This window comes from Cherax quadricarinatus, chromosome 46, assembly GCF_038502225.1.
Source record: "Cherax quadricarinatus isolate ZL_2023a chromosome 46, ASM3850222v1, whole genome shotgun sequence".
In the NCBI taxonomy this organism is placed as follows: domain Eukaryota; kingdom Metazoa; phylum Arthropoda; class Malacostraca; order Decapoda; family Parastacidae; genus Cherax; species Cherax quadricarinatus.
The window spans coordinates 18,623,022-18,767,200 of NC_091337.1; the positions used below are offsets into that span (position 1 = coordinate 18,623,022).

A 144,179-nucleotide genomic window follows, 5' to 3' on the forward strand; every position below is an offset into this window, starting at 1 on the left:
CATATTTCCTTTGTATAAAGGCAAAGGGGACAAAAGAGAGTGCAAAAATTATAGGGGGATAAGTCTGTTGAGTATACCTGGTAAAGTGTATGGTAGAGTTATTATTGAAAGAATTAAGAGTAAGACGGAGAATACGATAGCAGATGAACAAGGAGGCTTCAGGAAAGGTAGGGGGTGTGTGGACCAAGTGTTTACAGTGAAACATATAAGTAGTATTTAGATAAGGCTAAAGAGGTTTTTGTGGCATTTATGGATTTGGAAAAGGCATATGACAGGGTGGATAGGGGGGCAATGTGGCAGATTTGCAGGTGTATGGTGTAGGAGGTAGGTTACTGAAAGCAGTAAAGAGTTTTTACGAGGATAGTGAGGCTCAAGTAAGAGTATGTAGGAAAGAGGGAGATTATTTCCCAGTAAAAGTAGGCCTTAGACAAGGATGTGTGATGTCACCGTGGTTGTTCAATATATTTATAGATGGGGCTGTAAGAGAAGTAAATGCGAGGGTCTTGGCAAGAGGCATGGAGTTAAAAGATAAAGAATCATACATAAAGTGGGAGTTACTACAGTTGCTCTTTGCTGATGACACTGTGCTCTTGGGAGATTCTGAAGAGAAGTTGCAGAGGTTGGTAGATGAATTTGGTAGGGTATGCAAAAGAAGAAAATTAAAAGTGAATACAGGAAAGAGTAACGTTATGAGGATAACAAAAAGATTAGGTGATGAAAGATTGGATATTAGATTGGAGGGAGAGAGTATGGAGGAGGTGAATGTATTCAGACATTTGGAAGTGGACGTGTCAGTGGATGGGTCTATGAAAGATGAGGTGAATCATAGAATTGATGAGGGGAAAAGGGTGAGCTGTGCACTTAGGAGTCTGTGGAGACAAAGAACTTTGTCCTTGGAGGCAAAGAGGGGAATGTATGAGAGTATAGTTTTACCAACGCTCTTATATGGGTGTGAAGCATGGGTGATGAATGTTGCAGCGAGGAGAAGGCTGGAGGCAGTGGAGATGTCATGTCTGAGGGCAATGTATGGTGTGAATATAATGCAGAGAATTCGTAGTTTGGAAGTTAGGGAGGTGCGGGATTACCAAAACTGTTGTCCAGAGGGCCAAGGAAGGGTTGTTGAGGTGGTTCGGACATGTAGAGAGAATGGAGCAAAACAGAATGACTTCAAGAGTGTATCAGTCTGTAGTGGAAGGAAGGCGGGGTAAGGGTCGGCCTAGAAAAGGTTGGAGGGAGGGGGTAAAGGAGGTTTTGTGTGGTAGGGGCTTGGACTTCCAGCAAGCATGCGTGAGCGTGTTTGATAGGAGTGAATGGAGACAATTGGTTTTTAATACTTGACGTGCTGTTGGAGTGTGAGCAAAGTAACATTTATGAAGGGATTCAGGGAAACCGGCAGGCCGGACTTGAGTCCTGGAGATGGGAAGTACAGTGCCTGCACTTTGAAGGAGGGGTGTTAATGTTGCAGTTTAAAAACTTGTGTGTAAAGCACCCTTCTGGCAAGACTGTGATGGAGTGAATGATGGTGAAAGTTTTTCTTTTTCGGGCCACCCTGCCTTGGTGAGAATCGGCAAGTGTGTTAATAATAATAAATATGTATGTATATATGTATGTATATATGTATGTATATATGTATGTATATATGTATGTATGTATATATGTATGTATATATGTATGTATGTATATATGTATGTATATATGTATGTATATATGTATGTATATATGTATGTATATATGTATGTATGTATATATATATATATGTATGTATATATATTGTATATATGTATGTACATATATGTACATATGTATGTATATGTATGTATATATGTATGTATGTATGTATATATGTATGTATATATGTATGTAAATATATGAATATATGTATGTATATATATGTATATATGTATGTATATATTATTGTATTATTGTATGTGTGTGTATGTGTGTGTGTGTGTGTGTGCACGCGCGCGTGTGTTATTTATTTTATTAACACACTGGCCGATTCCCACCAAGGCAGGGTGGCCCGAAAAAGAAAAACTTTCATCATCATTCACTCCATCACTATCTTGCCAGAGGGGTGTTTTACACTACAGTTATAAAACTGTAACATTAACACCTCCCCTAGGGGTGGGAACTCTCATCCTCAGAGAAGAGAATAAACTTACTAAAGGGAAAACTCAAGATTTACTATCACTGCAAAATTAACTTGCAATATTTGGATCCCAATGAATACTTTTGATAGCTTTTGAGAGCTTTCTACTCCTGCACCCTTAGTCCTGGACCTTGCTTATCTGGTGCTTGCTAAAGTCAACAAGACTGTTGCTGCTGGCAACCCATTGGCCCACATATTCATGACCATCTAGTTGATTCAGCACTTGAGTGAAATGTGTACTTTTCAAATTCTCTCTTGAAGACTTCTACACCTGTCACAGTTGTATTTCTGATACCCTCTGGTAAAACATTAGTTGTGGATCATGATGTTGTTGTTTTTTACATTAACTGGGATAATGTGAAGGACCTGGGAGTGAAAATGTCAGAGGATCTCACCTTCAAAAACCACAACAATGTATCTACCTCATCTGCTAGAAAAATGATAGGATGGATAATGAGAACCTTCAAAACCAGGGACCCCAAGCCCATGATGATTCTCTTCAAATCGCTTGTTCTTTCTAGGCTGGAATACTGCTATACACTAACTGCCCCCTTCAAAGCAGGCTGAACTGCTGACCTGGAATGTAGGCGAGATAGATATGTGATAATATACACTTGGAAAATCCTAGAGGACTTAGTACCAAACTTGCACACGAAACTCACTCCCTATAAAAGCAAAAGACTCGGCAGGCGATGCAACATTCCCCCAATGAAAAGCAGGGGCGCCAAGACTGTTCAACTGCCTCCTAGCATACATAAGGGGGATTACCAATAGACCCCTGACTGTCTTCAAGAAGGCACTGGACAGGGACCTAAAGTCAGTACTTAATCAGCCAGGCTGTGGTTCACAGTAACAGCCTGACTGATTGGACCCTTATCCACCACAAGGCCTGGTCTCAGACTGGGCTGCAGGGGCATTGACCCCCAAAACCTTCTCCAGGTATACTCCCATATCTCCCACCCTAATATGGTGTTATGGCAGTGTGCAGGTTTGGGACTAGGCCATCAAGTACACGACCTTCCAAGTATATGTTATCATGTATAAACAAAATAATTGCTGTAATAACTGTCAGTTACAAAAATCACGAGGTATTATTCTAATATTCTTATGTATCACCACTGAAAAATTTAATGGCAGTATGACTTTTTTAATGTGCATTTTTCTTTTAAATTTCAACATTATTACACTATTAAATATTAATAATCACAGTATTATACGATAATAAAATTTCTAAAATCAGTCTCATCCATTGTATAATGAAGCAGAATATAGCAAAAAATTATTTAAATTAAAATTTCAAATTATAAAAAAGTGGAAAAATCTATGATCATGGCATTTTCAGATATCAATAACAACTTCAAGGACCCTAATAGTAGTAAGTCACTTTCACTGACTTTTTTTGGGGGGTTATCGTAGGTAACTTAGGCATATATTAAACTAGGTATGATAATTATACTTATGTGTACCTCTACCTAAATAAACTTATTTAACTTAGTAAGTAGCAAAAATCAGAACCAACAGAAATCAATTTCGGAACTTTTAAGTGAACTACTAGTGCCAAGACTTGTGTATTACCCTGCTGTAAAGTTAGTGAAGTTGTATATAGTGTCTAGTGATGAGTGGAGGTCCAGACGAGCAGTTGTAGCAGCGTCACCTGTCACTCTCAGCTGCACTCATCACTCTCATGTCCACCACCACTGCTGCTCAACACTCACATCTCAACTTGCAACACTTGATCATGTCAACATTACTGAGAAAGTGTGAGGAAGACTTATATCAACCGTCACTACTAACACTTCTCCACAGTTATTGTTTACACTTGCTGCAGTGTTGCCCCATCAACCACACTAACTTGCTAACTTTAGCACTCCCTGATGGCTAGTCTCCCTTTCTACAATGCTGAAATACATCACCTTAACTTGCTAACCTTAGCACTCATTGATGGCTAATCTTCCTCTCTACAGTTCTGCCACACATCACACATTAACTTGCTAACCTTAGCACTCCCTGATGGTTAATCTCCCTCTCCACAGTTCTGCCACACATCACACACTAACCTGCTAACCTTAGCACTCCCTGATGGCTAGTTTTCCTTTATACAGTGCTGCCACACCCGACACGCTAACCTGCTAACCTTAGCTAGTCAAACAATATTATGTACTCACCTACAAGAGGCTGAAGGGGTCGAGTCTCAGTTCCTGGCCCAGCCTCTCAACTTGCCGCTTGCCAGACTCACTCTCTCCTAGTCTCCTGGGTTCTATGGCATCTATTCTTAAAACTAATTTGCCCGAAATGCTCAGCATAACATGCTGTTTTCTATATATTAGTATGTCATTGATGTCAGCTAGGCCTGTATACCTTGTATATGTACTTGTAGTAAATATATTATTATTATATATGGAGTCTGCTTCCACCACTTATCCATCGAGGTCATTCTACTTCCCAACCATCTTGAGACTGACATCATTATGACTCATCTGTGTCTTTAGCTTCCAGCTGTGCCCCTGAGTACCTGTTTCACACCTCTCAAAGAGCATGTCCTTGTCTGTCCTATCAGTTCTTCTGAGTATTATATGTTGCTTACATGCCCCCTTGGTTCTTCTGTCCTACAGGGTGGTTAGATTCAATTTCTTTAGCCTTTCCTCACGCCCCATACCCCTTAGCCTTAGAACTATTGTCGTTGCATACTTCCACACTTTCTCCAGGCACCCTCCTGCGCTATATGACCCTTGTAGGTTTAGCGCTTCTTTTTTATAATAATAATCCAGGTACCCTCCTCCTTGAAGTGCGTTATCATAAAAACTTTGCATATTATCATAAGGATCAGGGTGTTAATTAACATTTTTCACTTTGCACTGCTAACTTATTTATCTTTACCTCATTTATGGTAATTGTGCATGGGGATCTATAAGAGCAAATCACCCTAAGCCGTCGTTATTCAACAAAAACCTGCTCTAGAATGATCTCTTACTCAGGTTCAAGATTCAAAGGTTCCGTATTCAAAGGTTCAAATATTTATTCAAAATAAAAAATATCTATACTTGCTATTGTGCACACTATGTATACAGAATTCTCAGCATAAACATTAAACCCGAAGCTCAAAATCTTCTTTTACAGCTGCAATAGAACATACAGTCACGATACAATAAACAAGTACATCTTTGATATGCCAATATTTCGACTGAACCTGTTTAGAACCCCAAGGAAATAAAAAGACCAGTAACATGGAACTCTGCCTTAAAATGTAAAATGTTTCCTATATATCAGCTACTTCAATAATAATATTAAAAACACCTCCTTACACAATACACAGATAACCCGCACATAGGAGAGAGGATCTTGCGACAACGTTTCGGTCTGACTTGGACCATTTACAAAATCACACTAACAGAAAGGAGACTGTTGTTGTTGCTGTAGATTCGCCGGTATAATCGCCCAGCCCGGGCTTTTTCCAACAGGTGGCCCGGCCTTGGCTCCCCGTCATGGGAGTGTCTCAGATTAATGTCTACCATGGGAGGAGGTACAAGTACCTCCTCATCTTCTGGGACCAGCTGTGCCCAGGCCTAGCCTCATTTCCCGCCCCCACGGGGCACGGAGAGAGAAGCTAGGCTCCTTGGGCTGCCACAAACCCTGCCCACACTGGGCGCGAAGGGTATGGCAGCTGCATAGCAGCAGATGATGTCAGGAGGTGCAAAGGCAGCAAGCACTACAGGATCCTTTTGGAGCCACACCCCAGCTTTGGGCCGAAGCCTAAGCACTGGGGAAGCTCAAGAATGCCTTGTGCTGTGTGTGTTGCTGCTGCTGCTACTTCACTTGTCTGTTGCACTCCTCGCAGAAAGGAGAGAAGGAGGCAGTATATATAGGCCAGCAGACAGTGATGGGACAAGAGAGAGAATAGGAAAGGAAGTAGAGAGGTAGTGGTAGAGGTAGAAGTAGTGGCAGTAGTAGTGGAGTCAGTCAAAGACTAAGAAAGAGGAGCATTGCAAGAGAGCTAGGGGCCCACAAAGGGTAGGAACAAAAGCACAGAGGTTGGAGGGAATAAATAAATGATAAAAGACCAAACAGTCAAGGCAGAAGGAAGAAAACCCAACGGAGAAAGAGGAAAGGGGAAGAGGAAGAAGAAGAAACTTACTTACTTAGGTTAAGTCACGGGTGTTCTGAAGTTTGGAGCATTTTACAATGTAATGGGAAAGGAAGACGTCTACAGAGACAAAGCCAGGACTAAGATTCATACAAGGAAAGTTGTGTATAAGGGAGGATTCAACCAGACAGCGACTGTGAAAGTTAGACGTTGGGTAGACAGTATTAGCAGAAGACCAGTCAGTAGGATGACTGTGATCTCTGACATGACAAAACAGAGCATTGTTGGTGTCGGCAAGCCTAACACTACTTTTGTGCTCCCTGAGTCTGTCAGCAAGAGAATGGCCAGTTTCTCCAAAGTACTGAAGAGGACAAGAGGAACGGGAAATAGAGTAGACGCCAGGAGCATCTAGATCGGGAGGAGAGGTATGAACTAGATTGGTGCGAAGAGTGTTTGCCTGGGGAAAAGTAAGTTTGATGTCTAAGGAACGGAGAGAGTTGTTGAGGTTAGAAAGACTGGAAATATAGGGAAGGCAGAGGACAGGAGAGTTCCAAGGAGTAGAAAGTGGGAGAGAAGAAATTCCGTTTAGTACGTGAGAAGGCAGACTACTCACACCAACTGAAACGGCAAACAGACTCAAAGTTTTCTTCTCCGCCATAGGAAAAAATCTAGCGAAAAAAATACCAAGCGCAAACACTCGTCCATCAGACTACCTCATAGGTACCTACCCAAATATGCTATTCCTAGCTCCAACCAACCCAATAGAAGTTACGCTCATCATAAACACCCTTAAAAACAAGGCAGGAGACATAAACAACTTGCCTGCTTTTATGTACAAAAAAGCTTCTCAAGTATTGTCACCAATTATTGCAATGCTCTTTAACAAATCCATTGAATCATCTACCTCCCCAACAATCCTCAAAATAGCGAGGGTCACTCCGATCCACAAAGGAGGTGACCAAGCTGACTTGAATAACTATAGACCAATATCTGACTTACCACTGCTCTCTAAAAATTTTGAAAAATTAATTCATAGACGGATCTATTCCTACCTCGTCTCACACAACATATTAAACCCTTTTCAGTTTGGATTCAGGAATAATAAAAGTACAAATGATGCTATCATACACATGCTAGAACTAATATATACCGCACTCGATGAGAGAGAAGTCCCGCTGGGCATTTTCATTGATTTACGTGAAGCTTTCGATACAGTCGACCATGAACTGCAGTATTCCAAATTAACGCACTATGGTATCAGAGGCCACTCCCTCAACTACCTAAAATCATACCTTAGTAACAGAACTCAATATGTGTATGCAAATGATGCAAACTCTTCCACCCAACCAATCACAGTAGGAGTCCCACAAGGAAGCGTCCTTGGACCACTCCTCTTTCTCATCTACATCAATGATCTACCGAATGCATCACAGCTACTCAAACCCATATTATTTGCAGATGACACTGCATATGTCTTTTTCCACCCAAACACAGTCATACTAGCAAACAGAGTCAATGCCGAATTGCAGAAAATATCTGCCTGGATGATGACTAATAAACTTACCCTGAATACTGATAAAACCTATTTCATTCAGTTTGGAAACAAAGCTGCAAATGATCAGATTAACATAACGCTAAACGGATCATCAGTCACAAGACTTACTGAGGGAAAATTCCTAGGTATCCACCTTGACAGTAGCCTTAAGTTCCAGACACACATACAACAAATCACCAAGAAAATCTCCAAGACCGTAGGCATACTATCAAAGATAAGATACTACATTCCACAATCAGCTCTCCTGGCACTGTACCATTCATTCATATACCCTTATCTTACATATGGAATTTGTGCATGGGGATCAACAACATTCAATCACCTAAAACCCCTAATAACACAGCAAAAAGGCAGAAGTAAGAATGATAACAAATTCCCACTCCCGCCAGCATATTCCACCAATTTTCAAAAGTCTGAATCTGCTTACCATTAAGAACATCCATACTTATTCATGTGCCTACTACATACACAGAACAATACACGCAAATATAAACCCCCCACTCAAACTTCTCCTCACCAACCTAAACAGGACACATGACCACAACACAAGACACAGATCTCTTTTTGATATACCTCGTGTCCATATCACACTGTGTAAAAACTCTATGCACATAAAGTGCCCCAAAATATGGAATTCATTACCAGAAGATGTTAAAGTAACCCAGTCTGAAAATCAATTTAAGACTCTTCTCAAAAGCCACTTAATCACCCCAGACTAAACGCTAAATAATCAGTAACACACATACTCACTTATGTACTCCCACATCATAACTTCAACAATCACTTTGAACCTTTTATCCATTGTTGACAGGAATATAATTGAATCATTGTTTTCACAAAAAAGTACTTTTGAATATATGAATATATCTTTTGTCTTATACAAATTAGATTCACTTATAATTAATATTCTACTGTACAACTATGAAATAATTACTATCCTACTGTACAACTATGATATAATCCTTAGTGTTAAGTAGTCTGTAAGTCAATAATGTTATGTTGGCCCATAATGCATAGGCATAATAGAGGCTTTCTTTGCATTGCAACTCACTATTGTAAATACAAAATCTCAATGTACTATTTGCAAAGACATAAAATAAATAAATTAAATAAATAAATAAATAAAATGGGAAGGGTAGCCAAGACGAGAAAATGAATTACTATTGTGCGTTTTTCTTACTTAAATATCTCCTTAATCTGATGTAAACGGTTATGTAAGTTGATGTTTATGTTGCTATAAAGTGAATATAAATGTTAATACATTATTTCCACCACTTGCGTTCTGACATTCAATGTATATAATTATACATATACCTCCTGGTTTGATATTTCTTTAATTTTGACTGCCTGTGTAAATATTTAATAGTATAACATTTGTAACCAGTTTCCATAGACTCAATAAACACTTCCATTCATACATTATCGCCAACACAACGTTCAGACCCTCCAATCCTTAACTATACGATATCACTCTCTTTAACTATGCAGTGTTAAGTACTTTCAACATCTCATACATGTAAATTTTTATTGTCTAGCATTAACCTCGTCTACGTTTGCCCGATATGATGTGCATACTATGAGTTTTCATGTATATAAATAAGTCGGGATAACCCATGGGCAGCAAAATTTAACTGCTAGGTGAACATGGGTAGCAAGTGTTAACTTCTAGGTGAACATGGGTAGCAAGTGTTAACTTCTAGGTGAACATGGGTAGCAAGTATTAACTGCTAGGTGAACATGGGTAGTAAGTGTTAACTGCTAGGTGAACATGGGTAGCAAGTGTTAACTGCTAGGTGAACATGGGTAGCAAGTGTTAACTGCTAGGTGAACATGGGTAGCAAGTGTTAACTGCTAGGTGAACATGGGTAGCAAGCGTTAACTGCTAGGTAAACATGGGTAGCAAGTGTTAACTGCTAGGTGAACATGGGTAGCAAGTGTTAACTGCTAGGTAAACATGGGTAGCAAGTGTTAACTGCTAGGTGAACATGGGTAGCAGGTGTTAACTGCAAGGTGAACATGGGCAGCAGGTGTTAACTGCAAGGTGAACATGGGTAGCAGGTGCCAACTGCAAGGTGAACATGGGTAGCAGGTGCTAACTGCAAGGTGAACATGGGTAGCAGGTGTTAACTGCAAGGTGAACATGGGTAGCAGGTGCTATCTGCAAGGTGAACATGGGTAGCAGGTGTTAACTGCAAGGTGAACATGGGTAGCAGGTGCTAACTGCAAGGTGAACATGGGTAGCAGGTGCTAACTGCAAGGTGAACAAGAATAGCAGGTGCTAACTGCAAGGTGAACAAGGGTAGCAGGTGCTAATTGCAAGGTGAACATGGGTAGCAGGTGTTAACTGCAAGGTGAACATGGGTAGCAGGTGCTAACTGCAAGGTGAACATGGGTAGCAGGTGCTAACTGCAAGGTGAACATGGGTAGCAATTGTTAACTGCAAGGTGAACATTGGTAGCAGGTGTTAACTGCAAGGTGAACATGGGTAGCAGGTGTTAACTGCAAGGAGAACATGGGTAGCAGGCGTTAACTGCAAGGTGAACATGGGTAGCAGGTGTTAACTGCAAGGTGAACATGAGTAGCAGGTGCTAACTGCAAGGTGAACATGGGTAGCAGGTGTTAACTGCAAGGTTAACATGGGTAGCAGGTGTTAACTGCAAGGTGAACATGGGTAGCAGGTGCTAACTGCAAGGTGAACATGGGTAGCAGGTGCTAACTGCAAGGTGATCATGGGTAGCAGGTGCTAACTGCAAGGTGAACATGGGTAGGTGTTAACTGCAAGGTTAACATGGGTAGCAGGTGCTAACTGCAAGGTTAACATGGGTAGCAGGTGCTAACTGCAAGGTTAACATGGGTAGCAGGTGTTAACTGCAAGGTTAACATGGGTAGCAGGTGCTAACTGCAAGGTTAACATGGGTAGCAGGTACTAACTGCAAGGTTAACATGGGTAGCAGGTGTTAACTGCAAGGTTAACATGGGTAGCAGGTGCTAACTGCAAGGTGAACATGGGTAGCAGGTGCTAACTGCAAGGTTAACATGGGCTAACTAGCAGGTGCTAACTGCAAGGCAGGTGTTAACTGAACATGGGTAGCAGGTGCTAACTGCAAGGTTAACATGGGTAGCAGGTGTTAACTGCAAGGTTAACATGGGTAGCAGGTGCTAACTGCAAGGTGAACATGGGTAGCAGGTGCTAACTGCAAGGTGAACATGGGTAGCAGGTGCTAACTGCAAGGTTAACATGGGTAGCAGGTGTTAACTGCAAGGTTAACATGGGTAGCAGGTGTTAACTGCAAGGTTAACATGGGTAGCAGGTGCTAACTGCAAGGTTAACATGGGTAGCAGGTGCTAACTGCAAGGTTAACATGGGCAGCAGGTGGTAACTGCAAGGTTAACATGGGTAGCAGGTGCTAACTGCAAGGTTGACATGGGCAGCAGGTACTAACTGCAAGGTTAACATGGGCAGCAGGTACTAACTGCAAGGTTAACATGGTAGCAGGTACTAACTGCAAGGTTAACATGGGTAGCAGGTACTAACTGCAAGGTTAACATGGGCAGCAGGTACTAACTGCAAGGTTAACATGGGCAGCAGGTACTAACTGCAAGGTGAACATGGGCAGCAGGTGTTAACTGCAAGGTTAACATGGGTAGCAGGTGCTAACTGCAAGGTTAACATGGGTAGCAGGTACTAACTGCAAGGTTAACATGGGTAGCAGGTACTAACTGCAAGGTGAACATGAGCAGCAGGTGTTAACTGCAAGGTTAACATGGGTAGCAGGTACTAACTGCAAGGTTAACATGGGCAGCAGGTACTAACTGCAAGGTGAACATGGGCAGCAGGTGTTAACTGCAAGGTTAACATGGGTAGCAGGTACTAACTGCAAGGTTAACATGGGTAGCAGGTACTAACTGCAAGGTTAACATGGGCAGCAGGTACTAACTGCAAGGTTAACATGGGCAGCAGGTACTAACTGCAAGGTTAACATGGGTAGCAGGTACTAACTGCAAGGTTAACATGGGCAGCAGGTACTAACTGCAAGGTTAACATGGGCAGCAGGTACTAACTGCAAGGTTAACATGGGCAGCAGGTACTAACTGCAAGGTTAACATGGGTAGCAGGTGTTAACTGCAAGGTTAACATGGGTAGCAGGTACTAACTGCAAGGTTAGCATGGGTAGCAGGTACTAACTGCAAGGTTAACATGGGTAGCAGGTGTTAACTGCAAGGTTAACATGGGCAGCAGGTACTAACTGCAAGGTTAACATGGGCAGCAGGTACTAACTGCAAGGTTAACATGGGTAGCAGGTGTTAACTGCAAGGTTAACATGGGCAGCAGGTGGTACAAGACGTGTCGATGAGTCTAGCCACACAATAAGCAGCATCCCATTTTAATAATAAAAGATTGGTCAAAATTAAGTTGTCATAATAAAAAATTCTTATGTACTAATCATTAGACAGCTCTTAGGTGTTAAAAATAGTCAAATTATCAATGTATATAATAATAATAATAATAATAATAATAATAATAATAATAATAATAATAATAATAATAATAATAATAATAATAATAATAATAATAATAATAATAATAATAATAATTATTATTATTATTATTATTATTATTATTATTATTATTATTATTATCATTATTAGAGTACGTTATGTAGCAACATTGATGCTACAGCTGCATCAACAGGAACAAGATCAGCGTCTGCCAGGAACCAATCATGTGGTCCACTCACCTGCCAATCAGTGTGCCAGAATCGTCTCATCTTGGCCAATCCCAGCCCTTGTTATTTTGGCCAACCAGAGCGCTGAGATTCTGCCAAGCTCAGCAACTCGTCATCCGGTTGGCCTGCATAATACACTTCCCCAAGGTCATTTACACTGAAAGATGTATATCTCTCAGCGTGTATATGCTCAGAGTTAAGAGAACGACGTCTTCAGAGAGAGAACAGAGCCCGAGCCTTTAGCTCATAAGACTGTCATTCCCATTTGCCTCCTTGGGGCGGGGATGGCAGACCAGAGAGGCCTAGCTTGTGGCTAGGCCTTGGGACAGTTGGTCCCAAAGATGAGGAGGTACTTGTGCCTCCTCCCATGGGAGACTTAGGTCTCAGACACTCCCTAAAGAGGGAGCCAAGGCCGGGCCACCACTTGGAAAAGGCCCGGGCCGGGAGAATACCGGCGAATCTTTAAGAAGAAGAAAGAAGAATGCTCAGAGTTTAATCCAAGTACCGTAGACTGGTGGTTTACAACGACATGCAATTAATGACCTCTCGTGTAATCGATAGGTTTTAAACCCACTAAACTAACCGTACAAGTCAGGCAGCAGCTGGTTCACTGAATTATAAACACTCAGAGAGTTAATTTTGATCTCTTATTGTATAGGAGAAATGCAGCCTTATTATGCTGCCTTAATAACCAGCCTACAGTTGATAGACCTTAATATAAAGTAAGTGATCTACAGCAGGTGAGCTGAAGAAGAAGAAGAAGAAGAAAGTAAAGAAGAAGATAAAGAAGAAAGAAAGAAAAGGAGAAAGAAAACGAGAAAGAAGAAGAAAAAGACGAGAAGGAAAATTTTGATTGGATTATTAACCTGAAGAATTAAAAAAACAGTGTTGGTACTACGAGAGTAGATGGAGTGACAAAAGTCGCATCAGAACTATATATTATTATTGTATACACATGGAAGCAGTGAATCTAGATGAATCATACAGCAGGAAGAGGCTTGTGAAGAGAAAGTTATATAAGAAAAGTCAAAATTAGTGTAATAAAGCTTTTCCGCTCAATAAATAAATAGAAAAAACTACATAGGAGGAAGACTGTCCTTTAAGAGACACGTAACTTCCCCCGTCTTCTAATAATATGCTTATTTTTCCAGTATAATCTACCTTGTCTATAATTACTATCGCATTTGCTTTGTCTGTTTCGGAAGGTGAAGTCCAGGAGTTTTCCTTAATTCATGGTATAACATCAAAGATTTGTTGAGTTATACCATGAATTAAGGAAAGTAGACTTCGCCTTACGAAACAGACAAAGCAAATGTGACAGTAATTATGGACAAAGTAGATTATAGGGGATAAATTAAAAGACGAGGGAACCTACGTGCCTCTTATGAGAGCAGCGAGGTGAAGACAAGAGCGTCTGGACGTTGAAAAATGAAAATCAATAATGAAGGTCCTCTAATAAGGGAACAATCAATTATGATGTGTTGGACCATGGTGCAGACCCAGCTAGTCTCACATTATATATTCATAGGGGAAAGCTTTAAACCCAAAGGGATCATATAGTGTCTGAGGGAATGGGAGGCCATCACGTTCGATCCAAGGAAGGGAAGATCCGATCCGATTGATGGACTGAACACGTCGATTCCAGGCCCAGGGACTGTTGCCTCAAACTCCTCCTCATCTTCCACCTTTCTCTGTATTGGACTGAAGAAGCCATTGGCTGGCGATACGTTTCCAGAATGAAGATATCCAAATGTTACACAAGTCTCGTTTATCAAGATAAGATCCATTTTTATGGACCAAAAGCCTCTCGTGTTAGGAGCGCCGAGCATCTTTCCCGGAGATGCTGTGTGAGTCACTCACTGTCTGTGAAGACAATTTTTCCCGCAAGTGACAGTGACTGGAAGTCGACCAGGAATATATTATCAAACTAATATTCTATCATAATGAGTCGTAAACTTACGTGAGTGTAATATTATTATATTCACACCAAAAAGCGCTAAACCCGAATATCTTACAGCTTATGCAGGAGAGATAAGGGCAAAATGGAAACTGAAAGTTGGCATGTGTAGTTAATTTCATTACAAGAATCATATATAGAATCTTCTTGAGGATGGAACTGATCGGGAGGAGAGCAAAATGTGACGCTGGATATGAAAAAACGGAAAAGAACCCTACAAACACTTTAATAAACTGTACAATCAGTCAGGAAGTGTTGAACCAGTTACAAGACTTAACAAGTCACGTAAATAGTGAACAGTTACTCGTAAGTGACAGCGATGGAAGGCGACCCAGAATAAAATCATCACACTAGCAGTTTACAATGGTAAATTGGAAGATGTAAAGTTCCAGCAATACTGGCAACAATACTACATAAATATTCACTCCAATATTGTAATTATGGGGGAGCACTAAACCCGTAGGATTATACAGCGCATGTGGGGGAAATGGAAGGTATTCAGGCTCAATTCAGGGAACTGGAGCACAGATCCAATTCCCTAGATCAAGAGCCCCTCACTAGCATCAAGGAACCTCCCTTGACGGGGAAAATTCACTCCAATATTTACCAGATATGAGACACCTGTCAAGAAGAGTATACCCATAAAAAATAGGGATTTTTTCTCAAAAAAAAAAACTTTTAATTATATTCATAAAAAGTGCTAAACCAGTATGGGTGATACAGTACTGGGCAGCAGAGTAAAAGACATCAGGTTACTGCTACATCTGAGACAATAGTCAACTCATGTTATCAATGTTCACATTCTTGTTCACATTCACAGGAGGCAATCAAGTTAGATTTAAGGAAGGAAAGGATAGTTCCAGTTCCTCTGATCAATAACCGCTCCCGTAGCTCGATCGCTAGCGCACTCAGCTCGCACACTGAGGTCCGGGGCTCGATCCTCGGTTCGCCTGGCAACATTAGGACGTGTTTCCTTATGACACCTGCTGTCCCTGTTGTCCATGTTCATCCATCAGTAAAGTGGGTACCTGGGTGTTAGTCGACTGGTGTGGGTCGCATCCTGGGGACAAAATTGACCTAACTTGCCCCTTGTTATGCTCTACATAACAAGGGGCTTTCTGTATAGCAGTGTCATTGATGCCACCTAAGCCTGCATACCTTGTACATATACTTGTAGAAAGATATTATTATTATTAAGGCACTTCCTTTGCATGTTACTTATATAAGCAGAGCCATGACCATACAATAAGTGTCAGGGGCCCGAGACTGTTCAACTGCCTCCCAGCATACATAAGGGGGATTACCAACAGACCCCTGGCAGTCTTCAAGCTGGCACTGGACAAGCAACTAAAGTAGGTTCCTGACCAGCCGGGCTGTGGCTCATACGTTGGTTTGCATGCAGCCAGCAGTAACAGCCTGGTTGATCAGGCTCTGATCCACCAGGAGGCCTGGTCACAGACCGGGCCGCGGGGGCGTTGACCCCCGGAACTTTCTCCAGGTAAACTCCAGGTATTTATGTGGAAGAGCTAAACTCGTAAGTTTCACATAGCAGTGCGTAAATGGGAAGCAATCGAGCTTGCTATAAGGAAGGGAAGAATAGCTTCAGTTCTTTGGATCAAGAACCCGTCATGAGGAAGAAAGGTATACCTCTTGAAGGGATGGTGTGCCAACAAGTGTAATGCTTTACCAGAGGCGAGTGATCCTCATAAATTATTCTGAGATACAGCGATTGACTGAGGAAAACAAGAGGATTCGTAGTAGTCCTCCTGTTGTGAGTCCTCATGTCAAGAGGGGAACCTGGTCAGTGGCCGTGCAACATGGAATGATGTTGAAGATCAAGAAGACTGTTGGAGTGGTAGTAACAACGAAGAACCAGAAGACTACTGTGGAAACTTCCAACGCATTTTCGGTGCTACCTGGTGAATGTGGGCTGTCTACTGGGAACGTCACAACGAGCACCAAGGAACCATTGGCAGACGAGAGTCGACATCCCTTGAAACCCCAATGAAGACCATCGAGAACGTCACAACGAACTCTGCTAGTGAGGGTAAGAACATCGTTTTAGTTGGGGACAGTCAGGTTAAGTTTATGGATAGGGCTTTTTGTCTTAGGGACAGGAAGAGGCAGAGGGTATGTTTTCCTGGGGCTGGGATGTGGATATTGTTAGCCGCCTAGACGATATCATGAAAGGTAATGGGAGCACTCCTATTATGTGCCTCAGTGCTGGAGGCAACAATGTTGGCAGACGTAGGAGTGAAGACCTGATTAGCAGGTATGGGACAGCAATAGAGACAATTAGGAAGAAGGGTAGGAGCTCTGTGATATGTGGCATTTTGCCCAGGAGAGGAGTTGGAAATGAATGGTTGTCCAGGGCAACTGGTGTCAATTGCTGGCTGGACAAACACTGTAAGGAAAATTCAGTAACATAGACAACTGGGACCTCTTCTGTGGTAGAAATGACATGAATGCCAGGGTTGGGGTTCACTTACCTAGGTTTGGAGCACTGGCCAATGCAGTGGAGGGAGTTTTTAGGTCATTAAACTAGAAAGATAGTGCTATGGGTTTTTGTGGAAAATCAATGAATTCTCAATGCAGCGATAGTGTGAGTTTTAGGGAAACTGGTAATAGGCAGAATGAGGTAGAGTTATTGGTGAATATTGAAAACCCAGTGGCACTAGGTGACAAGGACAGTAACAGGTATAGTGGAGGAACAGAAATCAGCAGGAAGAGAAAAGAGAAGGGAGGTTTTCTAAAAATATTTTATACTAATACACGTAGTGCGAGAAATAAGATGGACAAATTGAGATTAGTTGCAAATGCGGGCAACATTGATGTTTTTTGCCATAACTGAGACTTGGTTTAATATGAAAAATCGGGACATGCCTGCTGAATGTCCCATTCAGGGTTTTAAACTGTTTCAAGCAGACAGAAGTATCGGTAAGGGGGGGTGGAGTGGCACTCTATGTCCGAGATCGTTTAAAGTGTTGCATAAAAACAGGTATAAAGTTTAAAATAACACATACATAGTCTGTCTGGATAGAATTTTCAGAGGGGTATGAGAAGTTGATTTTAAGCATGATATACCGTCCCCCAGACTTAGATAGGGACCAAGGGAGACTACTTTGGGAGAAAACTGTTAAGGCCAGAAGGCACGAAAACGTAATAATTCTAGAGGACTGTAACTTTAGTCAGATTGATTGGAATTTTTTGACAGGGAATTTAGAATCTAACGACTTTTTAGAAGTAGTTCAGGATTGTTTTTTGAAGCAGTTTGTGACAGAACCTACAAGGGGAAATAACCTGTTTGACTTGGTTCTGGTAAACAAGGAAACCCTTGTTAATAATTTAGAAATTACAGAGGAACTCGGAGCAAGCGACCACAAATCAATTACCTTTAGCATTGAATGGAAGTATGATAGTAGAAACAACTCAGTAATGGTCCCAGATTTTCGCTTAGCAGATTACAATGGGCTTAGAGAACACTTATCATCTATTGACTGAGGTAACAAAGAGAGTTATCAATATGACAGCTTTCTAAACACTATACATGCTGCAAAGAACGTTTATCCCGTATAAAGAAATTAGATCAAATAGAAATGACCCAAAATGGATGAATAATAGGCTCAAATATCTTTTAGGGCAGAAGAAAGGAATTTATAGGCGCATCAAAAGAGGTGAGGGTCATCTTATGAATCAGTATATTGACATTAAGAGGGACGTTAAAAAGGGAATAAGAAAAGCTAAACGGGATTACGAAATTAAAGTTGCTAGGGATTCGAAAACTAACCCAAAAGGTTTTATCCAGATTTATAGAACAAAAGTTAGAGATAAGATAGGTTCCCTTAAAAGTAACTTTGGGCATCTTACTGACAAGGAGAATGAAATGTGCTCGATTTTTAATAACTATTTTCTCTCGGTTTTCACACAGGAAGACACTAACAATATCCCAGTAATTAATTTTTATAGTGGGCCTCAAGAAAAATTATGTAATATCACAGTCACTAGCGAAATGGTTATGAAACAAATAGACTGACTGAAACAAAATAAATTACCGGGTCCTGATAAGCTTTTTTCAAGGGTTCTTCATGAATGCAGAATGAAAATCTGTGAACCATTAACTAATATTTTTAATTTATCTCTTCAAACAGGTGTTGTGTCTGATATGTGGAAGATGGCTAATGTAATTCCTATTTTTAAAGCAGGGGACAAGTCATTACCATCAAATTACCACCCAATAAGTCTGACCTCTATTGTAGGCAAATTATTAGGGTCAGTCATATCTGATATTATAAGAAGCCATCTTGATAAGCTTAATTTGATGTATAATACTCAGCATGGATTCACGAGGGGCCTTTCCTGCCTGACTAATTTACTGACTTTCTTTAGTAAGGCATTTGAGGCCGTTGGTCATGATAAAGAATTCGATATTGTTTATTTGGATTTTAGTAAGGCTTTTGATAGAGTATCACATAAGAGACTGTTAAAGAAAGTGGCAGCTCATGGCATTGGGGAAAAAGTGAGGTCATGGATCAAGTCATGGTTCACCAATAGGAAGCAGAGAGTGTGCATAAATGGGGTTATATCTGAGTGGGGATATGTAACAAGTGGCGTTCCACAGGGATCAGTTTTAGGCCCGTTGTTGTTTATAATATATATCAATGACCTTGATGAGGGAATTACTAGTGATATGAGCAAATTCGCCGATGACACGAAGATAGGTAGGATAATTGATTCAAACGAAGATGTCACGGAACTTCAGGAGGATTTAGACAAACTCAATTCGTGGTCAGAAAAGTGGCAGATGCAGTTCAATGTAGATAATGCAAGGTTCTAAAGCTCAGGAATGTCCATAACACTAGCACATATAAGTTAAATAAAGTAGAACTTAGCCATACAGATTGCGAGAAGGACTTGAGGGTTATGGTAAGCAGCACCTTTAAACCAAGACAGCAATACCTATGAATACGTAATAAGGCAAACAGATTATTGGGATTTACATCAAGAAGTGTAAGCAACAGAAGTCCATCGGTTACACTACAGCTTTATACATCATTAGTAAGGCCTCACCTTGATTATTCAGCTCGGTTCTGGTCTCCATATTACAGAATGGATATAAATTCGTTAGAAAACATCCAGCGAAGAATGATAAAATTAATTCATAGCATTAGAAATCTTCCGTATGAAGAAAGTTTGAAGTCCCTTAAATTACATTCACTTGTATGACGGAGAATGAGGGGAGACATGATCGAAGTGTACAAGTAGAAGATGGGTATTAATAAAGTGGATATAAATAAGGTCTTGAGGATATCTCTCCAAGAGAGAACCCGCAGTAATGGATTCAAATTAGATAAGTTTAGATTTAGAAAGGATATAGGAAAGTATTGGTTTGGAAATAGGGTAGTTGATGAGTGGAACAGTCTGCCTAGTAGGGTTATTGAGGCTAGAACCTTGGGTAGTTTCAAATTTAGGTTGGATAAATACACGAGTGAGAGGGGTTGGATTTAAGTGGGACTTGCATATGAGTAAATAGGATTATCAAAGCTTATTGCTTGGGTAGCAGTGAAAACTGGGTTGGGCAAATGTGAAGGACCTACCTAGTATGGGCCAACAGCCCTGCTGCAGTGTTCCTCTTCTCTTATGTTCTCATGTTGCCTCCAGCCTTCTCCTCGCTGCAACATTCATCACCCATGCTTCACACCCATATAAGAGCGTTGGTAAAACTATACTCTCATACATTCCCCTCTTTGCCTCTAAGGACAAAGTTCTTTGTCTCCACAGACTCCTAAGTGCACCACTCACTCTTTTCCCCTCATCAATTATGATTCACCTCATCTTTCATAGACCCATCCGCTGACACGTTCACTCCCAAATATCTGAATACATTCACCTCCTCCATACTCTCTCCCTCCAATCTGATATTCAATCTTTCATCACCTAATCTTTTTGCTATCCTCATAACCTTACTCTTTCCTGTATTCACCTTTAATTTTCTTCTTTTGCACACCCTACCAAATTCATCCACCAATCTCTGCAACTTCTCTTCAGAATCTCCCAAGAGCACAGTGTCATCAGCAAAGAGCAACTGTGACAACTCCCACTTTGTGTGTGATTCTTTATCTTTTAACTCCACGCCTCTTGCCAAGACCCTCGCATTTACTTCTCTTACAACCCCATCTATAAATATATTAAACAACCACGGTGACATCACACATCCTTGTCTAAGGCCTACTTTTACTGGGAAATAATTTCCCTCTTTCCTACATACTCTAACTTGAGCCTCACTATCCTCGTAAAAACTCTTCACTGCTTTCAGTAACCTACCTCCTACACCATACACTTGCAACATCTGCCACATTGCCCCCCTATCCACCCTGTCATACGCCTTTTCCAAATCCATAAATGCCACAAAGACCTCTTTAGCCTTATCTAAATACTGTTCACTTATATATATATATATATATATATATATATATATATATATATATATATATATATATATATATATATATATATATATATATATATATATATATATTACATAATATGGTACAAAAGATTTAAGAGATACATTGTTGATATAAAGGTGGCATATACAGTACATGTTGTTACGTGTGTATCACCGATTATAAGGCGAAAATCTCATCCAGCTCCTCAGAGCTGGGGCGTGTGCCCAAAATACAGCAGGCATTAACCCTCTGAACAGCTGCCCTGGGATCCCTAGTTACCCTGATGAGTCTTTTTCCCAGCTCTTTAAGGAATTTAGATGCACTCTTTCCCCATGAGCCAAGGGTCTCTGAGCCTATGGGAACAAACACGTAATGATGGGCAAGTTCTCCATATTTTCTAGACTTTCGTGACTCCCTGAAGCTAGCAGCTGCCCCTCCTTCCTCCCTGGTTTATTGGAGATAGGTATCAGCCAAGGTATATGCACATGTGTAGTCCCACACCACCTGCTTGCCGTCTGTCCAGGCTTGAAGTGTGATACCATCTGAATGCTTCTAGCTGCCATCAGATTTGCATAACTGGGGTGGCTCCCTTACTGCTGGGCATCTGGCTGTTGTGAGGCTTTTGATAATGTTATTAACCTTCTCATGTCTTGCAATATATATATATATATATATATATATATATATATATATATATATATATATATATATATATATATATATATATATATATATATATATATATATATATATATATATATATATATATATATATATATATATGTGCAGTATAACCAAATGGAAAAAGAAACAACAGCTGTGGGCTTTCTTGTATTAACATATCAAAGACTATATATAAATCTATAAATTATATATATATATATATATATATATATATATATATATATATATATATATATACATACATGAATATATATATATATATATATACATGCATATATATATATATATATATATATATATATATATATATATATATATATATATATATATATATATATATATATATATACGCATACATATACATGCATACATATAAATGCATACATATACATGCACACATATATATATATATATATATATATATATATATATATATATATATATATATATATATATATATATATATATATATATATATGCGTGCGTGTGTGTGTGTGTGTGTGTGTGTGTGTGTGTGTGTGTGTGTGTGTGTGTGTGTGTGTGTGTGTGTGTATGTGTGTGAAGGAAGATTGTTATGTATTTAAGGTGCTGTCCAGCTGATCAGTTATAAAAACATAAGATCATAAGAAAGGAGGAACACTGCAGCAGGCCTATTGGCCCATACTAGGCAGGTCCTTTACAATTCATCCCACTAATAAGCATTTGACCAACCCAATTTTCAATGCCACCCAAGAAATAAGCTCTGATGTGCAAGTCCCACTCAAATCCAACCTCTCCCACTCATGTACTTATCCAACTTAAATTTGAAACTACCCAAAGTCCTAGCCTCAATAACCCAACTAGGTAGATTGTTCCACTCATCAACTACCCTATTTCCAAACCAATACTTTCCTATGTCCTTTCTAAATCTAAACTTATCTAATTTAAATCCATTACTGCGGGTTCTCTCTTGGAGAGATATCCTCAAGACCTTGTTAATATCCCCTTTATTAATACCTATCTTCCACTTATACACTTCAATCAGGTCTCCCCTCAAGTAATCTACCCACTACGCTACATGCAATAATATATATGAACTCAAAGTCTTATAAAAATCACTGAGTTGTAAAATGTTTCAAACTGGAACTTGTCACTTCCTGGCAGATTCAGAAAAACTTTTTGATTTGCATTTTCTTTAATGTTGTGGCTAGCTTCCTTTGGTTGGTTGGTTAAACAAGTTTCAGAGGTGTCGACTACACTAGGGTCGTTATGGCTGCACATAAACTTTCCATCACCAAAGAATACTTTAATCCCTGAAACAAGGAATAAATTCCTATCATATATACACAGTGATATATACCAGTGTGTGTATATCGTGAGTAGCTTCCTTCATGACCAGTAGAATGGCACCTTTAATCTCACAGAATTCCTTCCCCTCGATTATACAGTATATATACTGTCCTCTGTAGTTGTTTTGCACACACACAGACACACAGACACACACACACGTGCATATATATATATATATATATATATATATATATATATATATATATATATATATATATATATATATATATATATATATATATATATATATATATACATACATATAACGTAAAACAATCAATCTAAGAATTATAAACTTAAGCTAAGTTACACACGCGGTAAGAGACTCAGAATGTATGACAGGTGTGATGAACTGTGTATGACAGGTGCCACGAATTGTATGCCTGTATATGTGACAGGTATCATGAACTGTGTATGACAGGTGTCATGAACTGTATGTATGACACTGACATGTGTAATGAACTCTATGTCTGCATGTATGACAGGTGTCATGAGCTGTATGTATGACAACCGGCATGGTTGCATGCAATGGCAAGGAACGGTTGATATACACAGTGTCAGCCTCAACTAATTTTCTTGATAGGTTGAAAATAGCTGAGTTGCCTAATTCCCATGCGAGACTGACAACTACTTTGACTGAGAGATATAAAAATTAAGTACAAAAGCGACATTTATTTTTTTTTTAATTTTGTGTAGTAAGAGACAATGCTAGTTTGGTTCCTACAGCACACTGCCGGTAGTCGATGGTGGAGCTTGTAATCTGGGTTGTGATTACTGGCATGGTGGAATTTTGGTTGTCAGGAAAATGTCTCCTGGCACAAGTCTGTCAGATGACCCACTCAGCTGGTGAACATCCGCTGGCTTCCCAACTCTTGAACAAAGCAAAATATCACCATACAGTGTCCAAGGCCACCTCACTGGCGAGAAAAGACTTCATAGCAGCTTATGTCTTCTTATTACAGCTCTGTAGCAGTGAACTTGGCTTGGTGTAGCTTCTCCATCTGGCGAATCTCAGTGAATGCAACTGGGTACAAGAAAAAAAATACGTAAGCTTCACTGATTTCAAACACTAATGCATGTTTACATACAACTGTTGAGACACTAATATAGTCTGGATATTCCAGATAAGTTCCTGAAGTGACTTCCAGCCGATCTTTAAGATGTTGAGTAGCGGCCCTGATGATGGTTCAGATGCTGAGTAGCGGCCCTGATGATGCTTCAGATGCTGAGTAACGCCCCTAACGATGCTTCAGATGCTGAGTAGCGTCCCTAACGATGCTTCAGATGCTGCGCAACGTTCACGGCAACCCTCAAGATGTTGAGTAGCGTCCCAGATGCTCAAGATGGCAGCATTCATGACGACCCCTCAAGGTTCTTGCTGAGTAGCATCCCTGACGACGGTATTGATGCTGAATAGCGTCCTTGACGACCTTAGGGGTGCTGAATAGCGTCCCTGACCAGGCCGGCATGTGTTACTAAACCAGTAAGAAAAAGCAAGTATACAGCATGTACAAGTGTGGTGCGGAGGCTCATATCGACGGTCTGGCCTTCCTACTATAGTTCTTGGGAAAGTCGTCGTCTTCAGCCGAGGTCCTGACAGCAGCCTGAGGGGATGACAACTTATTAGTTATCTGCACCCACAACGTCTATATTTATAATAGCAATAATAATGATAACATATTTAAATACAGATGTACATGTAGTGCATTTGTCTTCTAACGAGTGTGCATATATCGCAATAGACTTTTCTCTCCGGGAAATGGTAGTCAACATTTTTAAGTTTAAATGCTATTGTGTATGGTCAGTGTGGCTTAAACACCTGTGTGGCTTCAACACCTGTGTGGCTTCAACACCTGTGTGGCTTCAACACCTGTGTACCTTAACACTTGCTGAGAAAATTAGTAAGATTAAGCAATTTTTTTTAAACTTCTATTACTGTTATATTTTTCGACTATTTGATCTAATAATTAAATGAAAGAAAAATAAAAATGCAAGTAAGAAATGTGTAGCAGATAAAGGAAAGGAGAAGATGATGCCCTTTGTAGAGGTCAGTTGACTGTCAATTATAGTCACAGGGATACAATGCTGTCTAGGCCAAGAATAAATCATAAGATATAAATCCTAGTCAGTGCAAAGTTTAGATCTCAGTGGCAACATGCATTAACAATGTACAGATCTCAGTGGCAACATGCATTAACAATGTACAGATCTCAGTGGCAACATGCATTAACAGTGTACAGATCTCAGTGGCAACATGCATTAACAATGTACAGATCTCAGTGGCAACATGCATTAACAATGTACAGATCTCAGTGGCAACATGCATTAACAATGTACAGATCTCAGTGGCAACATGCATTAACAATGTACAGATCTCAGTGGCAACATGCATTAACAATGTACAGATCTCAGTGGCAACATGCATTAACAATGTACAGATCTCAGTGGCAACATGCATTAACAATGAACAGATCTCAGTGGCAACATGCATTAACAATGAACAGATCTCAGTGGCAACATGCATTAAGAATCAACTTCGGGATAGATAACACAGATTTAATTTTACTGGAACATAACTGTTAATATATAGTCTAAGTTCTTGTTTTATTTAGCAATATTGGTTACATGTGCAATGTTCTGCTCCTCTGTTCTGTAAGACAGTTACAAAGTGGGAATTAAAGCTAATTGAGTTTCAATGTTGTTTTCCATCACTCACAATGGGATTCATACAGTGTTGAAATCTATTACTAGGGTCAGGTCAGTGTGTCTGAGAGGGTGGCGGGGTATGGGTGGGTGTTGTACAGAATTAATCAACCTGCTTGTATCATGGTAAGAAGGGAACCATGCATCACGGATGCTGTTACTCATTGTTATTAAATATTTACATAAAAACAAAAAAACAGTCGAATGCCTCCTTCCCTATCCAATCATCCATCATCCCCGTCCCCTACCCCCATCCTCCCCTTATCCCATTTTTCCCCTTACTCCATCTTCCCCCCACCCCCAACCAAAGCCTCCCCCTCCCCATGCCCAAACCTTCCGCAAACAACGAAACTCAGAAAACCTACTCAAGGGTCATTTATGTTTGATGGAGAACTCCAGGTATGTGCCTATGTCTATATCTCAACAATATTTATAATTCTTCAGTTTAATGGTGGTGGTGGTGACTTCTACCCCACCACATACCTGAAGCTAGTGGTACACACACCTGCAGTCAGTGGTACACCCACATGCAGCCAGTGGTACACACACCTGAAGCCAGTGGTACACACACACATGCAGCCAGTGGTACACCCACATGCAGCCAGTGGTACACACACCTGTATCCAGTGGTACACACACACATGCAGCCAGTGGTACACCCACATGCAGCCAGTGGTACACCCACATGCAGCCAGTGGTACACACACCGGAAGCCAGTGGTACACACACATGCAGTCAGTGGTACACACACATGCAGCCAGTGGTACACACACCTGAAGCCAGTGGTACACACACATGCAGTCAGTGGTACACCCACATGCAGCCAGTGGTACACACACCTGAAGCCAGTGGTACACACACATGCAGTCAGTGGTACACACACATGCAGCCAGTGGTACACACACCTGAAGCCAGTGGTACACACACATGCAGCCAGTGGTACACACACCTGAAGCCAGTGGTACACACACATGCAGCCAGTGGTACACACACCTGAAGCCAGTGGTACACACACATGCAGTCAGTGGTACACACACCTGCAGCCAGTGGTACACCCACATGCAGCCAGTGGTACACACACCTGAAGCCAGTGGTACACACGCCTGCAGCCAGTGGTACACACACTGGCAGCCAGTGGTACACACACTGGCAGCCAGTGGTACACCCACATGCAGCCAGTGGTACACACACCTGAAGCCAGTGGTACACACGCCTGCAGCCAGTGGTACACACACTGGCAGCCAGTGGTACACACACATGCAGCCAGTGGTACACACACCTGCTGCCAGTGGTACACACACATGCAGCCAATGGTACACACGCCTGCAGTCAGTGGTACACACACGTGCTGCCAGTAGTGCACACACATGCAGCCAGTGGTACACACACCTACAGCCAGTGGTACACACACCTGCAGCCAGTGGTACACACACCTGCAGCCAGTGGTACACACACCTGCAGCCAGTGGTACACACACCTGCAGCCAGTGGTACACGCACCTGCAGCCAGTGGTACACACACCTGAAGCCAGTGGTACACACGCCTGCAGCCAGTGGTACACACACTGGCAACCAGTGGTACACACACACATGCAGCCAGTGGTACACACACCTGCTGCCAGTGGTACAAACACATGCAGGCAGTGGTACCCACACCTGCAGCCAGTGGTACACACACATACAGCCAATGGTACACACACCTGCAGACAGTGGTACACACAACTGAAGCCAGTGGTACACACACATGCAGCCAGTGGTACACACACCTGCAGCCAGTGGTACACACACCTGAAGCCAGTGGTACACACGCCTGCAGCCAGTGGTACACACACATGCAGCCAGTGGTACACACACATGCAGCCAATGGTACACACGCCTGCAGTCAGTGGTATACACACCTGCTGCCAGTGGTACACACACATGCAGCCAGTGGTACACACACATGCAGCCAATGGTACACACACCTGCAGCGAGTGGTACACACGCCTACAGCCAGTGGTACACACACCTGCAGCCAGTGGTGCACACACCTGCAGCCAGTGGTACACACACCTGAAGCCAGTGGTACACACACCTGCAGCCATTGGTAAACACACCTGCAGTCAGTGGTACACACACCTGAAGCCATTGGTACACACACATGCAACCAGTGGTACACACATATGCAGCCAGTGGTACACACACCTGCAGCCAGTGGTGCATACACATGCAACCAGTGGTACAAACATATGTAGCAGTGGTACACACACCTGCAGCCAGTGATACAAACACCTGAAGCCAGTGGTACACATACATGCAGCCAGTGGTACACACATATGCACACAGTGGTACAAACACCTACAGCCAGTGGTACACACACATGCAGCCAGTGGTACACACGCCTGCAGCCAGTGGTACACACCAGGATCAAATGGAAGGACAAGCGCACCCCCCAGAAACACCTGCAGAAGGACTCCAGCCACGACACCCCCAAGGCAACTGAACAATCCAAACCAACCATCACACACCGATCCCTCTGTTTCCACCCTCCGCACCACAATTACAGTATTAGAACAGAAGTTGAAGATTTGGTACACAAATGCAGATGGATTAACGAATAAACATGAGGAATGGGAAGAAAGAATCAATGAGAAGTCCCCAGACATCATAGCAGTTACAGAAACAAAACTCATGGAGACAATAACAGATGCAATCTTCCCACCAGGATACCAGATCATGAGGAAAGATAGAAAGGGCAGGGGGGGAGGTGGGGTTGCTCTGCTCGTAAAAACAGATGGAAATTCGAGAAAATGGAAGGCATAGATGAGACGGGAGAAAGAGACTACATAGCAGGTACACTTCAGTCTGGGGAACACAAAGTGGTCATTGCAGTGATGTATAATCCACCACAGAACTGCAGGAGGCCAAGAGAGGAATATGAAGAGAGCAACAGAGCAATGGTGGACACACTTGCTGAGGTGGCAAGAAGAGCTCACTCCAGCAGAGCAAAGTTGCTGGTTGTGGGGGATTTCAACCACAGGGAGATTGACTGGGAAAACCTGGAGCCACATGGGGGTCCCGAAACATGGAGAGCCAGGATGTTGGACGTGGTGCTGGAAAACCTCATGCACCAACATGTTAAGGACACTACCAGAGTGAGAGGGGAGGATGAACCAGCAAGATTGGACCTTGTGTTCACCCTGGGCAGCTCAGATATTGAGGACATCAAGTATGAGAGTCCCCTAGGAGCTAGCGACCACGTGGTTCTGTGCTTTGAATACATAGTAGAGCTGCAAGTGGAGAGAATAACAGGAGTTGAATGGGAAAAGCCTGACTATAAAAGAGGGGACTACATAGGGTTGAAGAACTTCCTGCGGGAGGTCCAGTGGGACAGAGAACTGGCAGGAAAGCCAGTAAATGAAATGATGGAATATATAACAACAAAATGCAAGGAGGCAGTGGAAAGGTTTATTCCCAAGGGCAACAGTAACAACGGGAAGACCAGAACGAGCCCCTGGTTTACCCGACGGTGTAAGGAGGCAAAAACAAAATGCAATAGAGAATGGAAGAAGTACAGAAGGCAGAGAACACACGAAAATAGGGAGATCAGTCGCAGAGCCAGGAATGAGTACGCACAGGTAAGGAGGGAGGCCCAGCGACAGTATGAAAATGACATAGCATCGAGAATCAAGACTGACCCGAAACTGTTGTATAGCCACATCAGGAGGAAGACAACAGTCAAAGACCAGGTGATCAGATTAAGGACAGAAGGTGGAGAACTCACAAGAAATGATCAGGAGGTATGTGAGGGGCTGAACAGGAGATTTAAGGAAGTTTTTACAGTAGAGACAGGAAGGGCTGTGGGAAGACAGCACAGAAGGGAACATCAAGAGGGAATATACCAACAATTGTTGGATGACATACGAACAACTGAGGAGGAGGTGAAGAAGCTCTTAAGTGACCTTGACACGTCAAAGGCGATGGGACCGGACAACATGTCCCCATGGGTCCTTAGAGAAGGAGCAGAGATGCTGTGCATGCCTCTAACCACAATCTTCAACACATCCCTTGAAACTGGGCAACTACCTGAGAAATGGAAGACAGCTAATGTAGTCCCCATATTTAAGAAAGGAAACAGAAACGAGGCACTAAACTACAGACCTGTGTCTCTGACATGTATTGTGTGCAAAGTCATGGAGAAGATTATCAGGAGGAGAGTGGTCGAACACCTGGAAAGGAACAAGATTATAAATGAAAACCAGCATGGGTTCATGGAAGGCAAATCTTGTATCACAAACCTCCTGGAGTTTTATGACAAGGTAACAGAAGTAAGACACGAGAGAGAGGGGTGGGTAGATTGCGTTTTCCTAGACTGCAGGAAGGCCTTTGACACAGTTCCCCACAAGAGATTAGTGCAGAAGCTGGAGGATCAGGCGCACGTAAAAGGGAGGGCACTGCAATGGATAAGGGAATACCTGACAGGGAGGCAGCAACGAGTCATGGTACGTGAAGAGGTATCACAGTGGGCGCCTGTTACGAGCGGGGTCCCACAGGGGTCAGTTCTAGGACCAGTGCTATTTTTGATATATGTGAACGACATGATGGAAGGAATAGACTCTGAAGTGTCCCTGTTCGCAGATGACGTGAAGTTGATGAGAAGAATTAAATCGGACGAGGATGAGGCAGGACTGCAAAGAGACCTGGACAGGCTGGACATGTGGTCCAGCAACTGGCTTCTCGAATTCAATCCAGCCAAATGCAAAGTCATGAAGATTGGGGAGGGGCAAAGAAGACCGCAGACAGAGTATTGGCTAGGTGGACAAAGACTACAGACCTGACTCAGGGAGAAAGACCTTGGGGTGACCATAACACCGAGCACATCACCGGAGGCACACATCAACCAAATAACCGCTGCAGCATACGGGCGCCTGGCAAACCTGAGAATAGCGTTCCGATACCTTAATAAGGAATCGTTCAAGACACTGTACACTGTGTATGTTAGGCCCATACTGGAGTATGCAGCACCAGTCTGGAACCCACACCTGGTCAAGCACGTCAAGAAGTTAGAGAAAGTACAAAGGTTTGCAACAAGGCTAGTCCCAGAGCTCAAGGGAATGTCGTACGAGGAAAGGTTAAGGGAAATCGGACTGACGACACTGGAGGACAGAAGGGTCAGGGGAGACATGATAACGACATACAAGATACTGCGGGGAATAGACAAGGTGGACAGAGATAGGATGTTCCAGAGAGGGGACACAGGGACAAGGGGTCACAACTGGAAGCTGAAGACTCAGACGAGTCACAGGGACGTTAGGAAGTATTGCTTCAGTCATAGAGTTGTCAGCAAGTGGAATAGCCTAGCAAGTGAAGTAGTGGAGGCAGGAACCATACATAGTTTTAAGAAGAGGTATGACAAAGCTCAGGAAGCAGAGAGAGAGAGGATCCAGTAGCGATCAGTGAAGAGGCGGGGCCAGGAGCTGAGTCTCGACCCCTGCAACCACAATTAGGTGAGTACAATTAGGTGAGTACACCTAAAGCCAGTGGTACACGCACCTAAAACCAGTGGTATACACACCTGCAGCCAGTGTACACACACATGCAGCGAGTGGTACAAACACATGCTGCCAGTGGTACACACACCTGCAGCCAGGTATACACACATCTGAAGCCAGTGGTACACACACACATGCAGCCAGTGGTACACACACATACAGGCAGTGGTACACACACATGCAGCAAGTGGTACACACACACATGCAGCCAGTGGTACACACACATGCAGCCAGTGGTGCATACACATGCAGCCAGTGGTACACACACCTGCAGCCAGTGGTACACACACATGCAGGCAGTGGTACACACACATGCAGCCAGTGGTACACACACATGCAGCCAGTGGTACACACACCTGCAGCCAGTGGTACACACACACATGCAGCCAATGGTACACACACTTGCAGCCAGTGATACAAACACCTGAAGCCAGTGGTACACACACATGCAGCCAGTGGTACACACACCTGCAGCCAGTGGTGCACACGCATGCAGCCAGTGGTACACACACATGTAGCCAGTGGTACACACCTGCAACCAGTGGAGCAAACACCTGTAGCCAGTGGTACACACACACATGCAGCCAGTGGTACACACACATGCAGCGAGTGGTACACACACATACAGCCAGTGATACACACACCTGCAGCCAGTGGTACACACACCTGCAGCCAGTGGCACACTCACCTGCAGCCAGCGGTACACACACCTGCTGCCAGTGGTACATACACATGCAGCCAGTGGTACACACACCTGAAGCCAGTGGTATACACACATGCAGCCAGTGGTACACGCACCTGCAGCCAGTGGTACACACACATGCAGCCAGTGGTAAACACACATGCAGCCAGTGGTACACACACCTGCAGCCAATGATACATACACCTGTAGCCAGTGGTTCACACACCTGCAGCCAGTGGTACACACACATGCAGCCATTGATACACACACATGCAGCCAGTGGTACACACACATGCAGCCAGTGGTACACACACATGCAGCCAGTGATACAAACACCTGAAGCCAGTGGTACACACACATGCAGCCAGTGGTACACACACATGTAGCCAGTGGTACGCACCTGCAGCCAGTGGTACAAACACCTGTAGCCAGTGGTACGCACACATGCAGCGAGTATTACACGCACATGCAGCGAGTGGTACACACATGCAGCCAGTGGTACACACACCTGCAGCCAGTGGCACACACACCTGCAGCCAGAGGTACACACACCTGCTGCCAGTGGTACACACACATGCAGCCAGTGGTACACACACATGCAGCCAGTGGTACACACACATGTAGCCAGTGGTACACACACATGCAGCCAATGGTACACACGCCTGCAGCCAGTGGTACACACACATGTAGCCAGTGGTACACACACATGCAGCCAGTGGTACACACACCTGAAGCCAGTGGTGCACACACATGCAGCCAGTGGTGCACACACCTGCAGCCAGTGGTACACACACATGCAGCCATAGGTACACACATCTTCAGCCAGTGGTACACACACCTGCAGCCAGTGGTACACACACCTGCAGCCAGTAGTACACACACATGCAGCCAGTGGTACACACTCACCTGTAGCCAGTGGCAGACACACCTGCAGTCAATGGTACACACGCATGCAGCCAGTGATACACACACCTGCAGCCAGCGGTACATACACATGTAGCCAGTGGTACACACATCTGCAGCCAGGGGTACACACCTGCACCCAGTGGTACACACACACATGCAGTCAGTGGTACACACACACCTGAAGCCAGTGGTACACACACACATGCAGCCAGTGGTACACACACACATGCAGCCAGTGGTACACACACATGCAGCCAGTGGTACACACACATGCAGCCAGTGGTACACACACATGCAGCCAGTGGTACACACACCTGCAGCCAGTGGTACACACACATGCAGGCAGTGGTACGCACACATGCAGCCAGTGGTACACACACATGCAGCCAGTGGTACACACACATGCAGCCAGTGGTACACACACACATGCAGCCAGTGGTACACACACCTGCAGCCAGTGGTACACACACATGCAGTCAGTGGTACACACACATGTAGCCAGTGGTACACACACATGCAGCCAGTGATACACACACACATGCAGCCAGTGGTACACACACATGCAGCCAGTGGTACACACACACATGCAGCCAGTGGTACACACACACACACACGCAGCCAGTGGTACACACACATGCAGCCAGTGGTACACACACACATGCAGCCAGTGGTACACACACATGCAGCCAGTGGTACACACACACATGCAGCCAGTGGTACACACACACATGCAGCCAGTGGTACACACACACATGCAGCCAGTGGTACACAGACACCTGCAGCCAGTGGTACACACACACCTGCAGCCAGTGGTACACACACACCTGCAGCCAGTGGTACACACACACCTGCAGCCAGTGGTACACACACATGCTCTGCCCTTTGTCAGTGTATATGCTGAACTGTGAAAATTTAACTTAATATTTATTTAAGGGATGAAGATAATTTTAATATAACATAAGACCTTCACGTAAGTCTTACTGAAATTCATCAGCTCTTACTCAGATATTTGTCTAAGAGATGTTTAAATATATCCAAGGAAATAGCATCAGTAATTCTAATAATCTATGTCAATATGAAAATGGTGTAACTTATTCTAGGAGAGAAGTTTAACATAAATTATTGTTCTGTATTTGTTATGCAAGTGATAGACCATAACCCAAATTGAAAGTGAGAACCTGTCTATGGTGCCAACCTGTCTATGGTGCCAACCAGTCTATGGTGCCAACCTGTCTATGGTGCCTACCTGTCTATGATGCCAACCTGTCTATGATGCCAACCTGTCTATCATGCCAACCTGTCTATCATGCCAACCTGTCTATGGTGCCAACCTGTCCATTATGCCAACCTGTCTATGGTGCCAACCTATCATGCCAACCTGTCTATGATGCCAACCTGTCTATGGTGCCAACATGTCTATGATGCCAACCTGTCTATGGTGCCAACCTGTCTATGATGCCAACCTGTCTATGGTGCCAACCTGTCTATGATGCCAACCTATGGTGCTAACCTGTCTATGATGCCAACCTGTCTATGATGCCAACCTGTCTTTGATGCCAACCTGTCTATGATGCCAACCTGTCTATGTATCATGTGGGGTTCGAACACGTGGATAGGGTAAAGAAATACTCATGTAGGCTGGTAGTACGTATATTACGGATAGTGTGGGAAGCGCCAAACAGCCGTGACCTGCCTCCTTGCTCTCACTCGTAAGACTGACTAACCCCAGTACCCATATGTGAGGGGGTGTTTGAAATACTGCTGTGGTCAGCAGCAATATGAATACAGACAGTGATTCACGCAGAGACGGTTGGTAGTGAGTCATCTACTGGTACACTGGTTACTGGTAACTGGTTACTAGGAACTGGTACTACTACTGAGAGCTCGGCGACGCTAACGTATGTCGTCCCGACATACAACTAATACAAACTAGAGATGGCAGGTATATGGCTTGGGCTGATTCTATACAATGTCAAAGTACACAACAATTGAACATTATAACATACATAAGTAGAACATTGGAATGGAAGCTTACGTAACTGAAACTGTAATGCAATACAAGGTATAATATAGCACAACTCATCGAATGAAACTCAACGTTGAGATTACAATAGAAGTGATAAAAAAAAAATTGATCGATCGATCTGTATTCATGTGATCTACGGATTCTGAGGAAGGAATATATACAAAGAAAGAAGTGTTTAACAGAAAGGCAGATTCGGTGCACTCAAATCTAGACTGTTAACTCTCAGAATTCGGAGAGAACGTGAACACACAAAAAAATTCTTGAATACTGATAAGTTGATACTGTAATTATTCATCTATACAGGTTATTTACATTTAACCCCAACTCTGCTAGGGTGAGATTGACATATGCAGAATGAATGTCATCTCTGGGAGGATCAAACTCTGTAGCACTTGCTAACTCATGCTGTATTTGAGGCAAATCTGAATTGGAAGTTACAAATGATACTTGAGGATTTCTCAATACCTGTCGTGTACGTAGGGAATAACGACATTCAGGTTGATCGTCTGACTGAGTATCAGAGGAAGAGAGTACAGGATCAGGAGGATTGTCAGAGTCTGTCACATTAGTCTGGGTTGGAACATCATTATCATCACATACTAACTTCATATGATCTAAATGCGATTCTTTATACTGACCAGTACTATTTTCTAACCTTATACTTATTACCAGTGATATGTTCAACTACTCGATAAGGACCAACAAACTTTTGATCAAGCTTTGGCATTGCAGACGTCTTGTTAAAGTTAGTCAGCATAACTCTCGAACCTACTTTGATTTTGGATGGCTTTGCTCGAGTGTTTGCGACTCTTGTAAATTCTGCTGTTGATTTATGAAGTGTTTCACGGATTCTTCTAAAAACACTTTGAGCTAAGCTGGTACGAGTTGCTATGAAATCATCAGGGTTGTAATTTGGTTTCAGATTAGAATATAACAACTCATAAGGCAAACGTTTATCTACACCATACAATGCATAATGTGGAGTGTCACCTATAGAAACATTGTAAGCAGAATTTATAGCACACTGCACATCAGGTATAACTTCATCCCAAGTTTCACTGTTGGGATTGATAGTGGCTCTCAAGACATCAAGTACTTTCTTATTGGTTCGTTCCGCTAACCCATTGCTGGCAGGATGATGAGGCACAATGGTGGATTTAGAGATCTTGTACAAGGTGCACAAATTTTCAAGAATCTCATTACAGAATTCACCTCCATTATCTGTTACTAGGGACTTAGGGGCGGTATACCTGCAGATAATGCGTTCTTTAAACGCTTTACCTACTGTCTCGGCAGTCTTATCTGCAATAGGAACTAACTCATAATATCTGGTGAAATGGTCTACCATAACACACAGATGTTTGTTGCCTTGGAGGGAACATTGGAAATTAGTTAACAAATCTAGCGCAACTCTTTCCCAAGGTTCGCTAGTGGTTGGATATACTTGGATTGGATTAGGACCATTAGCATTACCTTTATGTTGTATGCAGACACTACATTTCTTAACATACTCAGAAATATCAGTTGCCATACGAGGCCAAAAGTATTTCAATCTGGCTTGTTTTACTGAACGATCCATACCAGGGTGTGCAACACCTGGTACATCGTGAACTAGCTGTAAGGCTACATTCACTAGTGACTGTGGAATTACTAACTGGTATACTCTTCTGCTAGGAGTACCCAACTCGGCTGTTTGATACAGTAATTCTTGGTTCATGACAAAGTCACTGATGGGTGCTGGTGGCTTCACAGTCAGAATAAGATCTTCCTGGAGCAGGAATCGAATCACCAGAACACAAGGGATCGGTTCTTTCTTACTGGAGGAATGAACAAACTCGGTGGAGTGGATGACTCCCCCCGGTTTATCATGTGGGGTTCGAACACGTGGATAGGGTAAAGAAATACTCACGTAGGCTGGTAGTACGTAATATTACGGATAGTGTCGGAAGCGCCAAACAGCTGTGACCTGCCTCCTTGCTCTCACTCGTAAGACTGACTAACCCCAGTACCCATATGTGAGGGGGTGTTTGAAATACTGCTGTGGTCAGCAGCAATATGAATACAGACAGAGATTCATGCAGAGATGGTTGATAGTGAGTCATCTACTGGTACACTGGTTACTGGTAACTGGTTACTAGGAACTGGTACTACTACTGAGATATGGTGCCAATCTGTCTTTGATGCCAACCTGTCTATGATGCCAACCTATGGTGCTAACCTGTCTATGATGCCAACCTGTTTATGATGCCAACCTGTCTATGGTGCCAACCTGTCTATGATGCCAACCTGTCTATGATGCCAACCTGTCTATGGTGCCAACCTGTCTATGGTGCCAACCTGTCTATGGTGCCAACCTGTCTATGGTGCCAACCTGTCATACAGTAGTCAATCATGGGGGATTAATGGTCAAATATTGTAATTAAATGTCAGTCAAACCAACTTTAGGTAGCTTTAGAAAAGGGTTGGAGAGGTGATATTGTGACGTGGGTCAGTGTGACGTGGACCAGTGTGACGTGGACCAGTGTGATGTGGGTCAGTGTGACGTGGGCCAGTGTGACGTGGACAAGTGTGACGTGGGTCAGTGTGACGTGGACCAGTGTGACGTGATTCAGTGTGACGTGGGTCAGTGTGGCGTGGACCAGTGTGACGTGGGTCAGTGTGACGTTGGCCAGCGTGACGTGGATCAGTGTTACGTGGACCAGTGTGCCGTGGATCAGTGTGACGTGGACCAGTGTGACGTGGACCAGTGTTACGTGGACCAGTGTGACGTGGGACAGTGTGACGTGGGTCAGTGTGACGTGGACCAGTGTGACGTGATTCAGTGTGACGTGGGTCAGTGTGGCGTGGACCAGTGTGACGTGGGTCAGTGTGACGTTGGCCAGTGTGACGTGGATCAGTGTTACGTGGACCAGTGTGCCGTGGATCAGTGTGACGTGGACCAGTGTGACGTGGACCAGTGTTACGTGGACCAGTGTGACGTGGGACAGTGTGACGTGGGTCAGTGTGACGTGGGCCAGTGTGACGTGGACCAGTGTAACGTGGGTCAGTGTGAGGTGGACCAGTGTGGCGTGGAGTTGTGTGACGTGGACTAGTTTGACGTGGGTCAGTGTGACGTGGGCCAGTGTGACGTGGACCAGTGTGACGTGGACCAGTGTGACGTGGACCAGTGTGACGTGGGTCAGTGTGACGTGAGCCAGTGTGACGTGGACCAGCATGACGTGGACCATTGTGACGTGAACCGGTGTGATATGGGCCAGTGTGACGTGGACCAGTGTGACGTGGACCAGTGTGACGTGGGCCAGTGTGACGTGTACCAGTGTGACGTGAGCCAGTGTGACGTGGACAAGTGTGACGTGAACCAGTGTGACTTGAACCAGTGTGACGTGGACCAGTGTGACGTGGACCAGTGTGACGTGGGAGAGTGTGACTTGAACCAGTGTGACGTTGGCCAGTGTGACGTGGATCAGTGTTACGTGGACCAGTGTGCCGTGGATCAGTGTGACGTGGACCAGTGTGACGTGGACCAGTGTTACGTGGACCAGTGTGACGTGGGACAGTGTGACGTGGGTCAGTGTGACGTGGGCCAGTGTGACGTGGACCAGTGTAACGTGGGTCAGTGTGAGGTGGACCAGTGTGGCGTGGAGTAGTGTGACGTGGACCAGTTTGACGTGGGTCAGTGTGACGTGGGCCAGTGTGACGTGGACCAGTGTGACGTGGACCAGTGTGACGTGGACCAGTGTGACGTGGGTCAGTGTGACGTGAGCCAGTGTGACGTGGACCAGCATGACGTGGACCATTGTGACGTGAACCGGTGTGATATGGGCCAGTGTGACGTGGACCAGTGTGACGTGGACCAGTGTGACGTGGGCCAGTGTGACGTGTACCAGTGTGACGTGAGCCAGTGTGACGTGGACCAGTGTGACGTGAACCAGTGTGGCGTGGGAGAGTGTGACTTGAACCAGTGTGACGTGGACCAGTGTGACGTGGGTCAGTGTGACGTGGGCCAGTGTGACGTGGACCGATGTGATGTAGGCCAGTGTGACGTGGACCAGGGTGACGTGGACCAGTGTGACGTGGGCCATTGTGACGTGGACCAGTGTGACGTGGGCCAGTGTGACGTAGACCAGTGTGACGTGGACCAGTGTGACGTGGGAGTGTGTGGCGTGGACCAGTGTGACGTGGGTCAGTGTGACGTGGACCAGTGTGACGTGGACCAGTATGACGTGGACCAGTGTGACGTGGACTGGTGCGATATGGCCCAGTGTGACGTGGACCAGTGTGGCGTGGACCAGTGTGACGTGGGCCAGTGTGACGTGGACCGGTGTGATGTAGGCCAGTGTGACTTGGACCAGGGTGACGTAGACCAGTGTGACGTGGACCAGTATGACGTGGACCAGTGTGACGTGGACTGGTGCGATATGGCCCAGTGTGACGTGGACCAGTGTGGCGTGGACCAGTGTGACGTGGACCAGTGTGGCGTGGACCAGTGTGACGTGGGCCAGTGTGACGTGGACCAGTGTGACGTGGGTCAGTGTGACGTGGGCCAGTGTGACGTGGACCGGTGTGATGTAGGCCAGTGTGACTTGGACCAGGGTGACGTAGACCAGTGTGACGTGGGCCAGTGTGACGTGGACCAGTGTGACGTGGGCCAGTGTGATGTGGACCAGTGTGACGTGGACCAGTGTGACGTGGGAGAGTGTGACGTGGACACTGTGCTCTTAGGAGATTCTGAAGAGAAGTTGCAGAGGTTGGTGGATGAATTTGGTAGGGTATGTAAAAGAAGAAAATTGAAAGTGAATACAGGAAAGAGTAAGGTTATGAGGATAACAAAAAGATTAGGTGATGAAAGATTGGATATCAGATTGGAGGGAGAGAGTATGGAGGAGGTGAATGTATTCAGATATTTGGGAGTGGACGTGTCAGCGGATGGGTCTATGAAAGATGAGGTGAACCATAGAATTGATGAGAGGAAAAGGGTGAGCGTGCACTTAGGAGTCTGTGGAGACAAAGAACTTTGTCCTTGGAGGCAAAGAGGGGAATGTATGAGAGTATAGTTTTACCAACGCTCTTATATGGGTGTGAAGCATGGGTGATGAATGTTGCAGCGAGGAGAAGACTCGAGGCTGTAGAGATGTCATGTCTGAGGGCAATGTGTGGTGTGAATATAATGCAGAGAATTCGTAGTTTGGAAGTTAGGAGAAGGTGCAGGATTGCCAAAACTGTTGTCCAGAGGGCTGAGGAAGGGTTGTTGAGGTGGTTCGGACATGTAGAGAGAATGGAGTAAAACAGAATGACTTCAAGAGTGTATCAGTCTGTAGTGGAAGGAAGGCGGGGTAGGGGTCGGCCTAGGAAAGGTTGGAGGGAGGGGGTAAATGAGGTTTTGTGTGCGAGGGGCTTGGACTTCCAGCGGGCATGCGTTAGAGTGTTTGATAGGAGTGAATGGAGACAAATGGTTTTTAATACTTGACGTGCTATTGGAGTGTGAGCAAAGTAACATTTATAAAGGGATTCAGGGAAACCGGCAGGCCGGACTTGAGTCCTGGAGATGGGAAGTACAGTGCCTGCACTCTGAAGGAGGGGTGTTAATGTTGCAGTTTAAAAACCGTAGTGTAAAGCACCCTTCTGGCAAGATATTGATGGAGTGAATGATGGTGAAAGTTTTTCTTTTTTGGGCCACCCTGCCTTGGTGGGAATCGGCCAGTGTGCTAATAATAATAATAATAATAATAATAATAAGAATAATGTATATATATATATATATATATAATGTATATATATATATATATATATATATATAATGTATATATATATATATATATATATATATATATATATATATATATATATATATATTAGAGAGAGAGAGAGAGAGAGAGAGAGAGAGAGAGAGAGAGAGAGAGAGAGAGAGAGAGAGAGAGAGAGAGAGAGAGAGAGAGAGAAATTATGCAAATTAACAGTATTTCGTAAGACATTATGTAGACCTCGTCCATCAAAATTGTGATTTACATGAATAGATATGACTAATATGATGATTACGAACCTGTTTTGCTATCCAGTGCAAATTCAAGGACATGATTTATTGTATACTACTGCATATCATTCATGTACACCCTGTCAGACACTGTAACATCATGGAATCTTGGCTTAGAGGACATCTCCATAACCTTCTTCACTATTACTAACCTGTGCCTCGGGTATGATCTACTTCCACTGGGGAATCCCGCCTGCCAGTGACAATGTCTTCGTCTGCTACACGTTTCTTTCCACCTGACGCCAGTATATAAGCGCCAACCTTCTTGCCTCTCCTACATCAGAGAAGTGAAGTAGTAGAAGCACAAACACACACAGCAAGAGGCATTCTTGAGCTTCCCCCGCACTCGGGCTTAATGCCCAAACCTGGGGTGTGACTCCAAAAGGATCCTGTAGTGCTTGCTGTCTTTGCACCTCCTGACATCCTCTGCCACTATGCAGCTGTCACACCCTTCGAACCTAATGTGGGCGGGGTTTGTGGCAGTCCAAGGTGCCTAGCTTCTTCCTCCAAGCACCATGGGGGCGGGGAACGGGGCTAGACCTGGGGACAGCTGGTCCTAGAAGACTAGGAGCCGCTTTTACCTCCTCCCATGGCAGACAATGGTCTAAGACACTCCCACGACAGGGAGCCAAGGCCGGGCCACCTATTGGAAAAGGCCCGGGCTTTGCGATTATACCGGCGAATCTACTACCTACCTCGCCTCTGCTCCAGATTCTTCACGACTACGGTGGTCTTTACACCAGCTTCAAGGCTGAGGGACTGATTACCTCATCTTTTGTATATAGTTCAGTCTTCCAATTATGTCCTTGAATTTGTATTAATAAAGTCACTAGATGGCGAAACGTCTACAGTAAAGATACCCAGATGTTACACATGTGTCTAATTTTCATCGAGTTAGACCTGCCGAGCCTGGGCTAATAGGGCTGATGCAGTTTTCCTTCCTTCTTAAGTGGTTGTGACTTGGACCTGATTAGCTTAGGCCAGTAGGTGACTTGGACATGCATAGCATGGGACAGTAGTGTTGAAATGGTGTAAAATACTGACAAGTTTAAGATAGGCCAGTAGGCCTGCTGCAATGCTCCTTCTTTTTTTCCTCCTAGTGAATGATATACACAGTTACATTTACCCAGAAAAATAAGAAGAATCAATTCGCATAACTAGGTTGTGGGAGATGAGAAACTGGCCAGTACTTTATTCAGAGTTTACAGCCACCTAGTGTGAGGCCTCACTATAGGCTGATGCTAGCAGTCGAGTAAATTTTTTCACCTGTCCCTTCTTGGTCATCATCAAACACCAGAAGAGAAGCCTGTTAGTAAATGAAATCTAATGCTTGGCCATTTCTTGGTGAGAGTGAGCATGAAGAAAATTGGTATCAGAAAGACTGAGATCCAAAATCTGGTGAGCCCTTGGCCAAGAACGGACAAAAATATTTACTCAATAAGCCACAATGGATGGGGCTGACGCTACCAGCAACCAAGAAAAGATTGACCTATTTGCAGATCACTGTGGTGCCAAGATTTAAATCCTACACCTACAGAGTCACCTTCGGTTGTTTTATGTGAATTTGTGAGTAGTGACAGAAAAACTAAGAAATAAATCTCCTCAAATTTCCCCATATGGAAAAAAACAAGATGAGGTCTAGACTGTTGCTCTGATGTACTGAGTAACTATTATCTTGCCTCGTTATCTTATAATTGGCAAATTTTACTAACTTCGCCTGCCATTGGGTAAATGACCATTTTCTTTAGAAGCTAATGTAGTCATACTTCACATATGAAAAAGTCGAACAATGACCAACAACTTCTGGAGACCAGTGTCGCCACTGATATCTTACTGAACTTCCACTATGTGGTATCAGTCATTCATCAAGTTGTGTTTGCTGGAGTCAGTTCATAGCTCCTGTCCCTGATCTTTAATTCTTTTCCCTGATCTTTAATTCTTTTCGACCGGTTTTACTGATTCCTGAGCTCCAGGATCCGATCATATCTATTTTTTAAATATGTGTATGGTGTTTGTGCCACCACTATCTTTCTCACATAGTTCGTTCGGTTTATCAAACTGAGACGATAATTGAGTATTTCCTAAGATTTTTGAGTCACACTTGTGCCTTTAACTGCCATCCATCTCTCTTCCTCACAGCTCAACTAGCCTCCCCCTAGCCACTCTGTCTGATCCTCTGAATATTTTATATGATCCTGTGTATGTATTTTTTTGTGCGCGTTTGTTTTAAGAAGGAAGGAAAGGTGGACAAAGAGGCGACTTAGTCGGTGTCAGGTGATTGTGGTTGAATCAAACCTGTTGTGTTGTTATGCTGATGACCTCCACACCTGCTTTCCCCCTGACACACACACACACACACACACACACACACACACACACACACACATACACATACACAGTGCCAAAATAAACGACAAATAACGGAAATAGAATAGGAAATTATATTAGCTAAAGAAGCTACAGCCAGAGTTAACATTATTCATGAAATAAAAAAGCAGACAGCAAATAATTCTGAGCTATTTAGAGAAATTGAAGACAGACTGTTATTGCTTTTGGCTGTGTTGATGAGACAGGTGTGTAGTGGGCCAAGCAGGTGTAGTATGCCAGGCAGGTGTAACAATATTAGTGGAAGCCAGAAAGCAATAATGACAAAGTGGCAAGTTCCAATATGCATTAAGCAAGCAAGTTCCAATATGCATTAAGCAAGCAAGTTCCAATATGCATTAAGCAAACAAGTTCCAATATGCATTAAGCAAGCAAGTTCCAATATGCATTAAGCAAGCAAGTTCCAATATGCATTAAGCAAGCAAGTTCCAATATGCATTAAACAAGCAAGTTCCAATATGCATTAAGCAAGCAAGTTCCAATATGCATTAAGCAAGCAAGTTCCAATATGCATTAAGCAATACACTCAATTCCTAGCTGTCTCGTACCCTCTCATACACTCGTCCCTATTTCACATTCCTCTTTCACACCTTTTTCCTCAGCTCTCCCACTCTCCACTATCCCTTCCCACTCAGGAAGAAAAACAAAGAGAAAGCAGTAATGGAGGAGAACAGTCTCTTGGGTTAGGCTGCTCGACTCGTCATTGGCAGGAAATAAGAAACACAGCAAGCAAAGCAAATAATGGTAAGGGAGAATGGTAAGGGAGAAGAATGGTAAGGGAGAAGAATGGTAAGGGAGAAGAATGGTTCTCCATATCCTGTCCTCTACTTCCTCCCATTTCCCCTGCAAGGTACAAAATTATGAGCAATAGTAATGTTATTATTACGTGTTACACAACAGTCGATGAGGTGGAGAGTGATTTGTAGAAGTTTGAGAACAAGAGCGCTGTATGACCCACACTTAGTGAGAGTGTGGGTGGTGCACACAGTGTAAGAGATTAAGTGGCGCACAGTGGTAGAGAGACAGTGGTGCACACAATATTAGAGGGTGGGTGGTGCATACAGTGTAAGAGATTAGGTGGTGCACAGTGGTAGACAGTGGTGCACACAATATTAGAGGGTGGGTGGTGCACACAGTGTAAGGGATTAGGTGGTGCACAGTGGTAGACAGTGGTGCACACAATATTAGAGGGTGGGTGGTGCACACAGTGTAAGGGATTAGGTGGTGCACAGTGGTAGACAGTGGTGCACACAATATTAGAGGGTGGGTGGTGCATACAGTGTAAGAGATTAGGTGGTGCACAGTGGTAGACAGTGGTGCACACAATATTAGAGTGTGGGTGGTGCACACAGTGTAAGAGATTAGGTGGTGCACAGTGGTAGACAGTGGTGCACACAATATTAGAGGGTGGGTGGTGCACACAGTGTAAGAGATTAGGTGGTGCACAGTGGTAGAGAGACAGTGGTGCACACAATATTAGAGTGTGGGTGGTGCACACAGTGTAAGAGATTAGGTGGTGCACAGTGGTAGAGAGACAGTGGTGCACACAATATTAGAGTGTGGGTGGTGCACACAGTGTAAGAGCTTAGGTGGTGTACAGTGGTAGAGAGATAGTGGTGCACACAATATTAGAGGGTGGGTGGTGCACACAGTGTAAGAGCTTAGGTGGTGCACAGTGGTAGAGAGACAGTGGTGCACACAATATTAGAGGGTGGGTGGTGCACACAGTGTAAGAGCTTAGGTGGTGCACAGTGGTAGAGAGACAGTGGTGCACACAATATTAGAGGGTGAGTGGTGCACACAGTGTAAGAGGTTAGGTGGTGCACAGTGGTAGAGAGAGTGGTGCACACAATATTAGAGGGTGGATGGTGCACACAGTGTAAGAGATTAGGTGGTGCACAGTCGTAGAGAGTGGTGCACACAATATTAGAGGGTGGGTGGTGCACACAGTGTAAGAGATTAGGTGGTGCACAGTGGTAGAGAGACAGTGGTGCACACAATATTAGAGGGTGGGTGGTGCACACAGCAGGGTGAGGCAGGTGTGGATGTCTCACACAGTCTAAGGTAGACTAGTAACTGTAAGACAACACGTGTAGGTAGAGATGTCAAGGGACCTTATATTACTACAGGACTACACACACTCTACCTGGAGAGTGTTCCGGGGGTCAACGCCCCCGCTCCCGGGGTGATAAAGTCCACAGCAAATTAAACCTCTATAATTAACAGGTTATCGATTGTCAAAGACACTTCCCAATACACAGTTTGACGCAAAACAATAAATTGTGTAAATAATATCATATTATTAATGGTTTGTAATACCGATAAGCAGATGCTGCAACGTTTCGTCAGTAAAGATAACTGTGTTTCATGCACATGTTTCGCGTAATCCTTGCTCAACTGTGCGTCCTGGAATCAAAATATTATAGATGAATAATTTTTATACTGTTTCTAATGTTTTTTTTTATTTGTCCTGAGAAAATTTTATGACTTTCGTTAATTATAAATTACATTATTTAAACCTTTGATTCTTAATGATTATTTTTTGTCCAGAGAGTTTTACACATTTGCTTCTACAGAGGCTCTCTGACCCCGCCTCCCAGCTCACCTCCCTGCCTCCCAGCTCACCTCCCTGCCTCCCAGCTCACCTCCCTGCCTCCCAGCTCACCTCCCTCTCTGCCAACTCACCTCCCTGTCTCCCAGCTCACCTCCCTGTCTCCCAGCTCACCTCCCTGTCTCCCAGCTCACCTCCCTGTCTCCCAGCTCACCTCCCTGCCTCTCAGCTCACCTCCCTGCCTCCCAGCTCACCTGCCTGCCTCACAGCTCACCTTCCTGCCTCACAGCTCACCTTCCTGCCTCCCAGCTCACCTTCCTGCCTCCCAGCTCACCTTCCTGCCTCCCAGCTCACCTCCCTGCCTCCCAGCTCACCTTCCTGCCTCCCAGCTCACCTCCCTGCCTCCCAGCTCACCTCCCTGCCTCCCAGCTCACCTCCCTGCCTCCCAGCTCACCTCCCTGCCTCCCAGCTCACCTTCCTGCCTCCCAGCTCACCTTCCTGCCTCCCAGCTCACCTTCCTGCCTCCCAGCTCACCTTCCTGCCTCCCAGCTCACCTTCCTGCCTCCCAGCTCACCTCCCTCTCTGCCAACTCACCTCCCTGTCTCCCAGCTCACCTCCCTGCCTCCCAGCTCACCTTCCTGTCTCCCAACTCACCTCCCTGTCTCCCAGCTCACGTCCCTGTCTCCCAGCTCACCTCCCTGTCTCCCAGCTCACCTCCCTGCCTCTCAGCTCACCTCCCTGCCTCCCAGCTCACCTCCCTGCCTCCCAGCTCACCTCCCTGCCTCCCAGCTCACCTCCCTCTCTGCCAACTCACCTCCCTGTCTCCCAGCTCACCTCCCTGCCTCCCAGCTCACCTTCCTGTCTCCCAACTCACCTCCCTCTCTGCCAACTCACCTCCCTGTCTCCCAGCTCACCTCCCTGTCTCCCAGCTCACCTCCCTGTCTCCCAGCTCACCTCCCTGCCTCTCAGCTCCCTTTTCCCATCACCTCCCCGTCTCTGGGTACCTCCCCGCCTCCCCCATCACCCCCTGCCTCCCAAGGGTCCCCCTCCCTGCCTCCCAAACTTTACCTTTCCCTGTTTTCCCCCCCTCCTCCTTTCTGCCAACTTCCTCCCCCTCCCAGCTTTACCCCTGTTTTCAGCTCACCCCTGTCTCCCAACCTCCCCGCCTCTCAGCCCCCCTGCCCCTCCCGCTCCCCTGCCTCCCGCTCACCCCCTGTCCCCAGCCCACCTCCCCTGCCTCCCCCGCTCCCCCTCCTGCCCCCCCCGGGCCCCCCGCCTTTCCCCTCCCCCTGTCTCCCCGCTCACCTCCCCGCCTCCCAGCTCCCCCCCTGCCCTCCCGGGTCACCTCCTGCCTCCCCGCTCACCTCCCCCGTCTCCCCGCCCCACCTCCTGTTCCCCCGCTCCCTCCTGTCTCCCAGCCCCCACCTCCCCGTCTCCCAGCTCACCTCCCTGTCTCCCAGCCCCCCCTCCCTGTCTCCCGCTCACCTCCCCGTCTCCCCGCCCCCCTCCTGTCTCCCCGCCCACCCCCCGCCTCCCAGCCCCACCTTCCTGCCTCCCCGCTCACCCCCCCTGTCTCCCAGCCCACCTCCTGCCTCCCAGCTGGCTCCCTGTCTCCCCTTTACCTCCCCGCCTTCCAGCTCACCCCCCTGTCTCCCAGCCCCCCTCCCCGTCTCCAGCTCACCCCCCCATCTCCCCCGCCCCACCTCCTGCCTCCCGTTCACCCTTTGCCCCCCGCTCACCTCCCTTTCCTCCCAGCTCCCCCCCTTCCTCCCCAGTTCAAACCCCCCTACCTCCCAGCTCCCCCCCTGCCTCCCAAAACTCACCCCCGCCTCCCAGCTCACCTCCTGCCTCCCAAACTTCCCCCCTGTCTCCCAAACCCCCTCCCCGCCTCCCAGTTTTACCCCCTTTTCCTTTGGGGTCACCTCCCGCCCCCGGGTCACCTCCCCCTCCCAGCTCACCCCCTGTCTCCCAGTTCCCCCCCTGTCTCCCAGCCCACCTCCCTTTATTCCCAGTTCACCCCTTTTGCCTCCCAGTCACCCCCCCCTGCCTCCCAGCCCCACCTCCCCTTCCTCCCGTTCACTTCCCTGTTTTCCCCGCCCCCCTGTTCCCCCTCCCCCCCTGTCTCCCAGCCCACCTCCCGCCCCCGTTACCTTTTTCCTCCCAGCCACCTCCTGCCCCGTCCCCCCTTCCTCCCAGTTCACTTCCCCCGTTCCCCAGCTCACCCCCCCCTGCCTCCCCAAACTCACCTCCCCGCCCCCAGCTCCATCTTCTGCCCCCCAGCTCACCTCCCCGCCTCCCAGCTCCCCCTTCCTGCCTCCCAGCTCTCCCCCCTCCTCCCCGCCCCCCTCCCTCTGAATCCCAGCTCACCTCCTTGTCCCAGCTCACCTCTCTGCCTCAAATCACCTCCCCCCCTCAAAATTTACCCCATTCCTCCCCCCCTCACCCCCCCCTGCCTCCCAGCCCACCTCCCCCGCCTCCCACCATCTCCCTGCCTCCCCGCTCCCCCCTGCCTCCCAGCTCACCTCTCTTTTCAGGTTTACCCCTGCCTCCCCCGCTCCCTCTCTCTTACCAGCTCACCCCCCCTTTTTTTCCCCCCCATTGCCTCCCCATCTCCCCCTTTTGTCCCGGGCCCCCCTCGTTTCCAAGGGCCCCCTCTTTGCCTCAAAATTCACCCCCCCCTGCCCCCCAGCTCATCCCCCGCCTCCGCTCCCCCCCTGCCTCCCACCCACCCCCCGCCTCTCCCGCCCCCCCTCCTTTTCCCCTCTCTCCTTCTTTCCCCCACCAAAACCCCCCCTCCCCGCCATCCCCTCTGCCCCCCGTATCCTTTTTTTACTCAACCCCTGGGCCCCAAAATCCCCCCCTGCCCCAAATCATCCATTCCCCCCGCTCCCCCCCTGCCTCCCAGCCCCCCTCTCTGCCCCCCCCTCCCCCTACCTGGTTTTACCTCCCAAAAGGTTCCCCGTTTATCTCCTTTTTCTCCCAGCTCACCCCCCGTCTCACCAGCTTTACCTTTTCCCGCTTCCCAGCTTTACCAAAACCCGCCTCCGGCCCCACTCCCTGCTTAATCACCTCCCTTTCCTCCCAGCTTTCCCCTCCTGCCTCTCCTTCCCCCCTGCGTCCCAGCTTTATCCCCCCTCCTTGCTCCCCCCCTTCTTCCTCTTTCCCTTTTCCTCCCCCTCCCCCCCCTGCCTCCCCGCTCATCTCCCCACCTCCCAGCTCACCCCCCTGCCTCCCAGCTCACCTTCTGGGCCCCCCAGGTCACCCCCCCTTCCCCCCGCTCCCCCTCCCCGCCTCCCCCGTTCCCCTCTCTGCCTCCCAGCTCCCCCCTATCTCCCGGGTCACCTCCCGCCCCCCCGGGTCACCTCCTACCTCCCCGCTCCCCCCCCTCCTCCCAGCTCCCCCCCTCCCCGTTCACCTCCCTGCCCCCTCCCTGCCTCCCCTGCCCCCACCTCCCCTGCCTCCCGGGTCACCTCCCCCGTCTCCCAGCTCACCTTCCTGCCTCCCCGCTCACCTCCCTGCCTCCCAGCCCCACCTCCCGCCTCCCAGCTCACCTCCTGCCTCCCCCCGCTCCCCCCTGCCTCCCGGCCCCACCTCCCTGCCTCCCAGCTCATTTCCCCCCCTCAAACCCTCTCCCCGCCCCCCGGGTCACCTCCCTGCCTCCCGGGTTTATCTCCCAACCTCCAGCTCCCCTCCCCTGCCTCCCAGCTCCCTTTTCCCCGTTTCCCAGCTCACCTACTTCGCCCCCGGGCCCCTCCCTGCCTAACCCGCTTTTTCCTCCTTTCCTCCCAGCCCCCCCTCTGCCTCCCAGTTCACCTCCTTTTCCCAGCTCACATTCTGATTCAAAGCTCACCTCCCTGCCTCCCGCTCACCTCCCTTTCCTCCCAGCTCACCTCCCCGCCTCCCTCCGCCTCCCATTTTGGGGCCCCCCATCTCACCTCCCCGCCTCCCAGGTCACCTCCCCGTCCCAGCTCACCTTCCTGCCTCCCAGCTCACCCCCCTGTCCCCCCCAGCTCACCCCCTGTCACCCAAACCCCCTCCCCGCCCCCCAGCTCACCCTCTGCCCCAGCTCACCTACCTGCCTCCCCGCTCATCTCCCACATCCCAGCTCCCACCTCCCCCTCCCCGCTCACCCCCGCCTCCCAACTCACCTCTCTGTCTCAAAGCCGTCCCTGCCTCCCAGCTCCCTCCTTGACTCCCAACTCACCCCCCTGCCCCCCCCGCTCACCCCCCCTGCCTCCCCATTCCCCCCCTGCCTCCCAGCTCACCTCCTTTCCTCCCAGTCACCTCTCTGCCCCAAAGTTCCCCCCCTGCCTCCCCGCTCATTTTCTGCCTCCCAGCCCCTCCTGCCCCCCCTCCCCCTCCATGCCTCCCAGCTCACCTCCCCCGCCCCCCAGCTCCCCCCCTGCCTCCCCGCCCCCCTGCCTCCCAGCTCACCTCCCCCCTCCCCCGCCCCACCTCCCCCCTCCCAGCTCACCCTTTGTCTCCCAGCCCCCTCCCCCTCCCAGCTCACCTCCTGCCTCCCAACCTCCTTCCCCAGCCCCACCCTCTGCCCCAAAACTCCCTCTGCCTCCCCGTCACCCCCTTCCCCCAGGGCCCCAAATCCCCGCCTTCCAGCTCACCCCCCCTTTCCTCCCAGCTCACCCTGCCTCCCAGCTCACCTCCCCGTCTCCAGCTCACCTCCTGCCCCACCAGCCCCCCCCCTGCCTACCAGCCCCATCTCCTTGCCTCCCAGCCCACCTCTCCCCCCAAAGCTCACCTCCTGCCTGAAAGCTCACTTTTTTTCCTCCCCAATCACCCCCCCTGTCCCAGCTCACCCCCCCTGCCCCCCCAGCTCACCTCCTGCCTTCCCGCTCACCTCCCTTTCTCCCAGCTCCCCCCTGTGCCTCCCAAACCCCCCTTCCTGGCCCCCCCAGCTCATCTCTCTGCCTACCCAGCTCACCTCCCCGCCTCCCAGCTCCCCCCCTTGCCTCCCAGCTCACCTCCCCCCCCCATCCACCTCCCCGGCCCCCATCTCCCCCCCCTGCCCCCGGGCCCCCTCTGCCTCAAAGCTCCCCCCCTGCCTCCCAGCTCATCCCCCCTGCCCCCCCGCTCATCCCCCCCTGCCTCCCCGGGTCACCTCCTGTCTCCCAGCCCCACCTCCCTGCCTCCCGCCTCACCTCCCGCCTCCCGGGTACCTCCCCCGCCTCCCAGCTCACCTCCCCGTCTCCCACTCACCCCCCCCCTGCCTCCCCGCTCACCTCCCGCCCCCCCAGCCCCACCTCCCCGCCTCCCCGCTCCCCCCTGTCTCCCAGCCCCACCCCTGCCCCCCAGTTCCCCCTTTGCCTCCCAGCTCACCCCCTGCCTTCCAGCCCCCACCTCCCTGTCCTCCCAGCTCCCCCCCTGTCTCCCAGTTCCCCCTCCCCCCGTTCCCAGCTCACCTCCCCCGATTCCAGTTCCCCCTTTTCCTCCCAGCTCACCTCCCCTGCCTCCCAGCTCCCCCTTTCCTCCCCCGTTCACTTCCCCCGTCTCCCAGCTCACCTCACTGTCTCCCAGCCCCACCTCCCCGTCTCCCCGCTCACCTCCCTGCCCCCCAGTTCACCTCTTTGCCTCCCCGCTCACCCCCCCCTGTCCCCCCAGCTCACCTCCCCTTTTCCCCCCAGTTCCTTCCCCGTCCCCCAGCTCACCTCCTGCCTCCAAGCTCACCCCCTGCCTCCCCGCCCCCTCTTTGCCTCCCAGCCCCACCCCCCCTGCCCCCCAGCTCACCTTTGCCTCCCAGCCTCCTCCCCCCCCAGCCCCCTCTCTGAATCCCAGCCACCTCCTTTCTTTCCCCGCCCCACCTCACCCCCAAAACCCCACCTCCCCGCCTCCCCAAATTTACCTTTCCCTTCCCTTTTCCCAACTCCCCCCCTGCCCCCCCCACCTCCCGCCTCCCAGCTCATCTCCCCGCCTCCCAGCTCACCCCCCCCTGCCTCCCCGCCCCCCACCCTCTGCCTCAAAGCTCACCCCTCCCTGCCTCCCAGCCCATCTCTCCTTTCCAGCTCACCTCCCCGTCTCCGGGTAATTTTCCCCCCATCCACGTCCCTGCCTCCCAGCTCCCCAAGGCCCCCAAGCTCACCCTCTGCCTCAAAATTCCCCCTCCCCGCCTCCCAGCTCATCCCCCGCCCCACCCCGCTCCCCCCTGGGCCCCCCAGCCCACCTCCCTGCCCTCAGCTCCCCCCCTTTCCCCATCTCTCCCCCTCTTTCCCCCCCAGCCACCTCCCCCCCTCCAGCTATCCCTCTGCCCCCCAGCTCACCCCTTTCTTTAGCTCACCTCTCTGCCTCAAAACTCACCCCCCCTGCCCCAAAACCCCACCTCCATTTCCCCCAGCCCCACCTCCCGCCTCCCAGCTCCCTCTGTCCCCCACTCACCTCCCCATCCAAACCTCCCCGTGTCCCCCGCTCACCCCCCCCTTTACTCCCCCTCTGCCTCCCAGCTCACCCCTGTCTCCCCCGCCCCCCTTCCTGTCTTCTAGCTCACTTACCTGCCTCCCCCTCACCTCCCTCCCCCAACTCCTCCCCTGCCTCCCAGCCCCACCTCCTGCCCCAGGCCCCCCCTGCGTCCCAGCTCATCTCTCTCCTCCCCGCTCCCCCCCTTTTTTTATCTCCCTACCCCCCAGCCCCCCCCCCTGCCTCCCAGCTCCCTCTCCCCACCTCCCCAGCCCCCACCCCCTGCCTCCCAAACCACCCCCCTCCCCCTCCCAGGTCACCTCCCTGTCTCCCAGCTCACCTCCCCGCCTCCCAGTTCACCTCTGCCCCCAGCTCCCCCTCCCCATCTCCCCGCTCCCCCCCCGCCTCCCCGCCCCCCTCCCCACCCCCCCAGCCCCCTCCCCACCCCCCCACTCCCCCCCTGGCCCCCCAGTTCCCTCCTGCCTCCCCAAACCCTCTGCCTCCCAAAACTCCTCCCCTGCCCCCCAGCTCACCTCCCGTCTCCCCGCTCCCTTTCCCGCCTCCCAGCTCCCCCCCCTGCCTCCCGGCCCCACCTCACTGCCCCCCCAGCTCACCTCCCGCCTCCCCAGCTCCCCCCCCCCTGCCTCCCCCCCACCCTCCCCTGCCTCCCAGCTCATCTCCCTAAATGAAATCATTCCCCCCCTGGGTCCACCCCCCTGCCTCCCAGCTTATCTCCCCCTCCCGCTCCCCCCTGCCTCCCACTCACCTCCTGTTTTAGCTTTTTCCCCCCTTTGCCCCCCAGCTCAAATCCCCGCCTACCAGCCCCTCCTCCCTTCCTCCAGCTCCCCCCTCTGCCTCCCAGTTTCCCCCCGCCTCCCAGCTCCCCTTTTCTGATTTTAAAGCCACCTCCCCGCCTCCCCGCTTTACCTCCCTTTCCTCCCAGCTCCCCCTCCCCCGCCTCCCCTCTCGCCTCCCCCTCTCGCCTCCCATCTCCCCCCCTGCCTCCCCCGGTCACCTCCTCCTTTTCCCAGTCCCTTTTCCCGCCTCCCCCGCTTTACCTCCCTGTCACCCAAACTCCCCCCCTGGGGCACCCAGCTCACCTCCCTGCCTCCCGGGTCACCCTCTGCCTCCCAGCCTTTACCACCTGCCCCAGCTCATCCCCCCTTCCCGGGTCACCCTCCCCCCCCCAGCTCACCTCCTTGGGCCCCCCAGCTCACCCCCCTGTCTCAAAACCCAGCCCCGCCCCCCAGCCTCCCCCCCTTTACCCCCCAACCCACCCTCCCTGCCCCCCGCTCACCTCCCGCCTCCCAGCCCACCTCCCTGCCTCCCCTCACCTCCTTGCCTCCCAGCTCACCTCCCCTGCCTCAAAATTCACCTCCCCGGGGCCCCCCAGCTCATCTCTCTGCCTCCCGGCCCCCACCTTTTGACTCACCTTTCCCTGCCCCCCCAGCTCCCCCCCTGCCCCCCCAGCTCCCCCCCCTGCCCCCGTCCTCCCTGCCTCCCCCCTCACCTCCCTCCCCCCCAGCTCCCCCCCTCCCCCCCCAGCCCCCTTTTTCTCCCAGCCCCCTCCTTTTCCCCTTCCCCCCGCCTCCCGCCCCTTCCTCCGCCTCCCAGCCCCCTCTGGGGCCCCAAAACTCCCCCCTCTGCCTTAGCTCCCCCCTTTCCTCCCAGCTCCTCCCTGCCTTCCCGCTCACCTCCTTCCCCCCCAGCTCCTTCCCGGCCCCCCAGCTCACCTCCCCCGTCTCCCCCGCTCACCTCCTGCCTACCAGCTCCCCCTCCCGCCTTAAACTCATTTTCCTTGCCTCCCCGCTCACCCTCTGCCTCAAAGCTCACCTCCCCGCCTGGCCCCACTTCCCTTCCTTCCCCCTTCCCCCTCCCCGCCTCCCCGCTCACCTCCCTGCCCCCCCAGCTTTCCCCCTGCCTTCCAGCTCCCCCTCCTTTACTCCCAGCCCTCTGTGCCCCCAAATCCCCTTTCCCCTCCAGCTCATCTTCTCTGCCTCCATTCCCCCTCCTGGGCCCCCCAGCCCCACCTCCCTTTCCTCCCCCTCACCTCCCGCCTCCCCCTCCCACCCTCCCCGGGCTTTCCCCCCTCCCGCCTCCCCCGCCATCCGCCTCAGCCTCCAAATCCCCCCTCCAAATTCTCCTGCCTTTTTTGGGTCCCTCCCCCCTCCCAGCTCCCCCCCTGCCTCCCAAAAAATCCCGCCTCCCCCCTCACCTCCTGCCTCCCCGCCTCCCCTGCCTCCTGGCTCCCCCTCCCCTTCTACTCACCTCCCCCGTTCCCCCCTCTCCTTTCCTCCCAAACCCCCTCCGCTCCCCGGGTCCCCCTGCCCCAAAACTTTTCCCCCCATTTACCCCCCCTGCCTCCCCCGCCCACCTCGTTGCCTCCAAGCCACCCCCCTCTGCCTCCAAAACCCCACCCCCTGCCTTTCCCCTTTTCCCCCCACCTCCAGTCCTCCCCGTATCACCTCCCCCCTCCCCCCCCCCCTGCCCCCCCAGCCCACCTCATTGCCTCCGGGTCACCCCCCTGCCTCCCCAAAACTCACCTCCCGCCTCCCCCTCATCTCCCTACACTATTAAATTAACACTCAAACAACACTGATTATGTCATGTGGGGTTCAAAACATGGATTGGCTGATAAACACTCACGTTGGATGTTCTAGTCTATTGGATAGAATATATGGGGAGTGCCACACCTGACCTGCCGTCGTCCTAACGTCTCTACTTGATCTGGCTTGCTGAGTGCCTCAGAGGGTGAGCGGCATTCAAAATCATGCTAGAGTCAGTGGTAACAGTGAACAACAAGTGATTCACACAGACGGTTGGTAGTGAGTCACTACTGACACAGTAACTGGTTACTGGTATGATACTACTGAGAGCTCGGCAACGCTAACGTATGTCGTCCCGACATACAGCTAATACAAACTAGAGACGACAGGCCTACGGCTTGGGCTGATTCTATACAATTTCAAAGTACACAACAATTGAACATTATAACATACATAAGGAGAATATTGTAATGAAAGCGAATGTAACTTACTGTAATACATTACAAGGTATGTTATAGAACAACTCATAGAATGAGACTCAACACTGAGATTACACAATAGAAGTGATAATAAAAAGAAATTTTGATCGATCGATCTGTATTCATGTGATCTATGGATTCTGCGGAAGGAATATATACAAAGAAAGAAGTGTTTAGCAGAAAAGGCAGACTTGGTGCACTCTAATCTAGACTGTTAAATCTCAAAATTCGGAGAGAACATGAACACACAAAAAAACTCTTGAATATTAATAAGTTGACATTGTAACAGACAGTAGAAATTCATTTATACAGGTCATTTACATTTAACCCCAAATCTGCTAGGGTGAGATTGACATATGCAGAATGGGTGTCAACTCTAGGAGGATCAAACTCTGTTGCACTGGCTAACTCGTGCCATGTTTGAGGCAGATCTGAATTGGTATTTACAAATGATACGTGCGGATTTCTCAATACCTGTCGTGTACATAGGGAATAACGATATTCAGGTTGATCATCTGAATATTAGAAGTAGAGGGTACAGGATCAAGAGGATTGTCAGAGTCTGTTACATTAGTCTGGGTTGGAACATCATTATCATCACATACTAACTTCATATGATCTAACTGCAATTCTTTATACTGACCAGTACTAATTTCTCTAACCTTATACTTATTGCCATTAATATGTTCAACTACTCGATAAGGACCAACAAACTTTTGATCAAGCTTAGGTATTGCAGGTGTTTTGTTGATGTTAGTCAGCATAACTCTCGAACCTACTGTCATTTTGGACGGCTTTGCTTGAGTGTTAGTGATTTGTAAATTCTGCTGTTGATTTATGAAATGTTTCACGGATTCTTCTAAAAACACTGAGCTAAGCTGGTACGAGTTGCTATGAAATCATCAGGGTTGTAATTTGGTTTCGGGTTAGAATATAGCAACTCGTAAGGCAAACGTTTATCTACACCGTAAAATGCATAATGTGGAGTGTCACCGATAGAAACATTGTAAGCAGAATTTATGGCACACTGCACATCAGGTATAACTTCATCCCAAGTTTCACTATTGGGATTGATAGTGGCTCTCAAGACATCAAGTACTTTCTTATTGGTTCGTTCCGCTAACCCATTGCTGGCAGGATGATGAGGAACATTGGTGGATTTAGAGATCTTGTACAAGGTACACAAATTTTCAAGAATCTCATTACAAAATTCACCTCCATTATCTGATACTAGGGACTTAGGGGTGGTATGCCTGCAGATAATGCATTCTTTAAATGCTTTAGCTACTGTTTCAGCAGTCTTATCTGCAATAGGAACTAACTCACTATATCTGGTGAAATGGTCTACCATAACACACAGATGTTTGTTGCCCTGGAGGGAACACTGGAAATTAGTTAACAAATCTAGCGCAACTCTTTCCCACGGTTCGCTAATAGTGGTATATACCTGGATTGGATTAGGACCATTAACATTTCCTTTATGCTGCATGCAGACACTACATTTCTTGACATACTCAGAAATATCAGTTGCCATACGAGGCCAAAAGTATTTCAATGTGGCTTGTTTTACTGAACGATCCATACCAGGGTGTGCAACACCTGGTACATCGTGAACTAGCTGTAAGGCTACATTCACTAGTGACTGTGGAATTACTAACTGGTATACCCGTCTGCTTGGAGTACCCAACTTGGCTGTTCAATACAGTAATTCTTGGTTCATGACAAAGTCACTGATGGGTGCTGGTGGCTTCACAGTCAGAATAAGGTCTTCCTGGAGCAGGAATCGAATCACACCAGACCACATGGGATCTTTTCGTTGAGCATTCTTTACATCCTAGGCAGTAAATGGAGGGTCTGCAGTTACTATACTAACATGTCGCGATAAAGCATCTGCGACTACATTTGACTTGCCAGGTAAGTGTTCAAAGGTAGGATTGAACTCTTGGATAGTCAAGGTCCATCTGGCTAATCTTCCAGTAGGTTGTTTGTTCTGGAACAAATGTATCAGTGGAGCATGGTCTGTCAAGACATGAACAGAGTACTGATAAATAATGTCTCAGAAGTGCTTTAAAGACCATGCTATTGCTAAAGCTTCTTGCTCAGTTACTGTATAATTACGTTCAGCCTTCGTAAGGACTCGGCTAGCAAATGCAACTGCATTGTACTTGCCATCAGTCCTCTGAGCTAGTGTGGCACCTATGCCAGTTGAACTAGCAAAATTGGAGCAGAGGTTAGCTTGTCTTTCAGAGTTTGGAATGCTCTTTCTTGACGGAAGGTCCAAATGAAAGGAGCTTCTTTCTTAAGCAACTCAGTTAGAGGAGATACTATGGAAGAAAAATTGGCAATGAAAGATCTATAAAAACCTGCTAAGCCCACAAAGGATGTTATGGCATCAGCAGTTTTGGGAAATGGAAAACTTAGTACTGCAGTTACTTTGGTCAGTTGTAACCTCTCTAGGAGTGACCATGTGACCCAGAAACTTGATTTTTGATCTGAAAAATTGACATTTAGACAGTTTGATCTTTAAATTGGCTTCTTCAAGCTTACCAAGTACTACATCAAGTCTTTTCAAGTGCATATTCACGTCCTCAGACATGACGATTATGCCATGTAAGTACACCATAAGTGCATTACCTATGAGACCTCTAAAGACATTAGTCTTGAGCCTTGAGAATGTGATAGGGGAGGTTCGTAACCCAAAGGCCATATGGAGGAACTGATAATGGCCTGTAGGAGTGGATAATGCAGTTAGCTCTTGGCTGTCCTCGTGAAGAGGGACTTGCCAAAACCCTTGTAACAAGTCCAAGGTTGAAAAGACTTTGTTATCTCCGATGTTATGTAAAAGATCACCAAGTACAGGAAGTGGAAAGCGATCTGGAATAGTTTTCGCATTTACCTTCCTAAAGTCAATCACTGGGAGCCAAGTACCATTCTTCTTAGGTACTAGGATCAAGGGCGCATTCCAGGGTGAATTACTAGGTGCAATAACTCCATCATCAAGCATTTGATTGATCAATTCTTCTGCAACAGCAACTTGTGAATGAGGCATTCTGTATGCAGGTAAATAGATAGGTCTAGTACCAGATTCAAGTGGAATACAATGGGACAATAAGTTCGTTATACCCATCTTCTGACCTGGTAAAGCAATGGCTTTACGACGTTTGTTCAACAGAGTCAACAAACGCTTGACCTCGTCTGGGAAGTCAGTGGGAGCTAAGTCTTTCTCCTCTACTGGTGGAACGGATTGATCCAGTGAAATGGATGAGGTCTCCTCGGTAGAAATAGCACTGACCCAGTGGTCAGGTGACAACTCATCCTCTACCTGAACAGGGTAAGGATAGTGAACAAGGTCAACAAGATTGGTATTTGCTCTGAGACAAACACTGTGACCAGAAGTGTTAGCTAGGAAGAAATGGATCTTACTATCTCTTACAACATGTAAGGATGGCTCAACAAATAAACCCTTTACTTTGTAGGAATCACTGTCAACTAGGACGTTATCACCATCTGGAACACTAGGAACAACAACAGACACTCTGGTGAGGACACTAGCCGTGACAGAAACGTCTTTCTGCAGACGGCATGTGACACCAACAAGAGATGGCATTACTAGTTGCAAGTAATCGTTTTCCGACAAGGCGTCCCCTGTGGAGAAACTACTACTAGAGCTAGCAGACATTGCAGGGATAGGCTCAGCACTCAAGGTAGTCAGAGCGTCCTCGGACACTTGAGGTAACTGGACACTATCTTGCAAGCCTGAAGTTGTATGTGGAACACAGACAGGAGTGACAGGATCACCAGTGCCTGACCGCTTGGGTACGCTACTGGAAAATGCACTGACCTGTAAGGACTTAATACGAACGTCGTACTCTGCGGCGGTATGGCAGATCTCAGATCCAAGTTGGTAACCCCAAAACGGTACGATCAAGTCATCAATTTGGGCATGACAACGGTAAGGGTCGAGCACAATACGTAAGTCTCGCATGGAAGCAAATTCCAGTAGAAGATCACCAGGGAAAATAATCTGGTCGACAACAAGGAAGGAAGCTGTAAAGTCTTTACCTTGGATAGAAAAAGTTAGGGAAGTCCGACCTCGGACACGCAGGTGAGAACCAGCTACTCCACTAAGGGAGGACACATGAGTCGGTTCTACGAGAAGGGCATGTCGTAACTGCTTATCCTTAAACAAACTAGATCTGATAATATTGACTTGCGCACCAGAGTCCATGAACACATGAACGGGCGCATTATGAACAGATGTTTGCACTATAGGGCCTATCGTTGCACTGAAAGTTATGTGCAAACAAAAAGGTGGATTGTCATCAAAAAAGACTTATTCCACTTTATCCCGAAAATAATCTACGTCAGAGACGTGTGAAGCAACATCATCAGCGGGACTGTCATTCTCGAGACTGCTTAAGTCTTCAAAGGAATTGTGAACGGGGATGGTGTACTCATTATCACCTACTGTCACCATGGGACGGTTTGACTGGGGCGCTCGAATTCCCCCGAATTGGAAGAATGAGCCTGGTTCTGGTTAGTCTGAGAACCACGGAAACCACAGTTATAACAAGCCCGCTGACTATGGTTACTGAATGTACTATGAATACTACGAGGTTTATAATGACTATGTAAATAATACAACACATGAAGAGTAGTCGAACTAAAATAATAATAATAATAATAATAATAATAATAATAATAATAATAATAATAATAATAATTATGATTATAACAATATAACATTAATAATGCCCACAACCGCCACATTGTTTTAATAATTTTATTATTATAGAGAAAGTGAGATGGAGGGGCAGGAAGGAAGAGTTTGATAAGAGTGTCTAAGACTGGTGTGGGTCGCATCCTGGGGGACAAAAGTGACCTAATATGCCCGAAATGCTCTGCATAACAAGCGTCTTTCTATATAGTAGTATGTCTTTGATGTCAGCTAGGACTGTATACCTTGTACATGTACTTGCAGAAATAATAATAATTATTATTATTATTATTATTATTATTATTATTATTATTACTACTACTACTCCCTCTCCCAGACACACACACACAAAAAAAAAATACAGCAACGATTCTTTAGGAAGGACAGAGGACACACTTGAGAGTCCTCAGTGCGTGGGCCAAACGTTGTCAATAAAGAATTCCATTACACTGGATATGTCTTTGTTTCCACATACACTAAAATGATGATGGCTAAAGAATAAAATATATGAGTATGATATTTTTTTTACAGTCGCAGCAGGTGGTGACCAAGTGCAGCTTTACTATGAGAATCAACATCACACAAGGTCGGCGTTCACAGTAGATACCATTAATTCATCGCTCTTATACGAGACGAGAATTCACAAGATCGTTAAAGCAACAAATCTATGTAAGGAGTGTATGACTTTGTTCGAGAGTTAGTTTAATATACTTATTATGAATTTCATACCCGGTAGTTAAAATACTACAAAGACACATAATGGGTCCTGGGACTTGGACCCATTATGTGCCTTTGTAATATTTTGACTACCGCAATGAACTATTTACATATTAAATTATATCTGGTTACAGTCTTAATGTGTTATTTGTTGACTTATTCCACTGGGGTCGGCAAACATTTGGGTGCCTACTTACTGCTAGGTGAATAGGGGAAATGGATGTAAGAAAACTTGCCAATGCTCTTCCCACGGCTGGTTCAATCCCGGATCCTTCGGCTGTGAGCCGAAATGCTACCACTGAACCACTAGGAGTGATTGACACATGATGTTAACTGTGACATGGGCACCAGCTGGAGACATTACGGACCTGTGAGCACCAGCTGGAGACATCACGGACCTGTGAGCACCAGCTGGTTCCTTCACGAACCTGTGAGCACTTCCTGGTTCCATCACGAACGTGTCAGACACTGCAACTTCATGGAATATTGTTACAAAGAATTCTTCAACACTTGTCCAATCTTCGGACGAGGACCTACTTAGACTAGTGGATGGTACCACTACGACCCCGCCTCCTCCTGCTTCGCCTCACCTGACTACAGTATATAAGCCACGTCTACAGCCCTATGCTGTACTTTCTACAAGATTGATGAACTGAACACATCGACTCCAGGCTGAGGGACTGATGAAGCCACTGTGTGGCGAAACGTTTCTTCAATAAAGATTCCCATATGTTGCATAGTGTTTCAATCATCACCGACGTCCTCTTCAACAGACTAACAACCTTAGATGCAACTTATATACAAAGGTCATCTCATATATGTATATTTAAAAACAAAACCTTACTACAACAAAAATAAAGATTTTTCAGGACATTTGAGGAAAATAGGAAAAGGTATGCAAACTCGAGGTTAATTCATTTAGCACAAAGGACACTTCCATTCTGAGATAAATTAGTTAACATATACATGCCAGATTTTAGACTGAGTAGCCTCTGGTGAGCGCACCTCTCCTCTCTTGCCTCTCCTTCCTTGCCATTCCTCTCTGGCTCCTCCCTCACCTGGCTTCCCTCACCGCAGGTGTAAACACTTCAGGTAGCACCCTGGCAACACCCTGGCAGCACTCTGGCGGCACCCTGGCAGCACCCTGGGAGCACCCTGGGAGCACCCTGGCAACACCCTGGTAGCACCCTGGCAGCACCCTGGCAGCACCCTGGCAGCACCCTGGCAGCACCCTGGCAACACCCTTGAAAGGCTACCAACCTCTCGCTGCTCTTCCGGAATTTTTTCTTCCTCCAAGATTTTCGTTTATTACTCGATGTGGCATGCAAAGAGTACGTAACCTTTATTCGGCGCATGTACACACCCTCATTTACAGGCTATCTCCCCCAACCAGCGAACCAGGAGACTGAGGGTTGACGATGGGGCCCCGTCGTTCAACCAGTACCCAGGTTCCAGCCAATGATAAGATGGTTTTGGCAATCGCAGAGGTTATGTGGGTACCACTCTCCTGTCTGCCCTTGTCATTCCTATTCTAGAGCTGGTTGAAGCACGGTCTGCTCTCTAGTGGCTTCTGTTCTGCCTTGCTTACCGTGGAGTGCACTAATACCTATTGCTGTACATAGTGTATATAGTGTACATACTGCTGTTCTAAATTGGTGAAGGATAATATAAGTCAAAAGTTTTTCTGCTGTGTTTATTTTGCTCCCTTTACACCCAAGATAACAGGCCATGTGGACTCCTGGGTTGTAATACTCGAGAACGCCTCGTTCGATGAACTTCAAACTTTAAATACTGGGGTACTGTAACTAGACAAAGGTTTACCCAGCTGTTAACATGAGCAGATGTTCCTTAAATACTCCATTCCATATTTTCCTTTCGTTTACAAGCTTGAGACCCTCGTCTGATACACTTCAGATTTTCATCACTGTTGTAGTTTACTTAAAATAAAGTAAGATTGTTATTGTAGTGTGAAATTACCAATTTGTGATTCATTTTGTAAGATGATTTTGTAATATTTTACATAAAATATCTTTAATATTTCTGTGTTAAATGGTTTAAGAAACCGACAAGTTGAAGCATGAGATATTGTGCAACATTTTGGAATGTTTATTGAGGCAACGTTTCGCCACACAGTGGCTTCATTAGTCCAATACAAGAAGAACGGTGGAAATAGAGATTGATGGACTGAACACATTGACTCCAGACTGAGGGACTGATTACCTCAAACTTCTTCTCTATTTCCACCGTTCTTCTTTGTATTGGACTGATGAAGCCGCTGTGTGGCGAAACGTTTCTTCAATAAAGAGTCCAAAATGTTGCACAATATCTAATTCATCTTTAATATCAGTCAACTCAACAACTACAAGAGTTTATGTTTGATGGATCATATAAGATGGACGATATAATGTATTGTTTAGGCTGTGAAGGTGAAAACTGACAATATATGAGAGAGTTCAAAACTTGGAATCATTAGATTCTGTATAATAAGGCGGCTCGTGGCCTGGTAGGCAAAACTCTCGCTTCACACGCTCAGGGTAGGGGTTCGATTCCCGTCAATGGCGGAAACATTGGGCGTGTTTCGTTGCGCCTGTTGTCCCTTTTCACCCACAGTAAAATGGGTACCTGGGTGTTAGTCGACTGGTGTGGGTCGCATCCTGGGGACAAAACTGACCTAATTTGCCCGAAATGCTCTGCATAACAAGGGGCTTTCTGTATAGCAGTATGTCATTGATGTCAACTAGACCTGAATACCTTGAACATGTACTTGTAGAAATAAAGGTATTTTCTTGCCTCCCTCCGCCAGAACAGTTACTCAGGCAGTTCTCTAAGTTACCGCTACATTCTTCTCACTTACATTCTCCCCGCTGGTCTCTCCAGTGGTTTTCATCAACATTTATCGTCAATTCTTTTCCTGAGTGAGCAACATTGTGTCTGCTGCTCTACCACAACTAAGAGTAAGTTAAGTCTTCTAGACTTTTATTTTGATAAGCGGCACCACTCATACACTGTCTGGCACCACTCACACACTGTCTGGCACCACTCATACACTGTCTGGCACCACTCATACACTGTCTGGCACCACTCATACACTGGCACCACTCACACACTGTCTGGCACCAATCACACACTGTTTGGCACCACTCACACACTGGCAGCACTCACACACTGTCTGGCACCACTCACATACTGGCATCACTCGCACACTGTCTGGCACCACTCACACACTAGCACCACTCACACACTATCTGGCAGCACTCACACACTGTCTGGCACCACTCACACACTGTCTGGCACCACTCACACACTGTCTGGCACCACTCATACACTGTCTGGCACCACTCATACACTGGCACCACTCACACACTGTCTGGCACCAATCACACACTGTCTGGCACCACTCATACACTGTCTGGCACCACTCACACACTAGCACCACTCACACACTATCTGGCAGCACTCACACACTGGCACCACTCACACACTGTCTGGCACCACTCACACACTATCTGGCACCACTCATACACTGCCTGGCACCACTCATACACTGTCTGGCACCACTCATACACTGGCACCACTCACACACTGTCTGGCACCACTCACACACTGGCACCACTCACAGTCTGGCACCACTCACACACTGGCACCACTCACACAGTCTCACCACTCACACACAGTCTGGCACCACTCACTCTCTGGCACCACTCACACACTGTCTGGCACCACTCACTCTTTGGCACCACTCACACAGTCTCACCACTCACACACAGTCTGGCACCACTCACTATCTGGCACCACTCACACACTCTCTGGCACCACTCACTCTCTGGCACCACTCACACGCTGTCTATTACCACTCTCACACTGGCGCCACTCACACACTGCCTAGTACCACCACTCACACACTGCCTAGTACCAGCACTCACATACTGCCTAGTACCACCACTCACACACTGCCTAGTACCACCACTCACACACTGCCTAGTACCATCACTCACACAGTCTAGCACCACCACTCACTGCCTAATACCACCACTCACACAGTCTAGTACCACCACTCACACACTGCCTAGTACCACCACTCACACACTGTCTAGTACCGCCACTCAAACACTGCCTAGTACCGCCACTCACACACTGCCTAGTACCACCACTTACACAGTCTAGTACCACTACTCACACACTGCCTAGTACCACCACACACACTGCCTAGTACCATCACTCACACAGTCAAGTACCACCACTCACACACTGCCTAGTACCACCACTCAATCTAGTACCACTACTCACACAGCCTAGTACCACCACTCACACACTGCCTAGTACCACCACTCACACAGTCTAGTACCACCACTCACACACTGCCTAGTACCACCACTCACACAGTCTAGTACCACCACTCACACACAGTCTAGTACCACAACTCACACAGCCTAGTACCACTACTCACACAGCCTAGTACCACCACTCACACACAGTCTAGTACCACCACTCACACACTGCCTAGTACCACCACTCACACAGCCTAGTACCACTACTCACACAGCCTAGTACCACCACTCACACACTCCCTAGTATCACCACTCACAGTCTAGTACCACCACTCACACACTGCCTAGCACCACCACTCACACAGTCTAGTACCACCACTCACACAGTCTAGTACCACCACTCACACACTGCCTAGTACCACCACTCACACAGTCTAGTACCACCACTCACACACTGCCTAGTACCACCATTCACACAGTCTAGTACCACTACTCACACAGCCTAGTACCACCGCTCACACACTGCCTAGTACCACCACTCACACACAGTCTAGTACCACCACTCACACAGCCTAGTACCACCACTCACACACTGCCTAGTACCACCACTCACACAGTCTAGTACCACCACTCACACACTGCCTAGTACCACCGCTCACACAGTCTAGTACCACCACTCACACACTGCCTAGTACCACCACTCACACAGTCTAGTACCACCACTCACACACAGTCTAGTACCACCACTCACACAGTCTAGTACCACCACTCACACAACCTAGTACCACCACTCACACACTGCCTAGTACCACCACTCACTGCCTAGTACCACCACTCACACACTGCCTAGTACCACCACTCAAACACTGCCTAGTACCACCACTCACACTGCCTAGTACCACCACTCACACAGACTAGCACCACCACTCACACAGTCTAGTACCACCACTCACACACTGCCTAGTACCACCACTCACACTGCCTAGTACCACCACTCACACAGTCTAGTACCACCACTCACACAGTCTAGTACCACCACTCACACACTGCCTAGTACCACCACTCACACACTGCCTAGTACCACCACTCACACACAGTCTAGTACCACCACTCACACACAGTCTAGTACCACCACTCACACACACTGCCTAGTACCACCACTCACACAGTCTAGTACCACCACTCACACACAGTCTAGTACCACCACTCACACAGTCTAGTACCACCACTCACACAGTCTAGTACCACCACTCACACAACCTAGTACCACCACTCACACACTGCCTAGTACCACCACTCACTGCCTAGTACCACCACTCACACACTGCCTAGTACCACCACTCAAACACTGCCTAGTACCACCACTCACACTGCCTAGTACCACCACTCACACAGACTAGCACCACCACTCACACAGTCTAGTACCACCACTCACACACTGCCTAGTACCACCACTCACACTGCCTAGTACCACCACTCACACAGTCTAGTACCACCACTCACACAGTCTAGTACCACCACTCACACACTGCCTAGTACCACCACTCACACACAGTCTAGTACCACCACTCACACACAGTCTAGTACCACCACTCACACACAGTCTAGTACCACCACTCACACACACTGCCTAGTACCACCACTCACACAGTCTAGTACCACCACTCACACACAGTCTAGTACCACCACTCACACAGTCTAGTACCACCACTCACACAGTCTAGTACCACCACTCACACAGTCTAGTACCACCACTCACACACAGTCTAGTACCACCACTCACACAGTCTGGTACCACCACTCACACACAGTCTAGTACCACCACTCACACACAGTCTAGTACCACCACTCACACAGTCTGGTACCACCACTCACACACAATCTAGTACCACCACTCACACACAGTCTAGTACAACCACTCACACAGTCTGGTACCACCACTCACACACAGTCTAGTACCACCACTCACACACAGTCTAGTACCACCACTCACACAGTCTGGTACCACCACTCACACACAATCTAGTACCACCACTCACACACAGTCTGGTACCACCACTCACACAGTCTAGTACCACCACTCACACACAGTCTAGTACCACCACTCACACAGTCTAGTACCACCACTCACACAGTCTAGTACCACCACTCACACAACCTAGTACCACCACTCACACACTGCCTAGTACCACCACTCACTGCCTAGTACCACCACTCACACACTGCCTAGTACCACCACTCAAACACTGCCTAGTACCACCACTCACACTGCCTAGTACCACCACTCACACTGCCTAGTACCACCACTCACACAGTCTAGTACCACCACTCACACACTGCCTAGTACCACCACTCACACTGCCTAGTACCACCACTCACACAGTCTAGTACCACCACTCACACAGTCTAGTACCACCACCACTCACACACTGCCTAGTACCACCACTCACACACTGCCTAGTACCACCACTCACACACAGTCTAGTACCACCACTCACACACAGTCTAGTACCACCACTCACACACACTGCCTAGTACCACCACTCACACAGTCTAGTACCACCACTCACACACAGTCTAGTACCACCACTCACACAGTCTAGTACCACCACTCACACAGTCTAGTACCACCACTCACACAGTCTAGTACCACCACTCACACACAGTCTAGTACCACCACTCACACAGTCTGGTACCACCACTCACACACAGTCTAGTACCACCACTCACACACAGTCTAGTACCACCACTCACACAGTCTGGTACCACCACTCACACACAATCTAGTACCACCACTCACACACAGTCTAGTACCACCACTCACACAGTCTGGTACCACCACTCACACACAGTCTAGTACCACCACTCACACACAGTCTAGTACCACCACTCACACAGTCTGGTACCACCACTCACACACAATCTAGTACCACCACTCACACACAGTCTGGTACCACCACTCACACAGTCTGGTACCACCACTCACACACAGTCTAGTACCACCACTCACACAGTCTGGTACCACCACTCACACACAGTCTAGTACCACCACTCACACAGTCTAGTACCACCACTCACACAGTCTAGTACCACCACTCACACAGTCTAGTACCACCACTCACACAACCTAGTACCACCACTCACATACAGTCTAGTACCACCACTCACACACAATCTAGTACCACCACTCACACAGTCTAGTACCACCACTCACACAGTCTAGTACCACCACTCACACACAGTCTAGTACCACCACTCACACACAGTCTAGTACCACCACTCACACACAGTCTAGTACCACCACTCACACAGTCTCGTACCACCACTCACACACAGTCTAGTACCACCACTCACACACAGTCTAGTACCACCACTCACAGTCTAGTACCACCACTCACACAGTCTAGTACCACCACTCACACAGTCTAGTACTGTCCCGTGGGTTCCAAAACGTGGATTATGTAATAACACTCATGTATGCGGTAAGTGTGTATATTCGACTGACTATATGGGAAGCGCCAAGCCTGACCTGCGTCTTCTCCTGTTAATCCTTCAACTGACTCACGAATGATGCATAGCGGGTGAGCGGCGTTCAGAAAGTGCTAGGGTCAGCGGTGACGTCAGTGAATAACAAGTGACTCACGCAGACGTTTGGTAGTGAGTCATTACTACTGACACAGGTAACTGGTTACTGATACTACTGAGAGTACCACCACTCACTATTTGCTGGTGTTTTTCTTGTCTGACGAACACTCAGAACGACAGGTACATCTTAGAAAACTTATACTAACGTTCGGTATACCATATCTTTAGTTACCTTCCTAGTAGTAGGCGGCCTGGTGTTAGACCCAGCCTAGGCGACCTGGTGTGAGACCCAGCCTAGGCGACCTGGTGTGAGACCCAGCCTAGGCGGCCTGGTGTGACACCCAGCCTAGGCGGCCTGGTGTGACACCCAGCCTAGGCGGCCTGGTGTGAGACCCAGCCGAGGCGGCCTGGTGTGACACCCAGCTGAGGCGGCCTGGTGTGACACCCAGCCGAGGCGGCCTGGTGTGACACCCAGCTGAGGCGGCCTGGTGTGACACCCAGCCGAGGCGGCCTGGTGTGACACCCAGCCGAGGCGGCCTGGTGTGACACCCAGCCTTGGGCAAGGTAATCCCGGAACATCCAACAAGTGCGCATCAAACTAAGGTCATTCATTGATCATTAACAACCCAAATAATAGTGTGCAGTTTTGACATCACGTGACGGCTGGTGCTGCTCCAGCTGGTTTCATCTGTATACGGGCTGGGCTTTACATCACGTGACAGCTGCTGCTACAGCTGGTTTCATGTATATATGGGCTGGGTTTTACAGTACGTGACAGCTGGTGTCGCTACAGCTGGTTTCATCTATATACAGGCTGGGCTTTACAACACGTGACAGATAAGATAAGATAAGATTTCGTTCGGATTTTTAACTCCGGAGGGTTAGCTACCCAGGATAACCCAAGAAAGTCAGTGCATCATCGAGGACTGTCTAACTTATTTCCATTGGGGTCCTTAATCTTGTCCCCCAGGATGCGACCCACACCAGTCGACTAACACCCAGGTACCTATTTGCTGCTAGGTGAACAGGACAGCAGGTGTAAGGAAACGTGTCGAAATGTTTCCACCCGCCGGGAATCGAACCCGGGTCCTCCGTGTGTGAAGCGGGAGCTTTAGCCACCAGGCCACCAAATGGTATCACTGCAGCTGGCTTCATCTTTGTACTGGCTGGTTTTCACTGCAGACTGATATTATTCACAACTTATCATTAATACTGTTAGGAAAATCGTTGTTACTCCCACGTCCTTGTTAGTCCCATGTTCTTGCTGTTATTCCCACGTTCTTGCTGTTATTCTCACGTTCTTGCTATTATTCCCACGTTCTTGCTGTTATTCCCACGTCCACATGTGTATGACTGTTTCTCCAAGTACAGGCACCAACGACTGAACACTACAAACACAACTCTAATCCTTTAACTTCAAACAGTAGACAGGAGGCCACAATCCTGGTGTCCACATACACAAACACACTCACACACATACACACACACACACACACACACACACACACACACACACACACACACACACACACACAGAGGAATCATACATAGTTTTAAGATGAGGCATGATAAAGCTCATAGAGCAGGGAGAGAGATGACCCAGTAGCGGTCAGTGAAGAAGCGGAGCCAGGAGCTGAGTCTCGACCCCTGCAACCAAAAATAGGTGAGTACAAATAGATGAGCACTCACACACACACAGAGAAAGAAGAAATGGGAGACGTAAGCTTATCAAAAACAAATGGGATTTTGATGAGCTGAAGTGGGACTATTATGTAGTCCCACTTCAGTCTGGAGGTCCCAAGGTGGTAATTGCAGTGATGTGTAACCCACTACAGAGCAGCAGGAGGCCAAGGCAAGAGTATGATGAGAGTAACAGAGCGATGGTTGACACACTGGCTGAAGTGGCCAGAAGGGCTCATGCAAGCAGAGCAAAGCCGTGATTGTGGGTGACTTCAATCATAAGAAAATTGACTGGGAGAACCTGGAGCCACATGGGGGCCCAGAAACGTGGAGGGCTACGATGATGGAGGTGGTACTGAAAAATTTCATGTGCCAACACATAAGGGACACTACCAGAGATAGAGGAGATGATGAACTAGCAAGGCTAGACCTAGTATGCACCATGGGTAGTGCTGATATTGAGGACATCACATATGAAAGACCCCTCGGGGCCAGTTACAATGTGGTTCTGAGCTTCGAATACATAGTAGAGTTACAACTGGAGAGGGAAGCAGGAAGGGCAGGACGAATGAAGCCAAACTACAAGAAAGGGGACTACACAGGCATGAAGAATTTCCTGCACAGGGTTCAGTGGGACAGAGAACTGGTAGGGAAGTCAGTAAACTAAATGGTGGAATATGTGACAACAATATGCAAGGAAGCTGAGGAGAGGTTTGTACACAAGGGTAACAGAAATAACAAGAAAGCCAGGATGAGCCCTTGGTTTACCCGAAGGTGAAGAGAGGCACAAACCAAGTGTGCTAGAGAATGGAAGACATATAGAAGGCGAAGGACCCAGGAGAATAAGGAGAGCAGTCGTAGAGCCAGAAATGAAAATGCACAGGTAAGAAGGGAGGACCAACGACAATACAAAAATGACAGTAGCGAAAGCCAGATCTGACCCGAAGCTGTTGTACAGCCACATCAGGAGGAAAACAACAATCAAGGTCCACGTAATCAGGCTGAGGAAGGAAGTAGGGGAGATCACAAGAAATGACTACGAAGTATGTGAGGAGCTCAACATGAGATTCCAAAAAGTTATCACTGAGAAGACAGAAGGGACTACAGAAAGATGGAGAGGTGGGGTACACCATCAAATGTTGGACATAATGCATACAAGCGAGCTAGATACCTCAAAGGCGATAGGGCCAGAAAACATCTCTCCATGGGTCCTGAGAGACAGAGCAGTTGCACTATGTGTACCACTAACAACTATCGAAACAGGGCGACTACCTGAGGTATGGAAGACAGCATGCTATACATGTCACTGACATGTATAGCATGCAGAGTCATGGAGAAGATTTTCAGGAGAAGAGTGGTGGAGCACCTAGAAAGGAATGAGATTATCAACGGTAACCAGCAAGGTTTCAGGGACGGGAAATCCTGTGTCACAAACCTACTGGAGTTCTCCGACAGGGTGACAGCAGTAAGACAAGAGAGAGAGGGATGGATAGATTGCGTTTTCTTGGACTGTAGGAAGGCATTTGACACAGTTCCACACGACAGATTAGTGCAAAAGCTGGAGGACCAGGCAATGGATCAGGAAATACATGTCGGAAAGACATCAGTGAGTCATGGTACTTGATGAGGTGTCAGAGTGGGTGCCTGTGACGAGCAGGGTTCCACAGGGGTCAGTCCTAGGACCGGTGCTATTTCTGGTATATGTGAACGACATGGCGGAAGGAATAGACTCCGAAGTGTCCCTGTTTGCAGATAATGTGAAGTTGATGCGAAGAATTAAATCAGATGAGGACCAGGAAGAACTAGAAAGGGATCTGGACAGGCTGCAGGCCTGGTCCAAAAATTGGCTCCTGACGGTCAACCCCACCAAGTGCAAAGTCATGAAGATTGGGGAAGGACAAAGGAGACCACAGACGGGGTACAGTCTAGGGAGGCCAGAGACTACAGACCTCGCTCAAGGAGAAGGATCATAGGGCGAGTATAACACCGGACACATCTCCTACAGCACACATCAACCAAATAACTGCTGCAGTAAACGGACGCCTAGCAAACCTAAGAATAGCATTCCGACATTTCAATAAGAAATCGTCCTGGACCCTGTACACTGTGTACGTCAGGCCTATACTGTACTATGCAGCACCAGTTTGAAACCCACACCTAGCCAAGCACGTAAGGAAATTTAAAAAAGTGCAAAGGCTTGCAACAATACTAGTCCCGGAGCTAAAGGGCATGTTCTACGAGGAGAGGTTAGGGGAAATCGACCTGACAACACTGGAGGACAGGAGAGATAGGGGATATATGATAACGACATATAAAATACTGAGGGAAATTGACAAGGTGGACAGAGACAGGATGTTCCAGAAATGGAACACAGCAACAAGAAGGTCACAATTGGAAGTTAATTAAAGACTCAGATGAATCACAGGAATATTAGGAAGTATTTCTTCAGTCATAGAGTTGTCAGGAAGTGGAATAGTCTGGGAGGGAAGTGATGTATTGGAGGCAGGATCCATACATAGCTTTACGAAGAGGTATGATAAAGCTCATGGACCAGTGAAGAGGCGGGGCCAGGAGCTTTGAATCGACCCCTGCAATCACAACTAGGTGAGTACAACTAGGCGAATACACACACACACACACACACACACACACACACGCCATCTTTGGTCGACTTCTACATTTGAATATATTGACTAATAAAGTGTCCCATAAGTCTGTGTTCCTTTAAAAGATTACACTTCCTGACTGGCGGCGCTGTTGAATGTATGGAGCTGTGGTGGACGCTGTGCTGCTGCTGCTGTGGTGGTCGTTGTGCTGCTGCTGCTGCTGTGGCGGACTCTGTGCTGCTGCTGTTGTTGTAGACTCTGTGCTGCTGCTGCTGCTGTTGATGTTGTGGTGGACGCTGTGTTGCTTCTGTTGCGGTGGACTCTGTGCTGCTGCTGTTGTTGTTGTGGACTCTGTGCTGCTGCTGTTGTGGTGGACTGTGCTACTGCTGCTGTTGCTGTTGTGGTGGACGCTGTGCTGTTGTTGTTGTGCTGGACGCTGTGCTGCTGCTGTTGTTGTGGTGGACGCTGTGCTGCTGCTGTTGATGTTGTGGTGGACGCTGTGTTGCTTCTGTTGCGGTGGACTCTGTGCTGCTGCTGTTGTTGTGGACTCTGTGCTGCTGCTGTTGTGGTGGACTGTGCTACTGCTGCTGTTGCTGTTGTGGTGGACGCTGTGCTGTTGTTGTTGTGCTGGACGCTGTGCTGCTGCTGTTGTTGTGGTGGACGCTGTGCTGCTGCTGTTGATGTTGTGGTGGACGCTGTGTTCCTTCTGTTGTGGTGGACACTGTGCTGCTGCTGTTGTGGTGGAAGCTGTGCAGAGATCTTCCATCGCAAGACCCATGTCGCTTTGTCTTCTCTGCTTTCCTCTTCCAGTGGTTTGTCCACACTCGCTTAGCCTTCACCTTAGTACTGGCTACCACCGTAGAAAAAATAACACACACACACACAGGCAGATAGACAGGTAGCTTTAAACCACAGACCAATGTCATTGACGTGTACAGTATGTAAAGTCATGGAGAAGATTATCAGGAGACGAGTGGTGGAGCACATAGAAAAGATGGGTTCAGATATGGGATGCAAAATCCTGTGTCACAAATCTACAGAAGTAGATGGGTAGACTGCATATTCTTGGACTGTAAGAAGGCTTTCGACAGTATCACACAAGAGACGGGTTCAAAAATTAGAGCAGCAAGCAGAAATATTAGAGAAAGTAATACAATGGATCAGTGAATACCTGACAGGGAGAAAACAACAAGTGTTGGTACGTGATGAAGTGTCAGAGTGGGCCCAAGTGTCGAGTGGGGTTCCACAAGGGGCAGTCCTAGGTCCGGTGCTGTTTCCTATGTATGTGAATGATATGATGGAAGGAATAGATTCAGAGGTGTCCCTGTTCGCTGATATGAAACTAATGAGGAAAATACAAGAGGACGAGAATCAGGTAAGATTACAAAGGGATCTGGACAAGCTGCAAGCCTGGTCCGACAAATGGCTCTTGGAGTTTAAAACCACCAAGTGCAAAGTCATGAAGATTGGGGAAGGACAAAGAAGACCGCAGACGGAATAAAGGCTAGGGGATCAAACGCCGCAAATTTCACTTAAGGAAAAGGATCTTGGTGTGAGCACGTTCCCTGAGGCGCACATCAATTAAATAACTACTGCAGCATATGGGCGCCTGGCAAACCTCATTAAGGAGCCATTCACGACACTGTACACCGTGTACGTCAGGTCCATATTGGAGTATGCAGCACCAGTATGGATCCCACACCTAGTCACACACGTTAAGAAACTGGAGAAGTGCAAAAGTTTGCAACAAGACTAGTCACGGAACTGAGGGGTATGTCTTATGAGGAGAGGTTAAGGGAACTCATCCTAATAACACTAGACCCTACAGAACAAGAGGGATAAGGATGATATGATAATGACATAAAATACTGAGACAACTGACAAGGTGGAACGGGAAGAATATTTCAGAGATGGGACACAGCAACAAAGAATCACAACCGGAAGTTGAAAACCACAGTGAGCCACAGGGATGTTAGGAAATATTTCTTTAGCCTTAGAGTTGTCAGGAAGTGGAACAATCTGGAGAGTGAAGTAACATAAGCAAGAGATATGATAAAGTTCTAGAAGCTGGGAGCGAGTGACTTAGTAGCGGCTAGCGAAGAAGTGGGGCCAGGAGCTGTGACTTAACCCTTGCAACCACATATAGGTGAGTACACACACACACACAGGTGGTACTGGAAAACTTAATGTACCAACACGTAAGGAACACTACAAGAGAGAGAGGAGAGGATGAACCAGCAAGACTGGACTTAGTATTCACCTTGAGTAGTGCAGATATTGAGGACATCACATATGAAAGACCCCTTGGGGCCAGCGATCATGTGGTTTTAAGTTTCGAATACACAGTAGAGCTACAAGTGGAGGGGGAAGCAGGAAGGCCAGGGCGAATGAAGCCAAACTACAAGAAAGGGGACTACACAGGAATGAGGAACTTCTTGAAAGGGGTTCAGTGGGACAGAGAACTGGCAAGGAAGCCAGTTAATGAGATGATGGAATATGTAACAACCATGTGCAGGGAGGCTGAGGAGAGGTTTGTACCCAAGGGTAACAAGAATAATGAAAATGCCAAGATGAGCCCATGGTTCACCATAAGGAGCAGGGAGGCAAAAACCAAGTGTGCTAGGGAATGGAAGAAATATAGAAGGCAAAGGACCCAGGAGAATAAGGAGAGCAGCCGTAGAGCCAAAAATGAATATGCACAGATAAGAAGGGAGGCCCAACGACAATATGAAAACGACATAGCAGCAAAAGCTAAATCTGACTTGAAGCTGTTATACAGCCACATCAGGAGGAAAACAACAGTCAAGGACCAGGTAATCAGGCTAAGGAAGGAAGGAGGAGAGACAACAAGAAATGACTGTGAAGTATGTGAGGAACTCAACAAGAGATTCAAAGAAGTGTTCACAGAGGAGACAGAAGGGGCTCCAGAAAGACGGAGAGATGGGGTACACCACCAAGTGCTGGACACGGTACACACAACCAAGGAAGAAGTGAAGAGGCTTCTGAGTGAGCTAGATACCTCAAAGGCAATGGGGACGGATAACATCTCTCCATGGGTCCTGAGAGAGGGAGCAGAGGCGCTATGTGTACCCCTAACAACAATATTCAATACATCTATCGAAACAGGGAGATTGCTTGAGGCATGGAAGACAGCAAATGTAGTCCCAATCTTTATAAAAGGAGACAGACACGAAGCACTAAACTACAGACCAGTGTCACTGACATGTATAGTATGCAAAGTCATGGAGAAGATTATCAGAAGAGTGGTGGAACACCTAGAAAGGAATGATCCCTACTGGAGTTCTACGACATGGTGACAGCAGTAAGACAAGAGAGAGAGAGGTGGGTGGATTGCATTTTCTTGGACTGCAAGAAGGCGTTTGACACAGTTCCACACAAGAGATTAGTGCAAAAACTGGAGGACCAAGCAGGGATAGCAAGGAAGGCACTACAATGGATCAGGGAATACTTGTCAGGAAGACAGCAGCGAGTCATGGTACGTGGCGAGGTGTCAGAGTGGGCACCTGTGACCAGCGGGGTCCCACAGGTGTCAGTCCTAGGACCAGTGCTGTTTCTGGTATTTGTGAACGACATGACGGAAGGAATAGACTCCGAAGTGCCCCTGTTTGCAGATGACGAAGTTGATGAGAAGAATTCATTCGATCGAAGACCAGGCAGAACTACAAAGGGATCTGGACAGGCTGCAGACCTGGTCCAGCAATTGGCTCCTGGAGTTAAGCCCCACCAAGGGCAAAGTCATGAAGACTGGGAAGGGCAAAGAAGACCGCAGACGGAATACAGTCTAGGGGGACAGAGACTACAAACCTCACTCAAGGAAAAAGATCTTGGGGTGAGTATAACGCAAGGCACATCTCCTGAAGCGCACATCAACCAAGTAACTGCTGCAGCACATGGGCGCCTAGCAAACCTCAGAACAGCATTCCGAGATCTTAATAAGAAATCGTTCAGGACCCTGTACACCGTGTACGTTAGGCCCATATTGGAGTATGCGGCACCAGTCTGGAACCCACACCTAGCCAAGCACGCAAAGAAACTAGAGAAAATGCAAAGGTTTGCTACAAGACTAGTCCCAGAGCTAAGAGGTATGTCCTACGAAGAGAGGTTAAGGGAAATCAACCTGACGACACTGGAGGACAGGAGAGATAGGGAGGACATGATAACGATATACAAAATACTGAGAGGAATTGACAAGGTGGACAAAGACAGGATGTTCCAGAGATTGGACACAGTAACAAGGGGACACAGTTGGAAGTTGAAGACACAGATGAATCACAGGGATGTTAGGAAGTATTTCTTCAGTCACAGAGTAGTCAGTAAGTGGAATAGTTTGGGAAGCGATGTAGTGGAGGCAGGATCCATACATAGCTTTAAGCAGAGGTATGATAAAGCTCACGGTTCTATGAGAGTGACCTAGTAGCGATCAGTGAAGAGGCGGGGCCAGGAGCTCGGACTCGACCCCCGCAACCTCAACTAGGTGAGTAACTAGGTGAGTACACACATACACACACACACATACACACACACATACACTCACACACACATACACACACACACACACACACACACACACACACACACACACACACACACATACACACATACACACACACACATACACACACACATACACTCACACACACACACTCAAAATTTTATTGTGTTTTCAATATTCACTGAAGTAGGCGCCAAGTCTGAGGAATCCGCATCATTTTTAAAACACAGTGGCGGACCAGCAGTGACTGCTGGACCATTGTTGTGGTTGTTCTTGTTGTAGGTGTTGCTGTTGTAAGTGTTGTTGTTGTAAGTGTTGTTGTTGTAGGCGTTCTTGTTGTAATGGTGTTGTTGTGTAAGTGTTCTTGTTGTAAGTATTGCTGTTTTAAGTATTGCTGTTGCAAATGTTGCTGTTGTAAGGATGTTAACACGAATCTGTACTGTGAGTCAATAAATTTTGTAATTACCACATCGATCCACACGAACAACAAGCACTGAAAATTGAAATCCTAACGTCAATTACTTCACGTGTATAAAAACCACCAGATACAAACCAGCAAGGGCTTCAGTTTCACTTAATAAGACTCGAATAATGTGTATGGAACCTTCCCGACTCCAGATTTCATCTTGTTTGGTCACATGGAAGAATACAGCAGTCAGTAAGGTAGTGGAGAAACTCACAAGCTGACAGAGTTCAGATGAACAGTCGCATATAGTAGAACAATTGAAGACTGACACATGTGCAACAGTTGGGTATCTTCATTGGTGTAACGTTTCTCCTACTCAGTAGGCTTCTTCAGTCAAATTCAGAGGAAGCAGGTGTAGTGGTAGTGAAATGATGTAATCAGTCCATCGACCTTGGAGAGAAGGTATTTGAGGTGGTCAATCCCTCAGCCTGAGAACAGTTCAGCTCTGTGGTTTGGAACGATATCGTACCAAGACACAACACCAGATCAAGATACATCAGACCAAGATACATCAAACCAAGATACATCAGACCAAGATACATCAGACCAAGACACCACTAGACCAAGACACAACAACAACAACAGCCCAAGACACAACAACAACAACAGACCAAGACACAACACCAGACCAAGACACAACACCAGACCAAGACACAACACCAGACCAAGACACAACACCAGACCAAGACACAACACCAGATCAAGATACAACACCAGACCAAGATACAACACCAGACCAAGACACAACACCAGACCAAGACACAACACCAGACCAAGATACAACACCAGACCAAGACACAACAACAGACCAAGACACAACACCAGACCAAGATACAACACCAGACCAAGACACAACACCAGACCAAGACACAACACCAGACCATGACACAACACCAGACCAAGATACAACACCAGACCAAGATACAACACCAGAATAAGACACAACACCAGACCAAGACACAACACCAGACCATGACACAACACCAGACCAAGATACAACACCAGAATAAGACACAACACCAGACCAAGACACAACACCAGATCAAGACACAACACCAGACCAAGACACAACACCAGACCAAGATACAACACCAGACCAAGACACAACACCAGACCAAGACACAACACCAGACCAAGATACAACACCAGACCAAGACACAACACCAGACCAAGACACAACACCAGACCAAGATACAACACCAGACCAAGATTTAACACCAGAGCAAGATTCAACACCAGACCAAGATACAACACCAGACCAAGATACAACACCAGACCAAGACACAACACCAGACCAAGATACAACACCAGACCAAGATACAACACCAGACCAAGACACAACACCAGACCAAGATACAACACCAGACCAAGATACAACACCAGACCAAGATACAACACCAGACCAAGACACAACACCAGACCAAGACACAACACCAGACCATGACACAACACCAGACCAAGATACAACACCAGACCAAGATACAACACCAGAATAAGACACAACACCAGACCAAGACACAACACCAGATCAAGACACAACACCAGACCAAGATACAACACCAGAATAAGACACAACACCAGACCAAGACACAACACCAGACCAAGACACAACACCAGACCAAGACACAACACCAGACCAAGATACAACACCAGACCAAGACACAACACCAGACCAAGACACAACACCAGACCAAGATACAACACCAGACCAAGACACAACACCAGACCAAGACACAACACCAGACCAAGATACAACACCAGACCAAGATTTAACACCAGAGCAAGATTCAACACCAGACCAAGATACAACACCAGACCAAGATACAACACCAGACCAAGACACAACACCAGACCAAGATACAACACCAGACCAAGATACAACACCAGACCAAGACACAACACCAGACCAAGATACAACACCAGACCAAGACACAACACCAGACCAAGATACAACACCAGACCAAGATACAACACCAGACCAAGATTCAACACCAGACCAAGATACAACACCAGACCAAGATACAACACCAGACCAAGATACAACACCAGACCAAGACACAACACCAGACCAAGATACAACACCAGACCAAGACACAACACCAGACCAAGATTCAACACCAGACCAAGATACAACACCAGACCAAGATACAACACCAGACCAAGATACAACACCAGACCAAGATACAACACCAGACCAAGATACAACACCAGACCAAGATACAACACCAGACCAAGATTCAACACCAGACCAAGATACAACACCAGACCAAGATTCAACACCAGACCAAGATACAACACCAGACCAAGATTCAACACCAGACCAAGATACAACACCAGACCAAGATTCAACACCAGACCAAGATACAACACCAGACCAAGATTCAACACCAGACCAAGATTCAACACCAGACCAAGATTCAACACCAGACCAAGATTCAACACCAGACCAAGATACAACACCAGACCAAGACACAACACCAGACCAAGACACAACACCAGACCAAGATACAACACCAGACCAAGATACAACACCAGACCAAGATACAACACCAGACCAAGATTCAACACCAGACCAAGATTCAACACCAGACCAAGATTCAACACCAGACCAAGATTCAACACCAGACCAAGATTCAACACCAGACCAAGATTCAACACCAGACCAAGATACAACACCAGACCAAGACACAACACCAGACCAAGACACAACACCAGACCAAGACACAACACCAGACCAAGACACAACACCAGACCAAGACACAACACCAGACCAAGACACAACACCAGACCAAGACACAACACCAGACCAAGACACAACACCAGACCAAGACACAACACCAGACCAAGACACAACACCAGACCAAGACACAACACCAGACCAAGATGCAACACAAGACCAAGACAACACCAGACCAAGACACAACAGACCAAGTTACACATACCAGATTTTATTTGCCAGTGATGAGTATATCACTTCCTCTCTCCGACACTTACAACAACAACTGCCGGAGGAACTGTTGAAGGCCCTTCGATCCCTCTCCATACTTACTCCTGACACTGTGTAAGGTCTGTCTTCATTACTTCCTTATCTAGTTCGAGCCGCACATATGCCTCCCTAAGACTAAAGAAACATTCTTTTACATCATTGTCAATCAGAGGTGATTTTAGCTTCCACGATGTCTCCTCGTCCCTTGGCTTGGCATCTCAGTCCGACTTTGTGATGTTGCTAGCCAAGGTCCAGCTGTTTTTACAGTATTAGCTTTAGGATGTGCTTGAGCCTTCACTTATGGAGAGTTTCTAAACAGAGTGAGCTCTCGTTCAGGTGTTGCTATGGTGTAACGCAGTGTGGTGTAACGCAGTGTGGTGTAACGCAGTGTGGTGTAACGCAGTGTGGTGTGACGCAGTGTGGTGTGACGCAGTGTGGTGTGACGCAGTGTGGTGTGACGCAGGGTGTGAAATGAGATTATTTGGTGGTTCTTGCAGAGCGGAGCGGGTTCAATGATAAACGTCTTCGGAGGCTTCTTACTTTATTTGCAAAGTCGTGGTGGGTACACATGGCCCATGCGGGCCATGCCCACGAGGGAGAGAGAGGAGTAGGCCTGTTGTCTGCTTCTAGGCCACTGAGTGAGTGCGAGTGGGACCAGCGTCCCACTGACCTGGGTAGCCCTGGAGAGGGCAGCACCTGAATGCCGCGAAATATGAACAAAGCTGCCAGACAGCATAAGCTCTGTGCAGACAGTACAGGCTGTCTACAAGAGTGTGTGGTGTGACGCAGAGTGTGTGTGGTGCTCGGAGAGCAGAAAGAGCTCAACCTTGCCTGGATGAGGAGCTTGCCTTAAGAGTATGATAAAACAGGGTCTCAACCACGAGAAGGCCAGGAGCTAGAGCCAGGCAGCAGCTGGCAGAAGAATCAAGAAGTGAACTACCTATGGGTGTGGGAAGGACCGAGTATCAAGTAGAGATTAATAAATCGCCTCGATAATTATAAGTGTACCTATTACAGCACTGGTAGTATACCGACCACTTGTAGTTACTGTATCAGTATATTTCAAATACTGTAGCAGTGATGCCACAGACCTTTCAAATATTGTCATATCAGCATAGTTTGAACTGCTATGACGCTGGCGACGTCGTAACTTCAAGGCAGTTACATCAGACTGCAGGCTGGGCTTCCTACCATGTATATACTCAATATGCTAGTATAAGATAAGATTTCGTTCGGATTTTTAACCCCGGAGGGTTAGCCAACCAGGATAACCCATGAAAGTCAGTGCGTCATCGAGGACTGTCTAACTTATTTCCATTGGGGTCCTCAATCTTGTCCCCCAGGATGCGACCCACACCAGTCGACTAACACCCAGGTACCTATTTGCTGCTAGGTGAACAGGACAACAGGTGTAAGGAAATGTGTCGAAATGTTTCCACCCGCCGGGAATCGAACCCGGGCACTCCGTGTGTGAAGCGGGAGCTTTAGCCACCAGGCCACAGTCTCAGTGAGTTATTGTTCACCATCGCTCCACTTGCAAGACTCGGAACAACTCCTCGGAAGTCAGTAAATAAGCCACAAATACACTAAGCATACACACAAGGGAGCACTGTAGAGGCGTGCCTATGTGACTTAACTGGCTTGGTTGAGGTAACTCCACCGGCTTGTTGAGTACACTCCACTCTCATATAAATCGTAAATTTAAGTGTACACTGCTGCCACCATTTGTCGTGAGGGTTCTTAAGTTGAGTGATAGTGAATGATAACTCACTGAGACAGCTATACTAGTTAATTGAGCATATACGTGGTAGGAAACCCAGCCTGCAGTTTGATGTCGTAACTGCCTTGAGGTTACGAAAGTGACTCTACGGGGCGCCATTGGTACAATAAAAGAATAAGTGTCCGGGGCCCAAGATTGCTCAACAGCCTCCCACCAGGCATAAGGGGAATTAGCAATAGACCCCTGGATACTTAAAGTTGGTGCAGGATCAACCGGGCTGTGGTTCGTATGTTGGACTACGTGCGGCCAGCAGTAACAGCCTAGTTGATCAGGCCCTGATCCACCAGAAGGCCTAGTCGTGGACCGGGCCGCGGGGACGTTGATCCCCGGAATACGTTCCAGGTAGACACCAGGTAGGTAGGTAGGGTACGACCTGGCTGGAGCGAGCCATACGGCGGGGCCAGTGTCATGGCAGTTCAAACTATACTAACATGACAGTATGTGAAAGGTCCGTGAGATCACTGCTACCGTATCTGAAATATGCTGACAACTGTAGTATACTGATCATTTGTAGCTACCGTAGTATTCCGACCACTTATAGTTACCCTAGTATACCGACCACTTGTAACAGCCTCACATACTACTGTATAAGAGTGACCTTGTATTAAGTGCTATTGTAACCAGTAATTTTATATTTTATATTAGTGCAGTAAATACTTCTATATTTTTATATCTGTTTAAAACTATGCCTAGTAATATTTGCTTTATATTTCATCGGGATATACTTATATACCTGTGACTGAATTTTTTTTTCTACCATTGTAGGGCGGCCTGTAGCAAGGCTTCACAACTGGTTACCCGTTCAACCAGGCTATTACTGTTGGCGGCCGGATGGCTTATATAGACATGACAGCTTGGGTGATCTAGCACTTCCCCCCACTCTCCCTCCTCCCCAACAGCTTCACTGGCTACTGTCCAGGTGAAGGTACCAGGTACACACCTCGTGTGGTGTTACGTAACTCACTTTGCTCAACACAGCGACTTATGCGCTGGTGTAGAACGCACACATTGTCCTGTGTGCTTTCATAATACGCACGTAGGTGAAGACAATGTCGCGTTTATTAATAATTTATATTATACATTTATTATTATCATATTTGGCTGGCACACCCGTGAGAATGACACACCTCTTGCGTCTTACCTCTCTTATCTTGCTCTTCTCTTCTCCTCTCACTTCTCTACCCCCGTTTATCCATCCCGTTTCTTCCCTCTACCACAATTTTCTCCTCTCTCACTCTTTTCTCACCTTCTCACCTATTCTCCCCTCTCCCACCCTTTTTCTATACCCTCACACCTATTTTTTACACAATGTTCATCGCTGTTAAGGTTGAGGGTTGCTACCCGGTTTCTACAAGTTTGAAGCTGATATTCAACTTCACCTTGTATCAAATCTCGCCCTAGTAACCACTTCAAGGTCTACACTTCAGCGATATTAAGGAACATACATCATGAAAGAATGAAAAGGCACAAAACCGTGACGGGAACAATACACATAGGAGAAAGGAACTTATGACGACGTTAGGTCCGACTTGGACCATTAACTAGTCAAACTGTGTTGCTAGTTAATGGTCTAAGTCGGACCGAAACGTCGTCATAAGTTCCTTTCTCGTATGTAAGGGTTATTTGTGTAACATACTCGTACATGTAGCGTGTATGGTGTTGATGTAGCCAACAATGAGCCAGATCATTCATTTGGTCAGTCAGGGAATGACTGACTGTTGATTGAGGACTATTTTCAGATAGGTACAGCCAGGTGTGACTCGATAGCTGACTGTTTTGTGACAGCATTTTGGCTGTATGCACTGCAGAGCTGTATACACTGCTGAGCTGTATACACTGCTGAGCTAAGTGATCTCTGAGAGAATTGTTAAAGCGCATCACAAGACCACAATATATCTTCAGTACCAAAGGCTCTCTTTACGTGACAGATACAAGATATGTCACACTGCAGGGTTCTTTTTTTCCAGAATTGGTAGATGATTTTAGGCGCATGTCATATAAGAGAGTAATGGACAGTGAGAGAAAGATTCGTCCATAAATAGAGTTTTATAGTCAAGGTTGTTGAGCAGGTAAGAGAGGCGCCGCAGTGTTGGAAGTTTTTTTGGATGCATAACTTACGTTAACAACCTGAGCCTTCGTAGTAAATATGTGGTCAAACTTCAGCCTGGAAAATAATTTTTGATGACTGAATACTGAGGCTCTTGCGTTAATTCTCACACCAGTTGCAGCATTAACATCATGCTGTCTGAACACCAGCATTATCTCTGTTTACTCTTATAACAGCAAATATAACCAGGCATCACTTGCCCCGTGGAAGTTGGTGATTAATGTACCTGGGAACATAGCATTTCTTCTCTTGTATTGTTTATTTCAGCTCGATTCCTAGAGCACTTAGCTCACATAGTGAGGTCCGTGGTTCGATCCCCGGTACGGGTGGAAATAATAGGACGTGTTTCCTTAAGACACCTGCTGCCCCTTTTCACCTATCAGTAAAACGGATACCTGGGTATTAGTCGACTGGTGTGAGTCGCATCCTGGGGACAAAATTGACCTAATTTGCCCGAAATGCTCTGCGTAACGAGTGGCATTCTATATAGTAGTAAATCATTGATGTCAGCTTGTACATATACTTGTAAAAGAGTATAATATTATTATTATTATTATTATTATTATTATTATTATTATTATTATTATTATTATTTATTATTATTATTATTATAAGTATTAGATCTGGGAATGAGATCTGATATATTTATACAAGTAAATATTTCATAACGAGTCACACTACTATTGAGGTGCTCTGCCACCGCTTGTTAATTCCGCTGTTCAATTAACATCTTGAAATTAGTCGCTCAAGTGAAGAATTGATTACATAGACCCTTCGTGCTCGTAGTTCCGCTGTTAGGCAACAGCGCTATACCCGATCACAGGCACACGTGAAGCTATACAACTGATTTTGCATTTATGCAGTAACTGTGAAAGGCTCAGCACATCATTTGCAAAGTGACTTTTCTTGAAGCTGTGTTGACGGTCACGTGGGAACAAGTGATAGTCCTACAGTGTTGCCACTTGTTGTCAAACTATTGTCAGGAAACTTGCAAGCAATTTAACTGAGGTTGATGGCCTGCACAAGGCTCCATTTTTTGTGCGTTGAGATATCATTTGCCTTGTTTCACTAAGAGATCCATTCGTGCTGTGTTAGTCGGTTGTTCGTGATGGTAACATCCTCGCAGTACTCTGGACTTACATCGTCCACGACCAAAGCCTTTCCAATAACCAGGGATTTAGGGAGGAGATGGACTTCATCCTGTCTTATTGTCACTTCCTACAACTTGAAGACAGTTCTAGAAACAAAATATGGATGCCCTAACATCGGGTGCGGCACCTGCAACTTGCAACTTGGCAACGAAGTTGTTGCATGTCATCCTGTGCTTGATTACTGGTGCGACAGTTTTGTTGTTATTTAAAGCAGTAATTACATCCTCGAGTAAATATCTACATTGAATCAGGCTTCTCAGAACTTAACTAATTTTCTTTTGCATGGTCCGGTCATAGCTCCTGGCCCCTGTGTATTTGTGTCTGTGTTTATATGTGTGGGTGTATTTCTGCGTCTGTTTCTCTTTCACACTAACAAGGCAATGGTGCGACGGCACCGGAGATGAGATATTGATGACTACCTCCATCATGACGGCTGCTTGAGGCTACCTTTACCTCTAGTGGTGTCTCTCTCTGTCTCTCTCTGTCTCTGTCTGTCTGTCTGTCTGTCTGTCTCTCTCTCTCTCTCTCTCTCTCCACTGCACTTTCTCATGTGGAAGCGAAAGAAAATTAGGGTAAAAAAAAAAAAAAGCCAGGAGACTGGCATAGTGAAGAGATAAATTATGAAGTTATGAAAAGGTTGTTGTAAGACAATGAAGCAGTGAACATGGTAAACAAACCTGGCCAGAAAATGATTGCTTCACCCGACTGGACTGTGAAGCATCAGACACGTAAGAGACACAAGTTCTAAAACGAGAGTTGATCACGTACTGTACCAGAAAACAGTAAGACAGGTTGTTGACCAAGAAATAGATATAGGACCAGGAGGGAAATACTCTGCATATACAAGGACTTTCTTTAAAGTATTCCAGTAATGTCAAATACTCCTGTATTTATCATATACTGTACTTTTTAGAAATAAATATTATTATTATTATTATTATTATTATTATTATTATTATTATTATTATTATTATTATTATTATTATTGAGATAATTTGAACGTAGCACGGTAATAAAAGAGAAAAATTAACTATATTTATTCCACATCAACATCCAAAGGAAGCTGACAAATATCATGTGTCAGGTCCAAAGACGATATATAACATAACATGAAGATGTGTGTCAATAACAACGCTTAAGGTTCCAGAAATTCTTCTGAACTACTGAACAAATGGAGGAGCAAGCACTGTGACACAATGGAGGAGCAAGCACTGTGACACAATGGAGGAGCAAGCACTGTGACACAATGGAGGAGCAAGCACTGTGACACAATGGAGGAGCAAGCACTGTGACACAATGGAGGAGCAAGCACTGTGACACAATGGAGGAGCAAGCACTGTGACACAATGGAGGAGCAAGCACTGTGACACAATGGAGGAGCAAGCACTGTGACACAATGGAGGAGCAAGCACTGTGACACAATGGAGGAGCAAGCACTGTGACACAATGGAGGAGCAAGCACTGTGACACAATGGAGGAGCAAGCACTGTGACACAATGGAGGAGCAAGCACTGTGACACAATGGAGGAGCAAGCACCGTGACACAATGGAGGAGCAAGCACTGTGACACAATGGAGGAGCAAGCACCGTGACACAATGGAGGAGCAAGCACCGTGACACAATGGAGGAGCAAGCACTGTGACACAATGGAGGAGCAAGCACCGTGACACAATGGAGGAGCAAGCACTGTGACACAATGGAGGAGCAAGCACTGTGACACAATGGAGGAGCAAGCACTGTGACACAATGGAGGAGCAAGCACTGTGACACAATGGAGGAGCAAGCACTGTGACACAATGGAGGAGCAAGCACTGTGACACAATGGAGGAGCAAGCACTGTGACACAATGGAGGAGCAAGCACTGTGACACAATGGAGGAGCAAGCACCGTGACACAATGGAGGAGCAAGCACCGTGACAAAATGGAGGAGCAAGCACTGTGACACAATGGAGGAGCAAGCACTGTGACACAATGGAGGAGCAAGCACTGTGACACAATGGAGGAGCAAGCACTGTGACACAATGGAGGAGCAAGCACTGTGACACAATGGAGGAGCAAGCACTGTGACACAATGGAGGAGCAAGCACCGTGACACAATGGAGGAGCAAGCACCGTGACACAATGGAGGTGACACAATGGAGGAGCAAGCACTGTGACACAATGGAGGAGCAAGCACTGTGACACAATGGAGGAGCAAGCACTGTGACACAATGGAGGAGCAAGCACTGTGACACAATGGAGGAGCAAGCACTGTGACACAATGGAGGAGCAAGCACTGTGACACAATGGAGGAGCAAGCACTGTGACACAATGGAGGAGCAAGCACTGTGACACAATGGAGGAGCAAGCACCTGTGACACAATGGAGGAGCAAGCACTGTGACACAATGGAGGAGCAGCACCGTGACACAATGTGACACAATGGAGGAGCAAGCACCGTGACACAATGGAGGAGCAAGCACTGTGACACAATGGAGGAGCAAGCACTGTGACACAATGGAGGAGCAAGCACTGTGACACAATGGAGGAGCAAGCACTGTGACACAATGGAGGAGCAAGCACTGTGACACAATGGAGGAGCAAGCACTGTGACACAATGGAGGAGCAAGCACTGTGACACAATGGAGGAGCAAGCACTGTGACACAATGGAGGAGCAAGCACTGTGACACAATGGAGGAGCAAGCACTGTGACACAATGGAGGAGCAAGCACCGTGACACAATGGAAGGGCACGCACCGTGACACAATGGAGGAGCAAGCACTGTGACACAATGGAGGAGCAAGCACCGTGACACAATGGAGGAGCAAGCACCGTGACACAATGGAGGAGCAAGCACTGTGACACAATGGAGGAGCAAGCACTGTGACACAATGGAGGAGCAAGCACTGTGACACAATGGAGGAGCAAGCACTGTGACACAATGGAGGAGCAAGCACTGTGACACAATGGAGGAGCAAGCACTGTGACACAATGGAGGAGCAAGCACTGTGACACAATGGAAGGGCACGCACCGTGACACAATGGAGGAGCAAGCACTGTGACACAATGGAGGAGCAAGCACCGTGACACAATCTAGGAGCAAGCACCGTGACACAATGGAAGGGCACGCACCGTGACACAATGGAGGAGCAAGCACTGTGACACAATGGAGGAGCAAGCACTGTGACACAATGGAGGAGCAAGCACCGTGACACAATGGAGGAGCAAGCACTGTGACACAATGGAGGAGCAAGCACTGTGACACAATGGAGGAGCAAGCACTGTGACACAATGGAGGAGCAAGCACTGTGACACAATGGAGGAGCAAGCACTGTGACACAATGGAGGAGCAAGCACTGTGACACAATGGAGGAGCAAGCACTGTGACACAATGGCAAGGAGACACAATGGATGAGCAAGCACCGTGACACAATGGAGGAGCAAGCACTGTGACACAATGGAGGAGCAAGCACTGTGACACAATGGAGGAGCAAGCACTGTGACACAATGGAGGAGCAAGCACTGTGACACAATGGAGGAGCAAGCACTGTGACACAATGGAGGAGCAAGCACTGTGACACAATGGAGGAGCAAGCACCGTGACACAATGGAGGAGCAAGCACTGTGACACAATGGAGGAGCAAGCACTGTGACACAATGGAGGAGCAAGCACTGTGACACAATGGAGGAGCAAGCACTGTGACACAATGGAGGAGCAAGCACCGTGACACAATGGAGGAGCAAGCACTGTGACACAATGGAGGAGCAAGCACTGTGACACAATGGAGGAGCAAGCACTGTGACACAATGGAGGAGCAAGCACTGTGACACAATGGAGGAGCAAGCACTGTGACACAATGGAGGAGCAAGCACCGTGACACAATGGAGGAGCAAGCACTGTGACACAATGGAGGAGCAAGCACTGTGACACAATGGAGGAGCAAGCACCGTGACACAATGGAGGAGCAAGCACTGTGACACAATGGAGGAGCAAGCACTGTGACACAATGGAGGAGCAAGCACTGTGACACAATGGAGGAGCAAGCACTGTGACACAATGGAGGAGCAAGCACTGTGACACAATGGAGGAGCAAGCACCGTGACACAATGGAAGGGCACGCACCGTGACACAATGGAGGAGCAAGCACTGTGACACAATGGAGGAGCAAGCACCGTGACACAATGGAGGAGCAAGCACCGTGACACAATGGAAGGGCACGCACCGTGACACAATGGAGGAGCAAGCACTGTGACACAATGGAGGAGCAAGCACTGTGACACAATGGAGGAGCAAGCACTGTGACACAATCGAGGAGCAAGCACTGTGACACAATGGAGGAGCAAGCACCTGTGACACAATGGAGGAGCAAGCACCGTGACACAATGGAGGAGCAAGCACTGTGACACAATGGAGGAGCAAGCACTGTGACACAATGGAGGAGCAAGCACTGTGACACAATGGAGGAGCAAGCACTGTGACACAATGGAGGAGCAAGCACTGTGACACAATGGAGGAGCAAGCACTGTGACACAATGGAGGAGCAAGCACTGTGACACAATGGAGGAGCAAGCACTGTGACACAATGGAGGAGCAAGCACTGTGACACAATGGAGGAGCAAGCACTGTGACACAATGGAGGAGCAAGCACTGTGACACAATGGAGGAGCAAGCACTGTGACACAATGGAGGAGCAAGCACTGTGACACAATGGAGGAGCAAGCACTGTGACACAATGGAGGAGCAAGCACCGTGACACAATGGAGGAGCAAGCACTGTGACACAATGGAAGGGCACGCACCGTGACACAATGGAAGGGCACGCACCGTGACACAATGGAAGGGCACGCACCGTGACACACTGGAAGGGCAAGACAAACACAACTAGCAAATAACCTGCTGAAGAAGAAGAAAATTCTGACACACCTGGACAGAGCGAAAAACAGGATGATATGAGATAACTTATCACTTTGTATGTTGGATAAGTGAGCGATAAGACTCGGCAGTCCACTTATACACACCTGCTATACAACACTACAGAAAAGAAGTGCGTACACACCTGAAGAAGCCACTGGCTAGCGAAACGTTTCCTCAGTAAAGATTCCTAAATATTGCACAGGTGTTTCTTCCTTCATAACTAAGGTGAATTACGGTAGGTGTTTAAGAAGGCCGCTAGACACAAGCCATTAAACTACGGAACAGTAATTTAACATCTCACACTTGCTGGTTTATAGATAAAAATGTTCTAGCAACACAAGGTACAAGCAGGGGTTCTAGCAATACAATGTACAAGCAAGGGTTCTGGCAACACAAGGTGCCAGCAGGAGTTCTAGCAACACAAGGCACCAACAGGTGTTCTAGCAACACAAGGAACCAGCATAGGTTCTTGCAACACAAGGTACCAGCAGGAGTTCTGGCAAAGCAAGGAACCCGCAGAGGATCTAGCAACACAAGGTACCAGCAGGGGTTCTGGCAAAACAAGGAATCAGCAGGGGTTCTAGGTACACAAGGTACCAGCAGACGTTCTAGCAACAAAAGGTACCAGCAGGTGTTCTAGGTACACAAGGTACCAGAAGGGGTTCTAGCAAGACAGCTTCTAAGCCACAAGACGGGCAGCAAACATCAACTATACTCTGGGTTTATCGTTCTCAAGAACGTCGCTACATCTGTGATCATACCTCGAGTGGCTCCAGTCTGGAAGGTATCCGCAAAACCCAAGACTGAATGAAATCGCTGAGCACATCTGGCTCCAACTTCACCATGTTCGCTATTGGTATGCTTCATAACGATGATTTAATAATAAAGATGATAACGGGAAGTTTTTTAAAAAAAAGCTGAGGTAGGTAACAGCTCTCAGGTTGTGCATAAAAATGTAAGAATTCTTATTCTAACCTTTCAAAAATCCTAGTGGAGAGAGAGAGAGAGAGAGAGAGAGAGAGAGAGAGAGAGAGAGAGAGAGAGAGAGAGAGAGAGAGAGAGAGAGAGAGCACTCGGAAACAGTCACGCATATGAGTCAGCAAATATTGGACGAGGCAGGGAAGGTTCATGAGGGGGGGGGGGGTGATTGAGCGTGTTCCCCTGCCCTGGTTTTAACCCCCGTCCCCTTCCCTCCCCCACCCTCCCTCCCCCCATCCCTGAAGATTACATCAGGACGATTTCGGGAGGTCGGTGCCCTGGCAGCCTGGTCCCAGACCAGGCATCCTGGTTGATGGCTTGAGCAACCTGGCCGTTGGTGCTAGCCCCGTGCATCAACAGCCGGGCTGATCGGGAACTGATTTGAGGGACTTTATACATTTTCCTCTCGAGGACAGCTGGAAGTCTGTTGGTAATTCTCTGTATGTATGAAGGAAGGCTGTTGAAAAGTCTTGGTCTCCTTACACTTATTGAGTTATCTTTTAGTGTACTTATTGCACTAATGATTTCATTGAAGATATTTAGCAGCGTCTGCCGAATGTCTTGCTTTTGTAGGGAATGATTTCAGTGCAGAGATATGGGACCCGCCACAGACTGAAACATCTGCTTCTCTCCTCCCCTCCTCTCCTATCCTTCCGTTTCCCCTCTGCTATACATGAACATGAAGATGGTATACAATACCGACAGGTTGATAAGTAAGACACAATTGTAACAGTTTGGTATCTTTATTCCGAAACGTTTCGTCTACACAGTAGGCTTCCTCAGTCGAAGCAGAAGCAGTAGAGATGTGACAATGTAATCAGTCATCAGCCTTGAAGACGTAGTGTGAGGTGACCACCTCACACTACGTCTTCAAGGCTGATGACTGATTACATCGTCTTCACATTTCTTCTGCTTCTGTTAACTCTTCTGTACACGAGTACCTGGAGGGTCTACCAGCCTGGAGGGTATTTCGGGGATCAACGCCCCCGCGGCCCGGTCCATGGCCAGGCCTCCCGGTGGTTCAGGGCCTGATCAACGAGGCTGTTACTGATGGCCGACGCAATCCAACGTATGAATCACAGCCCGGCTGATCCGGCACCGACTTTAGGTATCTGTCCAGCTCCCTCTTGAAGACAACCAGGGGTCTACTGGTAATGCCCCTTATTGCTGGTGGGAGGCTGCTGAACAGTATTGGGCCCCGGACACTTACTGCGTTTTCTCTTAGTATACTAATGGCGTCCCTACTTTTCACTGGGGGAATGTTGCATCGCCTATCAAATCTTTTGCTGTCGTAGGGAGTGATTTCTGTGTGCATATTAGGGACCAGTCCCTCCAGAATCTTCCAGGTGTAGATTATGATATATGTCTCTCGCCTGCGCTCTAGTGAGTACAAGTCAAGTGCTTCTAAGGTGTTTGATGGAACTTATATGTGTGTTGCAACCCCTGAATGGGTTACAATGATTATTATGTATATATAATGTATATTACCTTTTCATTTAATTTTATATTGCTTATATTTGCGATAATAGCTAAATCGTAAATGTATGACTTTATATTATTATTTGACTGTTATATTGTTATTTAGCTTATGTTGTTAGGATGTACATAATATGTGCTCAGTTAGTCTTGATTCAGATTCAGAAAGCCTAGTGTCACAATTAGGAAGTATGACTCTATTTGATCAAGACTAACTGAGCACATTTTATATGAAGGTTCTCTGTACATTCTCTAGCTCTGCAGTTTCACCTGCCTTGAACTGAAGAAGCCTGCTGTGTAGGCCAAACGTTTCGGAATAAAGATACCAAACTGTTGTATATGCGTCTTACTGACGAACTCTGCTATACATAATCTTGGTTGCCTCTCTGTAACGATGTTGTCATAAAAACTACATTTATCCTGTGTATGGAATAAGTCATCTTGAGGGGTGATGAACTCCACGTTATAGTGACTCCAGTTCTTCTAGAACGTTATAGTGACTCCAGTTCTTCTAGAACGTTATAGTGACTCCAGTTCTTCTAGAACGTTATAGTGACTCCAGTTCTTCTAGAACGTTATAGTGACTCCAGTTCTTCTAGAACGTTATAGTGACTCCAGTTCTTCTAGAACGTTATAGTGACTCCAGTTCTTCTAGAACGAAACTTTTAGAACTCTCGTAGCTGATGGACATTATATAGATTACTTGACGATATTCTCATTGTTCTACTGAAGTCTCCCAGTTCAGGCTGACACTACTGAAGTCTCCCAGTTCAGGCTGACACTACTGAAGTCTCCCAGTTCAGGCTGACACTACTGAAGTCTCCCAGTTCAGGCTGACACTACTGAAGTCTCCCAGTTCAGGCTGACACTACTGAAGTCTCCCAGTTCAGGCTGACTTTGGTGAAGTCTCCCAGTTCAGGCTGACACTACTGAAGTCTCCCAGTTCAGGCTGACACTACTGAAGTCTCCCAGTTCAGGCTGACTTTGGTGAAGTCTCCCAGTTCAGGCTGACACTACTGAAGTCTCCCAGTTCAGGCTGACTTTGGTGAAGTCTCCCAGTTCAGGCTGACACTACTGAAGTCTCCCAGTTCAGGCTGACTTTGGTGAAGTCTCCCAGTTCAGGCTGACACTACTGAAGTCTCCCAGTTCAGGCTGACTTTGGTGAAGTCTCCCAGTTCAGGCTGACACTACTGAAGTCTCCCAGTTCAGGCTGACTTTGGTGAAGTCTCCCAGTTCAGGCTGACACTACTGAAGTCTCCCAGTTCAGGCTGACTTTGGTGAAGTCTCCCAGTTCAGGCTGACACTACTGAAGTCTCCCAGTTCAGGCTGACTTTGGTGAAGTCTCCCAGTTCAGGCTGACACTACTGAAGTCTCCCAGTTCAGGCTGACACTACTGAAGTCTCCCAGTTCAGGCTGACTTTGGTGAAGTCTCCCAGTTCAGGCTGACTCTACTGAAGTCTCCCAGTTCAGGCTGACTTTGGTGAAGTCTCCCAGTTCAGGCTGACACTACTGAAGTCTCCCAGTTCAGGCTGACACTACTGAAGTCTCCCAGTTCAGGCTGACTTTGGTGAAGTCTCCCAGTTCAGGCTGACTTTGGTGAAGTCTCCCAGTTCAGGCTGACACTACTGAAGTCTCCCAGTTCAGGCTGACTTTGGTGAAGTCTCCCAGTTCAGGCTGACACTACTGAAGTCTCCCAGTTCAGGCTGACTTTGGTGAAGTCTCCCAGTTCAGGCTGACACTACTGAAGTCTCCCAGTTCAGGCTGACACTACTGAAGTCTCCCAGTTCAGGCTGACTTTGGTGAAGTCTCCCAGTTCAGGCTGACTTTGGTGAAGTCTCCCAGTTCAGGCTGACACTACTGAAGTCTCCCAGTTCAGGCTGACTTTGGTGAAGTCTCCCAGTTCAGGCTGACACTACTGAAGTCTCCCAGTTCAGGCTGACTTTGGTGAAGTCTCCCAGTTCAGGCTGACACTACTGAAGTCTCCCAGTTCAGGCTGACTTTGGTGAAGTCTCCCAGTTCAGGCTGACACTACTGAAGTCTCCCAGTTCAGGCTGACTTTGGTGAAGTCTCCCAGTTCAGGCTGACACTACTGAAGTCTCCCAGTTCAGGCTGACTTTGGTGAAGTCTCCCAGTTCAGGCTGACACTACTGAAGTCTCCCAGTTCAGGCTGACTTTGGTGAAGTCTCCCAGTTCAGGCTGACTTTGGTGAAGTCTCCCAGTTCAGGCTGACTTTGGTGAAGTCTCCCAGTTCAGGCTGACTTTGGTGAAGTCTCCCAGTTCAGGCTGACTTTGGTGAAGTCTCCCAGTTCAGGCTGACACTACTGAAGTCTCCCAGTTCAGGCTGACTTTGGTGAAGTCTCCCAGTTCAGGCTGACTTTGGTGAAGTCTCCCAGTTCAGGCTGACTTTGGTGAAGTCTCCCAGTTCAGGCTGACTTTGGTGAAGTCTCCCAGTTCAGGCTGACTTTGGTGAAGTCTCCCAGTTCAGGCTGACTTTGGTGAAGTCTCCCAGTTCAGGCTGACTTTGGTGAAGTCTCCCAGTTCAGGCTGACTTTGGTGAAGTCTCCCAATTCAAGCTGGCACCACTGAAGTCTCCCAGTTCAGGCTGACTTTGGTGAAGTCTCCCAGTTCAGGCTGACACTACTGAAGTCTCCCAGTTCAGGCTGACTTTGGTGAAGTCTCCCAGTTCAGGCTGACTTTGGTGAAGTCTCCCAGTTCAGGCTGACTTTGGTGAAGTCTCCCAGTTCAGGCTGACTTTGGTGAAGTCTCCCAGTTCAGGCTGACTTTGGTGAAGTCTCCCAGTTCAGGCTGACTTTGGTGAAGTCTCCCAGTTCAGGCTGACTTTGGTGAAGTCTCCCAGTTCAAGCTGGCACCACTGAAGTCTCCCAGTTCAGGCTGACTTTGGTGAAGTCTCCCAGTTCAGGCTGACACTACTGAAGTCTCCCAGTTCAGGCTGACTTTGGTGAAGTCTCCCAGTTCAGGCTGGCACCACTGAAGTCTCCCAGTTCAGGCTGACTTTGGTGAAGTCTCCCAGTTCAGGCTGACACTACTGAAGTCTCCCAGTTCAGGCTGACTTTGGTGAAGTCTCCCAGTTCAGGCTGACACTACTGAAGTCTCCCAGTTCAGGCTGACTTTGGTGAAGTCTCCCAGTTCAGGCTGACAAAATTCAACACTATGTGAGCCAGCCTGTGTGATGGAATATGCCAGAGAAACATAGCTAGCTTATGTTCCCACTCTAAGTATCGTATATAATAGGGTAGCAGCACACTGCTGGTGTATCCGTTTTTGTTGTAATAAAGCAAATCTGCTTGTTTACCCTCTTCATCCCTCTCACCCGACCCCTCTCCCTCTCAATCGTCCCTTCCTCTCACTCGTCCCTCCCTCCCTCTCACCCGCCTCTATCACTCTCACCACCAACTCTCACACAAAGATTAATTAATACGTAAGATCGCTGTTCCATTTATTGTAGCAACGCTCATAATAACTAAGTAGTCACAGTGTGAAGAGTGCTTACTATAGCACTCTTCTCTAAGTAAACACCCAACACACTTGAGTGTAAGTGTGTTTACTGAGGCACTCTTGACTAGGTCAACACCCAGTACACTTCAGTGTAAGAGCGTTTGCTGCGGCACTCTTGACAAGGGCAGCACCTAACACACCCGAGAGTCAGAGTGTTTACTACAGCACTCTTGTCTAAGTGAACACTCAGCACATTAAGAGCGGGAGAGCAGGGAAAGGTGAGTCAATGACGAGGAATATAAACACAAGGAAGGATGGAGAGTTCAAGGTGACCTTTCACAGGTCAAGCAACTGCTGACTCACACTGACACCTGAGTTATATTACATGATAACCTCTTTCCCTATATCGACTTCCCTTACACTGCTGAGTGAGTAATATTCCCAGCACTGCTGAATAACATACCCAGCGCTTCTGAGTAACATTCCCAGCGCTTCTGAGTAACATTCCCAGCGCTAAGTAGCATTCTCAGAACTACTTAGTAACATTCTCATCAGTGCTGGGAAGGATAAGTAAGACAAATGTGCAACAGTTAGGTATTTTTATTCCGAAATATATCGCATACACAGTAAATTTCTTCAGTGGAAGACAGAGGAGGCAGCGGAAGCAGTGTAAATATAACGATGTTGTAATGAGTCCGTCAACCTCGGTATGGTATACCATTATTATATTCACAGTGCTGGCAATGTTTCCTCATTATATAAGTCATGAAACTAGACAGAGACGAGAGAACAAGAGGTCAAGTTTGTAAATTATCAGAAAAAATGTCGGGAAAGATACAAGAAATACTTCTTCACAAAATTATATGATAAAATGAACAGTGAGCCCGTGTTTACCAACACTGAAGATGGCACTCCACAAGTAGAGCTTTGACCAGTAACAGCCTCGTTGATCAGGCCCTGATCCACCAGGAGGTCTGGTCATGGACCGTCCGCGGGGTCGTTAATCCCTGGAATACCCTCCAGGTAGGCTCCAGGTAGGCTCCAGGTAGGAAATTACAAATAGACAATGACACATAACGTGAAGCTTCAAAATGGACCATTGACCTCAGCAAATTTCTTCAGCAACTAAAAAAAAATTACAGAGATTTGCTACGAGACTTGTGTCTGAGGTCAGTGGACTGACCAACACTACGAAGATAACACCGCACAACATATGTAAATGATTCGACAGGGCAGACAGTGATAGACTGAATTGAGGGTTCCAGGGGGCATATAGAGGGCTCCAGGGGGCATACATGTAAGTTCAACATGAGAATGAGTCACATGAATGTCAAATACTACTACTATGATGGGCATTAGGAAATGGAACGGTCTGGAGGAGGAATTTGTGGAAGTAGTTTACACACACAGTTTTAAAAGCAAATATGAGAGTGCCCCATGAGGCAGGGGATAGTATGATCGTTGGTGAGTAATGATGAAGAGTGGTCAGGTGAATATAATGTAACTAACAGACTCTCCTCTCACTCACACAAAGGTTTGCGACAAGAAAGGTTATGGGAAATCGGCCTAACGACACTGGAGGACAGGAGAGTCAGGGAAGACGTGATAACGACATATAAATACTGCGAGGAATTGGCAAGGTGGACAGAGACAGAATGTTCCAGAGATGGGACACAGAAACAAGGGGTCACTATTGGAAGTTGAAGATTCCTACGAGTCAAAGGGATGTTAGGAAGTATTTCTTCAGTCATAAAGTTGTCAGGAAGTGGAATAGCCTAGAAAGTGCCGTAGTGGAGGCGGGAACCATACATAGTTTTAAGACGAGGTATGATAAAGCTCATGGAGCAGGGAGAGAGAGGACCCAGTAGCAATCAGTGAAGAGGCAGGGCCAGGAGCTAGGAATCGACCCCTGTAACCACAAATAGGTAAGTACACACACATTTTTATGTATGCAAATCAGTATTTAACTTTTTGTAGCACAATAAACACTTTATACGAGTAGTTACATTATTTGCGTGAGTCAGTTACTGGCTGCCGCGACCTACAACTGTGCTGGTGATGAGGTTACTCACCTACACAGTCTGGGATATTAATAACGCTGCTTCTATAGAGATCTAATTATATCAGACTTTGTGCTAGCTCCTCCCAGGATGACTTGGCTGTCTCGCCACACCATCACTGATAAACCATACCACGGGCGGAATTGAACCCGCGGTCAGAGAGTCTCAAAACTCCAGACCGTCGCGTTAGCCACTAGACCAGCTAGCCACAATAAGATTCGTCCAACTAGGTATATTTCTACACCATAGGAAGGTTAGCATAGGCACCACCGCGGGTTCAATCCCGCCCGTGGTATGGTTTGTTTGCAATCGTGTCATTACGATTTCGTGAACCATCACTGATGTTCTTATAACTCAACAAAAGGCCAACACTCACCTTAATCTCGTCGAAGGTGACTGGCATGGTACGGAATCGCCCTGTTCGGTTCATCTTTTTCTTGGTTGCTCTCTTATAGGAGTGTGGGTGAGGCTCCACCACACGGTTGAGACGCGAGAGCGGCTCAGGATATATCGCGTCTATCTCCCTACGGTAGTCCTTCGGCGGAGTGCAGGACATCTTGGTTGTTAACTTGTCCAGCGTGGCGATTGTCGGTAACCTGGATGATACACTACTTGACTGCCTGGGTGGAGGCAGGTCACTGGAGGATGCCTGGGTGGAGGCAGGTCACTGGAGGATGCCTGGGTTGAGGCAGGTCACTGGAGGATGCCTGGGTGGAGGCAGGTCACTGGAGGATGCCTGGGTGGAGGCAGGTCACTGGAGGATGCTTGGGTGGAGGCAGGTCACTGGAGGATGCCTGGGTGGAGGCAGGTCACTGGAGGATGCTTGGGTGGAGGCAGGTCACTGGAGGATGCCTGGGTGGAGGCAGCGTTGGTATAGTTCCACGAAGACACCTCCACAGGAAGTCTTGATAATCAACAGCTTGTATCAGTGCACCTGGTCCTCTGACTCCCACCTTTCTCAAACGTCGTACTTTGTCCTTAGTTTAATGTGTAACTTGTAACTTAAATTATGTAATCATAATCAAAATACGACTTTCTATTCTCTCTGCGATAACGTGTAGTGCTGAACTTTCTCAAACATTGTTTCACAAACACACACTATGATCTTTCACATACACAATGTTCTTTCACAAACACTGTGATGTTTCACAAACATACACTGTGATCTTTCAACACTTGTATAACATTCAGCAAGAAAACACTTCACTAACACTGTTTCCACACACTACCTAAACACAATGATACTATCACAGTAAAAAATAGTGATTATTTTATCTAGTAAGTTAGGCACTAGCACAAGGCACTGAGTATCACCTTACAAGTTGTAACTAGCACTCAGGGTAGCACTATCACCTTACAAGTAGTAACTAGCACTCAGGGTAGCACTATCACCTTACAAGTAGTAACTAGCACTCAGGGTAGCACTGAGTATCACCTTACAAGCAGTAACTAGCACTCAAGGTAGCACTGAGTATCACTTTACAAGCAGTAACTAGCACTTAAGGTAGTATGAGTTAATTCATAAGGTGCGTTAACCTCATCTTGCTTCAGCGAAGATTAACATTATTGTCGTCTTAAACCAGGTAACATCCCCCAGCAACTCGTATATTAGATACTTTCATAAAATACATTGATAAATTTATTCACTGTGATGACACGATGACATATATTTTTTCAATGTTAAAACTCAACTTCACTCTTTTTAGGAGACAATCACAATTATAAATGTATTTTGTTTCGTATGTCCTGGCTACACATAGCGTCGAGGCAGACAAAGTCAGGTCAGTATTATTATATTCACAAAAAAAAAACGCTAAACTCAAATGAGTTATTTAGCTTTGAGATATATCAGGAGAGCCTTTTATGTGCTGTAGACTCCTCCAGGTGCGAGAGACCTTGTCTTCAGCTTACACTGCTCTTCTGCTTCTCCGAAGGTGAGGAACTGTCTGGCTTCAATGGCTGGTGTTGGTGCTCGCATCCAGCGCTCTTGGCGATGGTACTGCCAGCGAAGAGCAGACAACGAGACTGTTTTAACGCAGATTTACTGGACCTCGGCGTATTAGCTGCTCTGGGCAAGAACTACCACACACTGAAGTCTGGTCAAGAGCACCAACACACACTTGACAACAAGTCATTCACTCGGAACTTCTCTTCTCAGACGAGAGTAACACATCTCTCACAATACCCAGCTTTCCTTATTTTGTGAAGCTTTTCAGCAGTGGTAGTGACGGTGATGCTGACAGTGATGGTGATGCTGACAGTGTTGGTGGTGTTGGTTGTGGTGGTGGTGACGATAACGGTCGTGGTGGCAAAGATAGCGTCACCACTACGTCCGCCTCATCCCGTGACAGGAACCAAGACGCTGTGTACAATTCTGTCAAGGAGGAAATAAACACTGGTGAGTCTGGTGCGACCACAAAGAGTTCAGTTGATTAACTTAGCACAGTGAATTATAACCACCGTCAGTATATAGTAAGTAACGAGAATCCATTACCTCAGGTACACACAAGTGTGTGTGAGGGTGTGTGTGTGTGTGTGTGTGTGTGTGTGTGTGTGTGTGTGTGTGTGTGTGTGTGTGTGTGTGTGTGTGTGTGTGTGTGTGTGTACTCACCTAGTTGAGGTTGCAGGGGTCGAGTCCAAGCTCCTGGCCCCCGCCTCTTCACTGGTCACCACTAGGTCACTCTCCCTGAACCATGAGCCTTATCGTACCTCTGCTTAAAGCTATGTATGGATCCTGCCTCCACTACATCGTTTCCTAAACTATTCCACTTCCTGACTACTCTGTAGCTGAAGAAATACTTCCTAACATTCCTGTGATTCATCTGTGTCTTCAGCTTCCAACTGTGTCCCCGTGTTGCTGTGTCCAGTCTCTGGAACACCCTGTCTTTGTCCACCTTGTCAATTCCTCTCAGTATTTTGTAAGTCGTTATCATGTCCCCCTATCTCTCCTGTCCTCCAGTGTCGTCAGGTTGGTTTCCCTTAACCTCTCCTCGTAGGACATACCTCTTAGCTCTGGGACTAGTCTTGTTGCAAACCTTTGCACTTTCTCTAGTTTCTTTACATGCTTGGCTAGGTGTGGGGTTCCGAACTGGTGCCGCATACTCCAATATGGGCCTAACGTACACGGTGTACAGGGTCCTGAACGATCCTTTATTAAGATGTCGGAATGTTGTTCTGAGGTTTGCCAGGCGCCCATATGCTGCAGCAGTTATTTGGTTGATGTGCGCTTCAGGAGATGTATCTAGTGTGTGTGTGTGTGTGTGTGTGTGTGTGTGTGTGTGTGTGTGTGTGTGTGTGTGTGTGTGTGTGTGTGAGTGTGTGTGTGTGTGTGAGTGTGTGTGTGTGTACAAATACAGTTACATAGATTATCATACATAGCAGCATATGTGTAGAGAACCTGAGATAACCCAAAAAAATCAGAGTGACTTTTTCCATTGGGATCCTTGAGGTCATTTCTGCACTACCAACCCGGCCTTTGACCAAGATTCATTACTGGGTGCCTGTTCAACTAGGCTATTACTGCTATTACTAGCAGCTCGTTGGCCCATATAACCACATCCTGGTTGATCTGGTCCTTCCCTACCTACCAGGGGTGTGTTCCAAGTGTCAACGCCCCCGCGGCTCTGTCCCATGCCAGACCTCCCGGGGATGGCCTTATTAACCAGGCTGTTCGTTCTAGCCGCCACAGCTCAGCTAATCTGTAACTGACTTGAGGAACCTATCAAGTTTACTCTTGGAGACAGCCGGGGATCTGTTAGTAATTCCCCCTATGTATGAAGAGAAGGTAGTGAAAAGTCTTGGTCCCGTCACACTTACTGAGTTTTCCCGTAGTATACACATTGTAACCCTCCTTTTCATTGGGGGTATTTTGCACGTCTACTGTGCCTTTACTTTCATAAAGAATGATTTGTGTGTGCGGAGGTAATAATCTAGCATCTTCTTGAAGAAATCTACACTTGTTCCGGCAATATTTCTGATATCTACTGGTAAAAGGCTGAAGAGTGATGTCACGGATGTTGACACTTGATTCATTATTGTGCCCACGGCGCCCCTGCTTTTACTAAATTTATTTTACACTTCCCCCATAATTTTCATTTCAGTAAGTGGTTAAGGTAGTGAGTAGATTTTGGATCTGAGAAGCAATTTGAAAATAATATGACATGAGATGCCAAAATGAAACAAACTGCTCAACAGTCACATAAAAAATAAATGACTAGATATGCCTTATGAAAGACGGGAAAACTATAAGAAGAATGAGAGGGAAATGTGCGTTAAACCCAACAGGAGATTCAATGAGGTATTCAGAGTGAGGTCAGAGTGGTCAGTAAACAACCCTCAAATAATACAATAAAAATATTCCCAACAACAAATAGTTTTTCTTTACAAAGAGATAAATACCAACACAAGTTATTCTAAGAGACGAACACAAGAAGCACAGTGTGACCCCCAGTGTTTCTGTAACATACTTAAATAAAGCGTAGCATCAGTGACCTCAGAGTGACCTCAGAGTGACCTCAGAGTGATCTCAGAGTGATCTCAAAGTGACCTCAGAGTGATCTCAGAGTGATCTCAGAGTGACCTCAGAGTGATCTCAGAGTGACCTCAGAGTGAGTAACCTCAGAGTGAGTGACCTCAGAGTGAGTAACCTCAGAGTGAGTGACCTCAGAGTGAGTGACCTCAAAGTTAGTGGCCTCAAAGTTACCTCAGAGTGAGTGACCTCAGAGTGAGTGACTTCAGAGTGAGTGACCTCAGAGTGAGTGACCTCAGAGTGAGTGACCTCAGAGTGACCTCAGAGTGAGTAACCTCAGAGTGAGTGACCTCAGAGTGACCTCAGAGTGAGTGACCTCAAAGTTAGTGGCCTCAAAGTTACCTCAGAGTGAGTGACCTCAGAGTAACCTCAGAGTGAGTGACCTCAGAGTAACCTCAGAGTGAGTGACCTCAGAGTGAGTAACCTCAGAGTGAGTGACCTCAGAGTGAGTAACCTCAGAGTGAGTAACCTCAGAGTGAGTAACCTCAGAGTGAGTAACCTCAGAGTGACCTCAGAGTGATCTCAGAGTGACCTCAGAGTGACCTCAGAGTGACCTCAGAGTGACCTCAGAGTGACCTCAGAGTAACTTCAGAGTGAGTGACCTCAGAGTGAAACTTCAGCTGGCCATTTGTGTCGGGATAAACGCAAGAATTATTAAAAAAAAAAAAAGGCTAATATTGTCCCTATATTCCAGATTGGCTACAACAACAACAACAACAACAACAACAACAACAACAACAACAACAACAACAACAACAACAACAACAACAACAACAACAACAACAACAACAACAGTACGTAATATACGCTTCGTAAAATAATCTGGAAGTCTCAGGGTGATACACTTGTCAAACAAAATACGTCAAAAGCGCCAATTAACACTGATAATTCTGCAAGTTGCGCTTGCAATTATTAAGAGATTGAGGATGAGTTTTGCCCAATCAAGATTATCTTCAACCCTGGTGAGCGAAACGTTTTTTTCATTGTTATAAGACTCACATACAGTGTAAAAGATTGTTGTCAAGATTTTGAAAAAAAAAGCAAGGAACGTAGAACGCAACGAATGAAACGATAAAGAGGTGAGATGCCGAAGATAACCGTACGTGGTGCAGACAACCGTACGTGGTGCAGATAACCGTACGTGGTGCAGATAACCGTACGTGGTGCAGATAACCGTACGTGGTGCAGACAACCGTACGTGGTGCAGACAACCGTACGTGGTGCATAAAACCGTACGTGGTGCAGAAACCGTACGTGGTGCAGACCACCGTACCTGGTGCAGACAACCGTACGTGGTGCAGACAACCGTACGTGGTGCAGATAACCGTACGTGGTGCAGATAACCGTACGTGGTGCAGACAACCGTACGTGGTGCAGACAACCGTACGTGGTGCAGACAACCGTACGTGGTGCAGACAACCGTACGTGGTGCAGATAACCGTACGTGGTGCAGATAACAGGTTAATGTGTAGTAGACACAATGTTGAAGTCACGAGGGTGCTGAGCAAGGGGCAACCATGCTTAATGTATAAATAGGTGGCATTTATATCCGGCCACAGCTACACCAGGAAGGCCAGGGCTGACACACTGTGAAGTCTGATACTGTGTGGAGGCTGACGCTGTGTGGAGGCTGATACTGTGTGGAGGCTGACACACTGTGAAGCCTGATACTGTGTGGAGGCTGACGCTGTGTGGAGGCTGATACTGTGTGGAGGCTGACACACTGTGAAGCCTGATACTGTGTGGAGGCTGTGTGGCTGATACTGTGTGGAGGCTGACTGTGAACTGTACTGTGTGGAGGCTGACACTGTATGGAGGCTGGCACTGTGTGGAGGCTGACACACTGTGAAGTCTGATACTGTGTGGAGGCTGGCACTGTATGGAGGCTGGCACTGTGTGGAGGCTGACACACTGTGAAGCCTGATACTGTGTGGAGGCTGGCACTGTGTGGAAGCTGGCACTGTGTGGAGGCTGGCACTGTGTGGAGGCTGGCACTGTGTGGAGGCTGATACTGTGTGGAGGCTGACACTGTGTGGAGGCTGATACTGTGTGGAGTCTGACACACTGTGAAGCCTGATACTGTGTGGAGGCTGACACTGTGTGGAGGCTGGCACTGTGTGGAGGCTGGCACTGTGTGAAGGCTGACACTGAAGAGGCTGACACTGAAGAGGCTGACACTGTGTAGAGGCTGACAACTTGTGAAGTCTGATACTGTATAGAGGCTGACACCGTGTGGAGGCTGACACTGTGTGGAGGCTGTCACTGTGTGGAGGCTGTCACTGTGTGGAGGCTGTCACTGTGTGGAGGCTGTCACTGTGTGGAGGCTGTCACTGTGTGGAGGCTGTCACTGTGTGGAAGCTGACACTGTGTGGAGGCTGACACTGTGTGGAGGCTGACAGAGTCTTGGGAATGGGGAGGTAATTGGGTTTGATCCAAGGAAGAGGCTGGTATCTTCCATTCCTTGGATTCACTTCACCACTCTGCAACTTTCAGGCACTGTCCTGAAGTGGCACTGTCCTGAAGTGGCACTGTCCTGAAGTGGCACTGTCCTGAAGTGGCACTAAAGATAAAAAAATAGCACAATCTCTCTCTCTTTCACTCTCTCTCTCCTTGAGAGGTCATGTGACCAACTAGCTGACATTAATAAGTCTGACAGTAATGTTCTCTCACTCTCACTCTCACTCTCACTCGAGAGAGAGAGAGAGAGAGAGAGAGAGAGAGAGAGAGAGAGAGAGAGAGAGAGAGAGAGAGAGAGAGAGAGAGAGAGAGAAGGGTCATTTAGGTGGGAGAGATTGTTTAATTTTGAGTTAGTCTCGAGAGGCGGATTTATCGAGTCATGGCACTCATCGTGCGAGTGGAGTGCCTCCATGAAGCTGTTACAATACAGTGCCCCTCATCCTGGGATCACACATACTTTCATAAAGAGAGCATTGGTCAGTGCCACTCACAGTGTCAGTGGAGATACCACATTAAAAAGAGCATTGGACAATGTCGCTAACGTTGTGAGTGACTATAGTACCATAAACGCAATATACTTCAAGCCAATTAGTTAATGTCATTGGCACTATAGTCATTATTTCTGACTGCTGCAATATTCAGTAATTGCTCATTTCTCACCACGTAACAAATTATGCATATTTTTGTAAAATGACGACGTTGTTTGGCAGGTGCGTCTGTGGCGGCAACTCAGTCCTCCTATAATCTTTTACAAACTAAAATATATTTCAAGTGTGTGTGTGTGTGTGTTTATTCTCTCATCCACACACTTAACTTTGTCTTTACTTGTTGGGTCGCCACACTCACCCTCTCATAAACATGAAGCTAACAGAAATAGTCTGTTCTAACTTTTCCCTATCAGAGATGTTTGTTATAATAATTTAAAAAAAACCATAGTAAGCATAGTACTTCGGGCAGTTAGCTAATAATTAGCGTGTAACCATAGCGATCCTAAAATAATTACCCCACCAGTTATACTCGTTAGTACCTGCATCAACATGACACCTGAAGTGGGTGATGTCGGTGGTTTAAAGTACTGAAGCTTACTGAAGGGCGAGTCATGATGGAAATTGAAAAGATTCCAGAAATACTTGCTGAAACAAGATGCTGTGGGCACAGCACATGGCACTGATGTTGTGGGAACAGCACATGGCACTGATGTTGTGGGAACAGCACATGGCACTGATGTGGGCACAACACATGGCACTGATGATGTGGGCACAACACATGGCACTGATGTGGGCACAACACATGGCACTGATGTGGGCACAACACATGGCACTGATGTTGTGGGCACAACACATGGCACTGATGTTGTGGGCACAACACATGGCACTGATGTTGTGGGCACAACACATGGCACTGATGTTGTGGGCACAACACATGGCACTGATGTTGTGGGCACAACACATGGCACTGATGTTGTGGGCACAGCACATGGCACTGATGTTGTGGGAACAGCAGGTGGCACTGATGTGGGCACAACACATGGCACTGATGATGTGGGCACAACACATGGCACTGATGTGGGCACAGCACATGGCACTGATGATGTGGGCACAACACATGGCACTGATGATGTGGGCACAACACATGGCACTGATGTTGTGGGCACAACACATGGCACTGATGTTGTGGGCACAACACATGGCATTGATGTTGTGGGCACAACACATGGCACTGATGATGTGGGCACAACACATGGCACTGATGTTGTGGGCATAACACATGGCACTGATGTTGTGGGCACAACACATGGCACTGATGTTGTGGGCACAACACATGGCACTGATGTGGGCACAACACATGGCACTGATGTGGGCACAACACATGGCACTGATGTGGGCACAACACATGGCACTGATGTGGGCACAACACATGGCACTGATGTGGCACAACACATGGCACTGATGTGGGCACAACACATGGCACTGATGTGGGCACAACACATGGCACTAATGGTGTGGGCACAACACATGGCACTAATGTTGTGGGCACAACACATGGCACCAATGTTGTGGGCACAACACATGGCACTGATGTGGGCACATGGCACTGTTGTGGGTACAACACATGCCACTGATGTGGGCACATGGCATTGTTGTGGGCACAACACATGGCACTGATGTGGGCACATGGCACTGTTGTGGGCACAACATATGGCACTGATGTTGTGGGCACATGGCACTGATGTGGGCACAACACATGGCACTTATGTTGTGGGCACATGACACTGTTGTGGGCACAACACATGGCACTGATGTGGGCACAACACATGGCACTGATGTTGTGGGCACAACACATGGCACTGATGTTGTGGGCACAACACATGGCACTGATGTTGTGGGCACAACACATGGCACTGATGTTGTGGGAACAGCAGGTGGCACTGATGTTGTGGGCACAACACATGGCACTGATGTTGTGGGCACAACACATGGCACTGATGTTGTGGGAACAGCAGGTGGCACTGATGTTGTGGGCACAACACATGGCACTGATGTTGTGGGCACAACACATGGCACTGATGTTGTGGGCACAACACATGGCACTGATGTTGTGGGAACAGCAGGTGGCACTGATGTTGTGGGCACAACACATGGCACTGATGTTGTGGGAACAGCAGGTGGCACTGATGTTGTGGGCACAACACATGGCACTGATGTTGTGGGCACAACACATGGCACTGATGTTGTGGGAACAGCAGGTGGCACTGATGTTGTGGGCACAACACATGGCACTGATGTTGTGGGCACAACACATGGCACTGATGTTGTGGGCACAACACATGGCACTGATGTTGTGGGAACAGCAGGTGGCACTGATGTTGTGGGCACAACACATGGCACTGATGTTGTGGGCACAACACATGGCACTGATGTGGGCACAACACATGGCACTGATGTGGGCACAACACATGGCACTGATGTGGGCACAACACGTGTATTACAAAAACACTAGTTGGCCTTATACTAGTGCAGTAATATGCGAGTTCGTGATACTGAATAAACAAAAATCTATCATTTTTACTCTCATAAAAAACAATCTTTGGTCTAGAGGTATTCTATAATAAATAATCTTTAATATATTAACATCTGATAAAAACCTATTATTTTTGGTACATAAGTGTCAGGGGCCCGAGACTGTTCAACTGCCTCCCAGCGTACATAAGGGGGATTACCAACAGACCCCTGGCAGTCTTCAAGCTGGCACTGGACAAGCACCTAAAGTCGGTTCCTGACCAGCCGGGCTGTGGCTCGTACGTTGGTTTGCGTGCAGCCAGCAGCAACAGCCTGGTTGATCAGGCTCTGATCCACCAGGAGGCCTGGTCACAGACCGGGCCGCGGGGGCGTTGACCCCCGGAACTCTCTCCAGGTATACATGCTACAATAATAAATTGTAATTAAAATCTTTGTACAAAATATATATGTATAAATCCTAAAATAAATTATAATCAACTCATGACCCTACCACACACAGGGGTACAACGTTCTTGACACTACTGTGTCACAGTCATACTACACTAGTTACACGGAGTTATACTACATTCCTTTCTCAGTATTATAACACTTTCTCTACCGTGTCACACGACATCCTTATCCGTGTTGTGACGCTCCTCTCCGTGTCACACGACACCCTTATCTCTGTCACACGACACCCCTCTACCGTGTCCACATGACACCCTTGTCTCTGCGTCACACCATCTCTACTGTGTCCACTTGACACTTGTCTCTGCGTCACACACACCATGTCTACTGTGCCACACGACACCCTTATCTCTGTTATAACACTTTCTCGGCTGTGTCACCAGCATAGCGTCTCCAGAAGACAGCCAAACACTACACGCCCTTAGATCAGCAGGAGGTCAGCAAAGTTCACCAAGGCCCGCAGGTCGAAGTCCGCAAAACTAGCTAATAAAACTAGAACCAGAGGCCCACAGGTATCCAAGTCCTGAGGCCCATAATAACTAAAGCCACCAGACTAAGCGAAGCCCTCAGGTAACTGAAGTCCGCAGGAATCCGAGTGACAAGTAACTGCAGCCAGGAGACAGCAGTTGACTGAAGTCAGCAGCGAGTCCGTAGACATCACTTTCAAATGTACTCCATGAGGTAGTTTGGTGAATACTCTCTACAAGGCCAGTAGATGTATACCCTAAGATGGTCTGGTTGATACTCTCTACTGCCAGTAGATGTATACCATAAGGTGGTCAGGTGAATACTGCTTCTAAGATCAGTAGATATACACCGTAAGGTGGTCAGGTGAATACTTTCTACCAGTAGATGTGTACCGTAAGGTGGTATGGTAAATACTGTTTCTAAGGCTGGCTCAGCAGTCGCTACATTGGGTTTGGTGACGTACCCAGTGGTACTGCAGGCCGGCAGGTTAACAATCTAACCACTAGTTTGGCAGGAGGCCGCCACAACATAGCACTGATGTGGGCACAACACATGGCACTAATGTTGTGGGCACGACACATGGCACTAATGTTGTGGGCACAACACATGGCACTGATGTTGTGGGCACAACACATGGCACTGATGTGGGCACAACACATGGCACTGATGATGTGGGCACAACATGACCCCCAAATGGTTGCACAATCTAGTCATTTTTTCTCATTCTTCTTCTCTTCCTGAGTAAAAACTTCTGGAGTCTGTCCTGAAGTTCACCTGACCTTTCTCCTCTGGATCCTTTATGTGGTAGCAACGCAATATCTTACAGTTCATTGTACCTTATTTAGCGGTTCTTTTGTGAGTGTGTGTGTGTGTACTGACCTAGTTGAGGTTGCGGGAGTCGAGTCCGAGCTCCTGGTGTGTGTGTGTGTGTGTGTGTGTGTGTGTGTGTGTGTGTGTGTGTGTGTGTGTGTGTGTGTGTTTTCCTCTAATGAACACTTTTCAACTTTATGATTTTCTTTCCCTTCCACATGACAATTATATCTTGAACATGCAGAGTTAATTACAGATTTAGCGCTGTAGGGTGGGGCCGGATCTTCCCTAGAGAGGGTTACCCTAGTATGGTAGGGTGGGTCGGAGCTTCCCTGGAGAGGGTTACCCTAGTATGGTAGGGTGGGCCGGATCTTCCCTGGAGAGGGTTACCCTAGTATGGTAGAGTGGGCCGGATCTTCCCTGGAGAGGGTTACCCTAGTATGGTAGGGTGGGGCCGGATCTTCCCTGGAGAGGGTTACCCTAGTATGGTACGGTGGGTCGGAGCTTACCTGGAGAGGGTTACCCTAGTATGGTAGGGTGGGTCGGATCTTCCCTGGAGAGGGTTGCCCTAGTATGGTAGGGTGGGGCCGGAGCTTCCCTGGAGAGGGTTACCCTAGTATGGTAGGGTGGGGCCGGATCTTCCCTGGAGAGGGTTACCCTAGTATGGTAGGGTGGGTCGGAGCTTCCCTGGAGAGGGTTGCCCTAGTATGGTAGGGTGGGGCCGGAGCTTCCCTGGAAAGGGTTACCCTAGTATGGTAGGGTGGGTCGGAGCTTCCCTGGAGAGGGTTACCCTAGTATGGTAGGGTGGGGCCGGAGCTTCCCTGGAGAGGGTTACCCTAGTATGGTAGGGTGAGGCCGGATCTTCCCTGGAGAGGGTTACCCTAGTATGGTAGGGTGGGTCGGAGCTTCCCTGGAGAGGATTACCCTAGTATGGTAGGGTGGGTCGGATCTTCCCTGGAGAGGGCTACCCTAGTATGGTAGGGTGGGTCGGAGCTTCTCTGGAGAGGGTTACCCTAGTATGGTAGGGTGGGTCGGAGCTTCCCTGGAGAGGGTTACCCTAGTATGGTAGAGTGGGGCCGGAGCTTCCCTGGAGAGGGTTACCCTAGTATGGTAGGGTGGGGTCGGAGCTTCCCTGGAGAGGGTTACCCTAGTATGGTAGGGTGGGGCCGTAGCTTCCCTGGAGAGGGTTACCCTAGTATGGTAGGGTGAGGCCGGATCTTCCCTGGAGAGGGTTACCCTAGTATGGTAGGGTGGGTCGGAGCTTCCCTGGAGAGGGTTACCCTAGTATGGTAGGGTGGGTCGGATCTTCCCTGGAGAGGGCTACCCTAGTATGGTAGGGTGGGTCGGAGCTTCCATGGAGAGGGTTACCCTAGTATGGTAGGGTGGGTCGGAGCTTCCCTGGAGAGGGTTACCCTAGTATGGTAGGGTGGGGCCGGATCTTCCCTTGAGAGGGTTACCCTAGTATGGTAGGGTGGGACCGGATCTTCCCTGGAGAGGGTTACCCTAGTATGGTAGGGTGGGGCCGGAGCTTCCCTGGAGAGGGTTACCCTAGTATGGTAGGGTGGGGCCGGAGCTTCCCTGGAGAGGATTACCCTAGTATGGTAGGGTGGGTCGGATCTTCCCTGGAGAGGGCTACCCTAGTATGGTAGGGTGGGTCGGAGCTTCCCTGGAGAGGGTTACCCTAGTATGGTAGGGTGGGTCGGAGCTTCCCTGGAGAGGGTTACCCTAGTATGGTAGAGTGGGGCCGGAGCTTCCCTGGAGAGGGTTACCCTAGTATGGTAGGGTGGGGTCGGAGCTTCCCTGGAGAGGGTTACCCTAGTATGGTAGGGTGGGGCCGTAGCTTCCCTGGAGAGGGTTACCCTAGTATGGTAGGGTGAGGCCGGATCTTCCCTGGAGAGGGTTACCCTAGTATGGTAGGGTGGGTCGGAGCTTCCCTGGAGAGGGTTACCCTAGTATGGTAGGGTGGGTCGGATCTTCCCTGGAGAGGGCTACCCTAGTATGGTAGGGTGGGTCGGAGCTTCCCTGGAGAGGGTTACCCTAGTATGGTAGGGTGGGGCCGGAGCTTCCCTGGAGAGGGTTACCCTAGTATGGTAGGGTGGGGCCGGAGCTTCCCTGGAGAGGGTTACCCTAGTATGGTAGGGTGGGTCCGTAGCTTCCCTGGAGAGGGTTACCCTAGTATGGTAGGGTGGGTCGGAGCTTCCCTGGAGAGGGTTACCCTAGTATGGTAGGGTGGGTCGGAGCTTCCCTGGAGAGGGTTACCCTAGTATGGTAGGGTGGGGCCGGATCTTCCCTGGAGAGGGTTACCCTAGTATGGTAGGGTGGGGCCGGATCTTCCCTTGAGAGGGTTACCCTAGTATGGTAGGGTGGGACCGGATCTTCCCTGGAGAGGGTTACCCTAGTATGGTAGGGTGGGGCCGGAGCTTCCCTGGAGAGGGTTACCCTAGTATGGTAGGGTGGGGCCGGAGCTTCCCTGGAGAGGGTTACCCTAGTATGGTAGGGTGGGTCGGAGCTTCCCTGGAGAGGGTTACCCTAGTATGGTAGAGTGGGGCCGGAGCTTCCCTGGAGAGGGTTACCCTAGTATGGTAGGGTGGGGTCGGAGCTTCCCTGGAGAGGGTTACCCTAGTATGGTAGGGTGGGGCCGTAGCTTCCCTGGAGAGGGTTACCCTAGTATGGTAGGGTGAGGCCGGATCTTCCCTGGAGAGGGTTACCCTAGTATGGTAGGGTGGGTCGGAGCTTCCCTGGAGAGGGTTACCCTAGTATGGTAGGGTGGGTCGGATCTTCCCTGGAGAGGGCTACCCTAGTATGGTAGGGTGGGTCGGAGCTTCCCTGGAGAGGGTTACCCTAGTATGGTAGGGTGGGGCCGGAGCTTCTCTGGAGAGGGTTACCCTAGTATGGTAGGGTGGGGCCGGAGCTTCCCTGGAGAGGGTTACCCTAGTATGGTAGGGTGGGTCCGGAGCTTCCCTGGAGAGGGTTACCCTAGTATGGTAGGGTGGGTCGGAGCTTCCCTGGAGAGGGTTACCCTAGTATGGTAGGGTGGGGCCGGATCTTCCCTGGAGAGGGTTACCCTAGTATGGTAGGGTGGGGCCGGATCTTCCCTTGAGAGGGTTACCCTAGTATGGTAGGGTGGGACCGGATCTTCCCTGGAGAGGGTTACCCTAGTATGGTAGGGTGGGGCCGGAGCTTCCCTGGAGAGGGTTACCCTAGTATGGTAGGGTGGGGCCGGAGCTTCCCTGGAGAGGGTTACCCTAGTATGGTAGGGTGGGGCCGGAGCTTCCCTGGAGAGGGTTACCCTAGTATGGTAGGGTGGGGCCGGAGCTTCCCTGGAGAGGGTTACCCTAGTATGGTAGGGTGGGGCCGTAGCTTCCCTGGAGAGGGTTACCCTAGTATGGTAGGGTGGGTCGGAGCTTCCCTGGAGAGGGTTACCCTAGTATGGTAGGGTGGGTCGGAGCTTCCCTGGAGAGGGTTACCCTAGTATGGTAGGGTGGGGCCGGATCTTCCCTGGAGAGGGTTACCCTAGTATGGTAGGGTGGGGCCGGAGCTTCCCTGGAGAGGGTTACCCTAGTATGGTAGGGTGGGGCCGGAGCTTCCCTGGAGAGGGTTACCCTAGTATGGTAGGGTGGGGCCGTAGCTTCCCTGGAGAGGGTTACCCTAGTATGGTAGGGTGAGGCCGGATCTTCCCTGGAGAGGGTTACCCTAGTATGGTAGGGTGGGACCGGATCTTCCCTGGTGAGGGTTACCCTAGTATGGTAGGGTGGGGCCGGAGCTTCCCTGGAGAGGGTTACCCTAGTATGGTAGGGTGGGGCCGGAGCTTCCCTGGAGAGGGTTACCCTAGTATGGTAGGGTGGGGCCGGAGCTTCCCTGGAGAGGGTTACCCTAGTATGGTAGGGTGAGGCCGGAGCTTCCCTGGAGAGGGTTACCCTAGTATGGTAGGGTGGGTCGGAGCTTCCCTGGAGAGGGTTACCCTAGTATGGTAGGGTGGGTCGGAGCTTCCCTGGAGAGGGTTACCCTAGTATGGTAGGGTGGGTCGGAGCTTCCCTGGAGAGGGTTACCCTAGTATGGTAGGGTGGGTCGGAGCTTCCCTGGAGAGGGTTACCCTAGTATGGTAGGGTGGGTCGGAGCTTCCCTGGAGAGGGTTACCCAAGTATGGTAGGGTGGGGCCGGAGCTTCCCTGGAGAGGGTTACCCTAGTATGGTAGGGTGAGGCCGTAGCTTCCCTGGAGAGAGTTACCCTAGTATGGTAGGGTGAGACCGGAGCTTCCCTGGAGAGGGTTACCCTAGTATGGTAGGGTGGGTCGGAGCTTCCCTGGAGAGGGTTACCCTAGTATGGTAGGGTGGGGCCGGAGCTTCCCTGGAGAGGGTTACCCTAGTATGGTAGGGTGGGGCCGTAGCTTCCCTGGAGAGGGTTACCCTAGTATGGTAGGGTGGGTCGGATCTTCCCTGGAGAGGGTTGCCCTAGTATGGTAGGGTGGGGCCGGAGCTTCCCTGGAGAGGGTTACCCTAGTATGGTAGGGTGGGGCCGGATCTTCCCTGGAGAGGGTTACCCTAGTATGGTAGGGTGGGGTCGGAGCTTCCCTGGAGAGGGTTACCCTAGTATGGTAGGGTGGGGCCGTAGCTTCCCTGGAGAGGGTTACCCTAGTATGGTAGGGTGAGGCCGGATCTTCCCTGGAGAGGGTTACCCTAGTATGGTAGGGTGGGTCGGAGCTTCCCTGGAGAGGGTTACCCTAGTATGGTAGGGTGGGTCGGATCTTCCCTGGAGAGGGCTACCCTAGTATGGTAGGGTGGGTCGGAGCTTCCCTGGAGAGGGTTACTCTAGTATGGTAGGGTGGGTCGGAGCTTCCCTGGAGAGGGTTTCCCTAGTATGGTAGGGTGGGGCCGGATCTTCCCTTGAGAGGGTTACCCTAGTATGGTAGGGTGGGACCGGATCTTCCCTGGAGAGGGTTACCCTAGTATGGTAGGGTGGGGCCGGAGCTTCCCTGGAGAGGGTTACCCTAGTATGGTAGGGTGGGGCCGGAGCTTCCCTGGAGAGGGTTACCCTAGTATGGTAGGGTGGGGCCGTAGCTTCCCTGGAGAGGGTTACCCTAGTATGGTAGGGTGAGGCCGGAGCTTCCCTGGAGAGGGTTACCCTAGAATGGTAGGGTGGGTCGGAGCTTCCCTGGAGAGGGTTACCCTAGTATGGTAGGGTGGGTCGGAGCTTCCCTGGAGAGGGTTACCCTAGTATGGTAGGGTGGGTCGGAGCTTCCCTGGAGAGGGTTACCCTAGTATGGTAGGGTGGGTCGGAGCTTCCCTGGAGAGGGTTACCCTAGTATGGTAGGGTGGGTCGGAGCTTCCCTGGAGAGGGTTACCCTAGTATGGTAGGGTTGGTCGGAGCTTCCCTGGAGAGGGTTACCCTAGTATGGTAGGGTGGGGCCGGATCTTCCCTGGAGAGGGTTACCCTAGTATGGTAGGGTGGGACCGGATCTTCCCTGGAGAGGGTTACCCTAGTATGGTAGGGTGGGGCCGGAGCTTCCCTGGAGAGGGTTACCCTAGTATGGTAGGGTGGGGTCGGAGCTTCCCTGGAGAGGGTTACCCTAGTATGGTAGGGTGGGGCCGTAGCTTCCCTGGAGAGGGTTACCCTAGTATGGTAGGGTGAGGCCGGATCTTCCCTGGAGAGGGTTACCCTAGTATGGTAGGGTGGGTTGGAGCTTCCCTGGAGAGGGTTACCCTAGTATGGTAGGGTGGGTCGGATCTTCCCTGGAGAGGGCTACCCTAGTATGGTAGGGTGGGTCGGAGCTTCCCTGGAGAGGGTTACCCTAGTATGGTAGGGTGGGTCGGAGCTTCCCTGGAGAGGGTTACCCTAGTATGGTAGGGTGGGGCCGGATCTTCCCTGGAGAGGGTTACCCTAGTATGGTAGGGTGGGGCCGGAGCTTCCCTGGAGAGGGTTACCCTAGTATGGTAGGGTGGGTCGGAGCTTCCCTGGAGAGGGTTACCCTAGTATGGTAGGGTGGGGCCGGATCTTCCTTGGAGAGGGTTACCCTAGTATGGTAGGGTGGGACCGGATCTTCCCTGGAGAGGGTTACCCTAGTATGGTAGGGTGGGGCCGGAGCTTCCCTGGAGAGGGTTACCCTAGTATGGTAGGGTGGGGCCGGAGCTTCCCTGGAGAGGGTTACCCTAGTATGGTAGGGTGGGGCTGTAGCTTCCCTGGAGAGGGTTACCCTAGTATGGTAGGGTGAGGCCGGAGCTTCCCTGGAGACGGTTACCCTAGTATGGTAGGGTGGGTAGGAGCTTCCCTGGAGAGGGTTACCCTTGTATGGTAGGGTGGGTCGGAGCTTCCCTGGAGAGGGTTACCCTAGTATGGTAGGGTGGGTCGGAGCTTCCCTGGAGAGGGTTACCCTAGTATGGTAGGGTGGGTCGGAGCTTCCCTGGAGAGGGTTACCCTAGTATGGTAGGGTGGGTCGGAGCTTCCCTGGATAGGGTTACCCTAGTATGGTAGGGTGGGTCGGAGCTTCCCTGGAGAGGGTTACCCTAGTATGGTAGGGTGGGTCGGAGCTTCCCTGGAGAGGGTTACCCTAGTATGGTAGGGTGGGTCGGAGCTCCCCTGGAGAGGGTTACCCTAGTATGGTAGGGTGGGTCGGAGCTTCCCTGGAGAGGGTTACCCTAGTATGGTAGGGTGGGGCCGGATCTTCCCTGGAGAGGGTTACCCTAGTATGGTAGGGTGGGACCGGATCTTCCCTGGAGAGGGTTACCCTAGTATGGTAGGGTGGGGCCGGAGCTTCCCTGGAGAGGGTTACCCTAGTATGGTAGGGTGGGGCCGGAGCTTCCCTGGAGAGGGTTACCCTAGTATGGTAGGGTGGGGCCGTAGCTTCCCTGGAGAAAGTTACCCTAGTATGGTACGGTGAGGCCGGAGCTTCCCTGGAGATGGTTACCCTAGTATGGTAGGGTGGGTCGGAGCTTCCCTGGAGAGGGTTACCCTAGTATGGTAGGGTGGGCCGGAGCTTCCCTGGAGAGGGTTACCCTAGTATGGTAGGGTGGGTCGGAGCTTCCCTGGAGAGGGTTACCCTAGTATGGTAGGGTGGGCCGGAGCTTCCCTGGAGAGGGTTACCCTAGTATGGTAGGGTGGGTCGGAGCTTCCCTGGAGAGGGTTACCCTAGTATGGTAGGGTGGGCCGGAGCTTCCCTGGAGAGGGTTACCCTAGTATGGTAGGGTGGGTCGGAGCTTCCCTGGATAGGGTTACCCTAGTTTGGTAGGGTGGGTCGGAGCTTCCCTGGAGAGGGTTACCCTAGTATGGTAGGGTGGGGCCGTAGCTTCCCTGGAGAGGGTTACCCTAGTATGGTAGGGTGAGGCCGGATCTTCCCTGGAGAGGGTTACCCTAGTATGGTAGGGTGGGTCGGACCTTCCCTGGAGAGGGTTACCCTAGTATGGTAGGGTGGGTCGGATCTTCCCTGGAGAGGGCTACCCTAGTATGGTAGGGTGGGTCGGAGCTTCCCTGGAGAGGGTTACCCTAGTATGGTAGGGTGGGGCCGGATCTTCCCTGGAGAGGGTTACCCTAGTATGGTAGGGTTGGGCCGGAGCTTCCCTGGAGAGGGTTACCCTAGTATGGTAGAGTGGGTCGGAGCTTCCCTGGAGAGGGTTACCCTAGTATGGTAGGGTGGGCCGGATCTTCCTTGGAGAGGGTTACCCTAGTATGGTAGGGTGGGGCCGGATCTTCCCTGGAGAGGGTTACCCTAGTATGGTAGGGTGGGGCCGGAGCTTCCCTGGAGAGGGTTACCCTAGTATGGTAGGGTGGGGCCGGAGCTTCCCTGGAGAGGGTTACCCTAGTATGGTAGGGTGGGGCCGGAGCTTCCCTGGAGAGGGTTACCCTAGTATGGTAGGGTGGGGCCGGAGCTTCCCTGGAGAGGGTTACCCTAGTATGGTAGGGTGGGCCGGATCTTCCCTGGAGAGGGTTACCCTAGTATGGTAGAGTGGGTCGGAGCTTCCCTGGAGAGGGTTGCCCTAGTATGGGTAGCTTCCCTGGTGGGGCCGGAGCTTCCCTGGAGAGGGTTACCCTAGTATGGTAGGGTGAGGCCGTAGCTTCCCTGGAGAGAGTTACCCTAGTATAGGGTAGGGTGAGACCGGAGCTTCCCTGGAGAGGGTTACCCTAGTATGGTAGGGTGGGTCGGAGCTTCCCTGGAGAGGGTTACCCTAGTATGGTAGGGTGGGGTTACCCGGATCTTCCCTGGAGAGGGTTACCCTAGTGTGGTAGGGTGGGACCGGATCTCCCCTGGAGAGGGTTACCCTAGTATGGTAGGGTGGGCCGGAGCTTCCCTGGAGAGGGTTACCCTAGTATGGTAGGGTGGGGCCGTAGCTTCCCTGGAGAGGGTTACCCTAGTATGGTAGGGTGGGTCGGATCTTCCCTGGAGAGGGTTGCCCTAGTATGGTAGGGTGGGGCCGGAGCTTCCCTGGAGAGGGTTACCCTAGTATGGTAGGGTGAGGCCGGATCTTCCCTGGAGAGGGTTACCCTAGTATGGTAGGGTGGGGTCGGAGCTTCCCTGGAGAGGGTTACCCTAGTATGGTAGGGTGGGGCCGTAGCTTCCCTGGAGAGGGTTACCCTAGTATGGTAGGGTGGGTAGGATCTTCCCTGGAGAGGGTTACCCTAGTATGGTAGGGTGGGTCGGAGCTTCCCTGGAGAGGGTTACCCTAGTATGGTAGGGTGGGTCGGATCTTCCCTGGAGAGGGCTACCCTAGTATGGTAGGGTGGGTCGGAGCTTCCGTGGAGAGGGTTACTCTAGTATGGTAGGGTGGGTCGGAGCTTCCCTGGAGAGGGTTACCCTAGTATGGTAGGGTGGGTCGGAGCTCCCCTGGAGAGGGTTACCCTAGTATGGTAGGGTGGGTCGGAGCTTCCCTGGAGAGGGTTACCCTAGTATGGTAGGGTGGGCGCGGATCTTCCCTGGAGAGGGTTACCCTAGTATGGTAGGGTGGGACCGGATCTTCCCTGGAGAGGGTTACCCTAGTATGGTAGGGTGGGGCCGGAGCTTCCCTGGAGAGGGTTACCCTAGTATGGTAGGGTGGGGCCGGAGCTTCCCTGGAGAGGGGTTACCCTAGTATGGTAGGGTGGGGCCGTAGCTTCCCTGGAGAAAGTTACCCTAGTATGGTACGGTGAGGCCGGAGCTTCCCTGGAGATGGTTACCCTAGTATGGTAGGGTGGGTCGGAGCTTCCCTGGAGAGGGTTACCCTAGTATGGTAGGGTGGGCCGGAGCTTCCCTGGAGAGGGTTACCCTAGTATGGTAGGGTGGGTCGGCGCTTCCCTGGAGAGGGTTACCCTAGTATGGTAGGGGTGGGCCGGAGCTTCCCTGGAGAGGGTTACCCTAGTATGGTAGGGTGGGTCGGAGCTTCCCTGGAGAGGGTTACCCTAGTATGGTAGGGTGGGCCGGAGCTTCCCTGGAGAGGGGTTACCCTAGTATGGTAGGGTGGGTCGGAGCTTCCCTGGATAGGGTTACCCTAGTTTTGGTAGGGTGGGTCGGAGCTTCCCTGGAGAGGGTTACCCTAGTATGGTAGGGTGGGGCCGGATCTTCCCTTGAGAGGGTTACCCTAGTATGGTAGGGTGGGACCGGATCTTCCCTGGAGAGGGTTACCCTAGTATGGTAGGGTGGGGCCGGAGCTTCCCTGGAGAGGGTTACCCTAGTATGGTAGGGTGGGGCCGGAGCTTCCCTGGAGAGGGTTACCCTAGTATGGTAGGGTGGGCCGTAGCTTCCCTGGAGAGGGTTACCCTAGTATGGTAGGGTGGGCCGGAGCTTCCCTGGAGAGGGTTACCCTAGTATGGTAGGGTGGGTCGGAGCTTCCCTGGAGAGGGTTACCCTAGTATGGTAGGGTGGGTCGGAGCTTCCCTGGAGAGGGTTACCCTAGTATGGTAGGGTGGGTCGGAGCTTCCCTGGAGAGGGTTACCCTAGTATGGTAGGGTGGGTCGGAGCTTCCCTGGAGAGGGTTACCCTAGTATGGTAGAGTGGGCCGGATCTTCCCTGGAGAGGGTTACCCTAGTATGGTAGGGTGGGGCCGGATCTTCCCTGGAGAGGGTTACCCTAGTATGGTAGGGTGGGCCGGATCTTCCCTGGAGAGGGTTACCCTAGTATGGTAGAGTGGGACCGGATCTTCCCTGGAGAGGGTTACCCTAGTATGGTAGGGTGGGGCCGGAGCTTCCCTGGAGAGGGTTACCCTAGTATGGTAGGGTGGGGCCGTAGCTTCCCTGGAGAAAGTTACCCTAGTATGGTACGGTGAGGCCGGAGCTTCCCTGGAGATGGTTACCCTAGTATGGTAGGGTGGGTCGGAGCTTCCCTGGAGAGGGTTACCCTAGTATGGTAGGGTGGGCCGGAGCTTCCCTGGAGAGGGTTACCCTAGTATGGTAGGGTGGGTCGGAGCTTCCCTGGAGAGGGTTACCCTAGTATGGTAGGGTGGGCCGGAGCTTCCCTGGAGAGGGTTACCCTAGTATGGTAGGGTGGGTCGGAGCTTCCCTGGAGAGGGTTACCCTAGTATGGTAGGGTGGGCCGGAGCTTCCCTGGAGAGGGTTACCCTAGTATGGTAGGGTGGGTCGGAGCTTCCCTGGATAGGGTTACCCTAGTTTGGTAGGGTGGGTCGGAGCTTCCCTGGAGAGGGTTACCCTAGTATGGTAGGGTGGGTCGGAGCTTCCCTGGAGAGGGTTACCCTAGTATGGTAGGGTGGGTCGGAGCTTCCCTGGAGAGGGTTACCCTAGTATGGTAGGGTGGGTCGGAGCTTCCCTGGAGAGGGTTACCCTAGTATGGTAGGGTGGGCCGGAGCTTCCCTGGAGAGGGTTACCCTAGTATGGTAGGGTGGGTCGGAGCTTCCCTGGAGAGGGTTACCCTAGTATGGTAGGGTGGGCCGGAGCTTCCCTGGAGAGGGTTACCCTAGTATGGTAGGGTGGATCGGAGCTTCCCTGGATAGGGTTACCCTAGTATGGTAGGGTGGGTCGGAGCTTCCCTGGTGAGGGTTACCCTAGTATGGTAGGGTGGGTCGGAGCTTCCCTGGAGAGGGTTACCCTAGTATGGTAGGGTGGGTCGGAGCTCCCCTGGAGAGGGTTACCCTAGTATGGTAGGGTGGGTCGGAGCTTCCCTGGAGAGGGTTACCCTAGTATGGTAGGGTGGGGCCGGATCTTCCCTGGAGAGGGTTACCCTAGTATGGTAGGGTGGGACCGGATCTTCCCTGGAGAGGGTTACCCTAGTATGGTAGGGTGGGGCCGGAGCTTCCCTGGAGAGGGTTACCCTAGTATGGTAGGGTGGGGCCGGAGCTTCCCTGGAGAGGGTTACCCTAGTATGGTAGGGTGGGGCCGTAGCTTCCCTGGAGAAAGTTACCCTAGTATGGTACGGTGAGGCCGGAGCTTCCCTGGAGATGGTTACCCTAGTATGGTAGGGTGGGTCGGAGCTTCCCTGGAGAGGGTTACCCTAGTATGGTAGGGTGGGCCGGAGCTTCCCTGGAGAGGGTTACCCTAGTATGGTAGGGTGGGTCGGAGCTTCCCTGGAGAGGGTTACCCTAGTATGGTAGGGTGGGCCGGAGCTTCCCTGGAGAGGGTTACCCTAGTATGGTAGGGTGGGTCGGAGCTTCCCTGGAGAGGGTTACCCTAGTATGGTAGGGTGGGCCGGAGCTTCCCTGGAGAGGGTTACCCTAGTATGGTAGGGTGGGTCGGAGCTTCCCTGGATAGGGTTACCCTAGTTTGGTAGGGTGGGTCGGAGCTTCCCTGGAGAGGGTTACCCTAGTATGGTAGGGTGGGTCGGAGCTTCCCTGGAGAGGGTTACCCTAGTATGGTAGGGTGGGTCGGAGCTTCCCTGGAGAGGGTTACCCTTGTATGGTAGGGTGGGTCGGAGCTTCCCTGGAGAGGGTTACCCTAGTATGGTAGGGTGGGCCGGAGCTTCCCTGGAGAGGGTTACCCTAGTATGGTAGGGTGGGTCGGAGCTTCCCTGGAGAGGGTTACCCTAGTATGGTAGGGTGGGCCGGAGCTTCCCTGGAGAGGGTTACCCTAGTATGGTAGGGTGGGTCGGAGCTTCCCTGGATAGGGTTACCCTAGTTTGGTAGGGTGGGTCGGAGCTTCCCTGGAGAGGGTTACCCTAGTATGGTAGGGTGGGTCGGAGCTTCCCTGGAGAGGGTTACCCTAGTATGGTAGGGTGGGTCGGAGCTTCCCTGGAGAGGGTTACCCTAGTATGGTAGGGTGGGTCGGAGCTTCCCTGGAGAGGGTTACCCTAGTATGGTAGGGTGGGCCGGAGCTTCCCTGGAGAGGGTTACCCTAGTATGGTAGGGTGGGTCGGAGCTTCCCTGGAGAGGGTTACCCTAGTATGGTAGGGTGGGCCGGAGCTTCCCTGGAGAGGGTTACCCTAGTATGGTAGGGTGGGTCGGAGCTTCCCTGGATAGGGTTACCCTAGTTTGGTAGGGTGGGTCGGAGCTTCCCTGGAGAGGGTTACCCTAGTATGGTTGGGTGGGTCGGAGCTTCCCTGGAGAGGGTTACCCTAGTATGGTAGGGTGGGTCGGAGCTTCCCTGGAGAGGGTTACCCTAGTATGGTAGGGTGGGTCGGAGCTTCCCTGGAGAGGGTTACCCTAGTATTGTAGGGTGGGCCGGAGCTTCCCTGGAGAGGGTTACCCTAGTATGGTAGGGTGGGTCGGAGCTTCCCTGGAGAGGGTTACCCTAGTATGGTAGGGTGGGCCGGAGCTTCCCTGGAGAGGGTTACCCTAGTATGGTAGGGTGGGTCGGAGCTTCCCTGGATAGGGTTACCCTAGTTTGGTAGGGTGGGTCGGAGCTTCCCTGGAGAGGGTTACCCTAGTATGGTAGGGTGGGTCGGAGCTTCCCTGGAGAGGGTTACCCTAGTATGGTAGGGTGGGTCGGAGCTTCCCTGGAGAGGGTTACCCTAGTATGGTAGGGTGGGTCGGAGCTTCCCTGGAGAGGGTTACCCTAGTATGGTAGGGTGGGCCGGAGCTTCCCTGGAGAGGGTTATCCTAGTATGGTAGGGTGGGCCGGAGCTTCCCTGGAGAGGGTTACCCTAGTATGGTAGGGTGGGTCGGAGCTTCCCTGGAGAGGGTTACCCTAGTATGGTAGGGTGGGCCGGAGCTTCCCTGGAGAGGGTTACCCTAGTATGGTAGGGTGGGTCGGAGCTTCCCTGGAGAGGGTTACCCTAGTATGGTAGGGTGGGTCGGAGCTTCCCTGGAGAGGGTTACCCTAGTATGGTAGGGTGGGTCGGAGCTTCCCTGGAGAGGGTTACCCTAGTATGGTAGGGTGGGTCGGAGCTTCCCTGGAGAGGGTTACCCTAGTATGGTAGGGTGGGTCGGAGCTTCCCTGGAGAGGGTTACCCTAGTATGGTAGGGTGGGTCGGAGCTTCCCTGGAGAGGGTTACCCTAGTATGGTAGGGTGGGGCCGTAGCTTCCCTGGAGAGGGTTACCCTAGTATGGTAGGGTGTGTCGGAGCTTCCCTGGAGAGGGTTACCCTAGTATGGTAGGGTGGGTGTAGAATTAAACACATGTGCACCATTGGGTATATTTATTGTAGACGTTTCGCCATCCAGTGGGTTTATCAGTACAAATTCAATGATATAACTGAAAGATAGTAGAACTATATACAAAAGATGAGATAATCAGTCACTCAGCCTTGAGTCAGTGAAGAGCACCGTAGTCGTCAAGAGTCTGAAGCACAGGCATGAAGACTGGCGCTTATATATTGGCGTCAGGTGAGGGACGTGTAGCAGACGAAGACATTGTTTCTGGTAGGCGGGATGCCCCAGTAGTAGTTAAGAAGGTTGTGAGCATGTCCTCTGAACCAAGATTCCATGATGTTGGAGAGTGTCAACCTAACATCGTGGGGTGGGGCTGGAGCTTCCCTGGAAGTCAACCTAGCATGGTAGGACGGGGTTGGAGCTTCCATGGAGATCAACCTAACACACACACACATGGGTGGGGAGCCACAGGCAATAAAACTCCAACACAAACATAAATAATTACCAATCAGAAATAAAATAAGCTTCAGAAGTGGCCTCACAGAGTCCTATATAAAAGCCACTATGACAGTGAAGTATAAATACCGGAGAACAATGCTAGCAGACAAAGGCAATGAACAGACCAAAGTGGTAACTGCTCTTACGTTCAAGATCTTATCTTGTGCACTGAGTTGCATAACACCACAAACGAGTCGGATCAGTGAGCTTTAATTAAAAAATGGTTAGACAAATATACGAGTGAGAAAGGTTGGATTTGAGTAAGACCTGCCTAGCATCGGTTATTGGGGAAACTTTCGGAATAGGTTCAACAAATATATTAATGATAAGGGATGAGTTTGGGAAGAACCTGCCAAGAATGGGCCAGCAGACCTGCTGCAGTTTCTTCATTTTTATATTATGTTGGCAGTGCTGGCAGTAAAGATCGAAAATCAGAATTTAATCACTAATCTCGTTAAAAAAAAAACACCAGGTAAGTTTCTTCACAACGGCGGCAGGAAAGCACTCACAACACAATTAAGAAGACATATAAAAGCGTGGACTATCATCAGTGGCAGAGAACAAGTGAGTGCTAAAGAAACAATCTGAAAAGTTCCCTTCAATTATGGCACCTCTGTGAATATCCAAAAGCGGGATATGGGGTTCCCTTCCATCAGGATACCTCTGGGAGTGTCTAGCAGGAGAATATGGAGTTTCCTTCCATCATGGTACCTCTGGGAGTGTCTAGCAGGAGAATATGGAGTTTCCTTCCAACATGGTACCTCTGGGAGTGTCTAGCAGGAGAATATGGAGTTTCCTTCCAACATGGTACCTCTGGGAGTGTCTAGCAGGAGAATATGGAGTTTCCTTCCAACATGGTACCTCTGGGAGTGTCTAGCAGGAGAATATGGAGTTTCCTTCCAACATGGTACCTCTGGGAGTGTCTAGCAGGAGAATATGGAGTTTCCTTCCAACATGGTACCTCTGGGAGTGTCTAGCAGGAGAATATGGAGTTTCCTTCCAACATGGTACCTCTGGGAGTGTCTAGCAGGAGAATATGGAGTTCCCTTCCATCATGGTACCTCTGGGAGTGTCTAGAAGCTGGATTATTGAGCTCCCTTCCACCATGGTACCATGATGAATCTAGGCAACTGGTAGGTGCAGAGGCGTACTGTGCTGGGGTCTTCCTAAGCCTGTGTTAAAACTGAGTAATAATGGATTTCCAATATTCTGCCTTAAGGAAGCTTGCATGTTAGCTCTCCTTGTGTTCACCCCCGTGACAGTTATGATGCTGTGGTGGTAGTGTTGTGGAGGCGATGCTGTTGTGGTGCTGTGGAGGTGATGATGTGGTGGTGCTGTAACGAGACAGCTGTGCGTTACGTTAATACTGTGGTTTTAGATATTTCAAAGTACTCTGATAGTGAGGATGTGCCAGTAGTGATGAAACTATTACTCACATTTGTTCAGTTTAAGAGATCGCTTTTAAAAATAACTTAAATATAGACGATAAAGTAATCAGGATAACTTGGAGTGGAAATAAATGGTATAAAATACCGACACAATGGAAATATAGACACATAAGCAGTATAATGTGATCCTTTATTGACAACGTTTCGCCCACACAGTGGACTTTATCAAGTCACAAACAGATCTATCTGGGTGAAAGGTACGTGAGTATTTATAGGATGGAGTCAGGTGGAGAATGCTGGGTAGGTTGGATCTGATAAGGACCTGCACTGGACTGGCGGGTGATGATTCCAGGATTCTGCAGTATTGAGTGTTGTCTTCTCTGGCGATAAGTCTTGCGTTTCTGTGGTTGATTAAATAGTTGTGTGAATTTCAGTGTTGCATTCCTTAAATCGTCAGATCTGCCTGCGTACTGGTGTTCTGAAAAACGTGTTTGGAGGTCTCTGGATGTTTCGCCCACGTATAATTTGCTGCAGTAATTGCAAGGTATTATTGTGTATACCCCTGCAGAAGACTGAAGCTTATCCTATCTATTACTGGTAATGTCCTTGATGGTGGTGGATGTGGAGGTAGATACTTGGAATGAGGTATTGGAAAAGATGTTGGAAAGTTGTTTGGCAATGGAGTTGGTGGGGAGGACTATGTATCTCCTCTCGGCAGTGTCTTCTCTGGGTGTATTCAAGATGTTATATGCCCAGAGAAGACACTGCCGAGAGGAGATACATAGTCCTCCCCACCAACTCCATTGCCAAACAACTTTCCAACATCTTTTCCAATACCTCATTCCAAGTATCTACCTCCACATCCACCACCATCAAGGACATTACCAGTAATAGATAGGATAAGCTTCAGTCTTCTGCAGGGGTATACACAATAATACCTTGCAATTACTGCAGCAAATTATACGTGGGCGAAACATCCAGAGACCTCCAAACACGTTTTTCAGAACACCAGTACGCAGGCAGATCTGACGATTTAAGGAATGCAACACTGAAAATCACACAACTATTTAATCAACCACAGAAACGCAAGACTTATCGCCAGAGAAGACAACACTCAATACTGCAGAATCCTGGAATCATCACCCGCCAGTCCAGTGCAGGTCCTTATCAGATCCAACCTACCCAGCATTCTCCACCTGACTCCATCCTATAAATACTCACGTACCTTTCACCCAGAGAGATCTGTTTGTTGTGTTGTGGTGGTGTTGTGGTGGTGTTGTGGTGGTGTTGTGGTGGTGTTGTGGTGGTGTTGTGGTGGTGTTGTGGTGGTGTTGTTGTAGTGGTGTTGTGGTGGTGTTGTGGTGGTGTTGTGGTGGTGTTGTGGTGGTGTTGTGGTGGTGTTGTGGTGTTGTGGTGGTGTTGTGTTGTGGTGGTGTTGTGGTGGTGTTGTGGTGGTGTTGTGGTGGTGTTGTGGTGGTGTTGTGGTGGTGTTGTTGTGGTGTTGTGGTGGTGTTGTGGTGGTGTTGTGGTGGTGTTGTGGTGGTGTTGTGGTGGTGTTGTGGTGGTGTTGTGGTGGTGTTGTGGTGGTGTTGTGGTGGTGTTGTGGTGGTGTTGTGGTGGTGTTGTGGTGGTGTTGTGGTGGTGTTGTGGTGTTGTTGTGGTGGTGTTGTGGTGGTGTTGTGGTGGTGTTGTGGTGGTGTTGTGGTGGTGTTGTGGTGGTGTTGTGGTGGTGTTGTGGTGGTGGTGTTGTGGTGTTGTGGTGGTGTTGTGGTGGTGTTGTGGTGGTGTTGTGGTGTTGTGGTGTGGTGGTGGTGTTGTGGTGTTGTGTGTTGTGGTGTGGTGTTGTTGTGGTGGTGTTGTTGTGGTGTGGTGGTAGTGTTGTGGTGGTGTTGTGGCGGTCGTGTGTTGTGGTGTTGTGGTAGTGGTGTGTTGTGGTGGTAGTGTTGTGCTAGTGGTGTGGTGTGTGGTGTTGTGGTGTTGTTGTGGTGTTGTTGTGGTGGTGTTGTTGTGTTGTGGTGGTGTTGTGCTGTGGTGGTGTTGTGGTGTTGTTGTGGTGGTGTTGTTGTGTTGTGGTGGTGTTGTGCTGTGGTGGTGTTGTGGTGTTGTTGTGGTGGTGTTGTTGTGTTGTGCTGGTGTTGTGTTGTTGTGGTGGTGTTGTTGTGTTGTGGTGTTGTTGTGTGCTGTTGTGGTGGTGTTGTTGTGTTGTGGTGTTGTTGTGTTGTCGTGGTGTTGTGGTGCCGTTGTGTTGTGTTGTTGTGGTGCCGTGGTGTTGTGGTGCCGTTGTGTTGTGGTGTTGTGTGTGTTGTGTTGTTGTGGTGTTGTGTTGTTGTGGTGTTGTTGTGGTGTTGTGTTGTTGTGGTGTTGTTGTGGTGTTGTGGTGTTGTTGTGGTGTTGTTGTGGTGTTGTGTTGTGGTGTTGTGTTGTTGTGTTGTGTTGTTGTGTTGTGTTGTTGTTGTGGTGTTGTGTTGTTGTGGTGTTGTTGTGGTGTTGTGGTGTTGTTGTGTTGTTGTGGTGTTGTGGTGTTGTGGTGTTGTTGTGTTGTGGTGTTGTGTTGTGGTGTTGTGGTGGTGTTGTGTGTGTGTGGTGTGTGTTGTGGTGGTGTTGTGGTGGTGTGGTGGTGTTGTGTGTGTGGTGTTGTGTTGTTGTGGTGGTGTTGTGGTGGTGTGTGTGGTGTTGTTGTTGTGTTGTTGTGGTGGTGTTGTTGTGTTGTGGTGGTGTTGTTGTGTTGTGGTGGTGTTGTTGTGTTGTTGTGGTGGTGTTGTTGTGTTGTGCTGGTGTTGTTGTGTTGTGGTGGTGTTGTTGTGTTGTTGTGGTGGTGTTGTTGTGTTGTTGTGGTGGTGTTGTTGTGTTGTGCTGGTGTTGTTGTGTTGTGGTGGTGTTGTTGTGTTGTTGTGGTGGTGTTGTTGTGTTGTTGTGGTGTTGTTGTGTTGTTGTGGTGGTGTTGTTGTGTTGTTGTGGTGGTGTTGTTGTGTTGTTGTGGTGTTGTTGTGTTGTGGTGTGGTGTGGTGTTGTTGGTGTGTTGTGTTGTGGTGGTGTTGTGTGTTGTTGTGGTGGTGTTGTGTGTTGTGGTGTGTGTTGTGTTGTGTGGTGGTGTTGTTGTGTTGTTGTGGTGTTGTTGTGTTGTGGTGGTGTTGTGTTGTTGTGTTGTTGTGGTGGTGTTGTTGTGTTGTTGTGGTGTTGTTGTGTTGTGGTGGTGTTGTGTTGTTGTGGTGGTGTTGTTGTGTTGTTGTGGTGGTGTTGTTGTGTTGTTGTGGTGGTGTTGTTGTGTTGTTGTGGTGGTGTTGTTGTGTTGTTGTGGTGGTGTTGTTGTGTTGTTGTGGTGGTGTTGTTGTGTTGTGGTGGTGGTGTTGTGTTGTGGTGTTGTGTGGTGTTGTGGTGTTGTGGTGGTGTTGTGGTGTGTGGTGTGGTGTTGTTGTGTTGTGTGGTGGTGTGTGGTGTGTTGTGGTGTTTTGGTGTTGTGGTGGTGTTGTGTGGTGTTGTGGTGGTGTTGTGGTGTTGTGTGGTGTTGTGGTGTTGTGGTGGTGTTGTGGTGTGTTGTTGTGGTGTTGTGTGGTGTTGTGTGGTGTTGTGGTGGTGTTGTGGTGGTGTTGTTGTGTTGTGTGTGGTGTTGTGGTGTTGTGGTGGTGTGTGTGTGTTGTGGTGGTGGTGTTGTGGTGGTATTGTGGTGGTGTTGTTGTGGTGTTGTGGTGGTGTGTGTGGTGTTGTGGTGTTGTGTGGTTGTGTTGTGGTGGTGGTGTTGTGGTGGTGTTGTGGTGGTGGTGTTGTGGTGGTGTTGCGTTGGTGGTGTTGTGGTGGTGTTGTGGTGTGGTGGTAGTGTGGTGTTGGTGTTGTGGTGGTGTTGTGGTGGTGTTGTTGTGGTGGTGTTGTTGTGGTGGTGTTGTGGTGGTGGTCTAGTAGTGGTGTTTTGGGGGTGGTGTTGTGATGGTGTTGTGGTGGTGGTGTTCTGGTGTTGTGGTGGTGGTGTTGTGGTGGTGTTGTGGTGTGGTGGTGTTCTGGTAGTGTTGTGGTGGTGGTGTTGTGGTGGTGTTGTGGTGGTGGTGTGTTGTGTGGTGTTGTGGTGGTGTTGTGGTGGTGTTGTGTGGTGTTGTGTGATGTGTTGTGGTGTTGTTGTGGTGGTGTTGTTGTGTTGTGCTGGTGTTGTGTTGTTGTGGTGGTGTTGTTGTGTTGTGGTGTTGTTGTGCTGTTGTGGTGGTGTTGTTGTGTTGTGGTGTTGTTGTGTTGTTGTGGTGGTGTTGTGCTGTGGTGGTGTTGTGGTGTTGTTGTGGTGGTGTTGTGCTGTGGTGGTGTTGTGGTGTTGTTGTGGTGGTGTTGTGTTGTTGTGGTGGTGTTGTTGTGTTGTGGTGGTGTTGTTGTGTTGTTGTGGTGGTGTTGTTGTGTTGTGGTGGTGTTGTTGTGTTGTGGTGGTGTTGTGTTGTTGTGGTGGTGTTGTTGTGGTGGTGTTGTTGTGTTGTGCTGGTGTTGTGGTGCTGGTGTGTTGGTGTGTTGTTGTGGTGTGTTGTGGTTGTGGTTGTGGTGTGTTGTTGTGGTGGTGGTGTGTTGTGTGTTGTGGTGTTGTTGTGTTGTTGTGGTGGTGTTGTTGTGGTGGTGTTGTGGTGGTGTTGTGGTGGTGTTGTGGTGGTGTTGTGGTGGTGGTGTTGTGGTGGTGTGTGTGGTGTTGTTGTGTGGTGGTGTTGTTGTGTTGTGGTGTTGTTGTGGTGGTGTTGTTGTTGTGTTGTGGTGGTGTTGTTGTTGTGTTGTGGTGGTGTTGTTGTTGTGTTGTGGTGGTGTTGTTGTTGTGTTGTGGTGGTGTTGTTGTGTTGTTGTGGTGGTGTTGTTGTGTTGTGGTGGTGTTGTTGTGTTGTTGTGGTGTTGTTGTGTTGTGGTGGTGTTGTTGTGTTGTGCTGGTGTTGTTGTGTTGTGGTGGTGGTGTTGTGTTGTTGTGGTGGTGTTGTTGTGTTGTTGTGGTGGTGTTGTTGTGTTGTTGTGGTGGTGTTGTTGTGGTGGTGTTGTGTAGTAGTGGTATGTTGTGGTGGTGGTGTTGTTGTGGTGGTGTTGTTGTGGTGGTGGTGTTGTGGTGGTGTTGTTGTGGTGGTGTTGTGGTGGTGTTGTTGTGGTGGTGTTGTTGTGGTGGTGTGTGTTGTTGTGGTGGTGTGTGTTGTTGTGGTGGTGTTGTGGTGTGTTGTGTTGTGTTGTGGTGTGGTGGTGTGGTGGTGTTGTGGTGATGTGGTGGTGTTGTTGTGGTGGTGATGGTGATGTTGTGGTGGTGGTGGTGGTGTTGTGGTGGTGATGTGTGGTGGTGTTGTGGTGGTGTTGTGGTGAGGAGGTGATAGTACGTTGTGTGGTGGTGTTGTGGTGTTAGTGGTGGTGTGTGTGTGTTGTGTTGTGGTGTTGTGTTGTGTGGGGGTTGTGTTGGTGTGGTGTTGTGGTGGTGTTGTGTTGTGGTGGTGTTGTGTGTGGTGTGGTGTGGTGTGTGTGGTGGTGTGTGGTGTGTGGTGGTGTTGTGTTGTTGTGGTGGTGTTGTTGTGTTGTGGTGGTGGTGTTGTTGTGTTGTTGTGGTGGTGTTGTTGTGTTGTTGTGGTGGTGTTGTTGTGTTGTTGTGGTGGTGTTGTTGTGTTGTGCTGGTGTTGTTGTGTTGTGGTGTTGTTGTTGTGTTGTTGTGGTGGTGTTGTTGTGTTGTGGTGGTGTTGTTGTGTTGTGCTGGTGTTGTTGTGTTGTTGTGGTGGTGTTGTTGTGTTGTTGTGGTGGTGTTGTTGTGTTGTGGTGTTGTTGTTGTGTTGTTGTGGTGTTGTTGTGTTGTGGTGGTGTTGTTGTGTTGTGGTGGTGTTGTTGTGTTGTTGTGGTGTTGTTGTGTTGTTGTGGTGTTGTGGTGGTGTTGTGGTGGTGTTGTTGTGTTGTTGTGGTGTTGTGGTGGTGTTGTGGTGGTGTTGTTGTGTTGTGGTGGTGTTGTGGTGTTGTTGTGGTGTTGTGGTGGTGTTGTGGTGTTGTGGTGGTGTTGTGGTGTTGTTGTGGTGGTGTTGTGGTGGTGTTGTGGTGTGTTGTGGTGGTGTGTTTCGGGGGTGGTGTGTTGTGGTAGGGGTGGTGTGTTGTGGTGGTGTTGTTGTGTGTGGTGGTGTTGTGGTGTTGTGGTGGTGTTGTTGTGGTGTTGTGGTGGTGTTGTGGTGGTGTTGTGGTGGTGTTGTGGTGGTGTGTGTTGTGGTGTGTGTTGTGTTGTGGTGGTGTTGTGGTGTGTTGTGGTGGTGTTGTGTGTTGTGGTGGTGTTGTTGTGTTGTGGTGGTGGTAGTGTTGTTGTGGTGGTGGTGGTTGTGTTGTGGTGGTTGTGTTGTGAAGTGGTGGTGTTGTGGTGGTGTTGTGGTGGTGTTGTGGTAGTGTTGTGGTAGTGTTGTGGTAGTGTTGTGGTGTTGTGTTGTGGTAGTGTTGTGGTAGTGTTGCGGTGGTGTTGCGGTGTTGTGGTGGTGTTGTGGTAGTGTTGTGGTAGTGTTGTGGTGGTTGTGATGTGGTGGTTGTGTTGTGGTGTTGTTGTGGTGTTGTTGTGGTGGTGTTGTGGTGTTGTTGTTGTGGTGATGTTGTGGTGTTGTGGTGGTGGTGGTGTGGTGGTGGTGGTGTTGTGGTGGTGTTGTGGTGGTGGTGTTATGGTGTTGTTGTGGTGGTGTTGTTGTGTTGTGGTGTTGTGGTGATGTTGTAGTGGTGTTGTTGTGGTGTTGTTGTGGTGTTGTTGTGGTGTTGTGGTGGTGGTGGTGTGGTGGTGGTGGTGTTGTGGTGGTGTTGTGGTGGTGTTGTTGTGTTGTTGTGGTGGTGTTGTGGTGTTGTTGTTGTGGTGATGTTGTGGTGTTGTGGTGGTGTTGTGGTGGTGGTGGTGTTGTGGTGGTGTTGTGGTGGTGGTGGTGTGGTGGTGTTGTGGTGGTGTTGTGGTGGTGGTGGTGTGGTGGTGGTGGTGTTGTGGTGGTGTTGTGGTGGTGATGTTGTGGTGTTGTGGTGGTGTTGTTGTGGTGTTGTGGTGTTGTGGTGATGTTGTGGTGGTGTTGTTGTGGTGTTGTTGTGGTGGTGTTGTGGTGTTGCTGTTGTGGTGATGTTGTGGTGGTGTTGTGGTGATGTTGTGGTGGTGGTGTTGTGATGGTTTTGTTGTGGTGGTGGTGTTGTGGTGGTGGTGTTGTGGTGGTGGTGTTGTGGTGGTGGTGTTGTGGTGGTATTGTGGTGGTGTTGTTGTGGTGGTGTTGTGGTGGTGTTGTGGTGGTGGTGTTGTGGTGGTGGTGTTGTGATGGTGGTGTTGTGGTGTTGTGGTGGTGTTGTGATGGTGGTGTTGTGGTGGTGGTGTTGTGGTGGTGATGTTGTCGTGGTGGTGTTGTGGTGGTGGTGTTGTGGTGGTGTTGTGGTGGTGGTGTTGTGGTGTTGTTGTGGTGGTGTTGTTGTGGTGTTGTGGTGTTGTGGTGATGTTGTGGTGGTGTTGTTGTGGTGTTGTTGTGGTGTTGTGGTGTTGTTGTTGTGGTGATGTTGTGGTGGTGTTGTGGTGATGTTGTGGTGGTGGTGTTGTGATGGTGGTGTTGTGGTGGTGGTGTTGTGGTGGTGGTGTTGTGGTGGTGGTGTTGTGGTGGTGGTGTTGTGGTGGTATTGTGGTGGTGTTGTTGTGGTGGTGTTGTGGTGTTGTTGTGGTGGTGTTGTGGTGGTGGTGTTGTGGTGGTGGTGTTGTGATGGTGGTGTTGTGGTGGTGTTGTGATGGTGGTGTTGTGGTGGTGGTGTTGTGGTGGTGGTGGTGTTGTGGTGGTGTTGTGGTGGTGTTGTGGTGGTGTTGTGGTGGTGTTGTGGTGGTGTTGGTGTGGTGGTGTTGTGTTGTGGTGGTGTTGTGGTGGTGTTGTGGTGGTGTTGTGTTGTGGTGGTGTTGTGGTGTTGTTGTGGTGTTGTGGTGTTGTGGTGTTGTGTTGTTGTGGTGTTGTGGTGTTGTGGTGTTGTGTTGTTGTGGTGTTGTGTTGTGGTGTTGTTGTGTTGTTGTGGTGTTGTTGTTGTGTTGTCCTGGTGTTGTTGTGTTGTTGTGGTGGTGTTGTTGTGTTGTGGTGTTGTTGTGTTGTTGTGGTGGTGTTGTTGTGGTGGTGGTAGTGTTGTTGTGGTGGTAGTGTTGTTGTGGTGGTAGTGTTGTTGCTGTGGTAGTGTTGTTGTGTTGTGGTGTTGTTGTTGTGTTGTGCTGGTGTTGTTGTGTTGTGGTGGTGTTGTTGTGTTGTTGTGGTGGTGTTGTTGTGTTGTGCTGGTGTTGTTGTGTTGTGTTGTGGTGGTGGTGTTGTGTGTGTGTGTTGTGGTGTTGTTGTTGTGTTGTGCTGGTGGTGTTGTGTTGTTGTGTTGTGGTGTTGTTGTTGTGTTGTTGTGGTGGTGTTGTTGTGTTGTTGTTGTGTTGTTGTGTTGTGGTGTTGTTGTGTTGTTGTGGTGGTGTTGTTGTTGTGTTGTTGTGCTGGTGTTGTTGTGTTGTGGTGTTGTTGTTGTGTTGTTGTGGTGGTGTTGTTGTGTTGTGGTGTTGTTGTGGTGTTGTTGTGTTGTGGTGTTGTTGTTGTGTTGTTGTGGTGGTGTTGTTGTGTTGTGGTGGTGTTGTTGTGTTGTGGTGGTGTTGTTGTGTTGTGGTGGTGGTGGTGTGGTGGTGTTGTGGTGGTGTTGTTGTGTTGTGGTGGTGTTGTGGTGGTGTTGTTGTGTTGTGGTGGTGTTGTGGTGGTGTTGTGGTGGTGTTGGTGTGGTGTTGTGGTGGTGTTGGTGTGGTGGTGTTGTGTTGTGGTGGTGTTGTGTTGTGGTGGTGGTGGTAGTGGTGGTGTTGGTGTGGTGTTGTGGTGGTGTTGGTGGTGGTGGTGTTGTGTTGTGGTGGTGTTGTTGTGTTGTGCTGGTGTTGTTGTGTTGTTGTGGTGTTGTGGTGTTTTGGTGTTGTGGTGGTGTTGTGTTGTTGTGGTGTTGTGTTGTTGTTGTGGTGTTGTGTTGTTGGTGTGTTGTTGTGTTGTTGTGGTGTTGTGGTGTTTTGGTGTTGTGGTGGTGTTGTGTTGTTGTGGTGGTGTTGTTGTGTTGTGGTGGTGTTGTTGTGTTGTGGTGGTGTTGTGTTGTTGTGGTGGTGTTGTTGTGTTGTGGTGTTGTTGTGTTGTGGTGTTGTTGTGGTGGTGTTGTGGTGGTGTTGTGGTGGTGGTGTTGTGGTGTTGTTGTGGTGTTGTGGTGGTGGTGTTGTGGTGGTGGTGTTGTGTTGTGGTGTGTGGTGTGGTGGTGGTGGTGTTGTGGTGGTGTTGTGGTGGTGTTGTTGTGGTGGTGTGGTGTGGTGGTGGTGGTGGTGGTGGTGTTGCTGTTGTGGTGGTGTTGGGGTGGTAGTGGTGGTGTTGGCGGTGGTGGTGTTGTGTTGTGGTGGTGTTGTGTTGTGGTGGTGTTGTGGTTGTGGTGTGGTGGTGTTGTTGTTGTGGTGGTGTTGGTGGTGGTGTGTTGTGGTGGTTGTGTTGTGGTGGTGGTGTTGTGGTGGTGGTGTTGTGGTGGTGGTGTTGTGTTGGTGTTGTTGTGTTGGTGGTGTTGTGGTGGTGTTGTGGTGGTGGTGTTGTGGTGGTGGTGTTGTGGTGGTGGTGTTGTGGTGGTGGTGTTGTGGTGGTGGTGTTGTGGTGGTGGTGTTGTGGTGGTGGTGTTGTGGTGGTGGTGTTGTGGTGGTGGTGTTGTGGTGGTGGTGTTGTGGTGGTGTTGTGGTGGTGGTGTTGTGGTGGTGGTGTTGTGGTGGTGGTGTTGTGGTGGTGGTGTTGTGGTGGTGTTGTGGTGGTGGTGTTGTGGTGGTGTTGCGTTGGTGGTGTTGTGGTGGTGTTGTGGTGTGGTGGTAGTGTGGTGGTGGTGGTGTTGTGGTGGTGGTGCTGTGGTGGTGGTGTTGTGGTGGTGGTGGTGTTGTGGTGGTGGTGTTGTGGTGGTGGTGTTGTGGTGGTGGTGTTGTGGTGGTGGTGGTGTTGTGGTGGTGTTGTTGTGGTGGTGGTGTTGTGGTGGTGTTGTGGTGGTGGTCTTGTGGTGGTGGTGTTGTGGTGGTGGCGTTGTGGTGGTGGCGTTGTGGTGGTGGCGTTGTGGTGGTGGTGATGTGGTGGTGGTGTGGTGGTGGTGTTGTGGTGGTGGTGTTGTGGTGGTGGTGGTGTTGTGGTGGTGTTGTGGTGGTGGTGTTGTGGTGGTGGTGTTGTGGTGGTGGTGTTGTGGTGGTGGTGTTGTGGTGGTGTTGGTGTTGTGGTGGTGGTGGTGTTGTGGTGGTGGGGTTGTGGTGGTGGTGGTGGTGTTGTGGTGGTGGTGTTGTGGTGGTGGTGTTGTGGTGGTGGTGTTGTGGTGGTGGTGTTGTGGTGGTGGTGTTGTGGTGGTGGTGTTGTGGTGGTGGTGTTGTGGTGGTGGTGTTGTGGTGGTGGTGTTGTGGTGGTGGTGTTGTGGTGGTGGTGGTGGTGGTGTTGTGGTGGTGGTGTTGTGGTGGTGGTGTTGTGGTGGTGGTGTTGTGGTGGTGGTGTTGTGGTGGTGGTGTTGTGTTGGTGTTGTTGTGTTGGTGGTGTTGTGGTGGTGTTGTGGTGGTGGTGTTGTGGTGGTGGTGTTGTGGTGGTGTTGTGGTGGTGGTGTTGTGGTGGTGGTGTTGTGGTGGTGTTGTGGTGGTGGTGTTGTGGTGGTGGTGTTGTGGCGGTGGAGTGGTGGTGGTGGTGTTGTGGTGGTGGTGTTGTGGTGGTGTTGTGGTGGTGGTGTTGTGGTGGTGGTGTTGTGGCGGTGGAGTGGTGGTGGTGTTGTTTTGGTGGTGTTGTGGTGTTGGTGTTGTGGTGGTGGTGGTGTTTTGGTGGTGTTGTGGTGGTGGTGTTGTGGTGGTGGTGTTGTGGTGGTGTTGTGGTGGTGGTGTTGTGGTGGTGCTGTGGTGGTGGTGTTGTGGTGGTGATGGTGGTGGTGGTGGTGATGGTGGTGGTGGTGATGGTGGTGGTGGTGGTGGTGGTGATTGTGGTGGTGGTGATGGTGGTGGTGGTGATGGTGGTGGTGATGGTTGTGGTTGTGATGGTTGTGGTGGTAATGGTGGTGGTGGTGATGGTGGTGGTGCCACTAGCACGAGTCCTCAGTATTCTTTGGAGAAAGAGCTTAGATCTAGGTGAAATACCGGAGGCCTTAAAGAGTGCAGACATAGCTCCTTTGCACAAGGGAGGTAGTAGAGTACTAGCTAAAAATTACAGACCAGTAGTCCTAACCTCTCACATCATAAAAATCTTCGAAAGAGTGATGAGACGGCAGGTTACAAATTTCATGGACCAGCACAACCAACATAACCCGAACCAGCATGGTTTTAGAGCAGGACGATCATGTCTGTCACAGCTGCTGAACCATTATGACAGAATTATGGAGGCACTGGAAGACGACCAAAACGCAGATGTGATTTACACAGATTTTGCAATGGTGTTTGACAAATGCGATCATGGAGTGATAGCGCACAAAATGAAGGCCATGGGCATTACGGGGAAGGTAGGCAGATGGATTTTCGGTTTCCTAACATACAGAACACAAAAAGTAGTAGTGAACAGGGCAAGATCCAGCATCAGCGAGGTCAAAAGCTCAGTGCCCCAAGGCACTGTCTTGGCGCCTCTGCTGTTCTTCATCCTCATAGCAGACATAGACAAAAACACCCGGCACACTTTTGTATCATCATTTACAGATGCCACTAAAATAAGCATGAAAGTCAGTACGGTAGAGGACACTGAAAAAGTACAGGAAGACATAAACAGGGTTTTCCAGTGGGCAGTGGAAAACATGACGTTCAGTGGTGATAAGTTCCAGCTGCTTAGGTATGGAAAGAATGAAGAACTCAAAAGGAGCACTATATACAAAACTCAAGAGGGTCACCAAATAAAACGTAAGGAACACGTGAAAGACCTAGGAATAATTATGTTAGCGGACCTTTCTTTTAAAGACCATAACAAGACAAAGATCACGACAGCCAGAAAGATGACGGGGTGGGTACTGTGAACTTTCAAAACAAGGGAAATAATGCCGATGGTGACACTCTTCAAATCACTAGTACTCCCTCACTTAGAATATTGTTCAGTGTTGACGGCCCCGTTCATGGCAGAAGAAATATCGGAGCTGGAACAAATACAGAGATCGTTTACGCTCACATTGAGCCAGTAAAGCACCAAAACTACTGGGAACGCCTGCAAGTCTTGAACATGTACTCATTGGAGCGGAGGAGAGAGAGGTACATGATAATATATACCTGGAAGATACTCGAGGGCTTGGTCCCAAATCTGCACACTCCCATAACAACATACTGGAGTGAGAGGTATAGGAGGAAATGTAAAATAAACCCAGTGAGGAGCAAGGGTGCGGTGGGGACAATAAGGGAACACTGTATCAACATCCGGGGTCCCAGACTTTTCAACATCTTACCAGAAGATATCAGAAACACTGCTGGAACAAGTGTAGAAGCCTTCAAGAGGAAACTGGACAAGTATCTTCACCAGGTGCCAGATCAACCAGGCTGTGATGGATATGTTGGGCAGCGGGCCTCCAGCAGCAACAGCCTGGTTGACCAGGCAAGCACCAGACGAGCCTGGCCCATGGCCGGGCTCAAAGTAGAGAAACTCTCGAAACTCTTCAAAGGTATCTCAAAGGTGGTGGTGGTGGTGGTGGTGGTGGTGGTGGTGGTGGTGGTGGTGGTGGTGGTGGTGATGGTGGTGGTGATGATGGTAGTGGTGGTGGTGGTGAACCAACGTATACAACCAACATTCTGGGTTAAAATTTAGAATCCAAAACGCCAGTGATGGATCAGTGCGTTCTCACACCTGATTAATTTTATTATCATCACATGTGTGTAGTGTAGTGTGTGAGTCATCTCACTTGTGTAGTGAGTCATCACAATAGGGGAAACATAAATAAAAAAAAAAGTCCCAAAGGATTTAAGGTGGGGAGAGCGGGATGCCCAGAAGGGGGAAAAAGGAAACAAGGGGGTCAAAATTAAAGTTGAATGACCCCAGATGAGCGGGGGGGAATGTTAAAAGATTTTTCAGTCAGCAGAGTTGTGGAAGGAACAGTCTGGAAATTAGGTAGGGGAGGCGGGACCCAAACATGCTTTAAGAAGAAGTATGATAAACCATGGAGGGGGGAGAGAGGGAACCAAGTAGCGACCAAAAAAGAGGCGGAGCCAGGAGCTAAACTGGCCCCCTGAAAATTAAAATTTAAAAGGAAAAAAACCCCAAAGGTTAAACCCTCTCCTAGCCAATAAAGGGAACTTAAAAAAAACAAATGAGAAATGTGCTTCTGGAATAGTACAAAACTGCAATGCAAAGACAAAAGTTTAATACCAGTAGAAAAGCGAAGATTAAGAGGAGACATGATCCCAACGTGAAAGATATAGGAAGCATAGATAAGGTAGTAATGGCGGGACTTACAAAGGGGAATCAAGGAAAAGAAAGCACGAGTGGAAGCTCAACATAAAGGAACTTAAGAAACGTTAAGAAGCATTTTAATCCAAGAATTAAACAATGAAAGGAAAAAAAATATAAGGGTCTTTATTCCCTACATGGGGGCCCCCAAATAAATTTTGGGGAAAAGGGCCCAAAAGGTTAAAACCCAAAAGCCGAAGGAACCCAAACAGGAATCAGATAATTTAAAGATTTTTTACTTAATTTAACCGTTTTTAGCTACAGGAACAACAAAAGCCCCTGATGTCCAGTCTGAAAAAAAGCACACACACACACACACACACATTAAATACAAACCAACACACCCACACACACACAAATATCACAAATTTCCACACACACACACAAAACATTTTCACACACAAAACACAACACACACACACACACAAACACATTATATCATCTCAAAACCCCCATTAACCACAATACACACACAACCAAAACAAACACAAACACACCAAAAACAAAAAACACACATATTATCAACACACACAATACAAAAAACACATTTATCATCACAATAATACACACAAACATTTACGTCAAAAATCATATCAAAAATTTAAAACACACAACACATATTATCATCAAATATCACACACACACAACACACACACACACACACACACACACAATACTCCACACACACAAAAACAAACCCCACACACACAAACAAAACAACACACACACACATACACACACACACACACACACACACACACACACATACACACACACACACACACACACACACACATAAAAACAAAACACATACACAAAAACACACACACACACACACACATACACACACACAAAACACATAACAACACACACACAAATTACACACCAAAAACACAACACACACACAAAACACACACATACACACACACACACACACACACAAAACATACACACCAATTCACAACACACACACACACACACACACACACACACACATTTTTAAACTTACACACAACACACACACACACAATACACACATACACAACACACATACACACACACACACATACACATACACACACATAAAACACACACATACACACAAAACATACACAAAAACACACACACACACACACACACACACAAAACCACGACACACACACACACACACACACACACACACACAAACACACACACACCAAAAAAAACCCCTTTTCACACACACAAACACACACACTCACACACACAACACACACACACACACACACACACACACACACACACACACACACACACACAACAACAACACATCAAACACACACAACACAACACAAAATAACACACACCACACAAACAAATAAACACACACCACAAACAACACACAAACACAACACACACACACAATTTCACACAAACACACAACACACACACACACAACAAACACAAAAAAACACACACCAAAACACAAACAAAAAAAGAGTTGTGATTTGACCCCTGCAACCACAAATAGGTGAGTACACACACACAGTATCTAACAACCGAAACGATTTGGGTTCAATTCGTAGGTAGGGCAAGATGGATACATAATCCTTCTTGCACCTGCTGCTCTCGTTCACCTAGCACCAAATAGGTACCATGAAGTTAGTTGACTGTTGTCGGTCACATCCTGGTAAAGTAAATTCAAAATGCAAATAATAATAATAATAATAATAATAATAATAATAATAATAATAATAATAATAATAACAAGATCGGGTCAGCGCTAACATTGCTGCTTCTGGAACAATAAACAGATCATCGGACATCTTTAAACACAAACAGATTTCTACATAAAAAAAAGGTGCATGTTTGTAAAGTGTAACCATTACAGGACCTTATCTGGAGCCGAACACTTGGCGGGGGAGCACTCTGCACACACCCCACCCCACTCCTTCTCCCTCTCCCTCTCTCCCTCTGCCTCTGCCTCGCCATCTCCCTCTCCCTCTCCCTCTCCCTCTCCCTCTCCCTCCCTCTCTCTCTCTCTCTCTCTCTCTCTCTCTCTCTCTCTCACTTTTCCTCCCCCTCACCTTAATTGCTGTAGAGATCTTTATTATTTGGTGAAAGGTAATTAGAGTCATTATTTTTCTCTCTCCCGAGACCTTGTTATTTACATTGATTGTGTGATTATCCTCAAACTGCTGCTTCTTCCTCTGTAATAACTGTGACCTTTGTGTTGCTGTTGTGGTGGTCATGCTTACTGTTACTGCAGCATGAAGCAGCTTCCAGCCATACACAACGATACATATATACTATAGTGACACTCAGAATGACCTGTGTCTCTAATCTAATGCTTACAACATTCTCTCAAGACTCGTTTTGAATGTAAGCATAATTAGTGAACGTCTGACCAGAGATCTAAACTTAAGCACTTTGCAAATTAAGCCAATAAATGATATCCGCCAGTTTAATAATTCCCTATAAAAGAATTATAGTAACAATGGTGGCAGAGGTGGGATTCAAACCTAGAGGCTGAAATATTGCTTAATGATGATATCTTTGCACTAGACCACGAAAATAGCGATGATAATTATTTTAGAGCGGTGTCTAACACTGCACGTTACAACTCTTCCCAGAATATATGAGCTGAGCCAACTAGTCAGAATATATATAAGTCCCATAGAACTCGCCTGACGCATACACTGCCATGTATCACTCGCACACCCACAACCACTCACACATATGTCACTCACATGCATCCATTCAGCCAAACACACACCCAGTCACCCACACTACAGTCACACGTCACCCACACACTCGTCATTCCCCACATCACTCCTCCCACCCATCGCTCATCTACACTCGTCACCCTATTACTCCATGAACACATCTCTTACACACATACACACATACACAAACACACACTCACGCATACATCACGCAATATTTGTGTGCAGAGGCGACTATGTTTATGTCTCATGACGTGTTTATACAAAGCAAATGAGCAGTCGCCTTAACTCCGTGTGTTGTGATTATTCCACCACCCCGTGTGTTGTGATTATTCCACCACCCCGTGTGTTGTGATTCCACCACCCCGTGTGTTCCATGATGTTGGTTCAACAATCTGGCCATTTTTATCCTAATTCGTGTACTGTATCTCTCTACGATTGATAGGTATATAAACTCATGTGTAAGTGAAGGAGATGGTCCAAGAACGACTGTAAAGTGCTGCTGGAATTTTCGGCACAGAGTTCATTGAAGGAGCAACACAGTGGGATATTCTTGCAGACTCTTCAAGGAGAACAACTCCCGGGGATCACAAACAGTCCCAGAGGGACGGTTCCATCTTGGAGACAATTACCCGAACACTGCAAACCTCCTAGCAGTCAACGCACCACACTGAGATTTCCTCTACTCTGTCCCTAATTCCTCCTTGGACACTGGCCTCGACCCTCTACGCAATAAAAGTTTCAGACGCGGGTTGTTTATTCTTAGCTAGAATAGGCAATGTTAATATCTCTATTTCTACAAGTACATGTACAAGGTGTACACGTCTAGCTGACATCAATGACATACTGCTATATAGACAACCCTTTGTTATGCAGAGCATTTCGGGCAAGTTAGGTCAATTTTGTCCCAGGATGCGACCCACAACAGTCGGCTAACACCCAGGTACCCATTTTACTGATGCGTGAACAGGGACAGCAGATGTCTTATGAAAACACATCCTAATGTTTTCCAGCCGTACTGGGCATCGATCCCCGGACCTCAGTGTGTGAGCTGAGTGCGCTAGCAATCGAGCTACGGGACACCTTAATACGCCACTGAGATCCAGTATAGAGAACCACTGAACCTCTGGGATTATTAGAGCTCCACTGGGATTGGCTTGAGCTGATGACTCACGAGCGGGATGTAAAGTCTCGAGGTAAAATCCAATGCAGGATCTAATGAACCAAGAAAATGAAGAAATAAAACAAAAAAAAGATTGGATTCTTTGTTGGGTTTTCCAAGTCATTTTGCACAGAATGATGAGGTGAAGCAGTGTGGCAGATGTTTGTTGAGTGAGGAGAGTGTAGTGGACGTTTGTTGAGTGAGGAGAGTGTAGTGGATGTTTGTTGAGTGAGGAGAGTGTAGTGGATGTTTGTTGAGTGAGGAGAGTGTAGTGGATGTTTGAGTGAGGATGGAGTAGTGGATGTTTGAGTGAAGAGAGTGTAGTGGATGTTTGTTGAGTGAGGAGACTGTAGTGGATGTTTGAGGAGAGCTTAGTGGATGTTTGTTGAGTGAGAGTGTAGTGGATGTTTGTTGAGTGAGAGTGTAGTGGATGTTTGTTGAGTGAGAGTGTAGTGGATGTTTGATGAGTGTGGTGGAAGTGTAGTGGATGTTGAGTGAGGAGAGTGTAGTGGATATTTGTTGAGTGAGGAGAGTGTAGTGGATGTTTGTTGAGTGAGGAGAGTGTAGTGGATGTTTGAGTGAGGAGAGAGTAGTGGATGTTTGTTGAGTGAGAAGAGTGTAGTGGATGTTTGTTGAGTGAGAAGAGTGTAGTGGATGTTTGAGTGAGGAGAGTGTAGTGGATGTTTGAGTGAGGAGAGAGTAGTAGATGTTTGTTGAGTGAGAAGAGTGTAGTGGATGTTTGTTGAGTGAGAAGAGTGTAGTGGATGTTTGAGTGAGGAGAGTGTAGTGGATGTTTGTTGAGTGAGGAGAGTGTAGTGGATGTTTGTTGAGTGAGGAGAGTGTAGTGGATGTTTGTTGAGTGAGGAGAGTGTAGTGGATGTTTGTTGAGTGACGAGAGAGTAGTGGATGTTTGTTGAGTGAGGAGAGTAGTGGATGTTTGTTGAGTGAGGAGAGTGTAGTGGATGTTTGTTGAGTGAGGAGAGTGTAGTGGATGTTTGTTGAGTGAGGAGAGTGTAGTGGATGTTTGTTGAGTGAGGAGAGTGTAGTGGATGTTTGTTGAGTGAGGAGAGTGTAGTGGATGTTTGTTGAGTGTGGTGGAAGTGTAGTGGATGTTTGTTGAGTGTGGTGGAAGTGTAGTGGATGTTTGTTGAGTGTCGTGGAAGTGTAGTGGATGTTTGTTGAGTGAGGAGAGTGTAGTGTATGTTTGTTGAGTGAGGAGAGTGTAGTGGATGTTTGAGTGAGGAGAGTGTAGTGGATGTTGAGTGAGGAGAGTGTAGGGGATGTTTGTTGAGTGAGGAGAGTGTAGTGGA

The 144,179-nt window shown here is 48.2% G+C and overlaps 1 protein-coding gene across 1 annotated transcript; it reads right to left on the reverse strand.

Annotated features, from left to right (window-relative positions):
- Nucleotides 1–22,063: 22,063 nt before the first annotated feature.
- Nucleotides 22,064–101,020, reverse strand: LOC138854025 (uncharacterized). The gene is made up of 2 exons (XM_070094588.1): nt 98,988–101,020; nt 22,064–24,532 (listed from the first exon to the last, which is right to left on the reverse strand). Exons 1-2 carry the CDS (start codon nt 99,165–99,167, stop codon nt 24,458–24,460), a joined length of 255 nt encoding a protein of 84 aa, XP_069950689.1. The 5' UTR covers nt 99,168–101,020; the 3' UTR covers nt 22,064–24,457.
- Nucleotides 101,021–144,179: the final 43,159 nt, after the last annotated feature.

Coding starts and splice junctions, on each gene's coding strand:
- LOC138854025 (XM_070094588.1), bottom strand. CDS start 99,167: ATGTCCTGCACTCCGCCGAAGGACTACCGTAGGGAGATAGACGCGATA. Junction 24,533..98,987: donor TCACCTTCGACGAGATTAAG/GTGAGTGTTGGC, acceptor TCATCCCCTCAG/GCTGCTGTCAGGACCTCGGC.